General features: G+C 33.2%; 19 protein-coding genes and 1 long non-coding RNA gene across 27 annotated transcripts; 9 read left to right on the plus strand and 11 right to left on the minus strand.

The window, feature by feature from the left end:
• Positions 1-2282: 2282 nt before the first annotated feature.
• Positions 2283-8358, plus strand: LOC105646322 (Phospholipid/glycerol acyltransferase family protein). 3 transcript variants are annotated; one of them, XM_012232157.4, is made up of 5 exons: positions 2283-2616; positions 2711-2838; positions 4030-4115; positions 5425-5562; positions 6682-8358. In XM_012232157.4, the coding sequence occupies exons 1-5, from the start codon at positions 2408-2410 to the stop codon at positions 6964-6966; spliced, it is 846 nt and encodes a 281-aa protein (XP_012087547.1). In that variant the 5' UTR covers positions 2283-2407; the 3' UTR covers positions 6967-8358. The 3 variants fall into 3 exon arrangements, with proteins under 3 accessions (XP_012087547.1, XP_089576375.1, XP_089576376.1); XM_089720249.1 differs by having other exon boundaries at positions 2290-2623; XM_089720250.1 differs by having other exon boundaries at positions 2291-2581.
• A 1164-nt stretch (positions 8359-9522) lies between these two features.
• On the plus strand, positions 9523-21703 carry ZWI (kinesin-like calmodulin-binding protein (ZWICHEL)). The gene is made up of 24 exons (XM_089720248.1): positions 9523-9831; positions 10296-10440; positions 10705-10777; positions 10918-11049; positions 11117-11355; positions 11643-11970; positions 13844-13943; positions 14017-14198; positions 14316-14431; positions 14594-14696; positions 15375-15527; positions 15643-15789; positions 15900-16100; positions 16696-16860; positions 17388-17492; positions 17622-17762; positions 17854-18048; positions 18174-18300; positions 18944-19146; positions 19316-19498; positions 19797-19892; positions 20018-20215; positions 20503-20774; positions 21094-21703. Exons 2-24 carry the CDS (start codon positions 10307-10309, stop codon positions 21284-21286), a joined length of 3786 nt encoding a protein of 1261 aa, XP_089576374.1. The 5' UTR covers positions 9523-9831; positions 10296-10306; the 3' UTR covers positions 21287-21703.
• A 1132-nt stretch (positions 21704-22835) lies between these two features.
• Positions 22836-24311, plus strand: LOC105646326 (2-oxoglutarate-dependent dioxygenase DAO). Its single transcript, XM_089720412.1, has 3 exons — positions 22836-23280; positions 23357-23678; positions 23776-24311. The coding sequence occupies exons 1-3, from the start codon at positions 22949-22951 to the stop codon at positions 24022-24024; spliced, it is 903 nt and encodes a 300-aa protein (XP_089576538.1). The 5' UTR covers positions 22836-22948; the 3' UTR covers positions 24025-24311.
• Positions 24312-24471: 160 nt separating this feature from the next.
• LOC105646324 (putative L-type lectin-domain containing receptor kinase S.5) lies at positions 24472-29702 on the minus strand. The gene is given in 3 exon segments (XM_089720411.1): positions 24472-24792; positions 24794-25506; positions 28112-29702. Coding segments are annotated over 3 exon segments (2076 nt in total). The 5' UTR covers positions 29355-29702; the 3' UTR covers positions 24472-24672.
• A 1270-nt stretch (positions 29703-30972) lies between these two features.
• LOC149496592 (kinesin-like protein KIN-14E) lies at positions 30973-33279 on the plus strand. 2 transcript variants are annotated; one of them, XM_089720253.1, is made up of 4 exons: positions 30973-31245; positions 31601-31798; positions 32086-32357; positions 32675-33279. In XM_089720253.1, exons 2-4 carry the CDS (start codon positions 31604-31606, stop codon positions 32865-32867), a joined length of 660 nt encoding a protein of 219 aa, XP_089576379.1. In that variant the 5' UTR covers positions 30973-31245; positions 31601-31603; the 3' UTR covers positions 32868-33279. The 2 variants fall into 2 exon arrangements, with proteins under 2 accessions (XP_089576379.1, XP_089576378.1); XM_089720252.1 differs by lacking the exon at positions 30973-31245 and adding an exon at positions 31252-31475.
• A 3376-nt stretch (positions 33280-36655) lies between these two features.
• On the plus strand, positions 36656-38143 carry LOC105646328 (2-oxoglutarate-dependent dioxygenase DAO). Its single transcript, XM_037637410.2, has 3 exons — positions 36656-37114; positions 37191-37512; positions 37610-38143. Exons 1-3 carry the CDS (start codon positions 36783-36785, stop codon positions 37856-37858), a joined length of 903 nt encoding a protein of 300 aa, XP_037493338.2. The 5' UTR covers positions 36656-36782; the 3' UTR covers positions 37859-38143.
• A 161-nt stretch (positions 38144-38304) lies between these two features.
• LOC105646329 (putative L-type lectin-domain containing receptor kinase S.5) lies at positions 38305-41290 on the minus strand. The gene is made up of 2 exons (XM_089720251.1): positions 39897-41290; positions 38305-39335 (listed from the first exon to the last, which is right to left on the minus strand). The coding sequence occupies exons 1-2, from the start codon at positions 41137-41139 to the stop codon at positions 38506-38508; spliced, it is 2073 nt and encodes a 690-aa protein (XP_089576377.1). The 5' UTR covers positions 41140-41290; the 3' UTR covers positions 38305-38505.
• Positions 41291-43251: 1961 nt separating this feature from the next.
• Positions 43252-44758, plus strand: LOC105646330 (uncharacterized). Its single transcript, XM_012232174.3, has 2 exons — positions 43252-43572; positions 44112-44758. Exon 2 carries the CDS (start codon positions 44129-44131, stop codon positions 44576-44578), a length of 450 nt encoding a protein of 149 aa, XP_012087564.1. The 5' UTR covers positions 43252-43572; positions 44112-44128; the 3' UTR covers positions 44579-44758.
• A 257-nt stretch (positions 44759-45015) lies between these two features.
• LOC105646331 (subtilisin-like serine-protease S) lies at positions 45016-49128 on the minus strand. Its single transcript, XM_012232175.4, has 11 exons — positions 48800-49128; positions 48593-48690; positions 48385-48482; positions 48145-48303; positions 47796-47907; positions 47126-47654; positions 46954-47048; positions 46620-46862; positions 46416-46530; positions 46099-46285; positions 45016-45742 (listed from the first exon to the last, which is right to left on the minus strand). The coding sequence occupies exons 1-11, from the start codon at positions 48917-48919 to the stop codon at positions 45180-45182; spliced, it is 2319 nt and encodes a 772-aa protein (XP_012087565.1). The 5' UTR covers positions 48920-49128; the 3' UTR covers positions 45016-45179.
• A 4531-nt stretch (positions 49129-53659) lies between these two features.
• On the minus strand, positions 53660-57240 carry LOC110008639 (uncharacterized). Its single transcript, XR_002285784.3, has 3 exons — positions 57101-57240; positions 55107-56758; positions 53660-53941 (listed from the first exon to the last, which is right to left on the minus strand). It is a non-coding gene; the product is annotated as an uncharacterized LOC110008639 (long non-coding RNA).
• Positions 57241-57577: 337 nt separating this feature from the next.
• LOC105646333 (uncharacterized) lies at positions 57578-58510 on the plus strand. Its single transcript, XM_012232176.4, has 3 exons — positions 57578-57925; positions 58015-58131; positions 58199-58510. Exons 1-3 carry the CDS (start codon positions 57578-57580, stop codon positions 58274-58276), a joined length of 543 nt encoding a protein of 180 aa, XP_012087566.1. The 3' UTR covers positions 58277-58510.
• A 3887-nt stretch (positions 58511-62397) lies between these two features.
• On the plus strand, positions 62398-66354 carry DGAT2 (diacylglycerol acyltransferase family). Its single transcript, NM_001306044.1, is given in 9 exon segments — positions 62398-62781; positions 62873-62947; positions 63037-63122; positions 63661-63767; positions 63866-64021; positions 64752-64838; positions 65083-65180; positions 65554-65641; positions 66098-66354. Coding segments are annotated over 9 exon segments (1059 nt in total). The 5' UTR covers positions 62398-62521; the 3' UTR covers positions 66200-66354.
• Positions 66355-68825: 2471 nt separating this feature from the next.
• Positions 68826-74611, minus strand: LOC105646336 (protein FAR1-RELATED SEQUENCE 5). Its single transcript, XM_012232178.4, has 2 exons — positions 71822-74611; positions 68826-69289 (listed from the first exon to the last, which is right to left on the minus strand). The coding sequence occupies exons 1-2, from the start codon at positions 74078-74080 to the stop codon at positions 69122-69124; spliced, it is 2427 nt and encodes an 808-aa protein (XP_012087568.1). The 5' UTR covers positions 74081-74611; the 3' UTR covers positions 68826-69121.
• A 596-nt stretch (positions 74612-75207) lies between these two features.
• LOC105646337 (protein PIN-LIKES 3) lies at positions 75208-79268 on the minus strand. Of its 2 annotated transcripts, XM_020684192.3 has the most exons (11): positions 78865-79268; positions 78554-78725; positions 78070-78149; positions 77845-77969; positions 77478-77599; positions 77161-77394; positions 76351-76440; positions 76060-76160; positions 75899-75951; positions 75629-75814; positions 75208-75542 (listed from the first exon to the last, which is right to left on the minus strand). In XM_020684192.3, exons 2-11 carry the CDS (start codon positions 78686-78688, stop codon positions 75418-75420), a joined length of 1251 nt encoding a protein of 416 aa, XP_020539851.1. In that variant the 5' UTR covers positions 78689-78725; positions 78865-79268; the 3' UTR covers positions 75208-75417. The 2 variants fall into 2 exon arrangements, with proteins under 2 accessions (XP_020539851.1, XP_020539852.1); XM_020684193.3 differs by lacking the exon at positions 76351-76440.
• A 705-nt stretch (positions 79269-79973) lies between these two features.
• On the minus strand, positions 79974-83071 carry LOC105646338 (hypothetical protein). The gene is made up of 11 exons (XM_037637420.2): positions 83037-83071; positions 82712-82860; positions 82534-82613; positions 82281-82405; positions 81748-81869; positions 81408-81644; positions 81101-81205; positions 80766-80866; positions 80640-80692; positions 80317-80502; positions 79974-80221 (listed from the first exon to the last, which is right to left on the minus strand). Exons 2-11 carry the CDS (start codon positions 82844-82846, stop codon positions 80097-80099), a joined length of 1269 nt encoding a protein of 422 aa, XP_037493348.2. The 5' UTR covers positions 82847-82860; positions 83037-83071; the 3' UTR covers positions 79974-80096.
• Positions 83072-87071: 4000 nt separating this feature from the next.
• Positions 87072-90216, minus strand: LOC105646339 (protein PIN-LIKES 3). The gene is made up of 10 exons (XM_012232185.4): positions 89807-90216; positions 89482-89677; positions 89240-89319; positions 88894-89140; positions 88608-88790; positions 88142-88234; positions 87903-88003; positions 87737-87789; positions 87469-87654; positions 87072-87384 (listed from the first exon to the last, which is right to left on the minus strand). Exons 2-10 carry the CDS (start codon positions 89614-89616, stop codon positions 87260-87262), a joined length of 1203 nt encoding a protein of 400 aa, XP_012087575.1. The 5' UTR covers positions 89617-89677; positions 89807-90216; the 3' UTR covers positions 87072-87259.
• Positions 90217-97006: 6790 nt separating this feature from the next.
• LOC105646340 (AT-rich interactive domain-containing protein 3) lies at positions 97007-104725 on the minus strand. 2 transcript variants are annotated; one of them, XM_012232187.4, is made up of 13 exons: positions 104327-104725; positions 102819-103983; positions 102684-102723; positions 101952-102004; positions 101299-101344; positions 99877-99969; positions 99206-99313; positions 99048-99099; positions 98886-98961; positions 98684-98750; positions 98548-98598; positions 97415-97507; positions 97007-97330 (listed from the first exon to the last, which is right to left on the minus strand). In XM_012232187.4, the coding sequence occupies exons 2-13, from the start codon at positions 103979-103981 to the stop codon at positions 97229-97231; spliced, it is 1944 nt and encodes a 647-aa protein (XP_012087577.1). In that variant the 5' UTR covers positions 103982-103983; positions 104327-104725; the 3' UTR covers positions 97007-97228. The 2 variants fall into 2 exon arrangements, with proteins under 2 accessions (XP_012087577.1, XP_012087576.1); XM_012232186.4 differs by having other exon boundaries at positions 102819-103987; positions 104327-104723.
• Positions 104726-105809: 1084 nt separating this feature from the next.
• PP7 (serine/threonine phosphatase 7) lies at positions 105810-112210 on the minus strand. The gene is made up of 5 exons (XM_012232188.4): positions 111532-112210; positions 110153-110647; positions 109502-109648; positions 106354-106461; positions 105810-106197 (listed from the first exon to the last, which is right to left on the minus strand). The coding sequence occupies exons 1-5, from the start codon at positions 112030-112032 to the stop codon at positions 106117-106119; spliced, it is 1332 nt and encodes a 443-aa protein (XP_012087578.1). The 5' UTR covers positions 112033-112210; the 3' UTR covers positions 105810-106116.
• A 9157-nt stretch (positions 112211-121367) lies between these two features.
• On the plus strand, positions 121368-125599 carry LOC105646343 (thioredoxin reductase NTRB). Of its 3 annotated transcripts, none has more exons than XM_020684194.3 (3): positions 121368-122526; positions 124528-124584; positions 125355-125599. In XM_020684194.3, exons 1-3 carry the CDS (start codon positions 121479-121481, stop codon positions 125390-125392), a joined length of 1143 nt encoding a protein of 380 aa, XP_020539853.1. In that variant the 5' UTR covers positions 121368-121478; the 3' UTR covers positions 125393-125599. The 3 variants fall into 3 exon arrangements, with proteins under 3 accessions (XP_020539853.1, XP_012087579.2, XP_089576307.1); XM_012232189.4 differs by having other exon boundaries at positions 121371-122526; positions 125350-125599; XM_089720181.1 differs by lacking the exon at positions 125355-125599 and having other exon boundaries at positions 121375-122526; positions 124528-124812.
• A 550-nt stretch (positions 125600-126149) lies between these two features.
• Positions 126150-129662, minus strand: LOC105646344 (3-hydroxy-3-methylglutaryl-coenzyme A reductase 3). Its single transcript, XM_012232190.4, has 4 exons — positions 128556-129662; positions 128081-128262; positions 127450-127796; positions 126150-126898 (listed from the first exon to the last, which is right to left on the minus strand). Exons 1-4 carry the CDS (start codon positions 129500-129502, stop codon positions 126656-126658), a joined length of 1719 nt encoding a protein of 572 aa, XP_012087580.1. The 5' UTR covers positions 129503-129662; the 3' UTR covers positions 126150-126655.
• Positions 129663-138406: the final 8744 nt, after the last annotated feature.

Here is a 138406-nt window from a genome sequence, read left to right on the forward strand (position 1 = left end):
CTGATTTAATCGGAAACTAAATTATGGTCCAATCGAAGTTGAATAGTTAAAACAGCAGGCTAAAAACTATTGAAAATCAATAGAAATTATATAAGGCTTACTGATTTAATCGGAAATTAAATTATGGTCCAATCCGAGTTGGATAGTTAAAACGGTAGGCTAGAAACAGTTGAAAATCAATAGAAATTATATAAGGACCATTGAATCTGTTCGAGTAATTGCTGCAATTCAAATAAGGCCAATAAAAAAAAAATGAAAAATCAGAGGAAAAAAAGATCGGAGAGTGCGAGTTAATCCATAATCAGATTGTGGCTGAACCAATTTAGCCTAAAGCAACTCACCTAGAGTCGGCGGCAAGACTCACCACCCCGTGGTCTGGCTCTAATCGGCAGTTGAAAATTTGAGAAAAATTAGACTTGTTTTTGAGTTTTTCTTTTTTCCTCTCTTCGATGTTTGTTTCCCTCTTTCTAGTTACTGTTAATGGAGGTGAGTTATCACGCGCTTAAGGGGCTAACGGTTTCAGTCCCGGTTTGTGATTTTTTTTTTTTTTTTTTGAAAATTTAAAATTTAAATATTTATGAAATAATTTTTAGAAAAAACTTAAAGAAAAAGTTAAAAACATGCTTAACTTAATTTATTTATTAAATTGAATTTTTTTTTTAAAAAAAGGATTTGAATTTAATTTATTTTTTATAAATGAAATTAGGTATTTATAGTAAATTTAAAAAATTAATTTTTCATAAATACCTTTAAATAGCCGTTATATAGTTGTTGGGAGGGTTAATTTTGAGATTTTACAGAAATATTTGAAAAAATAAAAAAAAATTATTGAAATCGGATGAAACTGTCGATTTGAACCGTCGAAACCACCGATTCTAATCGGTTGGAACCGTTGGTTCACAGTTCTTCAGAAATTGAAACCAAAATCAAACTGCAGACCTCTGGTTCCTCATGGTTCTAGTTATGGTTCCCATCAGTTTCGAACCGGTGATTCCGATTCGAAAAATCGAAAAATGGCCACCCCTACACTCGCTCATTCCTCTCCTCAATTCACATTACTTCCACCATAATCAATATATATATATATATATATATATATATATATATATATATATATATATTATAACTATTGCAATATATCTTTATTATATTTTGCAAAATAAATATTGTCTTTGATTAATTATTTCCAAAATAAATAAAAACTTTGCTTTGTTTATTATTATAATTGGTTAAAATATTTTATTAAATTGGATTTTATATTTATATATATTAGGCTCATGAGTTAAGGATATACTATGTACAATTTTTATCTTATAAAAAAATATTATATTTACAAATTTTTTTTAATTATATTATAAAAAATCAGTTGAATAGCATTAATTTCAATTGAATCCTCAGTTTAAGAATCTTTATTTTCACCGGTTCAAAGTTTAAGAATCTTTATTTTCACCGGTTCAATGATTGATTTGATTATTTAATTACTGGTGAAAAAGAACATTAATAAAATGATTCTCAATTACTAAAACAACGAAGCATAGATTAACTAGAAAAGCTACTTTATGGAATATGGCGTTTAAGTGTTAATTTAGAGGTAATTATCCAATTATATTTTACACAAAATACTATATCTGTTTCATAATATTTATGACATTTGAGAAAATAGTTTGTTCTAAAATACCTGTCACATTTATGGTTTTAAGAAGTAATAAATATTTTTTCCAATGTTTACCTTTTGTATATACTCCCCCTGTCCCAAAAAGATACTTCATCTTTTCTTTTTGGTCTGTCCCAATATATAGTCCACTTTATTTTTGTACATTATAGTTAATCCTTAAATTATTTATTATATCTTTATTAATTTTATTTTATTTTCAATAACTCTCATCAATTCTTACGTATTATTCCAGTATAATAATTACTTATGTGTTAAATAAGATGGACATAATAGAAAAGTTATATAAATAAATTGTCTTTTAGTCATAATAATTTTATTTTCTTAATTTATGTGAAAATAGAAAGTAACTTTTTTTTTTGGGACCGAAGGAGTAACAAAGAATTATTACTTTAATTTAATAAATTTCTTAAAAATTAATATTAAATTAAAAGTAATATAATCTATTTATTCAATAATTTATTATAATTTAAATAAATTTAAAAATCTTATTAAGACACTTAGAAATTTTCGAATGTGATAAACTATCATGTGACAGAGTAACTATATATATATATATATATATATATATATATATATATATATATATATATATAGACACCACAGCCGGTAAAATTGCCCCTAGAATTTTTAAAACAATCTGCTCACCCTATTCGGCAGAGGAGGAAAAGCAAAGCCGCTCCAAAATGACTGATTGAGGGCGCGCCATTTTTATGTTTGTTCTTGAGGGTGTGAATGGTGCGGAAAATGGAATGGGCAGGAAAAGAAAAGCACATGGGAGGGATTCCCAGGAAGATGGCATTCATGGCAGTAGGGGCATTTGCTAAGGCAGTTGCCAATCTTCTCAACACAACTTGTGTTCACAATGCGGATACGCTTGTTCGTCTTGTCCGATCTCGACCCCCTGGGGTACCCCTCATCACTGTTAGCAATCACATGTCCACGTAACATGTCATAACATAACATATCTCCTTCCGTTTGATATATTATTCTTCTGCTTTCAATGCTATTATTCTTACTTTGTTTTTTTCCTATTAGGTTGGATGATCCAGTCATGTGGGGTTTCGCTGGTTTTCCAACCTTCGATTCAAATTTAGCTCGATGGGTTCTGGCCGCCGAAGACATTTGTTTCAAAAATCCGCTGCTGTCTTATTTTTTCCGGCTTGGTAGTATTTTCTTCACAATATTCAGTCAGTTTTATTTTTTCTTGTTTTGGATTTTGTATTGCCTCGTTTATTTGGTTTTTCAGTATTTTGGTTGTCTTTCTTTGTTTCACCTTATATAGATCTGATCTGAGCATGAAAAATTAGCTGAAGCTCACCTTAGAAGTTAGAACTCTTATGCTATCAATTGAATTGGAGCTGTAGCTTATATTTGTTGAAAATCACTAAATAAATTACGACATGCACTTAGGAAGAAGATGTAATCATTTTCATTTTGGTTATAGTACTCTTGACTTGAATTGTTTCAAGGTTAGTCCTGAGGGGTTCATGAGAGGGTTTTACCTAGTCAGTAACTGTAACCGTGCGAGTTTCATTTATATAGTTTGCTCATTAAAATCCACAAGACTATTTTGTTTGTAAGCATGCAAAGGTTTCTTCACCTTTACTCTCACGTGCTATTGAAATATAATAATGGTCTCAGAGGCTGGAAGAAGATGATGCTCAGTTGAACTGGATTTTTTACAAGGATTAAGTAATAGGTATAAAAATTCATGTAGTGTGTGAGATTTGGATGACTATTTTTGGATTGTCTATGGTGGGGGTGGTGTTCCACAAAGATGTCCTTTTCTTAATTAAAGAGGATGTTGTTGGGAAGCTGCATAGCTGTATTAATTTTTGAGGAATTAGGAAAGCGAACATAGTAAAAATTAGTAGAATTTAATCAATTGTATTAGCTAAATAAGGTGTCTAGCCATTGTGCATAGCTTCAGAACTCTTTCCTCACTGCTTGTTTATTATAATAGTTTGCTTCTGTAAGTAATAATGTTCTGGATGATATATGTTTTTGGTTTTAGTTTCATTTCTTTTTCCTTTTGTCTGTTCTATACTGAATGTGTTACTGATGCTTCACTGAAGTCTTTTGTGCCTTTATAAATGGAAAAGAAAAAGATATGCTCATTAATATTCTTTTGCTAAAGAAGAATTTTGGTAGAATTTGTCGTTGATCAACTAAAGGTAATAATCTGTTGCATTTTTTCTTATTGCTACTGTAACCTTCATTTTTGAAGTTTATTGTGGTAGGGTGCTTTCTCTTTCTCTCTTTATGAGAATGTTTGATCCTTGAAAATAAATCATATTTGATTTATCTGGTGTTTGTTTCAAACATAATTGTTTCTGAACTTGCAAATTGTGCAGGTAAATGTATACCGATTACTAGGGGTGCTGGAATTTATCAAGACCCCATGAATGAAGCTCTTGAACACTTGAGCAATGGCGCATGGGTATTTAGTCTTGAAATATTGTACCATTAATTATCCACGTTATTAAGATACACCCTTTTCATATGGAGTCTCTTCTAACAAGGTTCATGATTTCATTATGTTTTGTTTATGCATTTTGTCTGTTATTCTAATGAACTCCTTAAACCTAACTTTAGTGATTACTAGCCAGAGATGCATGGGGACTTGGGGAGAATGTAATCTGTTACGTATTGGCTAGTAAGGAGGGCATCTCAACTTTGGTTAAACTTCTCATTGAATTTGTTCTTCTTCTAATGTTCTTATTTTGAGAACATAGACTTAGATTACAGTATCTTTTGTCATATCTCTCATGTTGATATTCCACTTCAAGTTATTTGCTCTTGTTTCCACTCTATCATCTCTAATCAAGCTCTTCATTTCCTTGACTGCAAAAGAATAACCAAAGTCTTCTTTTGAATATTTATCGAGGGGAAAAAGAAAAGCTCAAAAGGGTTCAAATTTGGGGAATTAGGAGGTATGCAACTTCAATTAGCCAAATAAATACAAGTTAGATTCTTTGATTGGGATTAAAGTCTGTTCAATTCATTCCATAGTTTTGTCTTTATTGCCGTTCCCCTTGATTTCATTTTGTTTTGTGCGTATGTGCTCTTTATGGCTTCAGATTGTTATTTTTTTTAAAGAATATTTAGTTCCAATGTTCTATAGATGAGCATTTGTTAGTACTGTATGGGACTTGACCCTGACTTTTCCTTTCCACAACTTCCTTTCTCCCTTTCCAATACAGGTTACTAATGGTCACTTTTGTGAAATCTATAGGAGCCTATTCAAAGTAGTTGTCTGACCACCTGCTTCATTTTCCTGATGAATAGAAACAGAATGATTGTGGACTTTGTATCAATGACATGCTCAGAGGGATTATAGAATTGATAGTATTTTTTCTTACTATACTATAGCTGTGCAAGAGATGTAACCAATTTATATTTTCTTAGTTGATGTCCTGATTTTGTAAATGGACCTCTAAATAATTTGTATGATGAGATGATTACCTTATTTTCTGAGATGAGATCACAATTTTGTTAGTACTTGCTGTTGCACTTGCTGTGGTATAACTTGGCAGATCTCATAGGCTTGCAATTCTCATAGATTTGTGCATGAGGTTTTTTATTATGTGCATAGCACAGTTGTTGCTGTGAGTGGTTTGACTTTTTTTCGGTTATACGAGTGAATTCCATTTTATCTTTTTCCCCCTTCTATTTTACCTCCAGATTTGCATGCTGTTCTTGATGTTTTTTTTTTTTTTTTTTTTTTTTTTTTGGTCCCTAATGAACAGCTGCATACATTTCCTGAAGGAAAAGTTTCGCAGGATGATGCTCCGATAAGACGATTAAAATGGGGAACTGCTAGTCTCATTGTTCGTGCCCCTATAACTCCAATAGTTTTGCCCATTATTCATCATGGTTTTGAGGAGGTAACTTCTGCATCTTTTTGTTATCTGAATGTATAAAATCTATAAAAAGGTTGCCTCCCTCTTTTTGTTTTTGGCAATCAATGTAGGCTTTTGTTTGCCAGAAACTACAAACATATATATGTTCTGCAAAAAATGCACCAATTTAGGCCACTATATTTTCTTCAGAGCTTATTATTTCTGAGGTGGGGCATATATTTGGAATCCAAACAAATAGCAGTTCAGCCCTATCCAGGTTTCTTGATATTATTTGTATCCAGGCAGTATTGCTAAGTACTTGCTTGAAGCTTGACGCTATAAGATGATAGGTAAAGTTTGGCTTTGACTATAAAGACCGGGTAGGGTACCACTGGGTTCAATTACAGCTTAAGTGCTGTCTGACCTATCTAAGCGAAAACGGCACATATTATTTTCTATAAGGGCTTTATGTCATCATTCTTCCTTGAGACTTTTTTATCCTTGCCTCTCATTGATGTGGCAGCACTCTCATTCCTACACATACTTGCAGCTTATTGTCACTGAGCTCAAATTTAGTCAACCTAGAATGGGATCTATAACATGTTGATGCTAAAGAGTAAAGGGGAAAATATTTGAATGTTGTTGGTGTTCCTTCTCCTTTTTCTTTCTTGATCAGTTTCTTGTTCAGACACGATTCTTGATGACGAGATCTATGAGTGATTCTTGTAAATATTTGAATGTATTTACAAGACATGGTAGTACTTCCATTTCAACACTGTTTGCAGTTTGATTTCAGATGCAATGATGATTAATTAGTTTAGTCCCTATCAGATTTGGGTTTTTTCAAGTATGTTTGAAGTTATGTGGCATGGAATTAGGTTGTTGAGAAGTTTTATGTGAAATTGGACAACATTTATATCATGTTATATTGTGTGGGGTAAGGAGGCTTGTAAATGAAAACTTTGAATGCTTTATTATGTGTGTCCAGGTATCCTAGCAGTTCCACCCGTAATCACTTATGTTTAAATTAAAGTTCCAGAGGATGCTATCACTTCAAATTGCTCAATATGTTGACTCATGTGTGTGCTTTTAATTCTCATCCTGACTGTACCATTTTGTTCTTTTCTATATTGTCTCATTTCACACCATGGAGTATAATTGCAGGTGATGCCTGAGAATTATTGGTTGGGAAGAAGGCCTCTTTTTCCATTATGTAACAAGAGAATTAACATAGTTGTTGGTGAGCCAATAAAATTTGACCTTCCTAAAATGAGGCAAATGGCAATTTCTATGTCTCGTGATTCACCTATTCGTACAAAAGGATGGCCCTACATTTCCCAGTATGGATTGGACGAAGCAGCACAGAGGTGTCTCTACATGGCTATTTCTGACCAAATTCAGCTAGTTATGGAAAGATTAAGATGTTTGGGGAAACGTTCTGTGAAGTAAAGGATACAATGCATGCATCTTGAGACTTGGAGAATTTGGCTTGCGCTGTCCTATCACGCATGTGCAGCAGCGGAAAATAAATGTTGGGCAATTTAAATAACTTTCAACATGGATAGATATTTTTTTCCTGATGTTGAAGAGGTTTGGTTGGTTGTGAGGTTTTATTCTCCTATTGATATTTGATTTATTCAGATAAACCTCTTTTACTGAACAAATCTTGAAGAGACTGAGTTGATTAATTTGCACCAAAATATTTAATCAGCAGGAGAACTAGATTTGGTAATATTGCATGAGAACTGGATTTGGTAATTTCAGTGGCACTTGCCTTCTCATTAGGAATATGAAAATTATCTTTTTAATGCATGAGCGCTCAAGTACTGTCCACTGAAGCTAAGTTTCAGGTATTTATTCATATTCCCATTCTATTTTTTTTTTTGGCTCAATCCTCCTTGTTATAGGTTAGTTAAAGATATGACCATGGGTTGATTACAACTGGTTCTGGTTCACTGTTCTTGTCGGTTTTCGCTGGTTTCTGGTCAGATCCTCTCCAGTTTTGGTCTTGCCGTGAGAGCTTTATTCTTAAAAAGAAAGGGTTTCTAAACATTTTTCTTTTTGTAGTTTCTTCTAGGGAGAAAATGGAAATGGAATTAGAATCATGGGGCCCATGGTAGCCAGAACTGGCCCTTTGACTACCTCTAGTTGCTTAGGTTTAGATCTAAGGAATGAGTAAAAAATATTGTCCTGTTAGTTTCTACTAGATATTTTCATGTCAGTAATTTAGCAAGTCACCAGCCGCCAGGGAAAAGGTTTGTTTCACAAAGAAAACCACTTCTAAGTCCTTATCATGATTCAGCCTGTTGTCTTGGATCAATACGATTGTTTTCATGTTATTAGCTCCTTCAAACGATTGTTGTGCTCTGACATTGGTAAAACCTTATTGCTTTCTTCATTTTCATGTGTTGTATCTTGAGCAGACTTCTGTCTCACTCTTTTGAAAATGACTGAATAGCTTCTCTGGAAATCAATGATTAGCATTTAGATGATCATGATATCATAATTGAACTGTGCCATTTCTCTTTACAAATAAAGGGAAAAAAATAATAAAATAAATGAAGTGCTGGATGGCGAAGATGAAGTATTGCTTTATAATTCCTTTTTTGATACGTTGAGTTCTTAGCTTGCAGGAATTGATGGCCGTCCGTGATAGCCTCTTCTTCCTACTTCAGTCTTCCATTGTTGACTCCCATGTGATTTGGATGAGTAATGAGGTTCTGATTTGTACGTCCATTATCATGCAAAACATTTAGTGGCTCTGATGTAATTTAACTTGTGTGCTCACGAGTCATGAGGAATGTAAAACATGTAGCTTTGCAATACAAGTTGTATTCTCTATCTTGTAGCAGTTGCAATGCAGGTGTGACAAAAAGTGAAGAGGTTAAATCAGGAGGGGGGCCCCCCAATCCCAACGAGTAATAAGTGCATTGCTAGCGTTTGGGATCTCTTCCAAACTCTCATGCTTTATCTTAAATTCTACGACTCCATTGAGTAACCAACTTCCAAAGCTTCTGGTCTGGTGGTTTTAGTTTTGGTCATTTTGTTTTGCTTTTTTAGCAAGTGTTAGGGTGATGCAAGCGGCAAAATAGAAAAATCGATATCCATTACTCCTGAACGTAGTAGAGTGACTTTCAATGTATTCACAAGTTTGGTATAGGGCATTCTGGCAGGAACAATCCGAAGGTACGTGGATACCTTGCTGTTAATTATTCAATGAGCCACCCGGTGTCTTTTTCTTGGCAAAGTGCCTGGGCCGGCGGGGCCGGCAATCCAGCAACTCTGTTTGCATGGTCCCGTTCCTCAACTCAAACAAATAATAATTGCATGTCAACATGGCATCTTCCCCTTTCCAAAGCATCGTCGTGTAGGCCAATTGCTACGGACAAAGATTGTGGATGTGGGTCCCCGGAAATTTCGTCACATCATATATTGACTGATTCTGTGAAGCGATTCGAAGTTAAAAAAAAAAAAAAAAAAACAATGAACCTAATAGAGTGAATCATAATTCATAATTCATAGTAGTAGATTAGCAGTTGCACCATCCTGAAATGCAGTAGCTGGAAAATCTGTTCTCATCCTGATTACAATGCAATAGTTGGCATCTAACAATAATTTGATCTTATTAAGCGACTAGCGTACTAATAACCAAAAACAAAAATCAAAATACTTGTAAGTAACTCGGGTTTAGGGCCCATATCATATAAGATGCACGGTCCGAGACCCGTGTACCGAACTGTGTTTTCATACTTTATGCTATATGAAATGAAATGAAAGTCTTCCATCTTTATTTTGTTACGTTACGCTCACGAATCAGCTATTGTCAGGTGACTATATCTGCGTGCGGTAAATTTCGAAATGGAAATTATTACATCAAATTCATTACATTACATAAAGTTTACTCTTCCAGCAAAAGTCTTATAACTAAATTATGCAGTATGGTAAAAAGAAAAAGTGAAAAAACAATGATAAATACATAATGGTCGGATTTTCTTTTTGTCTTGATGCGAGGAGAAAGGTAAGCGTGTTGCTGTATTATAATCTATTCACAGAATATAGAAAAGGGAAATTCAGTAAATGCAGATTAATATTGGAGTGGAGAGCGAAATGAAAAATTAGTATACTGAAAAGGTGGAAGAGGCAGAGGGTCATTTGAAATTTGAAGTGGTTCGGATGAGAAAGCAACCATTTATAACACTCTCGTGATTCATACCATCGTTTTCTCTCTCTTCGCATTTTCTCTTTGTAATGAATAAGAGCTTCTGCTTCTTCTTATTCAGCGCAGATCTCTGAATCTCTCTGGTCAGCATAAAGGTGGGCGCTTCTGTTCCTCTTTTTGATGCATTTTGTTTCTCATCTTTTCATTTTCCATTCCGATTCCATCTATCTTCACCTGAATAGTGAATGTCGATCCATGTTTGTTTTCAAGTCCATTGTCTGTCTTCTTTGCGTTTAGATCTTCACTCTCTTCTTACATTTGCTCATAATTTCTGCTCCCACTTTTTTTTTCCTCTTATTTTCAAAATTGGTGTTTGATTACTCGGAAACTGTGTCATCTCTTCCTTTTATTTATTATTACTTTTCCTTTTTTCTCATCCGTACGAAATTTGAAAACCACCTTATCCTTTCCATTTTATTAACTGTCTGCTTATTCATCTACATTATTTTCCACAATATCAAATAGTCTTCTTGATGCCAATGGTTCTGTATGCTTCTGTGTTTTCTTCTTCAAGTTTAGATAGTTAGTTGCGTTTAATGAAATAAAATTTGATGTGCAGCAAACCAATCCATGGCCCATAGTGTAAGATCGAGTATGTCTTCCTTTAGTTCGACCTATGGCAATGAAGACACTCCTTTACACACTTCCGCCTCTGTTTCAAATGGGGATGGATATGACAGTGACGGCTCCAATTTCGCAACGCCGTAAGTCTAATATGCCATTGTTTAGTCTTCTTCTTTATCCCTTGTTCTGTTCTCATTGCAATGAGGTTACCATTGTTTAGGCTTCTTCTCTGTTATTTGCACCTTTTTTACTCAAAACACTACTCAAAATGGAGGTTAAGCTCGACTCATGTGGATTAAACCTTATAATAGTTTGCTAAATAAGTTTACCAGGTTCGAGATAGATTTTCTGTCCAGCCTGTCCACCGTCTGACAACTTGTGTTTCTTTTATTTGTAACTTCTAGTACACAAGCAGCACTGTCAGCCGCTATTCCTGCAGAACTTGCTGGTGCTATACCTTTGATTGATAAATTCCAGGTGACATAATAAGTTGTCTTGCTTTATATGTAACATTTGAAAGAATACTAGGTTGGGATTTTGCTATTGAACTTATAAACCATCATTTGTTGCTGACAATCATCTATATTTCATAAGCTCTATATAATTGTTCTTTGTAGGTTGAGGGATTCCTACGGATGATGCAGAAACAGATTCAATCCACTGGAAGGCGAGGTTTTTTTTCCAAAAAATCTGTTGGCCCTCAAGTTCGTGAAAAGTTCACTTTTGAGGATATGCTTTGTTTTCAAAAGGTTAATGGCAATCTTGTATTCTTGTATGTGCCAAACCCATAAAGAGCTAACTTGGAGCTTTTTGCAGGATCCAATACCAACTTCACTACTTAAAATAAATGGAGACCTGATAAGTCGAGCAACGAAATTGTTTCAAATAATTTTGAAGTACATGGGAGTTGATTCATCTGATCGAGTACCTCCAGTAAGCTTGGATGAACGGATTGAACTTGTTGGAAAATTATATAAGCATACACTAAAACGAGCAGAGCTTAGAGATGAACTTTTTGCTCAGATTTCAAAGCAAACCAGGAATAATCCAGACAGGCATGCATATTTTTATTTTGTATATCAATGTGGATATATATATATAAAATTTGTTTTCATGGGCTTGATAAATTCTAAACTTTGGATTTACGGCAACATGCATCAATCCCTGTGCTAATGTCCAAAAGCTTGTGTTTTCAATTTTCAAATTAACCTGACAAATGATGAGGTTTGGCTTGTAGGAAAGTCCAAATTAATTGTAACAAATGTGATTGATTTTACTTGTATTAAAGCCCAAATTAATTCTTTCCCTTTACTGATTCTAGCTATCTTTGTTGATTTTTTAGGCAATACTTGATTAAAGCATGGGAACTAATGTACTTAAGTGCATCCTCCATGCCACCAAGCAAGGACATTGGTGGATATTTATCTGAGTATGTTCACAGTGTAGCATATGGTGCAAATACTGATTCCGAGGTCCAAGTCCTAGCAGTAAATACATTAAATGCTTTGAAGCGTTCTGTTAAAGCTGGTCCAAGGCATACAATACCAGGACGGGAGGAAATTGAAGCTCTTCTAACAGGCCGAAAACTTACAACCATAGTATTCTTTTTGGATGAAACTTTTGAAGAAATCACATATGACATGGCAACAACCGTAGCTGACGCTGTTGAGGTACTTTACTTGTATTTTCCTAATGCGGATATATTTTGTAGTAAAGCAAAAATCACAACTTAGAAAGAGAAAAATAAAAGCAAAGCAGTTTTTGAAGCTAATTTTTTTTTTTTAATAGAAATGAGCATGTATAAAAGGAATCATTCTATAATTGAAGGAAAAATGGCACTTTAATGGGCATGTAGAAATCAATCTTAATTCTCCGTGAAGCAAAACTTTGCCGTCCCAAAAAAAAAAAAAAAAAAAAAAATTGGAGATGTATCAAGTGTGTTAAATTTTCCGTTGTGTTGGGCATTTGTTTGATTGAATCCTAGCAAAACTTGTTTGGTTGTTGGCTAAATGGGAATCCCCATTTCTTTATCTTTTGGAAACTAAGTAGATAACAAACCCTTATATATTCTAGTTCTTTTGAAATGCTTCTTGTAAACAACTTTGGGTGACTCAAGGCATCTTGTGAGCTCATTATGTGTGACACCACAGTCCCACATTGAAAAGGGATTTTTGAGATTGTTTGAGTAGATAGATATTTGTGAACTACTACTAATATCTAAGGCTGAATTTTTGGCCAAGTGGATAGGTCTAACCCTGCTCCAATCATTGGACTCATAGTCTATATGGGCCAGGATCATGACAATGGTACCAAAGCTACCTTTGTGACTTGAAAATGGTTAAATGAACGGAAAAAAAAAAAAAAAATATGAATTCATTTTTTTTTTCAATAGAATTAATGCATGTATTAATTTTTTTTTAATGGAAAATGTTAAAAGTAAATAATTGGCTAGATAGATCTTTTGTTGGGGAAAAATTCCTATTATTGCATGGAAGTTCACTTTGTCAAATGTTGCTAGGCTACACCAATGGCAAAGATTATGCATATGTTCTATTAAAGTCTTTCTTTTTCTTCCAGCTACCAAGATGATTTTATATACCTGACCTCAACTAGTTTGGGATTAAGGCTTAGTTTCTTGTAGGCATGGCCGGTTCATTGAACCGCCGATTTTGGTTCACAGAACCGACGGTTCAAAATTTTTAAAATGTTGAACCTGAACTGGCCTTTGAACCGCCGGTTCCGGTCTAGTTCCGGTTCCTGCCGGTTCTGGTGCGGTTCCGATGAACCGATGGTTCCAATCACGGTTTCCGGTGATATATGTTTTTTTTTTAGAAAAAATCGGTTCTAACGTTATATCTTTCTTTTGAAAATATTAATATGAGTTTAAAAAATATTGGTAAATTTTATTTTAAATAAATTTTAGAATGCTCATACTCATATAAGAATAGAATTAATTAATTTTACAAAATAATCAAATAACTTATCACTTTATTTTGTTTAAATGTTATTAATTAAATAAATTATAAGAAAATTTTGAAAAATGCTTCAAAAGAACGCAATTTTAAACTTAGTAAATAATTTAAAAGGGTAAAAAAAAAAAAGTTAAAAACAATATAAGTTTGGACTAAATATTTCTCTCTTTTTTTACCATTTTACTTTTTAGATTTTTAACTTTTCAAGTAAAGTGTCTTTTAAAAAAAAAAACTTAAGTAAAATATATCATGTAGTAAAATATTATTGAGACTTTTAGAGATGTATAAAATAGGCTAAGTGATTATTATTTTGAAAATAAAAATAGAAAATTTTCGGTTCGAACCGAACCGGAATTGCCGGTTAACCGACAGTTCAGGGCCGGTTCAGGTTCAAATTTTAACATTCATATAAACCTTAACCGGCCCTTGAATTGCCGATTCCGTTTCAAAATTTTGAACTGACGGTTCCGGTCCAGTTCCAGTTCATCTACAGTATGGTTCGATTCCTCCATGCCTAGTTTCTTCTTGTTGTAAATATAATTTTACATTAATGTGATTCATATTGTTTCAGGAACTCTCTGGGATAATTAAGCTGTCAGCATACTCTAGCTTTAGTTTGTTTGAGTGCCGGAAAGTTGTTACTGGTACCAAGTCGCCTGATCCTGGGAATGGTAATTATGTTTTGATTGTCTTCCTAGACAAACTTAATAGCATAGTTATCTAATGCACTCTATTCTTGTGTAGAGGAGTATATTGGGTTAGATGATAACAAATATATAGGGGATTTGTTGGCGGAATTCAAAGCAGCCAAGGATCGAAGTAAGGGAGAAATTTTGCACTGCAAATTGACATTTAAAAAGAAGCTATTTCGAGAGTCAGATGAAGCTGTAACAGACCCAATGTTTGTGCAATTATCATATGTTCAAGTGTGTAAACCAATCCTCAAGTATTTCAAAATTACCTTATAGTTTGCAATGATATTCATGCTTCCTTCCAAAATTTCTCACTTCTAGAGTTTGTGATGCTTGCCTTTCTTGGTACAGTTGCAACATGATTATATATTAGGTAATTATCCCGTTGGAAGAGATGATGCTGCACAGTTGTCTGCATTGCAAATATTGGTTGAGATTGGATTTATTGGTAGCCCTGAATCATGCACGTTAGTAGTTCTATTCCTTTGTCTAATTCTAGTTTAGTTTATTGATTTCTTTTTCTAATTTTGCATTGATTTGTTTTGTTTTCTAATTGCTAAGTATTGATTGGATTTCACATCTCTAGTATTTTTTTGTTGAAATTTGTATGCTGAATTAACATTTTGCAGCGATTGGACTTCTCTCCTTGAACGATTTCTACCTAGGCAAATTGCAATCACCCGAGGAAAGCGGGAATGGGAGTTGGATATTCTTTCTCGTTATCGCTCGATGGTTAGAACCCTATCTAGAAATTTCTTATTCATAATTTTATTATTTTAGCATGAATTTTATGTTGATATGCATTTCTAGTGTTTCTAAATTGTGATTATATTCTATGACTGAACAATTTGCTATTGTTTTTCTGGGAGTAGTAATTGCTATCATGTTTAATATTGAACATGCTACTGAAGAATCTTGCATAAATTTTTCTCATGTTCTTTTTGGAAGAATAACATTTTCACTTTCCATCTTGTTAGACAGTTTTAATTTTGTCATTTACTTGGTTTTGTTTTCTTTAGACTTCAATGACTGCGTCTTGTTTGGTTGTTTTAACAATGCCTTCCATTTTCTTTCTTTTGTTTTTACAAAATCATTGTGTTAATAATGTGCTGGAAAGAGGTCATTATCTATGCATTTCTATCAAAACATTAGTAATAACTCTTTTCTAGGATTAAGTTCATAATTTATCTGAAGTGGTCTGAAATAAATACATTTGAGCTTTCTATTCATTGTTGGTGAAGAAAACAAGGGTTGATTCAATTAGTTCATGCTATGTGCTTCTATGTTTAATTGTCATCGTAAAGCCTGCTTACCTAAGATCTTTTCTATTTGCTTCTCTTTTTTGCTTTTTACTTTTTTTTTTTTTTTTTGACTTGACTTTTCATAGCTAAAAGTTCCGTGGATATGTAGGAACATCTATCAAAAGATGATGCAAGACAGCAATTTTTGCGAATATTAAGGACACTTCCTTATGGGAATTCAGTTTTCTTTAGTGTCCGCAAGATTGATGATCCTATCGGACTTTTACCTGGAAGGATTATTCTGGGCATCAATAAGCGAGGGGTACGAGTTCAACTTACACATTTTTCTTTCATGAGCCCCTGCTATAATTAAAAATATTCTTTTTTTTAGATTTTGTTCATATTATAGATCATTTTGTTTATTCATCTTCCGGCAGGTACATTTTTTCCGTCCAGTGCCAAAAGAATATTTACACTCAGCAGAGCTGAGAGACATAATGCAATTCGGAAGCAGCAATACTGCTGTGTTCTTTAAGATGCGAGTTGCAGGTGTTCTTCACATATTCCAATTTGAGACTAAGCAGGTTTAACAGCTCTAATATACCCATGCTTGTTGATTCTCCATCAATTGAATTCAAATACTTCACATTATGTTCTATTCCTTTGTTATATAGTTGAAATTCTGTCTTTGCAGGGGGAGGAAATTTGTGTTGCTCTTCAAACACATATAAATGATGTCATGTTGCGGCGCTATTCTAAAGCTCGGTCTGCTGCAAATGGCGTTGTGAATGGAGATCTTTCTAGTAGTTTTAAGCCTCCTAATGCAGAAGTGTATGAGAAACGTGTCCAGGAATTATCTAAAAGTATTGAGGAATCTCAAAAGAACAATGATCAGGTAAGTGATAAATGAACTATTTTAATTATGCTGGTTATGATGAATAGGCATGTTGTGAATGTGTTTGCGCCATTGTTCTTGGATGATATGGTTTATTCTGTTTCTCCTTATCTGTTTTGGGAATGACTAGAGTGGAGCTCCAAAGGCTATTAGTGATTTAGGATGAAGGAAGTCAAGTTTATTTTTGTGTTTGCTTTTTTTTTTCTTTCTTGCAAATATTTTAATTTAGGAGTTATTGTTTTAATTAGAAAACATAGAGAGTTTTGTGTTCTAATTAGTGAACATATGATTTTATTGTTCAAAAAATTTAATTTCCTCTTATTAAATATTTAGGTTATGATACTTTGTAATGTAGGTTTTTCCATTTTTAATTCTTTAAATAAAGATTTACCACTTATGGACATTTTTATTGTTGGGCTTTCCAGCTTGGGTATCATATGTAATTGTTTTACTTTTAAGTCAAGTGCTAATTATTAATAATTTCTGTGTGTTGCAGATGTGAAAACCTTTTGTAAAAACTAAAAATAGTTGTCTTATATTGTTGTTTTTTTTTTAATAATGAAATGATATTAATGAGCTAAACATGTTGATCTAGTTATTGGAAGAATTGCGAGAGAAGCAAAGGCAAGAAGCAAAGTTGCAAGAAGAATTGGAGGGCCTGAAAGATTCATTGAGATTTGAGAAGCAAAACTTGATAGAAGTTGCTTCTGATCGGGATAGACTTAGATCAATGTGTGCCGAAAAGGATGCAGCTCTTCAAGTTAGTGCAGTCAACTTTTGTAGCATTAGCCTTTTTTTGTAACAGTCCAGCCTATATAAACCACTTCATTTTTCTTATTCCTCTAATGTGGGATGTTACACTTTCTCCCCCTTTACCTTGCAACGTCCTTGTTGCCTATTTCATTTTTCTTTATTCCTCCAATGTGGGATGTTACACGCTCTCCCCTTTTATCTTGTCCCACATCTTTGTCAAAACTTGACAGCTCCATCTCGTGATTTCTAGACCCATATATCGCCTTTTCCTCATGTCCACCAGCTTTGTAACCTTATGTGCAGGGTGGCTCTGATCCCATTTCTAGTGGCCCAAACCAATATTGGCTTCAAATACCCTGCTATCTTACGGCACAACTGCCAAAATGGTTAACCCAAGTTATTTGAACACTTACTAGCTGGCCTATATAAACCATTTCATTTTTCCTTATTCCTCATATGTGGGATGTTACACTTTTGTTAATCATTTTGTTTTTATCAGTTTTGAGTAGCTCTGATTTATGTATACATATATAGGATGCATTATTAGAAAAGAGAAACATGGAAATGAGGTTGGCCGCTCTTGGTAACCTAGCTGCAGAGAATAATGCCAAGAAAGATTTGCTTGGAACTAATAGTCAGGTAGAATTCTGCAAATATATGTATCCTATGAAATTTAGATTTAATTTATTAATATATGGCTTTAAGAATCAGCTTTGAACTTCAATTGGTTTTTTGATTAAAAATCATTTTGGACTGTGAATGACACAGCTATTGCACAAGCTTCAAGGTGACTTGAAACTGCAAAATGAAGAGTTACGTGTGGCCAAAGAAAGTATGAAAAAATTGACAGAGGAAAAGATGTTGCTAGAACAGAAGATATCTAGGATTGAAAGAAAGAAAGTTGAAGAGGTAAAAAATTTTTAAACTTTCTTCAACAATTTATTTCTGAATTCTAATTTCACGCGATGACGTATTGACTCCCATGGGGATTATACCACAGATGGAATTTCTAGAGAAAAACTTGGAGCTAGAACGCAAAAACCTCAAAATTCAAGTGGTTGAACTTGAAAAGAAGCTTGAAGGGGTAACACAAGAATTAGCTGTTACCAAATCGAATCTTGCAATTCGTGATGCAGATTTGGCCACCTTGCAAAATAATGTGAAGGAACTAGAGGAACTGAGAGAAATGAGAGAGGTATGTTTTTCAGCATATATTTTTGTTGAATGAAAATGTTTGGTTGGTTAATTTTTTTATATGGATTGGTTTCTCAAAACTGATCAATTGTATAAAACTCTAACAAAGTTCTTATGTGGTTTCAGGACATTGATAGAAAGAATGAACAAACTGCTGCCATCTTGAAGATGCAAGCAGCTCAACTTGCTGAGCTTGAAGTACTTTATAAGGAAGAACAAGTTCTGAGGAAGCGCTATTTTAATATCATAGAAGGTTATAAAATAATCACATCCTGTCCCATTTGAATCAAGTCTAATAGTACTCTTTAAGTGAACTGCTTCAACTGAGCCGCAAGAGTATAAAATAATAACATCCTGTCTCATTGGAATTATGTCTAATAATACTGAAATGATTTTGGATTTTAAAGTCCATACATAAAAAACCATATCATTATTTTGACCATTAATAATTTAATTTTTGGTAGGAGTCTTGTGATGTGTATGGAACTTTCATATTGGAGCAAGAACTAATGTGAAAGTTGATGCACATCTTTTCTTTCTTAATAAATATGAATATCTAATTATTATTATTATTATTATTATTATTGTTATTATTATTATTTGAACCATGACAGTGCCTCAAATATATTCTATCTTTTGGGTTAAAGATGCCATAACCAGCTTAGGGAGAGAACTATTTGAAAGAAAGATCTAGCAGTAAGCATAAGCAGGGAAGAAAAAGGAAAGAGCAGATAATATAGTTAAAAGGAAAAAAGTTGGGGGTTTCATAAATGGCTACATGTGCCTGTGCTCCTTGCCATAATAGTGTTGTCATTATGTTATCAATTTTCCTTCTGAACTTGATATTTCCTTTTGCAGTTTAACTAACATATATTCCACCCTTCAATGTATTTTAGATATGAAAGGCAAGATAAGGGTTTTCTGTCGTCTAAGGCCATTGAGTGAGAAAGAGACTGCTGAAAAGGAAAGAGACATAATTGCAAGTACAGATGAATTTACAGTTGAACATCCATGGAAAGATGATAGAGCAAAACAACATGTATATGATCGTGTATTTGATGGCAATGCTACACAAGAAGATGTATTTGAGGACACAAAAGTAAGTTTTATTTTTGTGACTTACCAACATATGAAATTGTGGAATGCTTCGTGCACTATGTTGCCCTTTATTGGCATATGAAATTGTCTCTATAGCTTGGAACAAGGTATCCGTATTGCCAGCTTGCTATTCTTCAATTAACTCCTCCTTCTCTGTAATTATGATGCAGTATTTGGTTCAATCTGCTGTTGATGGGTATAATGTGTGCATATTTGCTTATGGCCAAACTGGTTCTGGGAAAACATTTACGATATATGGCTCTGAGAATAATCCAGGTCTCACACCGCGAGCTACTGGAGAACTTTTTAAAATTTTAAGGCGCGATAGCAAGAAATTCTCATTTTCGCTAAAGGTAATGCCAGATTCATTATGTAATTTCTATGCAGAATCATTGTGGTCAACTTAAGTTTCTTCACTGGCATGATGAGATTTCATTTTTATTAACCTTTTTGATATGGACTGTATTGTCTATTTCTTCAAGGGCATATGGTATCTGTTTGTATCTATCACCTTGTTAAACCCTATAGCATCAATTTGAAAACCCAAGCAAAGAAATGTGTCTTTTCCTTTGATAAGTTTTTAAGTACTATTGGAAATGTAAATGAGTTCACTTTCATGGTCAAACACTTATGAGATACACAATGACGCAGGCATATATGTTGGAGCTGTACCAGGATATACTTGTGGACCTTTTATTACCAAAAAATGTAAAGCCCTTGAAATTGGATATTAAAAAAGATTCAAAGGTAATTGTTTTTTCACAAGGTGTTACTAATATTGGCTTTTAAAGGTTTGTTTTATGTTAGGTTTAATTTGTTTGAGTTCGGTTAAAACTGATTTTAGGTTATGGGTCTCAATTTTTGATGTTCAGGGTATGGTATCTGTAGAAAATGTAACAGTCATATCAATCTCAACATTCGAGGAGTTGCAGAATATTATTCAAAGTGGTTCTGAGAGGAGACATACTTCTGGAACTCAAATGAATGAAGAAAGTTCAAGGTCTCATTTGATTCTTTCAATCATTATTGAAAGTACTAATCTTCAGACCCAATCTGTTGCAAGGGGAAAGGTATCCAGGATGTGCTATTGTTTATAAATGATAAGATGATTCTACACACTGATATAGGGAACATAATGTAAAAGCACCCTTGTTCTTTTAATTGTTTGTGGAGGTGCATATTTATAGTTACGTATACAAATGTGGAGAGGAATGTAAATACGTAGTGTATTTTATTCTAAGGTTATAGCTTCATTTACATTATTTCTTTAACTTTTGCACATAGCTTCATATATTTACGAATAAGTACATAACTTCATCTATTTTTGAATATAACTCAATTTTGATACCATATGCAGTTAAGTTTTGTGGATCTGGCTGGTTCAGAAAGGGTGAAGAAATCAGGCTCTTCAGGTCATCAACTTAAGGAAGCTCAAAGTATCAACAAATCTCTTTCTGCACTTGGAGATGTCATCGGTGCTTTATCTTCTGGCAATCAACACATACCTTATAGGAACCATAAATTAACAATGCTAATGAGTGATTCCCTTGGTGGTAATGCCAAGACGCTTATGTTCGTGAACGTATCACCAGCTGAATCAAATTTGGATGAGACGTACAATTCCCTAATGTATGTTCTTAGTTTAAAAAGTTTCTGCTGTGTTCATTTTTATTACATATCATGTCTTACTTAAGGTTAAAATTGATTAAGTTAAGATACTAAATTGGCACCAGTTGCTTGAAATTGATCCATGGTTCCTTTGCAATTTTTATATACGTGGCTCTATTCATTAGCAGTTTTCTTTTTCCTTGCTGGATTTTAGGGGCAGTGGCATTTAGTTTTAGTAAGGATGAAATCTGAATTAAAAATATCGTGTAAACAAGGTGTTTAAGTGTCTATGTTCTTCTCATCGTTTTGGCAATAACATCTCACTTCTATGTCGTTTCAGGTATGCATCAAGAGTTAGATCAATTATCAATGATGCGAGCAAAAACATTTCATCAAAAGAGATAGCTCGACTGAAAAAGTTGATTGCATATTGGAAAGAGCAAGCAGGTAGGAGAGGGGAAGACGAAGATTATGAAGAGATCCAAGAGGAGCGTCAGATGAAAGATAGGACAGATGGTCGTCATTCAATGTAGAGGTTAACATATGCTTTTGGATGAAATTTTGCCAGGGAACTTGTGCACTTCTTTTACATTATGGTCTTTACTAAAATCGACCAAGGAGATGAACACAGTAGATGGGTTAGGTGATTTGATATGGGATTGGTTCCAGTGATCTCGTTCTCTTTGTAAGGTTATAGTAAAGCTCCAGAAGCCGTGAGCCACGTGAAAGGATTTAGGTTGTATAGTTAGAATGGTGTGTATATATATATATTAGTCGGCATTTTTACGTTCAATACATTTTTGAATGAAAATGAAAATTTAGGTATTGAATCAAGAAGCAGCTTTTGTATCCGTTTTGATGTGATATGCGGCAATCTGTAACCAATGACGAAGCCACTCCTTTTTGTGAAAATTTACAATATACTACCATTTTAATTTTTTCTTATTTAATTTGTTCCCTTCAAAAAATGAAATTTGACTCTCATCTTCTATTAAGAGCTAAAGCAATGGCTGTGGTAGTGTTAAATTTTATAGGTCTAGTTGAAATTGAATTTTCATTCAAGTTATTGAATAAAAGAATATTTATTGTTTTTAAAATTAATTATGAAAAAAATATTGAAGTTTGAGTTAATTAGTGCCTCATTATTTTGTTTTTTTGTTTTTTTATAAAAAATTAACGCATAGTTTTAATTGCTTATATTAAAAATTTTAGTTTGAGATATAATATGTATGTAATGAATTGTTATTATTATTATGTTAAAAATTTCTCTCTACGAATCTTAAAATGAGGATTGAATTGTATTATGTTAAAAGTTTCTCTCTACAAATCTTAGAGTGGTGATTCAATTACTTTAGAATTTCTCTCTATATATATTAAACTAAATTAAATATTCAATTTATTCTGTTTCAATAATTTTTGATACACTCTTTTTAAAATGGATTTTTTAAAAATGAATTTTTATATACTTAGAAAATTATAAAAATTGAGGAAAAAATTTTTAAAAGTCCAAATTTTTATGTTTTAAAGTTTAAATATTATTTTTAAATGACTTTAAATGTCTAAAAAACTTTTACTAGTTTTTATATAATTAAATCAATGTTCACATATACTTGTCTATATGTGTATTTTTTGCCCCCTTAATTCAAATTTCTAGTTCCGTCCCTATCTGTAAGCATATTTAAGATTTCATCTGGTGATACTGTACAGAGAGTAGAATGAAATAGAATATAATCTCTGTTATGAAACAAGGTTACAAGCTTTTCTAACACATGCAACTGCTTAGATCTTCGGCAAGGAGAGAGCTTCAACGAGACCACCAGCGCTCATTTATTCAGAAATTCAAAAAAAAAAAAAAAACGAAGGAGAAGAAGAAGGTATTTTAGTTGAGGAATCTAGGTTTGCAGTTTGTGGAGGCGACATGAATGTTAGACTGTTCTGTTTTCTTTTTCGAATTTCATCGGCAATGTCAACCTCTCGCTCTACTTTGTCGGGTAAGGGGGACAAAGTGCCAAAGGAAAGTTGTCGCTTTGTGCGGTTTGTTAAACATCTTATAAGCGTGAATAATAAGCAAATTAAATTACGTAACATCTGTTTTTGGAAAAATAGAGTAATCACGCAACTTTGTCAAAATTTATTATCACAGTGATCATCATACGCGACTCAGAGTTCAAATTTCGCAGAAGCAAACAATAAGAATGGAGAAAGTAGGCGTCCCAACCATAGATCTGCAAGATTTTCCGGGACAGTATGAACTATTGAGAAAGACGTGCGAGGAATGGGGCTGTTTCCGACTAGTAAACCACAAAATCTCCTTGCCTCTCATGTCGGAGATGAAGAAGGTAGTTAGATCTCTGCTAGACCTTCCTATGGAAATCAAGAAGCGCAACGTAGATGTAATAGCAGGTAGCGGCTACATGGCCCCAAGCGCGATCAATCCTCTTTACGAGGCGTTGGGACTCTACGACATGGGCTCCTCCCATGCCGTGGATACCTTCTGTTCTCAGTTGGAAGCCTCTCCTCATCAAAGGTGGTATTTTCCATTGCAATTCGTACTGTTTCTTTGTCCCTTTTGTATCTGTATCTGACTGAATTGTTATTTCCAGAGAGGTAATAGAGATGTATGCCAAATCAATTTATGAGCTGGCGATCAACTTAGCACGAATTTTGGCTGAAAGTATGGGTTCCAGGTCCAGCAATAATTTGTTCGAGGGATGGGCTTGCCAATTTAGAATCAACAAGTATAACTTCGCTCCTGAGACTGTAGGCTCCCCTGGAGTCCAGATACACACAGATTCTGGGTTCCTCACTATACTTCAAGATGATGAAAACGTTGGCGGTCTCGAAGTTATGGACAAGTCTGGCGCATTTGTGGCCGTTGATCCGGAGCCAGGCACCCTCGTCGTCAATCTTGGGGATGTTGCTACGGTATTCATTTTCTTTCTCCCAATTGGATTTTGATTTGAATCTGTGATAGTTTGGTTAAATTAACTAAATGCTTGTTTCTGCATAACATGGCCAAAAGGCATGGAGCAATGGGAGGCTCCGGAATGTGAAGCATAGAGTGCAAAGCAAGGAAGCAACACTACGGATATCAATTGCTACATTCCTCTTGGGACCAAAGAAGGCAGAAGTGGATACTCCATCGGAATTTGTTGACGCTCAAAACCCACGTCTTTATGCCCCTTTTACCATTGAAGATTATAGAAAGCTCCGAGCATCCACAAAATCGCATGCTGGGAAAGCTCTTGAACTTGTACGTATCCAGTCCTGACTTTTAATACGAAGCATTGCGGACTGGAGAGATTAATAACTTGTTGTAGACTAATAACTAGAAAAAACATTCAATGGAAGATATGACTTCTGCATGATGGACCTGCAAGTTCAAATTAGGCTGTACTTGGTTCATCCAAATGGACACGTACATGTATAACCAGGGGGTTTTGGTTTATCGTTTTTTACTAGATTGTTCTGACTCATGTCATGGCTGGAATATTAGCAGCAAGAAAGTGCTTCAAGTCTTGATTTTCAGACGAGTGAAAAGCTATAATTTTAACGCTATATCTTGCAATTACTATGCTTCGCAACAACTTCACAAATGCCTCTCTTTTCTTTAATCAGTTCAGGAGATCCAATATCCATTTCTTTGTATTTTTCTCTTTCCACATAAAATGAACATTTTTCAGCAGGAGCTTTTGTTTCTTCAATACAGTAAAATAAATTACGAAACGCAAAAAATGTATACAATTCTCTTGATCCAAATGTACACTTGCACAAACCACCTCCAACAATCCATAAAATCTTAAAAAGGAACCGAATAGCAAGCTAGGACGGAAATGTCAGACGATGTCCTCATCTTACCAAAGAATTAGATAAAGATAAAACAAATTAGGAATAAATGGAAAGGAAGGAATTGATTTGGCTAGACAAAAGAACTGTCTGTGAGTCCCTCGGCATGGCTTCGAGGGCTAACACATTGAGGGGTCCAACCAGATGTAATGTTCGTAGTATCTGCTGTAACATCCAAGTTGGTGCTAGCTACTGCTGGAATCTGATCCAGCTGCAGAAGGCCAAATAAAAGCCGGCTTGAAAAGCGGGACACGAGGAACTGCCACTGATCCTGATACTATCTGAAAGATGGCTTGTGTTTTCGGTCTCTCGCTTGCAATAGGATGGGAACATGCCAACCCAAGCAGCAGGAGCCTTTTGGCTTCCTCAACATTGTAGTCATTGCCCAACCTCTCGTCAACCGCCTCCAGTATGCGCCCTTCCCGATGCAGCCACCATACCCAGTCCACCAAGTACTGGAAGCCGGCAATTTTGGTGCAAGGACGCTGCCCGCATACCACCTCAAGAACCACAGCACCAAAACCATAGACATCAGACTCACGGGTGGCCTCGCCAGTATGAAAGCATTCAGGGGCAATATAGCCCATAGTTCCAGTTACTCCCTCTAGCTCTGCATACGAAGTCTTCTTAGTTTCCAAGACACGAGCCAGCCCAAAATCGCCAAGGCGAGCATTAAAGTTAGAATCGAGCATGATGTTGCTGGCGTTGAGGTCTCGATGCACCACTTTCTGGTCATACTCGTTATGGAGATAGTGCAGTGCAGATGCCAGACCAGCTATGATATTGTACCTGATTCTCCACTCTAGAGTGGTTTTTTCTTCGGGTCCACTGAATAGGTGTTTATCCAAGCTGCCATTTGGCATGTAATCATAGACCAGAAGCAGCACTCCATTCTTGTGGCACCATCCTATCATTAATTTTAAAACAACAATAAATAAAAAATTATAATCAAATTTAGATATTCATAATAGCCAGGTTTAAATGCACAACACATCATTTGCAATTATTATTATAATGTAATGTAATTCTACCATGAAAAGAGATTGAGACATTAAATCATATTAATGATTCTAGCTAGCTTCATTTTTTCGCTCATTTTCGAACTTTCCTGCCGCATGGAAAATAGACTCTAGACTCAGGCTTGTGGTAAGGTTCTCTGCTTCCTAATGTTATGTATGATAAAGACTCTATTTTTAGATTAAGGGAAATTTATTATTTAGTCCCTCCGTTTTTACATAATTATCCAACTAATCCTAAGTTTTGTGCAAATATCTAACTAGTCCCTCAGGTTTAACTCCGTCTAATTAAAAGGTCCTTCCGTCCGAAAAGTTGGTTTTTTTCTGTTAATTATAGACTAAAAGACTAAAACACCCTTCCCTAGCTGACGTGGACCATAAGGGAAAATTATTATCTAGTCCCTCAGGTTTTACATAATTATCTAACTAATCCCAAGTTTTGCACAAATATCTAATTAGTCCCTCAGGTTTAACTCCGTCTAATTGAAAGGTCCTTCCGTCCGAAAAGTTAGTTTTTTTTCGTTAATTGAAGATTAAAATACTAAAACACCTCTCTCTAGCTGACGTGGACCAGTATGAAGCGATAAAGGAGGGAATTGGATAAACTAAAAGACTTAATAATAATTTTCCCTATAATTTTATGCACATGTAGAATTGTATAGATTAAGCTTAATTATACAAGTAGGAAAATTAGCCTTCGCTAAATTTAAAAATAAAAATTGAAGAGTTTCATATAAAGTCGATGGAGACATAATCATTTTTCTCTCTTAAATGTACGGTTTAGTTTTAGATTATGAATATTTGCAAATCGAAAACCATTAAATATAATTATGTCTCTAAAATATTACTATCTTCATTCTATAATATTCGTCACATTTAGAATTTCATGTCTTTTAAAAAAATTATTAAATTTGTATAAATTATAATAAATTATTGAATAAATTTTGACAATATTACCCTTAATTTAATATTAATCTCTAAGAAAATCATTAAATTGAAGTAATAATTATTAATCATACACAAAGGGTAAATATGAAAAAAATATTTATTACTCCTTAAAACTGCAAATATAACAAGTATTTTAGACCAAATTAGACAAATATTTTAGAACAAACTATTTTCTCAAATTTGACAAGTATTATGGAACAAAGACAGTATTAAAAAAAGGATAAAAAAATTAATTTGATGTTCTAATTAAATACTATTAAATTTAAGTGAATCATGAAAGTAAATACCTCTTCAAAAAAGTAAATACCTCATTTTTCTTTTTACCCATAATTGTCATCATAGTTTCTTTTTTAGAAAAAAAGTAATAAACATAATTTTCTATTTTATTCATATTTAATATGCAAATTTTATCAAGAAACATTACAATTATCATTGATAAAATCTAAAAAAAAAAAAAAACAAAGTATTCCATCTATTCATAAATACTTTTAATGTTTTTATGGTAATTAAGTAAGTAAATTTATTCTTCTAAATTGTAACGAAATATTAATTAATTTTATTACGTAACCTTAAGTAAGAGAGGAGATGTTATATGATTTTGGAAAATTATAAAAATAATTATTAAATTTAATATAAATAAGGATAAAATTGAAAAAAAAATTAATTATTCATTAATATTCTAAAAAAAAAGATATTTGCGGAGAAAACACCGACTCTAAAATAATAGTTATTTATAGATAAAAAAAGTAATTATTATTGCCACTTATATTATTATAATTTCATAACTTTGAATATGAATATTAATATTTAATGCAAAGTTATCTGTGCAAAAGATAAACTAGGTATATTATTATGGCATGGAAGGAACAAAAGGGAAACAAACTAAGTATATCATTATCGCTTCATACTGGTCCATGTCAGTTAGGGAGGAGTGTTTTAGTCTTTTAGTCTTCAATTAACGGAAAAAAACTAACTTTTCTGACGGAAGGACCTTTCAATTAGACGGAGTTAAATCTGAGGGACTAGTTAGATATTTGCGCAAAACTTGAGATTAATTAGATAATTATGTAAAACCTGAGGGACTAGATAATAATTTTCCCTTATAGTCTACGTCAGTTAGGGAGGGGTGTTTTAGTCTTTTAGTCTATAATTAACGGAAAAAAACCAATTTTTCGGACGGAATGACCTTTTAATTAGACAGAGTTAAACATGAGGAACTAATTAGATATTTGCGCAAAACTTGAGATTAATTGGATAATTATGTAAAAACGGAGGGACTAAATAATAATTTTCCCTTAGATTAATTCATTGTTTTACTTGATTTGAGAAGAAAATTAGACTAAAGCTAAATTAAGAGATCATTTTCCAAATTTTTGGGTTTGTACAAGACTTACAGGCCAACGAGAAAGGAAGCAAATATTCCTTTTGGTGACTTAGGATGGGGATAAAAATGGGTCAATATCCAAAACTACTGTAGGATTTGAGTGTGAATGCTGCCATAGAAATGACAACTGAAAAAAAAAAAAAAAAAAGCAAAAGAAATCTTACCTAGTAATCGGACCAAATGTTTATGGCGCAGACGATTAATGATGGTAAGCTCAGCCAAGAAATAATCTTGACTCTGAAGATTGCCTCTGGAGAACTTTTTGACAGCCACTGGAACATTCTCATTAGGCAGAACTCCTTTGTACACCATTCCAAATCCACCTTGACTAAGTTTATTCTTCTCATCGAAATTGTTGGTCGCCTTCTTTAGATCCCTAAACCGGAATTCCCTCGGCATTCCTGGCAGACTCTTCAGTGCTCCTAATATGATGGGATCCAAAGCCGCCTTCTTCTCTCTCAGATAATAAATCAACCCACCCGCCCCTATCATTAATAGTACCAATACACCCACCCCAACTCCTACAGAGATTCCAATTACCTTTTTATTACTGCCATTACTTTTGCCATTATTATCATTAGCAGAGGGCAGCAGCTCAACTGTCAAATTCCAGCCAAGCACGCAGTTGAGCTCGTAGGAGCTTCCTGTGGATGCAGCAAAGCCAAAGTAAGATTTCTGATTGACGTGGTCTTTGAGGTCGAGATTCGCATTCAGCACCGCCCTAGCGGGTTTCGGCGTTCCTTGCTCTGCCATGTAAACGTTTATTTCCTTCTTGGCACCATCGTAATTAATCCAGACCATGTAAATTTTTGCGCCCACCGGAGCGATCTGAATGCCAAAGTCAGAAAGCGGTACCGCTTTGATGGAGCGAACACTATGGATGTCGAGACCCATGTGGTTGTCATCCGGGTCGAACTCCTGCTTGAAGGTGTCAAGCTCGATGGCGACGATGCCATTGGAGGAATCGCCATCGGTGGTGGAGTTGGTCAAACCTAGATACTGTCCATTGCTGTTGGGAGGGAGGTCAATCTTGGGGGCTATCAGGAAAGCTAAGCCCTCTCCAGGGACAGAGGAGGTGTTAACACGAAAGATATTCATGAGGAAGGAAGTGTTAAAGGAAGCGACCCTTGCAGCTTCGCCTTGTCCTTCCCAAAGCGTGAAAGACTGATTGAAGAAGACTCGGCCAGACCTGTTGGCAAGGGTGGAGTTACCGGCAGAATCAGGAGTGACCTGAAGTGCATTATTGCTGATTGTAGCAGGCGTTAAGACTGCAAAGGTGGTGTAGTATGAGCTGTTGAATGGACCGAACTCGTGGTCTGATGTCTCCAACTTCTGGGCGAGGCAGGCGGCGTCTGGTAAAACAAGTAAAAGAAAGATGGTGGCAAAACTCACCGCCGGCAGATCCATTAAACTTCTAATGGCGGCTCTGCTTACACAGACGAAGGAAATTAGTAGCTAAAAACCAAACAAATGATGGAAAGCAGAGAAAGTTCCCGACTTTGAATGATTTTTCAAAAACAATATTTAACTGTAGCATAGCATGTTGCCATTTTTTTTTTCTTCCTTTGTGGGAGATACTATTTGAAATTGATAAGCTTTGTTTGGATAGAGAGAAAATGTAAAACGTGGGAGTAAAATGGTACTATCCAATTTACTTCCTTATTTTGCATTTTTTCTTTGGTACAGCGGGAGTAAATTTATTTTATTTAATTACACCTTTATTGTTTTATTTTTCTCTCATTACGGAAAGTAAATTGGAGAAAGTAAAATAAAGATACTTTATGTCCACTCATAGTAATATTTCATTTTCAAACAAGTTAATTTACAGATATTGAAAAATTTTTACGCAGTTATTTTACATCCAACCAAAGCGCTTAGGTGATTTTTTAATAAAATATTAGGCGTATAGACTTTGTCACCTTATGCTTTTCTTATTCCTTTCCTTTGTGGTTTCTTTATTAATTTTGTGCTATTGGAGTGCGACTTCAAATTAATAAAAAAAGACTTTAACAATATGTTTTTTTATTTTTTTATTTAAAAAAAAAAAAAGAAAGAAAGAAAGGAGACTTCGGATTCCAACTAGGTTCCTTTTGCCTGTAAAAAAATTAAGAAAATTTTTTTTTTTGAAAAAGAAAAAGGTACGTATAGTTTAAATATTGATGTAGATCACGTGGACGTGAATTCCAAAATGTTGGCCCTACAGGAGACCTATAATTAAAATGTAAGCAATTAATGATAAAAGCAAGAACCCGAAAGGATTTTGGTGAAGCCTATTTGGATTTTTTTTTGAAGACGATTAAATAAGTGTCTCGTAGAAACCAACTTCAAAAACTCTCCATAACATGAGAAATTTCCTCTTTAAAAACATTTTTGTTAATATATATATTTTTTATTTTTTAATCCCTAATGTCAATTTTCATTTTTATTGGTCAAACTTTTTTGAACTTCAGCAACGTTAAAATCTCAATAAGGTATAAGTTTATATTCAAAACATAATCAAATTAATATGGATTTTGAGAATTTTTTATATATTAGGTATGTGCAATATGTAGTTTATATATACTTTTTACATTCAAAGATCCTTTTTAAGTTAGAAAAGACTTATCACATAACTAAAATTGATATTTTATAATTGATATTAAAAGAATTAATATTTGAATTCAATTATTACGTTGATGTCTTATTTGTATCTAATATTAAAAATAAAAATCATATTTCAATACCAAGATTTAATAAAAAAAAAGACAAATATTACTAAAGATTAATTAATATTTTTAAATTTAATTAGGAAACTCGTATTTAAATTTAAATTTATTATTAAAAAATATTAAATTACGAGTATAAATAATAAGTATAGATAAAGCGAAAATTAAGATTGTTTAAAATTAGTTGAATTAAAATTCAACTGTAATTCATAAAACAAAAATTGTAATTGTGTATTTTGATTTAATCGAGCTGAGGTTAGGACTGAGCCCAGCTCGAGCTTTAGCTCATCTACATCCTGCTGAATCCAGCTTAAGTCTGGATATTTTGAAACAAGGCAAGTCCAAGTCTGAGTTCGGGTATTACCCTTCTCTTTGAAGTTTGGCTCGGCTGGGCTGATTTGGAGCACTACTGAGTGTGGGGGAGGCCCTGCCCTGTGTTCAACGTTACCGCCTCAGAAACAAAATAACGCCAAGGATTGCATAATTTTAGGAGCATAAAAGGAGGGATGGAAGCGCGTTAAGCTTTTTCAAAGTCATCTCTCGCCATAGCCCTGTACCTGTTTATCAAGAATTGTATCTCCCATAGCTGTTCGGTAATGTTTTTCTACACTCTGTTTCTTTGCCCCAAATTTTATCCCTTTCTGAAATTGATTTGCCCCAATTTTTATCCCTTCCTGCAATTGTTTTGTTTCGATTAATTCAAAGGGAAAAAAAAAAAAAAAAGAAAGAAAAAATGTTGGAGCTGTACCAGGATACACTTGTGGACCTTTTATTACCAAAAAATGTAAAGCCCTTGAAATTGGATATTAAAAAAGATTCAAAGGTAATTGTTTTTTCACAAGGTGTTACTAATATTGGCTTTTAAAGGTTTGTTTTATGTTAGGTTTAATTTGTTTGAGTTCGGTTAAAACTGATTTTAGGTTTTGGGTCTCAATTTTTGATGTTCAGGGTATGGTATCTGTAGAAAATGTAACAGTCATATCAATCTCAACATTCGAGGAGTTGCAGAATATTATTCAAAGTGGTTCTGAGAGGAGACATACTTCTGGAACTCAAATGAATGAAGAAAGTTCAAGGTCTCATTTGATTCTTTCAATCATTATTGAAAGTACTAATCTTCAGACCCAATCTGTTGCAAGGGGAAAGGTATCCAGGATGTGCTATTGTTTATAAATGATAAGATGATTCTACACACTGATATAGGGAACATAATGTAAAAGCACCCTTGTTCTTTTAATTGTTTGTGGAGGTGCATATTTATAGTTACGTATACAAATGTGGAGAGGAATGTAACTACCTAGTGTATTTTATTCTAAGGTTATAGCTTCATTTACATTATTTCTTTAACTTTTGCACATAGCTTCATATATTTACGAATAAGTACATAACTTCATCTATTTTTGAATATAACTCAATTTTGATACCATATGCAGTTAAGTTTTGTGGATCTGGCTGGTTCAGAAAGGGTGAAGAAATCAGGCTCTTCAGGTCATCAACTTAAGGAAGCTCAAAGTATCAACAAATCTCTTTCTGCACTTGGAGATGTCATGGGTGCTTTATCTTCTGGCAATCAACACATACCTTATAGGAACCATAAATTAACAATGCTAATGAGTGATTCCCTTGGTGGTAATGCCAAGACGCTTATGTTCGTGAACGTATCACCAGCTGAATCAAATTTGGATGAGACGTACAATTCTTTAATGTATGTTCTTAGTTTAAAAAGTTTCTGCTGTGTTCAGTTTTATTACATATCATGTCTTAAGGTTAAAATTGATTTAAGTTAAGATATTAAATTGGCACCAGTTGCTTGAAATTAATCCATGGTTCCTTTGCAATTTTTATATACGTGGCTCTATTCATTAGCAGTTTTCTTTTTCCTTGCTGGATTTTAGGGGCAGTGGCATTTAGTTTTGGTAAGGATGAAATCTGAATTAAAAATATCCGTGTAACCAAGGTGTTTAAGGGTTTATGTTCTTCTCATCGTTTTGGCAATAACATCTCACTTCTATGTCGTTTCAGGTATGCATCAAGAGTTAGATCAATTATCAATGATGCGAGCAAAAACATTTCATCAAAAGAGATAGCTCGACTGAAAAAGTTGATTGCACATTGGAAAGAGCAAGCAGGTAGGAGAGGGGAGGACGAAGATTATGAAGAGATCCAAGAGGAGCGTCAGATGAAAGATAGGACAGATGGTCGTCATTCAATGTAGAGGTTAACATATGCTTTTGGATGAAATTTTGCCAGGGAAGTTGTGCACTTCTTTTACATTATGGTCTTTACTAACATCGACCAAGGAGATGAACACAGTAGATGGGTTAGGTGATTTGATATGTGATTGGTTCTAGTGATCTCTTTCTCTTCGTAAGGTTATAGTAAAGCTCCAGAAGCCGTGAGCCACGTGAAAGGATTTAGGTTGTATAGTTAGAATGGTGTGTATATATATATATTAGTCGGCATTTTTACGTTCAATACATTTTTGAATGAAAATGAAAATTTAGGTATTGAATCAAGAAGCAGCTTTTGTATCCGTTTTGATGTGATATGCGGCAATCTGTAAGCAATGACGAAGCCACTCCTTTTTGTGAAAATTTACAATATACTACCATTTTAATTTTTTCTTATTTAATTTGTTCCCTTCAAAAAATGAAATTTGACTCTCATCTTCTATTAAGAGCTAAAGCAATGGCTGTGGTAGTGTTAAATTTTATAGGTCTAGTTGAAATTGAATTTTCATTCAAGTTATTGAATAAAAGAATATTTATTGTGTAACATCCTAGTGCGTTGAGTTGAGTCATATCATAGAGGAAGGGTGAGTTGGGTTGAACCAAACCCGGTTCGGGTAGCATGAGATGATAAGTGGACTTATTTGCATGGAAAGTTTAGGACTTGTTTGCCTCCAAACATATAGCTTGGGTGGTAAGTTGTGTCTTTGTACACTTGAGGTACCAAGTAGATATGTTACACAGCCAAGTCATTGCTTCTAGAGACTACCCGTTCTTATCAACTCACTTTCCCATTTTCATATTCTCTTCTTACTTTCCCTCCCGTTTCCTTGCAAGTTTCATGCACGTTAAGCACTAAGTCACCTCCAAGTAAGTAGAATTCCTTGAAGTTATATGTTATCCACTCTTTAATTGAGTTATATTGGAGATGAGTTATGAGAATTCTTGTGTATAGGAGAAGAAAGTTCAAAGGTAGCAGAAAAGAGAAGTTAAAACAGAGCCCCAGCTTTGTGGCAAGACAGGTTTGATATCTCTTGTTATTTCCTATGTTCTTTGCATGAAAAATTGTGTGGAGTGTTGCTCATGAGATGATATGTTGCTTGTTGTTGGGTGGAAGTACTGGAAATGATGTGAAAACAGGGGATGAATATATGAAACGGAAACAGAGTTTGCTGGAAATGTTACCAGCAACTTCATCTTGATTTTGAACCCATATAATGATGGAATTAGGAATTGTCATAGAAGAATTATTTGTTCCTTTCTGTGTTAGCTTTACATGGGCTTTTGAATCATTCACTTTGAAGTTGTATATTGAGAGTTATGGCCAAAAGAACACAGACTGCACAATCTGGAATCACGTCGCGCGCTCGCGCATACTGGAAAACAAGTCGCGCTCGCGATTTCCCATTGCGCGCTCGCGACTTGAGTCAGGTAGCTCTCTGACTCTCAAATGGCACAACTCGCGCTCGCGACTTTCACATGCGCGGTCGCGAGTTTGGCCAGAAGCTCTCTGACTCTCAGTGTGCGCATCTCGCGCTCGCGAATCACACAAGCGCGCTCGCGACTTCATCTCGCGCTCGCGACTTGTGCTGCGCGGTCGCGACTTGAGCCAGAAACCTCTCTGACTCTCGATTGCACTTCTCGCGCTCGCGAGGTTTGAATACGCGCTCGCGACTTGTGTTGCGCGGTCGCGACGTCAGCCAGAAACACACTGACTCTTAGGGTGCACAAGTCGCGCTCGCGACTTTCACATACGCGGTCGCGACTTGTGCTGTGACCCTCTTTTGCCTTTCAATTGCTATGTAATCACATTTCTTTGCTCAACATGCATGCATCCAATCATTTTACAACAAAAATACAACATAAGAACATGGATTCAAACAACATGTAAGCATTTAGATGGTGTGAAATCAAATCAATAGGATGAACTATGAAGTTGCAAAACCATTTATGTGCTATTGTGTTACATTGTTGATATGCTAATATGAAGCTCCATTGAGGTTGGGTAGAAACCATGTAGATAAGGCTATGTCGCGACATAGAATAGCAGATCTGCGCCCCATACAGTTTGGAACTCCGGCTACAGGCCGTTGAGTGGATATGATTAAACCGTGCGGTGCGAATCCGGTTAGGGGCACCAAAACGGACAATATTGGCATAGGCGAATCCGGTTAGGGGCCTATAGCATACAGTTTTACCCAGTTTCATACAGTTTATCTTATCACTTCGGTTTCACTATTACCTTATGGAGCCATTCAGATATCTTGACATAACATTTCATGAATTATACAGGATTATAAACAGTACAAAAGATAATCAAGATATCATGAAAGTATCATAATGTGTGAGCCTATATGTGCCATATATGTTTCCATGGTTCTTTCTATATATGTATGTGTTTAATTGTTTCTTTATTTGTTGAGATATCCACTGAGCATTATTTGCTCAGCGAGTTACCTGTTTAACTCGTAGGTTTTGAGACTGGTCCATAGAGAGTCCGCGTACAACTGCTGCAGTTCATCTGTAGAAGACTCGGTCTTCAGGGTAGAAACTCATTTTGTTTTTCTTTTTATGGCATGTACAGGGCACACAGTTGGGCCCATTTCATTTTGTAAACTTGTATCATGTTTTGTAAATATAAATTACATTATTTTTGGAAACAGTACCAGCATGTTATTATATTCAACATACAGTATGTTTTCAGCATGTCAGACCATACAGTCAACCAGCTTGTAGCATCTCGACTCGGTTCATTCGGGTTTACGGGTGAACCGGGAAGGGGTGTTACATATTGTTTTTAAAATTAATTATGAAAAAAATATTGAAGTTTGAGTTAATTAGTGCCTCATTATTTTGTTTTTTTGTTTTTTTATAAAAAATTAACGCATAGTTTTAATTGCTTATATTAAAAATTTTAGTTTGAGATATAATATGTATGTAATGAATTGTTATTATTATTATGTTAAAAATTTCTCTCTACGAATCTTAAAATGAGGATTGAATTGTATTATGTTAAAAGTTTCTCTCTACAAATCTTAGAGTGGTGATTCAATTACTTTAGAATTTCTCTCTATATATATTAAACTAAATTAAATATTCAATTTATTCTGTTTCAATAATTTTTGATACACTCTTTTTAAAATGGATTTTTTAAAAATGAATTTTTATATACTTAGAAAATTATAAAAATTGAGGAAAAAATTTTTAAAAGTCCAAATTTTTATGTTTTAAAGTTTAAATATTATTTTTAAATGACTTTAAATGTCTAAAAAACTTTTACTAGTTTTTATATAATTAAATCAATGTTCACATATACTTGTCTATATGTGTATTTTTTGCCCCCTTAATTCAAATTTCTAGTTCCGTCCCTATCTGTAAGCATATTTAAGATTTCATCTGGTGATACTGTACAGAGAGTAGAATGAAATAGAATATAATCTCTGTTGTGAAACAAGGTTACAAGCTTGTTCTAACACATGCACCTACTTAGATCTTCAGCAAGGAGAGAGCTTCAACGAAACCACCAGCGCTCATTTATTCAGAAATTCAAAAGAAAAAAAAAAACGAAGGAGAAGAAGAAGGTATTTTAGTTGAGGAATCTAGGTTTGCGGTTTGTGGAGGCGACATGAATGTCAGACTGTTCTGTTTTCTTTTTCGAATTTCATCGGCAATGTCAACCTCTTGCTCTACTTTGTCGGGTGAGGGGGACAAAGTGCCAAAGGAAAGTTGTCGCTTTGTGCGGTTTATTAAACATCTTATAAGCGTGAACAATAAGCAAATTAAATTACGTAACATCTGTTTTTGGAAAAATAGAGTAATCACGCAACTTTGTCAAAATTTATTATCACAGTGATCATCATACGCGACTCAGAGTTCAAATTTCGCAGAAGCAAACAATAAGAATGGAGAAAGTAGGCGTCCCAACCATAGATCTGCAAGATTTTCCGGGACAATGTGAACTATTGAGAAAGACGTGCGAGGAATGGGGCTGTTTCCGACTAGTAAACCACAACATCTCCTTATCTCTCATGTCGGAGATGAAGAAGGTAGTTAGATCTCTGCTAGACCTTCCTATGGAAATCAAGAAGCGTAACGTAGATGTAATAGCAGGTAGCGGCTACATGGCCCCAAGCGCAATCAATCCTCTTTACGAGGCGTTGGGACTCTACGACATGGGCTCCTCCCATGCCGTGGATACCTTCTGTTCTCAGTTGGAAGCCTCTCCTCATCAAAGGTGGTATTTTCCATTGCAATTCGTACTGTTTGTTTGTCCCTTTTGTATCTGTATCTGATTGAATTGTTATTTCCAGAGAGGTAATAGAGATGTATGCCAAATCAATTTATGAGCTGGCGATCAACTTAGCACGAATTTTGGCTGAAAGTATGGGTTCCAGGTCCGGCAATAATTTGTTCGAGGGATGGGCTTGCCAATTTAGAATCAACAAGTATAACTTCGCTCCTGAGACCGTAGGCTCCCCTGGAGTCCAGATACACACAGATTCTGGGTTCCTTACTATACTTCAAGACGATGAAAACGTTGGCGGTCTCGAAGTTATGGACAAGTCTGGCGCATTTGTGGCCGTTGATCCGGAGCCAGGCACCCTCGTCGTCAATCTTGGGGATGTTGCTACGGTATTCATTTTCTTTCTCCCAATTGGATTTTGATTTGAATCTGTGATAGTTTGGTTAAATTAACTAAATGCTTGTTTCTGCATAACATGGCCAAAAGGCATGGAGCAATGGGAGGCTCCGGAATGTGAAGCATCGAGTGCAATGCAAGGAAGCAACACTGCGGATATCAATTGCTACATTCCTCTTGGGACCAAAGAAGGCAGAAGTGGATACTCCACCGGAATTTGTTGACGCCCAAAACCCACGTCTTTATGCCCCTTTTACCATTGAAGATTATAGAAAGCTCCGAGCATCCACAAAATCGCATGCTGGGGAAGCTCTTGAACTTGTACGTATCCAGTCCTGACTTTTAACGCGAAGCATTGCGGACTGGAGAGATTAATAACTTGGTGTAGACTAATAACTAGAAAAAACATTCAATGGAAGATGACTTCTGCATGTTCGACCTGCAAGTTCAAATTAGGATGTACTTGGTTCATCCAAATGGACACGTACATGTATAACCAGGGGGTTCTGGTTTATTGTTTTTTACTAGATTGTTCTGACTCATGTCATGGCTGGAATATTAGCAGCAAGAAAGTGCTTCAAGTCTTGATTTTCAGACGAGTGAAAAGCTATAATTTTAACGCTATATCTGGCAATTACTATGTTTCGCAACAACTTCACAAATGCCTCTCTTTTTCTTTAATCAGTTCAGGAGATCCAATATCCATTTCTTTGTATTTTTTTCTTTCCACATAAAATGAACATTGTTCAGCAGGAGCTTTTGTTTGTTCCATACAGTAAAATAAATTACGAAACCCAAAAAATGTATACAATTCTCTTGATCCAAATGTACACTTGCACAAACCACCTCCAACAATCCATAAAATCTTAAAAAGGAACCGTATAGCAAGCTAGGACGGAAATGTCAGACCATGTCCTCTTCTTACCAAAGAATTAGATAAAGATAAAACAAATTAGGAATAAATGGAAAGGAAGGAATTGATTTGGCTAGACAAAAGAACTGTCTGTGAGTCCCTCGGCATAGCTTTGAGGGCTGACACATTGAGGGGTCCAACCAGATGTAATGTTCGTAGTATCAGCTGTAACATCCAAGTTGGTGCTACTGCTGGAATCTGGTCCAGCTGCAGAAGGCCAAACAAAAGCCGGCTTGAAAGGCGGGACATGAGGAACTGCCACTGATCCTGATACTATCTGAAAGATGGCTTGTGTTTTCGGTCTCTCGCTTGCAATAGGATGGGAACATGCCAACCCAAGCAGCAGGAGCCTTTCGGCTTCCTCAACATTGTAGTCATTGCCCAAACTCTCGTCAACCGCCTCCAGTATGCGCCCTTCCCGATTCAGCCACCATACCCAGTCCACCAAGAACTGGAAGCCGGCAATTTTGGTCCAAGGACGCTGCCCGCATACCACCTCAAGAACCACAGCACCAAAACCATAGACATCAGACTCACGGGTGGCCTTGCCAGTATGAAAGCATTCAGGGGCAATATAGCCCATAGTTCCAGGTACTCCCTCTAGCTCTGCATACGAAGTCTTCTCATTTTCCAAGGCACGAGCCAGCCCAAAATCGCCAAGGCGAGCATTAAAGTTAGAATCGAGCATGATGTTGCTGGCTTTGAGGTCTCGATGCACCACTTTCTGGTCATACTCGTTATGGAGATAGTGCAGTGCAGATGCCAGCCCAGCTATGATATTGTACCTGATTTTCCACTCTAGAGTAGTTTTTTCTTCGGGTCCATTGAATAGGTGTTTATCCAAGCTCCCATTTGGCATGTAATCATAGACCAGAAGCAGCACTCCATTCTTGTGGCACCATCCTATCATTCATTTTAAAACAACAGTAAATAAAAAATTATAATCAAATTTAGATATTCATAATAGCCAGGTTTAAATGCACAACACATCATTTGCAATTATAATTATAATGTAATGTAATTCTACCATGAAAAGAGATTGAAACATTAAATCATATTAATGATTTTAGCTAGCTTCATTTTTTTGCCCATTTTCGAACTTTCCTGCCGCATGGAAAATAGACTCTAGACTCAGGCTTGTGGTAAGGTTCTCTGCTTGCTAATGTTATGTATCATAAAGACTCTAATTTTAGATTAATTCATTGTTTTACTTTCATTTGAGAAGAAAATTAGACTAAAGCTAAATTAAGAGATCATTTTCCAAATTTTTGGGTTTGTACAAGACTTACAGGCCAATGAGAAAGGAAGCAAATAAGTAAAAAGCAAATATTCCTTTTGGTGACTTAGGATAGGGATAAAGATGGGTCAATATCCAAAACTACTGTAGGATTTGAGTGTGAATGCTGCCATAGAAATGACAACTGAAAAAAAAAAAAAAAAAAAAAAAAGCAAAAGAAATCTTACCTAGTAATCGGACCAAATGTTTATGGCGCAGACGATTAATGATGGTAAGCTCAGCCAAGAAATCATCTTGACTCTTAAGATTGCCTCTGGAGAACTTTTTGACAGCCACTGGAACATTCTCATTAGGCAGAACTCCTTTGTACACCATTCCAAATCCACCTTGACCAAGTTTATTCTTCTCATCGAAATTGTTGGTCGCCTTCTTTAGATCCCTAAACCGGAATTCCCTCGGCATTCCTGGTAGACTCTTCAGTGCTCCTAATATGTTGGGATCCGAAGCCGCCTTCTTCTTTCTCAGATAATAGATCAACCCACCCGCCCCTATCATTAATAGTACCAATACACCCACCCCAACTCCTACAGAGATTCCAATCACCTTTTTATTACTGCCATTACTTTTGCCATTATTATCATTAGCAGAGGGCAGCAGCTCAACTGTCAAATTCCAGCCAAGCACGCAGTTGAGCTCGTAGGAGGTTCCTGTGGATGCAGCAAAGCCAAAGTAAGATGTCTGATTGACGTGGTCTTTGAGGTCGAGATTCGCATTCAGCACCGCCCTAGCGGGTTTCGGCGTTCCTTGCTCTGCCATGTAAACGTTTATTTCCTTCTTGGCACCATCGTAATTAATCCAGACCATGTAAATTTTTGTGCCCACCGGAGCGATCTGAATGCCAAAGTCAGAAAGCGGCACCGCTTTGATGGAGCGAACACTATGGATGTCGAGACCCATGTGGTTGTCATCCGGGTCGAACTCCTGCCTGAAGGTGTCAAGCTCGATGGCGACGATGCCATTGGAGGAATCGCCATCGGTGGTGGAGTTGGTCAAACCTAGATACTGTCCATTGCTGTTGGGAGGGAGCTCAATCTCGGGGGCTATCAGGAAAGCTAAGCCCTCTCCAGGGACAGAGGAGGTGTTAACACGAAAGATATTCATGAGGAAGGAAGTGTTAAAGGAAGCGACCCTTGCAGCTTCGCCTTGTCCTTCCCAAAGCGTGAAAGACTGATTGAAGAAGACTCGGCCAGACCTGTTAGCAAGGGTGAAGTTACCGGCAGAATCAGGAGTGACCTGAAGTGCATTATTGCTGATTGTAGCAGGCGTTAAGACTGCAAAGGTGGTGTAGTATGAGCTGTTGAATGGACCGAACTCGTGGTCTGATGTCTCCAACTTCTGGGCGAGGCAGGCGGCGTCTGGTAAAACAAGTAAAAGAAAGATGGTGGCAAAACTCACCGCCGGCAGATCCATTAAACTTCTAATGGCGGCTCTGCTTACACAGACGAAGGAAATTAGTAGCTAAAAACCAAACAAATGATGGAAAGCAGAGAAAGTTCCCGACTTTGAATGATTTTTCAAAAACAATATTTAACTGTAGCATAGCATGTTGCCATGTTTTCTTTTCTTCCTTTGTGGGAGATACTATTTGAAATTGATAAGCTTTGTTTGGATGGAGAGAAAATGTAAAACGTGGGAAGTAAAATGGTAAATTTATTTTATTTAATTACACCTTTATTGTTTTATTTTTCTCTCATTACGGAAAGTAAATTGGAGAAAGTAAAATAAAGATACTTTATGTCCACTCATAGTAATATTTCATTTTCAAACAAGTTAATTTACAGATATTGAAAAATTTTTACTCAGTTATTTTACATCCAAACAAACAAGGCGCTTAGCTTTTAGGTGACATCGACGATTAGGTAATTTTTTAATAAAATATTAGGCGTATAGACTTTGTCACCTTATGCTTTTCTTATTCCTTTGCTTTGTGGTTTCTTTATTAATTTTGTGCTATTGGAATGCGACTTCAAACTAATCCTCTCTTATCAGCTCAGCTGAGCTCATGCAAAATTTGCTGATGAGAAATATTTTCCTTTTAATTTTTTTTTTAAATAATCGGAAGTAATAAAGTGATTTTTCTAAAAATTGAATTTATTTTTTTATTCTTTCGAAAATTTCTTTCCTTCGATTTTAATAGACATAGAAATAAAAATATTTGCTGCAATATATAAACATGGCGAATAAGGGTTGACTTAAATCCAATTAAGTGTCGCATTCTGAAATTCTTATATTAATTAACTATGATCATTCTTGTTAACAATTATCTTATGCACGAAATTTGATTAAACCAAGTTGATAGCTTCATAATCCATAAATTAAACTACCATTTAGCCATTCACGTCAGACGTCAGCCTCCTAACTAACTTCAACTCTTGGTTACTAAAAAAAAAAAAAAAAAAAAGACTTGGACACTAGTGGAGGATCTAAATTGGCAAATTAATAAAAAAAGACTTTAACAATATGCTCTTTTATTTTTTTATTTTTTATTTTAAAAAAAAAAGGAAGGAGACTTCGGATTCCGACTACGTTCCTTTTGTCGCTCTCCATTTCCTCTTCGTTGATGCCGCTGCTATTAATTAATTTTAATTCAACCGTGACAGCAATTAAGGAGCTAGATTGTGATTATGCAAATGTTGTTTTATCTTAACAGATAATGAAACTATTCATAACAGCACATGAAATAATCAAAGTGTATGTGAATGTGCCATTCAATTATACGTATAAATACTTTTTTTAAAAAAAAGAAAAAGAAAAAGGTACGTATAATTTAAATATTGATGTAGATCATGTGGACGTGAATTCCAAAATGTTGGCCCTACAAGAGACCTATGATTAAAATGTAAGCAATCAAAGATAAAAGCAAGAACCCGAAAGGATTTTGGTGAAGCCTATTTGGATTTTTTGAAGACGATTAAATAAGAACTCTCCATAACATGAGAAATACACTCTTTAAAAACTTTATTGGTAAAACTTTTTTGAATGTAGAGTTTACACTCAACTAACGTCAAAGTCTCACCGCAAATAAGGTATAAGTTTGTAGTCAAGACATAATCAAACTAATATGAATTTTGAGAATTTTTTATATATTAGGTATGTGCAATATGTAGTTTATATATACTTTTTGCATTCAAAGATCCTTTTTAAATTAGAAAAGACTTATCACATAACTAAAATTCATATTTTATAATTGACATTAAAAGAATTAATATTTGAATTCAATTATTACGTTGATGGCTTATTTATATCTAATATTAAAAAGAAAAATTATATTTCAATACCAAGATTTAATAAAAAAAAAAGACAAATATTATTAAGGATTAATTAATTTTTTTAAATTTAATTAGAAAACCTCGTATTTAAATTTAAATTTATTATTAAAAAATATTAAATTATGAGTATAAATAAGGTGAAAATTAAGATTGTTTAAAATTAGTTGAATTAAAATTTAATTGTAATTCATAAAACAAAAATTGTAATTGTGTATTTTGATTTAATCGAGCTGAGGTTAGATCTGAGCCCAGCTCGAGCGTTAGCTCATCTGCAACCTATTGAATCCAGCTTAAGTCTGGATATTTTGAAACAAGGCAAGTCCAAGTCTGAGTTCGGGTATTACCCTTCTCTCTGAAGTTTGGCTCGGCTGGGCTGATTTGGAGCTCTACTGAGTGTCGGGGGAGGCCCTGCCCTGCGTTCAACGTTACCGCCTCAGAGACAAAATAACGCCAAGGATTGCATAATTTTAGGAGCATAAAAGGAGGGATGGAAGCGCGTTAAGCTTTTTCAAAGTCATCTCTCGCCATTGCCCTGTAGCTGTTTATCAAGAATTGTATCTCCCATAGCTGTTCGGTAATGTTTTTCTACACTCTGTTTCTTTGCCCCAAATTTTATCCTTTTCTGAAATTGATTTGCCCCGATTTTTATCCCTTCCTGCAATTGTTTTGTTTCGATTAATTCAAAGGGGAAAAAAAAAAAAAGAAAGAAAAAACAGGCCTAACTTAGATTTTTTAGGTTAATTGAATGCTACGAAAAGTAATATTGATTGCGATAGGGTTTTCTATTCATCACACTACCTTGGCGAATAGAGAAATTTAAGTAGAAAATTTCAGTGTTTTTTGTTAGTTGATATATAGATATCTGTCTCCTCAGAAACTCGTTTCCCATAACATTGTTGTCGTTGTATATTTCCCCTCCATTGATCTTGTAAGGAAATAGAGCAATAAGGTATGGGTTTGCTGATGAATCTTTTAGTTGCATGCTCTATGCAATTGATATAATAGGTTGGCGTCTTGTAGTCATTACAATACATCTCATACTTCACTTCTGCTGAAACTATTCTAATTAGCTTAGATTCTAGATTGCTGAAATTCTGTTTCTTCTGCTGGCAGTATTGCTGGTGAATAACATGCAAGATCCAAGGATGCCACCATCTGGGGATATCACAAAATCCAAGCCACACAAGAAGAAAGTCCCGGCCTCCAGAGCTTCCTTGATTTCATTACAAGGCAATGATCTCAGAGAGGTTAAACAGGTGCAGGGCCCTCTAAGAACAAGCCAGAAAGCCTCCAGAAGGAACTTGAAGAATGAGGGCTCACCACTGATCCAGCAACAAGAGAGGTCAAACTCAGATTCATTGCCTGACTCCTCGACATCAGGGAATGAATACCGTGCACTTAGGAGGAAGTATTTGTTGTTGGAGGAAGAAAGCTTTGGTTTAGGGAAAGAGTTGAAGGTAGTTGAAGATGAGGTTAAGACTCTTGAAGATGAGAAGCTTGCATTGTTAGACCAGCTTGTTGTGTTGGAAGGCCTAATTGATCCTTCGGTGGTGTATCCCCATGAGTTGCCATCCTTATAATTCCAAGCAATTTTTCTAGGTGGGTGCACTTGTAGATGAGCTCCTAGATGTATTTATTGGTTCATCCTTTTTGTTTGTTATAAATAACTGAAGCAAAGTCAGTTTCAAGATTTGATTTGTACTATGCAATCTTAAAATCTGAAGGTATAAATCTTTAACATATGAGCTTTTGTGTAGAAATCTTGGCAAGTTTTGCATTTGGTTTACAGCAGGTGCTTGTGGTTACTGTTATTCAAAGTTTTCTATGGGGTGTCCTTGCATTGCATCAATAGTCTATTGTTTTGATTTAGTTGCCATCAGATAAATCCAGTGGATTGAATGCAGTAGCTTTGACTTATCCGTATGCCAATCCTCGATAATATGCAAAAAAATTGAAAAAATTTCGTAAATTTTATCGACCCAGAAATGAAAATAGACAACCCAGGGAAAAAACAGAATTAGAAGAATGAAAAAATATTTCTTGAATTTATATATATTGCCGAGGACTTAAAAATTTAACAAATCTTACAATAATTCTTTTGCTTGTATGATCTAAGTATATGAACTGTGGGGTTGCAAGGGTCTCAAAGCTCCTAAACCAATATATACAGATTAAGCCATCTTATCTCAGCAAGCCCGAACTTGAAGACGCAACCTGGACAACTAGAGGGCTAGTGACTCGTGCATTTCTGTTCCTCCATGTCAGAAACCCAAATGTATAGCCTATTGATGGACTAGCCACCTTGAAATTCACAGTGAATTTTATCTTCTGGCCATAGCTGTTGAATATTAGTCTCTTTGGCACAACAGTGACATTAATCCCAACAGGATTAGACACTACAGCTTTGTATATGCTTCTTGGTTTGCCAACATTGGTCACTGTTCGAGTTACAGAGAAGCTGTCCTTAAGACCTGGGACAGTGATAGAGGGATAATTCAGGCTGGAAGCTGTTGTGAATGTTTCATTGCATGTGCTATTGTCTCTGGTGACCAGATGTAGTGATTTCTCATCATAACCAATCGAGCAGAGAAAAGCTTTATAATCTGTTGGCTGTGTATCATAGATCAGACCGGGATCAAGGACTCTTGTTGGATCAACAAAACCTGATCCATAATCAAATGCACTACCCCTGCTTCCGCTAGGATCCACTGTAATGGGTTTGCGGTTCTTATCAAGGATGGTAGCTGCATGTATATTGGTGATCAGTTAATGGTTTAGAGTTTTGAATAAAATACAGTATATGCTTAAGCAAATTTATGGTGAGAAAAGCTCAGCAGATCAAGATAAGTTCATTCTGATTTCTTCACATTATAATGAAGAGAATGAATGTTTGCATTAAGGGTGATTGGAGGCTCAAGTTTGAGCACTACATGAGGCTACAAAGAAGAGAAAGCCAAGTTGTTTGCCTGACCAAATTTTGAGCAGTTCTAAAATCAGGAGGTACTTCTGCAGTATAAAGATCCACAAAGATCCATTCATTTATAACCCCTATGGACATCTCTAAATATTTATAAGAGTGACATGCACAGTGAGAACTTACCAGTAGTCATGATTGCAGATTTGATGGCAGATGGAGACCAAGAAGGATTGACAGCTTTGATCAATGCTGCAATTCCTGTTACATGTGGACAGGCCATGGAAGTTCCAGAAAGAACATTGAACTGCATTTTGCCAGCTGCTGGAGACCATGCCGCAAGGATGTTCAGTCCAGGAGCTGAGACATCAGGCTACAAAGCAGGAGTACCAGAAAGGGGAAGAAAGGTAATGAAAAATGAAAAATAAAAAAAGGTCTAACCAATAATTATAAAATCCAGTAAGCATTTTCAAGAATTTAAAGAATCTATAGTTAAAATATACCTTCAAAATTTCAGGGGTTACAGCATTAGGTCCTTTGGAAGAAAATGCTGCAATTCGAGGTGCAGGTTGAGATCCCAAAACTGCCTTTGCCCGCGATATTTTTGCTATTGGATTTCTATTATGGTAGAACGGTCTGGATCAAAAAACTGGAGAATTTGGAACTAAAAGTATTGGGAGTCCATTATGAGAAGTGAAAAAACAAACCGTGTGTCCTTAATATAAGATAGAATCTTGTTCCCTATTTCCTTTCCAACAATTGCTGATGGTATTGCAAAAGGAATGGCAACATCTTGATCTGCCTCATCAATAAGAACCATCCCAACTCCACCAGCTTGTTTGACTACCTTGCTCTTGGCCAGCTTTGACTCGGTTGAACTGTCAGCTTGTAGACAGACAAGGACTTTCCCACTGGCTTTAGTACTATTCAAGGAACTTTCTAGACAGTAACTACAAGAACAAATAAAAAAGTAAATAACTTAAGTTTTCCTTGCATATTGAAATTTAAATTGCACTGGCTTTCAAGTACCTGTTGCTTCACCTGGATTGATAAGGAGTGAAGTATCCAGCATAGGCTTCGGAGGCAGAGATGATCCTTGCAGAGGCATCCATTTCAGAGAGACTGAGACTTTCGCCCTATTTCATGAGTGAGAACTAGTAAGGATTTGTCCTTTAAAGTGAAAATTTTGAATAGGAAAAGGGAATGGCATTACTGTAAAATTAGCAGAATTTCCTAGAACGATATCTGATGCAAAGTCCCTGTCTGTTGAACTAGCAGCAACTGTGATCATCCATGGAGCGAGATTCGTCACAGAACCTTGATTCCCTTCATTTCCAGCTGAAGCAATTACTAACACTCCACGGGCAGCAGCATGAAATGACCCAATAGAGATGGCATCACTAAAATAATCTCCCTGGGGAGAATCTGGACCTAGAGACACTGACAAGATATGAACACCGTCTCTGATTGCATCATCAAATGCAGCAAGTAAATCAACATCATAGCAACCCGAGTCCCAACAGGTTTTGTACACTGCAATTCTTGTCATAGGTGCACCCCCTCTAGCTCCCCCAGCTGCCAACCCCTTGTAATTCATATGTGACACATAACGACCAGCAGCAATAGAGGCTGTGTGGCTGCCATGGCCAGAGCTGTCCCTTGGAGATATAAAAGAAAATACCTCGGTTGCAGCTTCTTCAGCTTCATAGCCACTCCTATAGTATCTTGCTCCGATCACTTTCCTGTGTCATAAAAATTTTAACTGACATTGAAGATCTCCAATATTAAGTGTCCATACAATTGAATCATTTAATTTTCCTTTTCAATATATATATATATATATATATATATATATATATATGTATATATAACATGAAATGAACCTGTTGCAAGATGACGCATTGAAAGCTTCTCCTGATTGGCAGTGTCCCTTCCATCTAGCTGGTACTGGAGGCATGTCCTCATCACTAAAACTTGGAGATTCAGGCCAAATTCCTGATTCAAATGGTGATTAGATCAAACATACGTTCCCTTATTCATTTGTTCTCTTAGAACTTTTTCACCGTCTAAAGCACACATGTCCCACATCAGCTAAGGATGGAGAGAGGCAGTTAACAAGGCAAGGATGGAATTTTAAATTCTATCATTATCAAGGTTAAACCATAAGAAATTATTGCTAATTCAATTTCAACTAAGAAAGGGTTGAAAGAGGAAGCAGTTTGAGATCCTGACCAGTATCAATAAAACCAATAATAATGTTGACTTGATTCTTGGTAGAATGTCCTGGAATCTCCATGGTTTCTTCGCCCACAAGACCCATGAAATCCCAAGAGTGAGTGGTATGGAGTCTCCGTCTCAAATTGGGAAATACAGAGACCACCCCAGGCATCTCTGTAAAAAAAAGTAATTTAAATTTAATAAATAAACCAAAAATAAAATTGATACTAATAATAAAGAGTTTGAGTGAGTTACTAGCAATCTGGGAAGCTTGGTGGTCCGTCAACTTGGCGGCAAATCCCCTAAAACCATGCCTGTAGCTAAAAAGGTGAGAGGCCCGCGCTTGCTCAATGCTATTTTGTGGAGAGACACAATACAAGAGTCACTACTAGTGATAAAAATACATTATAATTTAAAATTGCATATAGAGATATAGAGAAGGAGAAACTGTTAAAGGTGCGACCTTCCTCCATGAACAGCGGCGAGCATTTGGTGGTTTTTGGCGAGAATGTGGCGTGGATGGTCTTGACTGGTTTTACTTCCCATATAAACCACATAAACCTGCAAAGAAACAATACATGAGGCCAAAAGTAAGCAAATGAAAAACCCTGTCACAATATATTTGAAGTTAGCAATTACGCAAACACTTGGTAAACAATACATAAAGCACCTTAGGCTTTGAAGAAGAAGAAGAAGAGCACAATCCTAATTCAGCGACAAAAACAGCAAGCAACAGCCACCATCCACTGCAACGACGGCGACGGCGACTAAGAACTGAAACTGAAGCCATGCCTGAATGTGTATACCGTTGGTGTTTCAGTAATGTGAAAGAATTTTCCGTTTAGAAAAATAATTAATGGCTGAAAAGAGAAAACAGAAAGTGAATAGGAAAAGAAAGTGGGGTGATTCACATTCACATTCAGAGGTATACCGTTATGTATAAAGGCAAGAAAAGAAAAGAAAAGAAAAGAAAGGAAAAGAAGAGATAAAAAGAGTATAAGATTGTTGGTTGAAGGGATGGTTTTATATATTTGGATAGATATTATGCAAATATTATAATACTAAAATATACTTAAAAAATATGACCAATTGGAAGGAGAATGCTTTGCTTTTAGAGCAAAATACCAAAAAAGGCCAGCAGCCAACAGCCGCCCTGTCTCCCTCCGCTACTCAACTCTCCTTAAATTCCAAACTTACCCTTTATTTCCGGAGCCCCTTCAAAAAATGATCAATTATGTTGTGTCACGCTACCACCTTGAATTAAAATGTTACACTGCATAATTACTTCCGACTAATGCATTAGAGTTTGGGATGGAAGCCGCGGGCGGCTGGCTTGCTCCGGTCTGTTTCGGAGGATACGGAAAAATGGATTTTGGACAAATATGACCCGTGAAATAGATTTGGGACCATTATGATTAGTAAAATTACTTCGCAGTAAATATAAGTAAAGTATAAGACTTTAGATGCTCTTCATCTATCACTCGTTATATTAAATAGGTTTGGTCGTGGATACTCTTATCATATCCATTTATTAGTAAAAAGACATATTGTAAATAAGTTGAGGTTTAAATAGTTTAAAATTTGCATGTATCTGTGATACTATTTTAAATGAGTTTAGGATGAACACATGTAGTAAGATTTTAAACCGATTCGAATACAAATATTTAAATAGATATCTAAATGAATTTGGGAGGAATACCTGTAGTAAAATTTTGAGTGTATTCTTTGCAAATTGGTGCTATTTCAACTATTTTACATTTTGTCAATTTATTTCAATTTTGACATTCTTTTGTAATAACCTCTAATTTATTATTGAAATTTTAATTTGTAATAAAAAAATTTTATTAAAAAGAGACACACTCTAATCTTGGATTATCTTCACTCAAACTAACTAAAAAAAAAAATAATTAAAATTCACTATCGATCAGATGTATTCTGAATGGTCTTTTCACTTGTGTAGAGAATGTGATGTCTCACTTTTAGAGTGAAAGGTTTAGATTATGCACTATATTTATATATGTGAAGATTATAATTTGATCACATTTTATTTAATTACTCTATTATCTTTAGAGAAAAATTTTCATTTAGGGTGTTTGTTTAATATAAAGAATTTTACTTTAAATGGAAATTTTGGACAGAATGCCAAAGGAGAAAGTCTAAAATACTTTTAAATAACCTCTGTTATGACCTTTTTTTTTGGCTCAATTAAGGATTATAGTGGTAGACAAAATGTGGATTGGGCAATTAATAATCTTATATTTCCAAAATATGAGTAACAAATACATTTATGAGCAGTTTAGTAGAAATGTGCTTGAATTTATAGACTTGAGCACGAATAAGAATATGTACATTGGTCAAGTTTCATAATATGACCATACATGTTAATTGTTGTATACTAATTTAAAAAAAAAAAAAAAAAGTCTTTATATCCATTTTACACTCTTAATTTTAGCACAAATTTAAATTTTTTTTCGATAAATTTAATTGTAATACTTTGTTAACTAAGTTTATATTCAGTTTCTAAGAAGCGTACACTAATTTAAGTACAAGTCATGAATATGACTAAGCATGAGTATTTTTCTTGGGTGATCAGCATAAAATAGTTACAGATTTATATTGTTACACCCTACTTTTATGAGGATATGAACTCTTACTGATATATGCACAAATTTTGATTTTATGTTCTCATATCTATTGATTCATTCAGCGGCACAATAACCTTTAAGAAAATGATAATGCTTTGTGTCCGATAATTGTGCTCTATGTCGACAAAATGAAATGTAGAATTAGGATTTAATTCTTTTGTGGATTATGTTTTTATACATTTCGTAAAAGTGTACTCAACTTTATAAATGTACGTATGTGAACACAAATAATGAGTATAATAAGACCGGGAGAGTATAATAACATGTAGATGAGTAGGACCATTACGTTTCAAAATTTATATTAAATCATGTATTGGAAAATCTACCGGTTATGCAATGCATGTGCAAAATTAACTAATTAAAGAAAGGAATTAATGTTGGACCATCGAGTATGAATATAATATATCCAACTAAAGCTAAACAGCTAATGCATTTTTTTTTTTTAATAAATTGGAAATCTTCTCTAAAATTAGTGGGCTGGCCCACTAATATTCTTTTTGTTTCCTTGTTTTCATAATTTCATATCATAAAGCTGTCATAACAAATTAAGTAGACAGGCTCACTGATGATATGCATCTCTCTGTAATAATTAACTAATACTCAATTATTAAGATATAACACTGGCTTTCTTTCATTATTAGCTTAGCTTAGTATATATTCTTCAGTCCAATTGCAAGCAATGGATTCCGTATCAGCAAAAAGTATCCAATGATTGAATATGAGAATTTTTAATTTGGAGGCTATGGAAATAATTAAACAAGTTACCAATGTCCATTGGCCACATGTGATGAGTATTAATTAGCCCGTTAAGGTACAGAGATTTGTAATGTTATGACATGACCTTAGTATCCCACAACGCATCTTGGCAAATCTCTCGTACTATTAGAGATCGTCCGCTCAGCGTAATGAAATTTAATATAATATAATTAAAAATATTTTTAATATAAATAGAGTCTTAATATATTAATTTGTAGCCTAAAATTTTATTTAGCAACAATTTTTAATTTATTGTTCCAATGTTTTGATTAAAATCAAAACATTACATTTATCATTTATAATATTCGGATGCGTAGTGCTCATATTAATATTTAAAATTTAAGTGAGTTATAAAATATTACTTTCTTTAATATTTGATAATATAATAGTAATTGCCCAATGCGAGCTTAATACGTGTAATGATTTATCTCAAATTACAATAGTGAATTACTCAATTTAAAACTCAAATTGTTTTGAAAAATCACAGGCAAATAACGTTAAGTAGAATAATATATGTGAATACAATATTGAAGGTCATAATCAAAAGTGACGCATTGCCAGCGAGCAAGACATGTTTCCTTTGGAAGTTTTATTCAGATGTGGTGGACTGAGAAGGTAAGTATCTGTTTCTTCTTTGTAACGTTACAAATTGCTATTGATTTGTAACGTGTCCTCTAATAGGATGAGATATAAATATTTATAGTACTTTTTTTTTCTATTTTAACTGATAGAATACATGCCAAACAAGAATCTCGGTTATAAATATTGAGCGAGAATCTTGGACATTAATTACATGATTGAATGAGTCTTTGACCGATCGTTACTTCTATTCAAATCAATTTGAGTAACACTCGTCAATTCTTAATAATTATTCATATTAGTACTAAATTTTTTAAACAAATCACAATTAAATATTAATTTTCAAAGCATTATTGATAATATAACTCAAATAAGATTAGAAGTAAGATTTTTAAAATTCCCATGAGTTGAGGCTTGTACAAAAGAATATGTCCGTATGGTTTATGTTTTAATAATTATAATTTTTATAAAATTGGTTCCTGATAGAAGTAAAAATGATTATTAGAGTGTACAGGTTTGATGGAACTTCAGCGTCTTTACAAGAGATAGCTGGTGTCCAAGCCCAAGCCAGGCACATGGCTATCTCAATTTTTAATATTTTCTTTGACAGAGCATTACACATTCTTTATATGTAGAACGCAACGCTGGGTATAATTATCTGTATTAAATACTTTTAATGCTAACCACATGTAAAATATCATTCAGTCATAAGTGGAGTGGGCTGTAGCCAACGGCTACTAACTAACCTACCTTTAATGTATGTTTTTTGAACTATGAGATAATGCTTGATAAAGGAAAGTAGAAATGAATGATCCATCTAAAATTGTAGAAATAATGATGAAGAAGATTGCAATTTTCTTTTATAGTGTTGTGTGCTTATTATTACCATAATGTCTAACAAGGGCATCGAGTGTGGTGGTTGACTGGCTAGCGAGCATCCATGGCAAACGGGCGGTGGCATTTCGGTGCAAAAGCAGAGACGTTAAAAGCTTTCTTTCAAGTTTTTCTCTGTCCCGTGAATCATGATGATATGATATGATTTGATTTGATGGTAAAATAAAAAGTTAGAATAGGATGGTTTTATGTTTTATGTGATGCTCAAATCATATGATATGACTCCATTTTACTCAAACCAAAACCAATTCACAATCATTACTTGCCTTATTTCCCAAGTGAAGTTAATCATTTTTATAAGCCGACCAATTAATATTTAATTACCCTTGGCTTGCATTTAAGGTATCCCTGCTTTAAGGTATATGCAGCCAGCGAGGGTTTACTCTGAGCCCGGAAAATTTGTCATTATTTTGAGTCAGGATGATAAGTGTTATCTACACTTAATCTATGAAATTATCAAGCAAGTCCTTTTCACGAGTCAAGAGGAAAAAATACGATGTTAGTGCTTTTAACCTTTCATATTAAGAAATTCCATTTTCTCGACAAGCAATGCATCTTTTTAGTATTTTGTAAACTGCTGTAAAATCTCCATCTATTTAACTTTACGATAGCTTAAAGCGAAATGTTATTGAAGTCAGTAGACAGCATATGGGAAGTTCAACAACCCAAAATGTTTTTCTGTTTCCATTGTCAGACCTTCAATCTCCATCAATTTATAGAACCAGTTGATTTCTTTGCATGCAATACAAGATTTCAAATGTAATGGAATAAGTTCATTTAATTACTGAAACCAGCCTAATATTAGTGAAAATTCTAATTTAGAATTCTGAATGTAAATATGTAGTGTAGATTGAAACCAAGCACGTGGTTGTTGACTTTCTAGAAGAGTTAATGCACTTGTAATCTGAATGTTATATCCAAGCCTCGGAGACAGCTCTCTGCAAAAGCAAGAGGAAAACTAAATGCATTAATTCTTTTCAGACCTCACAAATGTTGGATGCTTCGGGCACTGTATCACATTTTTTTAACCAATTGAATGAAACAAATAGAGATTTTTCCCTTCATCTTTCTTGCTCTCTCCCCAACCTAACAGCTAACCAAGCTCACAAAACTCCAAACACTGCTACACAATTCACAACGTTAATCAATGCAATTAGAATTATAAACACAATGAAGGGACCTGAACCATGTTGCTACTGCTGTTTCAACTTTCAGATACCAGCAACTACACATTTAATCATGCAGATACATATCATGCTAGCCAATAGAAACAAAAAACTGAAAAATGAAATGACACATTTACTAGAAATATTTACCTCTAGAAAATGGAAGAAAATGAGCTATTCATGTCTAGTTAACCAGAGTATTATTCAAGCAGTTTTACAACACGAATGACATCATTTAATACATTGTCTTGCTTCAATCTGTGCCATCAAACATATAAATTAGGATAGAGTAAGAAACGGGCTTGGAGGATGAAAGGTTAATCTTACCCAGATGGGTCACTTTAGACCAATATGCCAAAATCTGATTGAAAACCATTCAATGATATTCAAAGCAAACAGGACTTTTGCAAACAGTAGTAAATGATGAGAATGATGCACTATCTACTGATCATCATAAGTTTCAGGCCAATGATTGTTGAAATGGAATCTGCTGAGAGTTTGCAGATGCAGCCACATAAGGTCATCTGAATATTGACCTTTTCAGCAGGCGAAAGAAGGCTTTTAACGGGAATTTGGAGATCACAATTATGGATATGCACAGATACAACAAGAAAGCAGCAACAAGGCAAATGGCTGCCTAGTAGCCCTATACAATTCTGCACTGAATTTCCACTTAGGTTATCATAAGTTGGATTTTCCCCATGGAATTAAAAGGTGTTAAGGAAAGATCTCTTAGGACGCCATGATCACAGATCATGACCCTTAGTTGTACCAAATAGAAAAAAGAAAAATTGACATGATGAAATGAGAGAAAATTGAATACATTTGCAATATTCCTGATCATGTATTAAATGTTAAACACAAAATAGGAAGTCTGTACACGCAGATAAATATCAAAAAAGTCATTTAATGGATAAACTTATAGATATGAATTTACCTGTGAGTTCAGAATCTACCATTAAATGATTTCTTTAATGACTCCAAGTAAACCCCCACCATGCTTTTCAGTCAATGCAGCTTCCTGCCATACCTCCTAAACTTAACCACCAACCTGTAACAAATAAACCATTAAGTTCATGATATTAGAAGTACATTTGTATCATCACCACCATAAAGTAACATGGTGACTATCAGTTCCCATATCAGATGAGAAAAGGAACAACCAGTTAACAGAATTTTTAAATAAATTGTAATAAAAATGTGAGAAAATGGAACTTGGTACCTTTAACAGTCGCTTTTAATGAAATGGCATTCTCCAGAATTAGAATCATTAATGTATACCTCCAGCAACAACACTTAAAAATGGATCATTTGAACACAAATCCAAATGCACAGAAAATTGCATTGTAAAAAAACACGAATAATTGTCATGGTAAAAGATATATACAACAACTAAGCCTTAGTCCCAAATCAGTCGGGGTTGGCTATATGAATCATTTGCTATCAGTTCCGCTCTGTTCAATTAATAGCCAGAAATAAGCAAAGCATAAAATGGGAAATAGGGAATTTTGAAAAAAGAAAACAATTTTGGTGAAAATTTTTAAAATCATTTGCTTTATTAAGTAATAAACAAGCACAAGATGGACAATAACATGGAAAAATGATGAAAACTATAAGGCCAATAATGAGTGATCAAACATACTAGATGGTGTATTAGATCAAGTACTTCCAGTCCAAAAAGTAACTCCATTCAATTTCAAATGCACAACAACCAAAAAAAAAGCAAGAAAGAGTGATTGTAAATTTTCATCAGACAGTAACTCCATTAATAGAACATATAGCACATCGAGTGGGGGATGGAATTCCATGAAAGGAACAAAAAATACAGCAGCCTTTTCTTTTTCTTTTTCTTTTTCTTATTTTTTAATGCTAGCAGAATATAAACTTGCTACATGTTTCTCACTGAAATTTTTTCATTCTGTGTGCTTGGAAATATAAAACAAAACAGACTTGGCTATAATGTGAAGTTATAAATAAAAGCACACAAAACATGATACAATTTCCTACAACATACCAAAACTTGCATGAAAAAATCATAAATAATAATCAAAGAAAAGAATAAATCATTTTAGGAAAATGATGGATGCTATTGGGTTAGTATTTCATGATGCAATAAAGTCAAAGAGTAATCTTAGGTGACCCCCTCTGTAAACAATTTCTGATGTGGTGAAACAAGTAAGTTTCCGAGCACATACAATGCAGGAGAACTTCAAAAAAATGAAAGACAATAATGAGAGAATTCTATTCAGTGGGATGAAATTCCATACAAGGAACAAAAATTCACATGGCAGCTTTATGTTCTGTTGGTGATAGAAGAATTTAAACTTGCTGTATTATATTTCTCTTTTAATTTTTCTTTCATTCTACGTGCTCGGAAGCACTGAAACAAGAATAGATTGTCAACTTTGTATCCATTTCCTCTTGCAATCAACAGGAAAATAATAAGACGAAAAAGAATAAAAGAAAATGACATCTCCTTACTGGAGAATCAAACAATGTTTTATAAACACAGAGACTTATGAAAATACCATGGGAATTCCCACCATGTCTACCAGGAATACTATCAAGACATTTTCATTCCCGAACAACCTACAAATTTTCACAAGAAATAAAATAAAATTTAGCATATCTTTCATCATCTACTCATATGTAGATTTGTTGTTGTGATTGTTGTGGGGAATTCATTCCACATGTAACTGCTTGTAAGCATCAGTAGAAGAAAGCAATTTGACTCTTTTTGAAAAATTATCTAAACTTACAATTCAAGCAATTTAATATTAAGGTTCTTAAATAACCTTTATTCAAATAGACCAAATTTCTTTCCCAAAAATAAAATAAGTCTCTATTGATTCAAATGTACCAAATTAAATACTCAACCTGTATTGAAAATAATAATACATGTACTCTATGTTTCTCTCTCAATATGGGTACCTTCGCAGAACTCGTATCTTCTTGAATTTGGCCTGAATCTCCACAAAGCAGCAGTTTCATCCTCTCTGTCAACCACTTCTTCTCCGTGTCATCCAGCTCATTAGCCTCACTCAAACAGAGAATATCAGAGCAAGAAAGATGCAAAATAAGTAGTGAGAATGACAGACATCAGATGTAAATGATAGTAATTTGGAGAGGCAAATAAATTTCAATTTGGCCGTTCGGTGTTTGTTCACAATTGCGAAACAAGTCTTCTGCGTCGATGAAACGATATCACTGACCGTTGATGCCAAACGTTGCCGTTTACCAATGATTTTCCAACTTTTTTAACTAACTTTAGTAATAGTAATAAATATTATTTTTTATTATTATTAGAATTTTGTGCTGAGAATCAGGCCATAAGCGTACGTGTGGCTGAGCAGGACCTTACCTTCAGAGCCTTGCTCCATTTTTGGTTGGTTAGAGAAGAAGGAAACCATGGCTGCAACCTTGTTGTTTTCGTGCACTTCGAGCTTAATCCATGCTTCACACTCCACATTATTTCTAGGTGTTAGGCGAAGGACACTGTATCTGAATCAATCAATCGGAATAACTCATGGAAGCCGGAAAATACACCATAGATTTGTATTGGTTGCGGCAACCGAAGGTTCTGCAAAATCCAGCAAGTCCGAAGAAAGTATCCCATCTTGGGCCAGACCAGATTCTGATGAGCCCCCTCCTTGGGCTCGAGATGAAGCCAATGGAAATGACAATTCAGTAAAGCAAAGCGTCGAGCTTCCCTTTTTCGTTTATTTACTTGCCTCAGCAATTACAGCAATTGCTGCCGTAAGTTCTTCTTCTTCTTCTTTTTTCCGCTCTATCTATCCTGAAAGGTGATGACTTGTTTCACTGATTAGAGTTGAAATTTAATGCAGATAGGTTCTGTGTTCGAGTATGTGAATAAAAATCCAGTTTTTGGAATTCTTAACTCCGACAGCATCTTCTACGCTCCAGTGCTCGGATTCTTTGCGTTTACTGGCATCCCCACTTCTGTAAGCATTTATTTGTTGAGAATTTGAAAATTTCTCAGCTGTTCTTACAATTTCATTATCTCCGCAGGCATTTTTGTGGTTCAAATCCGTTCAAACTGCTAACAAAGAAGCTGAGGAACAAGATAAGAGGGATGGATATCTTTAAACTTTTATCTTTGTTGGTACATGAGTACCTCTCCTGAATTTTCAATTCACTTTTGCTTCTCCTATTACATTTGTGCAGTTTACCTGTGAATGTCTTAGGTTATACTTATTGTGAATACTACAATTACCTTAGAGAACCATTTGTATTCTGACCTCATACTCAAGAATATTTTATATTTCTCAACAATGAGATATGTCCAGGTTAATTTGCTGGGTAACCGGACCTGTTTCTCTATCGTGTGTACAAGAATGATAGTTATTCTATAAGAACAGGAAACTGTTCTTGGATCATGCTTTCATTTAGTGCAATGACATCCAAAAGGATGTGGATTTTCACTCTAGCTTTTGAAAAAAGGGATAGCATTAGCACCTATATCGTTATATTGAGAGTTTTGCAACTTTAATACCATTTTTTTAGTGAAAACATCAAATTCATTGCAAAACTATTTAGCAACTGTTATATTGCATGAAGCATAGCCTTGTCTAGGTGAACTCTTGGCCAACAAATACCTGATACTTTTTTGGTGATTTGTATAGATAATTTCTGACTTTGCTTTGCTTTTATCTTGTTGACAAATATATACACTGTGAGATGGTCCTGATATGTTGGCAAAAGCATCAGCTAATAAGCACTCCCATGTTGAAGAAAATGAGAAATTTAACAGACTTGGGAAATTAAGACAAGGTCTAGATTAGACATGAACTTGGTACCTTGTAGAGTTTTTCTAGTAACAGAATTTTTTTTTCACATTTATTTAAACCGATGCCATTTAGTCTTCATATTTTAGAAGGTCATGGTGCCACACAGTTGTTGATGAATTGAAAATAGAAAGCAACATATGTTTAGGTCCATTTGTTGGTCGTGTTGGGGCAGTAGGAACAAAATATTAAGATAGTATCTTTCTAAATATGTAATGCTTTCAGTTGATTATTCATTTGTTCTACAAGAATTTTCTTAAAGTTTTCAGGTGTGAATGAGAGCCTGATTTTCATCCTTTTTTGATCGCTCAAGGTGCAACTAGCTACCTGGTCCTATTTATCTTTCCCTTTTTCCTTTCTTCACATTTAGGTCTATGAACACTGTTGCATCTATTAATCCCTTTTTGCGCTAGTCAACTTCTTAACCACAATTCATATTAACCCTAAAGCAAACCCTAAACACAATCTTAATTTGTCATCCCAATTAGACCTGCCACCGTTATCCTTTGTTACAAAGATGAACAGAAGATAGCTTTTCAAAGAGATATATTCATGGGATTTTCCAGCCACCAATTTGTGATGCGAAATGGAGTTCAAGACCTTATTGATATGATTTTGTAATTGGGTAGCAGTATATCTTGAGGCGCCCTAAAGCGCTCATGATATCATTATGAATGATAATGCATTAATGTTTAGTTTAGCGAGTTAGCATTGATTGAATTGCCTTGGTCAAGAAAGTCTTCCAGTGGTCTGGCACATATGTTAATTTTCAATTTGAGCCCATATCCAATGGAGTTTATGATTTAGAGAATGAATTGAGTCAGGCTAACTTTATTATAATCTATATGGAATACTAAACAGAGCAATCGTTTGACGTACTCACTTGGTGTACAGCCGATTCTTTATGAGACCAAATTTTGTTTTATCTCACTTTTTCTATTAAGAGAAAGGGTGGAATCTAAAGTGAGTGAATAATGTTTCAAATTACACAATGGAAATTTGGAACCATTACAAGATTGGGAGGCAGCTGTCTGTGGTGGTTTGTTCATATCTGCTTAGCAGAATGCTTTTGAGTAAAACTTTTCAATGTTACTTGGTTGATGCCTCTCATCCAAGCCCCCTCCTTATCCGAGGAATCTTTGGCGTATAAAATGAATGCGAATCGTCTCCGCAGAGTTATACACTTGTGAATTGCAGATCATTTAATGATACATGATGCATACTCTTGAAGGAGGACTTGTAGAGCACGGTTGTTGGTGGCAACGTTCCTTGCTTCAGTGATCACTGTCAGGTAACTTGGAAACACAATCAGAAATGATTTGAATATATCCAAAAAGAAGGATTTTTCTAGTTATTTTCTCTCTGATAGAGAAGCATTTGATACGAGCAGCTAGTAAGTTGGCTGCAATGCAGGGGTATAAATTATTCTATCTTAGGAAGAATCAAAAAATGTGAAAAGCTTGAAAGCAAGTGTTTTAGGAGTTTTCTTAGATAGAAACAAGGAAATGTGAGGAATCAAAAGCAGACTCATACGCATGCAAATTTTCTTGCAAAGGGACAACAGCATCTTAGACCTCAACGCTAATTTGCCACTAGTCAAATTTCACGGTATCACCTATATATTTATTCGCCATTTCCGAAGAAACCCAATCCTGTTGGAATGGAATCTTTTTCAGTTTCCCAACACTCCTTTTATGATATAGTCATAGTATATATAGATTCATTCCACGTGCTCTGAGTGTGTCTCAACCTCAGCACCACACTTCCCTACAGTTCCTTTTCTGTTTCTTTACTTAGCTCTCTATTTATCCGTTCCGTCCCATGTTTTCAATTCAAACATCAGAAAATTGTGTAGAACATAAGATAAAAAAGGTTGATGATAACTATCAGAAGGCCAAGAGACTGCAAAGAGCACAGTGGCTTCGGGCAGCCATTCTAGGAGCTAATGATGGTTTGCTTTCCACTACATCACTAATGCTTGGTGTAGGTGCAGCAAAAGAAGATGGACGATCCATGATCCTAACTGGACTAGCTGGAGCGGTTGCGGGTGCCTGTAGTATGGCTGTTGGGGAGTTTGTTTCCGTCTCTACCCAAAGAGATATCGAAAAGGTAATTGTTTCTCACAGCAGCTCAAAAAATGGCAGGGAGGATGCTCCTGCGATCATGATCAACATCCCTGCTGGTCTGGCTAACATTGAGCAAGAAACGAAGGTTGGCGAGAGTAATAGACGTGTCTCTACATCTCAACCAATGGAGAAAGCATCGCCAAGTATCATAGTTGAGGCTGTTCTGACTCCTGGGAGATTTCCTGTGAAAGAAGATGATACGGAGGAAGTGGTGATGACAAACCCCTATAAGGCTGCAGCTGCGTCGGCTTTGTCATTTTTGTGCGGATCATCTGTGCCGATGGTGCCTGCCATTGCGGTAACACAAAATGGTATTAGGATGATAGCCATTGCAGTGATTACTACAATGGCATTGGCTTTGTTTGGTGGCGTAGGAGCTTATCTTGGTGGTTCACCAATTAGGATGTCTGCGGTAAGAGTGATGGCTGGTGGTTGGATTGCAATGGGAATTACTTATGGGTTGCTTAAGCCTTTTGACAACGACGATAAAGAGAGTAAACTATAGAGATTGATTGTGTATTCATTTAAAACGACAGTGGAGACAATGGAGGATATATAAATGATTATATATCAAGAATTGTATTTTCATTAGATATATGCATAGCTGCTAAATGTCGCTGAATATTTGTCTGCTTGGTAAATCTAAAATATCTGTTTGTATTAAGAATTGAAAAAAAGAATCGATTTATAAGAATGGAACAGTAATTAATCTAATTTTATAAATTAAAATGTTATGAACCGAATTATTTGATGGATAAAAATAAATATTAAAAATATAACAAAATTAAAATAATAAAATTACAGAGTTAATTCACGTGGACGAAAAACTGAAGGGGATATCTTAATTTTGAAGATCAATACTTTGCCCATTTTTGAATGACGCGGATTTGACTCGTTTGATTCAGAGCGAGTTGGGATGGATATCCAACACAAGGGGTGATTTTGCCATCCCAAAATGCTGGGTCATCCTTTGACTTCCAAGACACCGATCCATTAATCGACACCTGTAAGAATGAGGGATGACGTGCAAACTTCAAAAACCACAGCACACCACTCAACAGGAAAACGTGTGCCCAATTGTTCCGTCTGCTAAGCATTTTGTCTTGTTTTTCAGGGAATTTTATCCTTTAACGATTCACAGTCATACGGTCATTGTCAATTACTGCGCGTAGAAAATAAAATAGCACTAACTAACAGGAACTAGAAACCACCAGAGACTGAGAGACCTCTGGCGGTAGGCCCAACAAAACCTACAGTGTCAATGGCGATTAAAAGGTTTCAAGTTGAAGTGGGATTCAATTTCTAACACCACATTAGGGTGGAAAAACGAGACGTATTGCGTTTTGCCGGTTTTTCTTTTTCCTGCACAGCAACAACAACGACAGACAGAGACAGGTATCAAAATTAATGAATGATGTCACATGGTAGGCGGAGATGGCAATGGCAGAAGAAAGAAAAGAAAACATAAAAAAATGGGGATGGAGATGGCAATGGCAGAAGAAGAAAAGAAGAAACAGAAGAATACTAATGGAGAGTTGACCATATTCAAATCCAGAGAGATATACCCAACGAATCTTATTCACGCAGTTGTAGCTTTGGGGTTATGGCTTGGCTCTATCCATTTCAACTTCCTCTTGCTCTTTCTTTCCTTTCTCTTCCTACCTTTCTCCAAATTCCTTCTGTTAGTATTTTTCTCTTCCTCTTTTTTCTCTCTTGAAGATATAAAGATTTTGAATTAAAAAACAATATAAAATGTACTTCTTTCCTTGCAGAGTTGTTGGATTGCTTTTGGTGTTTATGATTATTCCGATCAACGATGGCAGTAGGCTAGGTCGGCGTCTGTGCAGGTGCTTACTTTCTTTCTCCTTTCTTGATTTAAACTTGTTCTTTTCCTTTTATTTTGTTTCAATAATTATTGAAAGAAAAATATACACAGGTATATATGTAGGCACGCTTGCAGTCATTTTCCCATTACTCTCCATGTTGAAGATATAAATGCCTTTCGTTCTGATCGGGCTTATGGTTTGTTTCCGTTCGCTCTCCTTATTTTATTTTATTTTCATTATTTTCCTGCAATGCCTGTCATTTTTCCTTTGAGCAAGAAAGCTCAAGTCAATAAAATTTCATGACTTTTCCTTCTATTTCGGCAAATGCTGAACACCCCTATCTCAATACCATTTTACTGGAATGATTTAACTCGATCTAAATGCCTTGAGCATGATCTAAATGCCTTGAGCATCATTTTGATTCTGTAATCCAAATTATACTCTTTGCTTTATGCCTTTTGACAGGACTGTAGAAATTGCCCTTTGTGAATTTTGTGAATTGCTTTCATTTTTAGCTGCTTTTACATTAGACCTTGGATCTTTATGCTGGTTGTGAAATTTTGACCGGTTGGGTATTGATTTTACCTCCTAAACTAGTACAGCAGGTTGTTGATGTCATGGTTTCCCATGGAGTTCCGATTATCCTGTTACACTTACCACTTTAAAAAAGAAAAAAAAAAAAAATTTGTGACTTATTTTGTGCCAGTGACATTCTTATTTTGTGCCTCCTCCAGTCTTCGGTTATGAGCCACATTCAGTTTTCCCCCTTGGTGTGGTCGTACTTGCAGACCATGTGGGTTTCTTGCCTCTTCCTAAAATAAAGGTCCTTGCAAGTAGTGCTGTAAGAAACACCACCCTCTCTTCTGTTGCCTTGTATATTTTTAATAAAACCTTACTCTAGAGTTTGTCTTTCTCAACATATGTGGGATCAATGATTAGGTATTCTACACGCCTTTCTTAAGGCATATATGGTCGTGGTGTGGTCTTACACCAGCAACAAAGAAAAATTTTACTTCCCTCCTGGATGCTGGTTATAGTTGCATAGTGGTGCCTGGTGGAGTTCAAGAGACATTTTATATGAAACATGGAACTGAGGTTTTACTCTTCAAACTCGTATACAATATTTCATTTCCTTCTTAATGTGCATAGTTTTGAAATCTAAATTTTATTATTGCTTTTGCTCTTGGCAAGTTTGGATTTAGGATTTCTCATCTGGCATATGAGTAGGATTTATTTTGAGAATGCACAATCTCATGATTTTATTGTCTCATTTTTTGTGCTTAGCCATGCAATTGCATGGCCAATATTAAGTTGCTAATAATTCCAACTTTGGATGTGCAAGTACCTTTAGGATATCTTTCTTTGTTTTCCAATTGGAGGCAGAGACTGAAAAATTTAGTAATGAAAAACATTTTCTTTCCTGATTTCCTATCCCTATTCCCTTTAACTGAAGTGTCTTTGATTTCATTTTCTGATATCTAGTTCCATTAGTCCAAGGGAAGCCTGATATTTTTTCTTCTGGTTTCTCTTTCTTACTTGTGGGCATGGGGGTTATTAATAGCAGTGATTCATGACATGTTTGCTTGGAATTTCTATAAATTTCGTTTTAATAATAAGCTTCATCTAATTGCTCTTGTACTTTTTTTTTTCTTTTCTAAGTGTTCCATCATTGATTCCCTGCATCCCCCTTTTCCACCTTGTCTCTTCTTTATCTTACCTGGGAGAAATAATGCTCACACTTTTACTTCCCTGGTATGTGAGGTCCTTGAGGTGTTACTTAATTAGACAGTTGGGTTGCTTATCTTGCATGTTTCTTGTTCTGCAGATTGCTTTTCTTAACAAGAGAAGAGGATTTATTCGAATAGCTATGGAGATGGGCAAACCCTTGGTTCCAGTTTTCTGCTATGGTCAAGTATTGGTTCTTTTCCCTTTTCTTTTCATATTTAGGTGACGTACAGAGATGTTCTTTTATCTCCTAATTGTAATACCTGCTCTTTTCTTTCTCTTCTCTTGGACTTCGTCATTGAAGTGATTTTTTTTTTTTTTTGGGTCTTTGTTGCATTAATGGATACTATTTTTGTCTATTATACATTTTGGATCACCCAAAAAACTTGTTAGTTGTCTAACTTTTTTGTTTTCCTTTATTCTTGCAACAGTCACATGCCTACAAATGGTGGAAACCTGATGGCAAGTTATTTATGCAATTTGCTAGAGCTATTAAGTTCACCCCGATTGTCTTTTGGGGAATTCTCGGGTAAATATAGATGTGAAGAAACTTAGAAAACATTTGTGATTTTGAACTTTACACTTTATGTTTACTCTACGTTCTTTCTGTTGATCTGTCATGGATTTCATGTGTAGAAGCACTTAAATATTTTACCAGTAAATTTAGAACAGTGTAAATCGATGAAGTAGAGAAGAGACAACTAATTTACCTACTACATTTCCTTTGTTCGTGCCACATAGACTTAGGTCTGTATATATCTATGGTTTTCATTTTAATATACACATAAAAGTTTATACAGATCTGTCTCACAGTTTATGTCTACATGCAGTTGGATTTTTTGTTACTGTTTACTGAAAGAAATTGTTCTTTTCTGGTATTTATGCACTTCGTCTCTTTTCAGATCTCCTTTACCCTTCCAACATCCAATGCATGTTGTGGTGGGTAAACCAATTGAGCTGAAGAAAAATCCACAGCCTACCATGGAAGAGGTATGAATGATGCTACGATCTACTTGGTATAGTGTATTACATATGGTCTTCCGAAATTAACTATATGCCACAAGTGTATTTAATTTTTTTTTCTGGTTATGACTAAAGGAATGGAATTCCTTGTTTCTAACATAGTTAATGAGTTCATACTCCATACACATCTTTTATACCCTCTTGCTTTGTTTAAAGTGTTCAATTTTGGAGTGCAGAAACAATGTAATATGTTTTTGAGCAATTGCTTGCAAATAAATATATAGTTGATATTCCTGACATTTAGTGGCACATGTACTGCCTTGAGCAACTGACACTAAACCGAATTACAAGACAGCTACTTAAGCGGAAGGAGCCTGTATATGTATATGTATGTCTATGTGTGTGTATATATAAGTATTTACCGAGTTGCCTCTCATTGTCCCACTGTGGTATGTTTTTCTTTGCATTTGAATGGTTTTGCAGGTTGCTGAAGTACACAGACAGTTTGTTGCGTCACTTAAAGATCTTTTTGAAAGGCACAAAGCACGGGTGGGTTATTCAGACCTTAAACTTGAAATCCTTTGACCCCAAAGCCAGGAGCTTCATCTAGTTTTGCAGGATTTCATTGTCCTTTATTTATACCCTTTTTGTTCATATGTTGTATTCATTTGATGATGAGGGGAATGAAATGTAGCACAGCTAATAAGCCCTTATTGTGGCAATAAAAAGTTGTAGTTCCCATATGCACAAGCACTTGGTTAAAAATGGCTGAATTGGCCTGATGAGTAGGAGCAAAGTTTTGCATGTGCAGCACCCTATGACCATTTAGAAAAAGTGGGCTTGGTAAAAATTAAAAATTTGTCTTAAATGTTTATTTCTTAAGATCAAATCTGATAAAAATTTTAAGCTGAAGAGAGATCGAGAATTGCCTGTGTAGAAGAATCCATTCCTTTACTTCTAGGTTTTGTTGATGTTGATAGAGCTGAGGCTGTGGCCCCATCAAGTCATTTGTCAACCTGGCTTTGTAACTCTCCTTTCAATTAATTAAAAAAAAAAGTGTTTAATTTAATTTTTAATTAATAAATTGGAGCTGAGTATGAGGTTAATTGAGTATTTCGAATCTAGAAGCAAGATTCAATTTTTGAATCGATTTACAATTGATTTGAATTTAGCTATTTTAGACCTAAAAATAAATTTTATTAGTTACATTTTCTAATTGAATTGAAATTAAAAGCCAAATGATTTTTTATATCCGAAGTCATCCATGGGTAAAGTTACCATTAAGATTTTAATAAGGTATTAGAATCATTTGTAATTTTTGTATAAAAATAATTATCTAAAATTATTGTTTGTTATGCTTAAAAGTATTTTTTAGAATTCTATATTTAATTATGAAGGCTTGTTTCGGAGCCGATATCGTCTATACACCTAATGGGCAGCTCGTATAGGATTTTCTAGGCGATAATTTGGGGTCTCGTGGTCAGCCCAACATGTCTATCTCGCTTGCTTGATGCTTTATTAAGAATTTTATACGCGATATAAATTCATATGCAAAATCGGAGTCACTGTGAAAGCATTCGGCAATTTAGCCCAATATCTCTCGGTCTATTGCTTGGCATGCCATTTCGAGGGTATAATACTTCATCTAAGACTTGTAAGAGGCATTGGAATCATTTTCGGACCATTCCGTGCTGAAATTTCCGGACCAAAAATCAAAAGTATATCCCTTTGGTCTAAAAGCCCCGCGTGAAGGCTTGTTGCATAGCTGATATCGTCTATACTCCTGACAAACTGCTTGTATAGGATCTTCTAGCCGATAATTTAGGGTCTCGTGGTCAGCCCAACATGCCTATCTCGCCTGCTGTCCAGGATCATCTAAAAGAAATAAACTTGGTTACTCTTGAAAGCCCAAGAGCTACGCCCATTGGCAGAATGTTAAAGAAGAAATTAAAGCATAAAATTACTGACTTACCACGTGAGTTCAGAAACTATTTCACCTGAGTTTACCATGAAACACCAAGCTTGAAAAGAAGTTTGGTGGACTACAGATCACCATTAAGCTCGATTTTATCAACAGGCCTTAGTTGAAGAAGTATTCCAGTTTGAGTGAAATACAGTTGCATTAAGCATTGATCATTAAAAGTCGATCCCATGACAAAAAAAAAAAAAAAAAAAAATCACCTTTGTTAAAAATTAGATTGTGATTAAGGAAGTAACTAATCTTTTAAAATTATAACAAAATATTTATTATTTTGAAAAAATTACTCTTTATCTTACGTTATTAATTCTTATCAAGAAAATAATGATACTAAAAAATTATAGCAATAGATTAATGTGTTTAATATATAAAAGTAAAATTGAAAAAAAAATTTATTAATTGCTTCTTAATATTTTAAGCACAAATATTTTTATGGATAAATATATTCGAAAATAATTTATAATTATAATTGATAAACATATTCTGAAACGATTTATAATTATAGATAGAAGATGTAGCATATTTGATGAGATTACTGTTATATTTTGAAAGAGTAAATTTGTTTCATAAGCAAACATTTTATATTTAATGAGATTAGAGCATCTCCGATGTTAATATGGATTGTGACTGATGTGTCATGTGAAATAGGAGGTATGAATAATGACGTGGTTGAATGTCTATTTGTAGATAATGAATTTTTAAAAACTCTCTCCAATGTATTATTTTTGAATCTTTTTCCATTCTCTTTCTTTCTCTCTTTTCATATCCTACAATTTAATATGCAATTAATCATCAAAGAGCAATAAAAGTTAGCATTGTCTAAGAGATTCTCTAGAAAATAGAAAGTGCAGCAGACAATGTCAGTTGAATTTTTTTTACACATCAGCTTCACATCCTAAATTCATCAGCATTGGAGAACATTTTTCAAAGTCTTTTCATTTTTCTAATGTGACAATTGAATAAGAGCAATTCACATTTGCACCGGAGATGTTCTTACTGGTATTTTTTGAAAGAGTAAAATTTTCCACCATAAACAAACATCTTTGATGTTTCATTTCCACACAATTTTATTGAAGTTGTGGCCTACCTTTATTATTTAGTCATGCAAAGAAGATATCATCAATGGGAGCAAAGAGAAAGACATTAGTTAATAAAAAAACAATAACAAAAAATTTATCATTTTTATCATTTTAAAGTAAAAAAAATGATAAATTAAAAAAAAAAAAGAGGAAATAATAGAATATTTATAATATAATGAATCTAAGGAAATACAAGTTCCATTCTCATGGTGTTTAACAGCAGAATTAAAGAGAACGTGAATTTCTACTATCTGCTTCTATCACTAACTACAAAGGACGATGCTACTTAAGCCCCACGCACCCGTCCACACACACAACAACAAAGGAGTAATCAATATCTCTATTTACAATCAACAAATTACACTTCCCACCATTTGTCTGCCTAGCACCTGCAATGAGCCCAGCATTAGTTTGCAAGAGAGGGACGATACATACAAAGCCATTCGCATCTTAATCCTTCATGCCTAACTTAATATTTTGAACTTTAACAGACAACTCTAATTTCTGTTCCTCGATATCTTTCAAAACTGAAAGCAAGTTTGCCCGATACACTTCACACTTCCGCGTTGCACGTTCAAGTTGACGCTGTAGTTTTTGAATTTTCCTGTCCTGATCATCCTACAAGTTGGATATATACTTTTCAGAAACAGTTTTTAAGTAAAAAGATGGGAAAATTTTGAAAATCAATGTGGAAGCCATGAGTATGTTGATTCTACCATTCTACAAAGTAGATTGCATTTATGGGGGAAATCAAGAAATATAATTCTGCACATCAGCAATTAAATTGAGGGAAATAGCAATTCTATTTTCTATCAGAGCAAATGGCACTCAAGCTTTTTCTGGAAACAAGATCATGAAGTTTGCTGTGTGTATTGGCAATAAAATGATGCTTACCCTCGTCAACAAAATTACTAAGCAAAGAATGCATTGGTTCAAAATGATCAACGGAACAAAGTTGAACATTATAAGATACAGTAACAACTAATTGTTGAAAATAGCAATTTGCAATATATACATATACATAGAGAGAGAGAGAGAGAGAGAGAGAGAGAGAGAGAGAGAGAGAGAGAGAGAGAGAGAGAGAGAGAGCCAGTTACACCTCAAATAGCTATGTTGCCATAGCTATAGGTTTCAAGCTGGAATAATATGGTGTCCATGATAATCATGCCATGAACAGAGGCATAGGAGTACTGAAATTAAAATAAAAATCTTACGCATGTAATATTAGGATCACATTGATAATTATATCATAAAGATGGTCATGACCACAGAAGATAGGCAGAACAAATACTCTTGGCAATTATCAGAATAAGGGCAACACTCATGCCAAGTGCAGTTAAAATTTCATCTATTCTTGGCACTAAGCATCACCATGATTCTAGAACCGCTGGTTTCTGTTTTAAAATTGTCAATTCTAGTTATAAAAAGGTTGGAACCGGAACTAAACCACTTTTAATTAATGTTTAAGCCAGTTTTGGTTCCACTCCAGTTTGGAATCGAAATTGGATAATCTTTTTTACGAACTTTTTAAAATTTTCTTTTTAAAAGTTTTGTAGCTTGAATAAATGAAATGATAAATAGACTATTGAAAAAGACTAAACCAATTTAATAAAAACTCTTAAAATTTATTTTTAGAAAAACATATTGGGAGTTTCTTTGAAAATGTTCTTTTTCAAGGTTTCACACCAGACCTGCTGGATTTAAAACCAAAGCCGTCCAATTCCAGTTTCAAAAAATGAAGAATAAGAACCGAACCATAAACACAAGTTTTCAGCTATAGTTTGGAAACGGGAACTATTGACTACAATTTGGTACTGGTTTTAACCATTTCAGTTCTGGTTCGAAACTGAATCATGGTCATACCTACTTGGCACATATATGAAGCATTAAGAATTTCATGTTGTCATCAGAAATTTGCTATTTTGGGAATTTGTGATGTTTAATAGGAAATTCTTTTCATTTAGGCATCTGCACTTGTTTGATTCCTACTCAGTATGTGTTAGACATTTGTAAAAATTGCAGTCCTTGTGAAATGAGGATACGTTAAAGATCTCTTAAAACTTGCAAAAACTTAAAGTTTCCGTGAGAAAACTGACTGGCACTGCCACATGCTTAATTTATTTTCTTTGTTTCCCTGCTCTTTCATTCAAAAGCAGCAACCCAGCTGAAAAGGCAAAGGTTCCTGGTCATCACCACCCAACATTCCTCGATCTCAATCTTTTCTCGGTTCTCAATATACCATTTAAAACCTGAAACTCAACATAATTTCCAAGCCTTTTGCCCTCCAATTAGGCATTCAATAAATCCTAGATTTTTGTATCTCTAAAAGGAAAAATACTTCAACCTGGTCCTGTGATTCCATCTATTCATTCTTTGCTCCCAAATTGCACTTAATTCAAAGATCCTAGACTCCTCCCTCTTTGATTCAAACATTAACTATACCTTTTTGTTTACAAGCCTTACCCACCATAATAATCATAAGCTGCTTTCCCAATTCCCCTATATCAGTAGGAAACTTGAAACCTAAGTGTCTTGTGCAGTAGGCAGTAGCCAAGGTACTGTCAATATTTCCCTCGAAGAAGTTGAAGAATTACTGTGCACACAAGAGATTGAAACAGAGGAGAAAATCCAATAATAAGGGCACGTATTTCCTTTTTGACAAAGAGAGCACTACAACCTTTAACAGGAAAATTTATTTCTAAGATACTAATAATTTTAAGAAACACTACACTAGAATCAACTAACACCCTTTTTTGCAGGAAATTACAGAAAAGGATTTTGCTTCCACTAACAAACTTGCCCATAAGTAAATTAGACTGAAATTGTCCAAAGATACTGTATAGCAAAAGGTTTAAGTTTCCCAATATTAAAAATAGTTGTAGAAAGCCACTGAATATCTTTTAGATGAGTACTAACGTTAATATTCTATATTTCTATCATCTGTTCATTGGAAGCATAACACTGCAGTCGAAACTTAACAAATGCAAATTTAACATACGTCCTCCACTTACAATTAGCAACATATATTTTCCTAAGCTAAAAATATAAGACAGAAAAATGGGCAAAGCAGTTGATAGAAAATCAAGATAAGCAAGAAGAAATAAGCATTTGATATGTGTACGTGTGCTGTGAATGACACAAATGACTGACCATAGATGCAGGTGGTTTTAAACTCCATTTCTGAGTTCCAGAGGTGTTATTTGCCCATCTTCGTTGATGGGGATGATCTTCTGTGCCAGCTCCATTTGTAATTACAACTGCCCCACTATTCTTTTTTGCAAGAACCACCTTATTTGCAGCCTCTTGTAAAGCTTCCATAGCAACATTGTAAATTTCTACACTTTTGACTCCCTCATCAACGTACTTGAGGGCTTCATGGCGAAGATTACCATATCTAACAGTATGAGATTCTCGTGATCTAATGTGCAAAGTGCTGGTATGTTCCTCCAATATTACACCACTCTTGGCATTCCTTGTCCACCGTTTCAAAACATAGTGAGAAGGTAGTGTGAGAACATTTTTCACCCTAAAAACTGTCAATATATGTCTGCAAAGAAGGCCAGAGAATTCAAACATCTGGCAGCTACAGGTAGCTTTCATCTCATGAACATTAAAACTGACAAAGTAAGCATTATGATTTTCCTCAAACTTTGCAACTCGATATACGGTTATTGCCTCCTCATCCTCAACTTTGGTTGCCAGGAAAGTTAATGTTTCAACCAATTCCTCTTGAAATTTCACAAACAACTTTTTTGTGTACATCTCAGATGCTTGTTTCTCCATGGGCGAAGGGGTTTTGAGAACTGGAGCAGTGTTTATTGTATCATAATCTGCCTTGACTTCTTTCTCATAGCGACTTTCCAGAGCCTTTTCATACTGCTTAACAAACAACTGTAGGGTTGTTGACGCATTGATGTATCCATCAAAGTAAGAATTGATGCTATCACTGCGCTGGGTTATAGACATTTCTGCAAAGAAAGTGTCCCTCAAGTATGCTGGCACCCACTGTCGTCGATCAGAATAAATTGATTGTAGCCATTCATGCTCCTTGAGATGATACGTATCAATCATAGACAACCAACAGGATTCAAACTCTTCAATTGACTCTGTGAGGTTGACACATTTGTGGAGCTCTGGTTCGAAACTGGGATGTTCAGACAGTACATGGGACAATTTCTCTTGGCATTCGTTAAAGATATGCCACTTGCAGAAGCGGTGACGAGTTTCAGGAAAGACTTGGGTAACAGCTAGACGGATTACCCTGTCATGATCAGTAGTGATTGAAACAGGAGGCCTTCCAGACATCGCCACAAGCCATGTTTTAAAAAGCCAAATAAAAGATTCCTCGGATTCATTTATTAGGAGTGCACACCCAAACAATACAGGCTGTCCATGGTGGTTTACTCCAGTAAAAGGTGCAAAGGGCAACCGATAACGGTTTGACCTATAAGTAGTGTCAAAGGTAACAGTGTCCCCAAAGTAAGTGTAGTTAGTCCTTGCCTTAGGATCAGCCCAGAAGATATTGCTCATGCATTGATCTTCATCACCCTGTACAGCATAGAAAAATGCAGGATTCTCAGAATGCTTGTTGCGCAAGTAGTCCAAAAGTAGCTGAGTGTCACCTCCGAGGGTTCTTTGGCGACTACTCCTCATGTAATTCCTACAATCGCGCTCAGTGAAGCCAACATTGCTGATTCCCCCATATTCTTTGATAAGTGCAGACATGATTCCACTGGGACCAATGCCAGCACCCTGCAAGGTATCAATCAAGGACTTGGCAGAGCCAGAGACATGGCGGTGAGAGCGGAGGCAATGCACCTTGTCAGGAGGGACAAGCTCATGGTTGTGTTCTTTGACAAATGCAGAAACAGCCCATCTGCCAGAATCCCGAATTTTGACAACCAACATTGCCTTACAACCAACTCGAGTTTCAGCACGGGGCCGTTTGACACGGGTATCAGGACAAGCAGGCTTGTCCTTGTCAACGCGAAATCCCTCTTTGGCACAAACAAAAGAACGCTGAATAATGGCACCATCACGCCTAGAACGGCGAGACATACTGACACGGGTGCTGAAGCCAACGCGGCGAGCATAAGAATTATAGAAGGCCTTGGCAGCCTCCTCAGATTCAAATTCCATTCCCTCATAAGGTTCAAGATTAGTGTCTCCTTGAGGGATGTAGAGCTGAGCAGCAGTGGAACTATGAGAATTTTGGGAATGGTAGAAATTGCGGAGAGGATGGATGTGTTGTTTTTCTTCTTCTCCTTGTTCATCTTCTACTTCTTCATGCTCATCAACATCAACATTGACATGAATAGGGTGTTGGTGGATGTCCATGGTATCATCTCCCAAACCCATCATGTCAAATTCAATAACTTCATTTGCCATGCTCACTGGTTCCAACTCCATATCTCATTCATATCAAATCACATCACATCATATACTATTTAGTAGTTAATGCAATACATAGACCATCAAATAGTTTTGAATATTATAGCTGGATTAACATTGTTGGTAAGACAAATAATACGGTAAAGCAAGCAAATCAAAGACAGAATTTTTGAATCAATTCATCACATACTGAAAATTAGAAAGACTGCAAAATTGATAGAAAACTGACCCCAGCTTGTCAGCTGCTTTCTTGCTTTTAGGGATTTTAAAATAAACTCAGCTCAGGTAAGTGAGCGAACAAGATACTCTCTCTTAAATCCAGCATTTGAAAACCAAAGACCAAATGATTTCATCTCGCTAACATTTGTTCTAAAGCTGTTGGATCCTTATCGTACTCCGCTTTCATTACATTCTTCTTCTTCTTCGTCGCCGCCATCGTCTTCCCCTTGGTCTTCCTCGGTTCTTCCCGGACTTTAAGTTCATACCATCGCTGCAATATTAATTTGCAGTCCACAAGCTTTATTGGCAGCTGTTATTTATTTTATCTGTTTATATATAAATGAGTTTTTGTTCTTTATATATTATTATTATAATAATAATAATAATAATAATAATAATAATATAGAAAGAAACTCCTCAATTTTTATTTCCCGCTAAAATAAAGAAAAAGAATAATAAAACAGAACTATACAATTTTAGTTTTTTCTTTTATGTTCTTTTTTTTTCATTCAATCCTCCTGTAATTATTATATATATTCTGAAAATTTTTCATACAACCGGGTTCAAGGCTTGCAGGTGTATCCTTCCATTGCTTTCCCTTCAAATAAATCTTCAAATAAGAAATTGCGCCTTTGATTTCAGAACTAAAGCAATCTTAAGGGAGAGAAAAATAACGATTTCGACACTAATTCAAAATTATTCTCTCCAAGAGGACAACGACAACAAATATGTTGTTCATTAATGAGGCCATTTAATTTTTCTATGAGGAAGAGAAATAACGAGTTCAAGGGAAAACGATCAGTAGATAATTACAACATATGAATAAATTTATGGCATTTTAATTCACTTTTTATATCCTAATTTGCTTTTAGAACATAATTGTAAATAGATTGATAAATTTAGAACGCCTAAGATACAAAAATCTATTTAAGTTGAAGATGCTTAGTGCTTTTACATTTATAAAAATCCTATCTCGGTCCCTACTTGGAATTTATATAATACATTTTATATTAATCATAATTACTAGAAGATTGAAGTTAAAAAAAAAAAAAAAAGAAAGAAAAAAACAAAACAAAACAAAAAGTTAGTTTGGAATTAAAAATTTTAGCTACTACTTACATATGGAGCACTTAAATCTATCCTACAAGCCACAAGAAAAACGTTGACCAAAGCGTTAGCGAAACTGAGGCCAACGCATAAGTCCATAGCAGAATTACAGAGCATTCACTCTCTCCAGTTCCAAACAACTGTGTCATTGTACCTGCAGGATTAGGATTCATCTACAGTTCAGTTGAGAGCTTAACGGTTCTCCAATGATAATAACAATGACTAGTTACTGGACAATACCTATGTTCATTGCTGGGGGAAGTGCAAATTGAAGCAGAAGAACAAATTGATACAATGGATCTGACTTCACCAATCCCAAGTAGACTGCAGATTTAACAGTTATTACCCCAGAAATTGGTAACAGAACATACCGAACTACTATGATCCCGAGGACCACTGGAAGCTGGACCTCTGAGCCTTTTAAACCTGAAAAGCATCCAGTATGTGTTTATCATTATTATGATTACTTGACAATCAGGGAAGCTTAATGGATTTTCAGTGCTTGTTTACCTTTAAGAAGATTTGCCCCAACGACCAAGGTAACTGTTGGAATGGCAGCCTCCCTGCACGCATAAAATAAAAAGGATTGCTAGGGAATCAAGAAATGTTAAGTCATCAGAAATTGAAAGCATTTGTTTTAGGTTGATTGGGAATCAAGACAGGATTCTTACCCAAGCAAAGACACAGAATCCTGAACCACACGGAGAGGAGCATTATCATCAATTAGAGCCTTTCGGAACTGAGGGATGGCACCAATTATAAATCCAACAATCTATAAAATATAGCACTAAGTATTTTCAGTTTACCATTTCTATTGGATCTTTGAAATTTATGCTAAAGGAACTAACAAGATCAGATGTTCTCAGACATGCAAGCTTATGAGGTATGTAGTTTTATTGCGTTCCTGCTTTGAAAAATGTGCTTTCCAGCTAGAATTAGTCCTAGATGATAGATTAGCATACCGCTCCAGCTGTTGAAGGTGCAAACAATCTCCTGAAATGGAATTTTTTAACCATTTGTAGACCATGCTTAATCTTCTCTACAACTGACCTCTGTCATGAGATTTTCACTAGGTAAGATAATAATCTCATGAAATTTACATTCTATTTTGTGGAATCAGAAGAAAAAAGCTATCAGTAACATTGTGAGAGAACTCAAAATGAGCATAACAAGTTCTCTGTGAGAAATACTTATGGCAGGGAAGCAATAATTTTGTACACTCTTGAATATTTGCAACATAATTAATATGTTATGGATCCCCATTGACTGCGAACATGGCATGGGGGGAGGATAGTTGCAACAGAATTAATATCTTAAGCTCCTTGAACCGCATTGAAACTGTCCCTAACTATCCTACTCATGTGCTAGGCGCAATTTGGGTGTATACTCTTCTGATGCATTCCCCCATGCCATGCCTCCAGAACAAGCATTAAAAGCTTAAAGTTGGTATGCAATTTATTTGTGCATGTAATTTCTCTCCAAAGATATGCTCAAGATTTATCTATGGCACTAAATTACTGGGGAGAGCCTAATGGAAACTCAAGAATGTAGTAACAGTACCAGAGTAAAATAGATAATTTAGAAATCATTGATGTTCAGAAATTATAACAGTACTATACCAAAACAGAAACTTGGTCTCAGAGCTCAAGACAAGCAAAATATCTATCATAACAATTTCATATAAATGAAAAATGGAATATAACAGCCTGAAAAGGATAGTAGAGAGTGCAGACAGATATAAGCTGCAATGTTGAAATATCAACTACCTTTACCTTTTCCTCAGACACTGTGCAATCAAGTTCAAAATGATTTGTATGGTCCTCATTGGGTGAGTGATTTTTCAAAGGAAGCAGTGGCCCTGCAGAACATTTTGAAAGGTTTTCCGTTGTTTCTCCTGGAGAATTTGCAACCTTGGTCAAGTCATCCAGTTTGGCCCCTTCACAGTTATTGCTCGAGTATATACGCATAATGTTGTAGACATAAGACCACATGTAGACAGCTCCAATCTGAAATTTCAATGCCAAGATAATGAGATAATTCAAGATCACACGTAAACTGTAACATTCAAGTTAAAATAAAAAGGTCTTACTGCCATAGAGAGTGAAGCATATGCCAGTCCGTGTTTATAACAGACATCAACATCTCCAAATGGACTGCCTCTTTCTTTACATACAGCAGGAATGATTATCAGAGGCATGTTCCCCAGATTTCCTGTTAACATCAACATCACCATTATGAACTCACTCTTATTTGATTGGCAGACTGACAACACAATAAGGGCACATTTCGATCTGCTATCAATGACTTTATCTCATTCATACCCATGGCAAATGGATTAACTCATTCGCCTAAAGATACTGCTTGCCATATAGTGAGACAACAGTTATATTATTACAGATTATGAACCAAAAAATCATTAAATTTTGCAATTAAACCTGTAGATTAAAAACACTCACCTGCAGAACAACATCCTAACACGAGGCCCCTTAGATCATGAGGAGCTCGAGTACTTCTAATAAGCAACCATCCAAGTATTGAGCCAACAATAAATGTGATAAGAATATTGAATGGCATGAACCACCTAAATGATTTGACCAGAGCTTTTCTTAATCAAGTAGCAGGAAAAAGATCTGAAACTGAAAATAAAAAGTCCTGATTTGTTTGGAAAAGGATAAGCTCACAATGTTTCCATGCTTTTAAGCGTAATATATGTTGCCAGGTTGCTACCAACAAGTGCTGGATTGAATATGAAAAACACAACCTGAAGAACAAGATTAGAATGTAAATTTCCTCAGTTTAGCCTTTTCAAGTAATTAAACAAAGAATTCAAGTTAGCTTCAATTTCAAACACACTGGTAACTATTACATCTTTATGCTAAGCCAACAAGGAAAAAGAAAACCAAACCAGCGAAACTTTTACCAACTGGATTTCAGATTTAATATTCTTCTCCTTCTCTACAAATTCAATATTATACATTTCTAGTTTTCTTCATCTATTTACATTCTTTTTCCTAAAATTTGAAGAACATTGCCTGCCACTGACTAAGACATTTGACCAAAAACATAAAAAAAAAATCATCAAACTGATGTTCATTTAGATAAATATTGTTCCATATTAGCTATATATGCACTATTACAAATAAACTGAAAATTAGAAACACTCACATTATTCAAATGCTTTCGCGCATCCACTCCCAGTACACCTAAACGATCAGTTGCCAGAAATGAGCCCAAAGCAGTAATCAACAATACTTTCAAAACCGGCATTAAAGCAGCAGTAAAGAGATCCAAAAGCCCCATAGAAACGTTCAATTCCTAGCTCTGGATTCTCACTTTACTAAGAACAAATTAAACAAACAGATGGTAGGAGCTCCAAATTTGAAACAGAAAATTCATTGCTATAAAATATAAAATTTCATTTTCAGGCTTCATTCTATCAATAAAAGTAAGAAAGATTACAACGCAACGTTACTTACAGGAAGGCTAACAATGGCAAAAGCGGATAGGTACTATAGTACTGAATCAATGAAAAGGAATCCAAGTTAAGTGTCCAACTATCTGTTTAGCCATTTGCAGTGAAGAAGCTGATTATAATGCAAAACTTCAATTAATGGAAATTTCAGATTTTAGAATTTGAGATAGAAAGACAAGGACAATCCACCATGAAATGTTAATTAATGCTTGAAAAATCCAAGAAAAATAATAATTGCAGATTTTTGTGTGGACAAATGGCATTTTCAGAGAGAAAACTACAGAACAGAGTGATTTTTTTTTTTTTTTCTTCTTCTTTTTTGGCTTTTGTGTATGGTTACGATCTCATTTCAGGCACACTACCAGAGCGAGTTCTCAGAAAAGAAATGTCTCCAGCGACAATTCCTGTTTCCCCGCTCCGGCACTTGGATTGCCAAGCTGCAGCCACGTATTCATTCAATCTAACTGAAATGCCACGTCACTTTCCCTTTTCTTTTTGTTCTTTAATTATTGTAAAATTTGGGCTCTGCTTGGGCCCTCTGCCTCTGAACCATAACCTAGGCTCCATCTTGGATATGGATTTCAGTAAATGTTTCGCATTTTTTAAAAGTAAATAATATTTTTAGAACCAGTTATCATTAGACAATATTTGAAAAGAAAATTTCAATTTTTTATTTTCTTAAATTATATTTATTTTCCATCAAAATTAAAATCCATAAAAATTATTATAAAAATAAATTGTTTTTAAAGCTTCAACATGCTTCATCACGTGATGTGAATTTATAATATATTTAGTTTTTCATGTAGCATTTAGTGTTTCTATTAAGGTAAATATTACCTCCATTATTTATAGTGTTTAGTGATATTTATAATGTTTTTACTTATGTTTCGAGCAGATTACGAGTTAAATTTGTGTTCTCATTTTCACGAAAATTGATATCGTTTATTACCTCAACTGACATTTTAATTGATAATACTAGTAAAATATGTGACGGTTATTAGGACAACTAACCGGTCTAAAACAGTTAATTTTACTGTATAAGGCGTTGGTTAGCAACAATTGGTTAATTGCAGGTTAATAAAAAATGTACGCATTAAAATCGAACACGTGTACTTGTCAAAGATTTGTTTGTCATCCTTACGCTATAAGATTGAATTTGTAAGCATTAATTTTGTTTGTCAAAAAAATTACTTGAACATATAGCTATAAAAGTCAAAATGCAAGGTGTCAACGTCTTCAAGCCAGCATCCACAAGAAAAATGTTGACCAGAGTGTAAGTGAAACTGATGCAAAAGCATATGTCCATAGCATTATCACAGAACATTCACTTTGTCCCCTTCCAAACAACTGGGTCATTGTACCTACAAAATTACAAATTCAAACCAAATATTTTCATAATTATTGATTGAACCAGCAAACCAAAACATTCTTTCAATTAGGCCAAACTCAAGCTTACCTATGTTCATTGCTGGTGGAACTGCAAATTGCAACAGAAGAATAAACTGATACAATTTATCTGAATGCACCAGACCAAAATGTACTGCAGTTTTGACAGTCACAACTCCCATTACAGGCAGTAAAACATACCGAACTATTAATATTCCAACAATGAGTGACCATCGAATTCCTGAGCCTTTTAAACCTGAATTCCAACACACAGCTTCTGTTAAAACCAATCTTTTTTATGAATTAGTTTCCAACATGATTTGAACACACAATTTCGAGACAACTCAAGCACAAGTAAGCCAAAGGTCATTGATCGATTATTTGAAAATTTACCTTTAAGAAGGTTTCCTCCAACTATCAGAGTCACAATTGGAATAGCTGCATCTCTGTAATGTAGGTTAACCAAAAATATATCAATTTACTTTAGAACTACAGTTAGGTGAAAGCTAGGATGTGTACCCAAGTAAATAAGCAGAGTCTTCAATCACACGAAGAGGAGCACTAGCACCGATCAACAACTTCCGAATTTGAGGGACAACTCCAATCGCAAATCCCACAATCTATGCAAGAAATATATGATTAAGTCAGTTAAATTGCAATCGTGTTCATTTTTCACACCATTAAATCACATTTTGATACTACTTCTCCTGTTCAATGCTCATACGTGCTTCGCCTCGAGTATCTCAAACTAATATGTCACCATATTGAGGAGTTAGAATGCTAGATGTGTTCCAGACATATTTGAGATTTTCTTTATAGCAAAATGAAAATAGCCATAAGGGATTAGGAAATACCGCTCCAATAGTTGAAGGTGCAAATAGTGCCTTGAGATTAAGTTTTTCTGAAATCTTCCTTGATCTTTCCTTAATCTTGTCTATGAATTGTGTCCATGACAAATTCTACAAGTAATCAAAATAAGGAACTCTTAAAAACTCGGTTGAGAACCGTTGAGCCAAGGCTCAGAGTACTAAGAGGACATTAATTAGTTCAAAAAGACTTGATTTTTTTATTGTTTGGGATATTATGCAAACTTGGTAAATGAAAATAGTAGTCATAGTCATGACCATGAAATGAAAGTTGAAAGGCAAGAAATTCAATAACCTTAACAATTTCCTGATTCTCTGGTAGTAAAGGAGATGCAAGCTCAGCAGAAATTAAGCTCTCTTTTGAAGAAAGATCTACAGAGTAATAATTCCCTTGGATGCATTTTGGTGCTCCTACAGTTGTCTTAATGTTAGTTTCAGTGTCTGAGTCAGCATTGTCAACTTGCTGGTTCATCTCACTAGAAGAAATCCTCATGATGTTATAAACATAAGACCACAAGAAAACAGCTCCTATCTGAAGTTACAAAACAGAATTTCTTGATCATATTCATAGTCAAAACATGAAAACAGAAAAAACCCATCAATTAATTAAAGACAAAGTTAGTCAAAAATCATACTGCCATGGAAAGTGAAGCATAAGCAATTCCATAAGTATAACAAACATCAGGTGCTCCAAATGGACTGCCTTTCTCTTTGCAGATTGCTGCGATAATAATCAAAGGTAAATTTCCCAGGTTTCCTGCCAGAAATATGAGGTCCTTCATTTTATTTCAAAAATGCAAATTAACAAAGCAAATTTAAAAAATGAGGTACTTCCAGAATTAATTGATGAAATCCTCCACTGCATAATTTTTATTATTCAGAATTTAAAATGCAGTTTGATTATTTTATATACTATATGGTTTATTACTCATACAACAATAGTGAAGCCTTAGTCCCAAACTAGTTGGGGTCGGCTATACGGTTTATTACTCATATCATTTATTAATGGTTGAAGAATGTTCAAGTAAACAGTTTTATATGCCTCATTTATTATATCAACACTTCTCAGAGAGCACACAGATAGATGCTTCTTGCATTGGTCTCCCTTTTTTATTAGTAGCATAACCCTCTGCATGTGGGATGTGCAGGAGATGGATGAATTTCGTACCTGCTGCACAGCAACCCAATATTAGGCCTCTTAGATGCTGTGGAGTGGCTGTGACTTTTATGAGTAGCCATCCCAATATAGAGCCAATAATAAATGTAACAAGGATGTTCACTGGCATAAACCATCTGCAATGATACATGACAAATAGTTGAACCAGAAATTCAATAGAAAGTAATTAATTGAGCTAACAGAAATTAAATTTAATTAAGAATGTAGGTTAAATAAACTAATGATTGCTCAAAAAGAAACTCACAGTAATGAAATACTCTCAAAAGTGATTGTTTTAGCTAAGTTGCTACCTATAAGTGCTGGATTAAACACATAGAAAACAACCTGGAAAATTGTGAACATCTATGTCAGAATATGTGTGTGTGTGATTCTTATCTTAATGAAAAAAAAAAAAAAAAATTTATCTCGTCTTAATTACTTACTGAGTTAATTTGCTTTCTTGCTTCCTCCCCCAAGACATTTACATATTCCAGTGCTAAAAATGAGCCGAGTGCTGTGATTAAGAGTACCTTCAAAACTGGCATAGATGCAATCACAAATAGATTGAGGAGCTGCATGATGAAAGTTGCTGCTGTAGATACATACACAAAGTGTACAAAAAAGTAAAAAGTGAGTTAAATCAAGGCCTCAAGCATCACCTAGATGAACTTATGAAATTCTTGGACAGAAACATGAAAAAAACCAAGTAGAAACAGCCAAGAAAAAGAAAAAGAAGATAAAAATGGAAGTCAGAAATGTGTTTATCACCTTCCTTTTGTTGTCTTTTGTGTGTGCGTGTGTGTCTGTGTCTTATCAAGAAAAATAAAGAAAAGGAATTTATTAGTTCTTGTAAGGAAAGAGTATTTACTATTTATAGCATGGGAAGAAAAACCAGAGGAGTCGAAGAAGTGGGCTAAAGATGCAAGCATGTAACTGACCGCTTTAAAGAGGAGAGCAGGACGCTCTTCATTTCATTGGCCTATTTGCCATTCAGCCGGTGCCTCCACCACTAATGCTGCGTAGCACAAACGCTCAAATCTTAACAATTCTTCCGCTGCTCTTATTAGACTGCGCACCACAACAATTTTTTTAAGTAGTTTAAACATTTTTACTTAACATTATTTTTTATAATATGTTTTAAATTAATTTTTAGAGATTAAGGTAACGTTTTATAAAACGTTAAGTATGTAATATTTAGGTTTTAGTGTTTGAAGAAATGATACTAAACAGTTAATAGCTATCAAAATAGCTAATCTTTTACCAATATTCTTCAATAAAATATTTTCTCTACTAAAAACAAAAGACGAATAGGATTAATTTACTTATTATTCATAAGTAATTAGATTACCATTGAAGTTTAAATTTATGCATTTTCATAAATGATTTAAATCAATTTGTTAATTGGTTTAAGTTTTATGTTATGTTTATTGTCAAATATATTGGTTAATAGGAAAATATAATATTCTTTATTGTTATTTTTTATATTTATTTCTCTAATGCATTAAATGCATGCATATTTTTATTATTTATATAAATGGTTGATTGTTGGACTAACAAAAATATAGAAACTCATCGATATTGTTGTGAGGTCCCTTCAACATGTGGGATCCACGTACATTTGAAAAGAAAAAAAAAAAGAGCACGTATTTGTTGTTCAAAAGAAACACCAAAATTAAAAATGAGTACGCATTTCTTTTTCAACAAAAGTTGGCGGATGATTAAAACGCATCCCCTTCTCCTATAAATAGGAGAAGGGTTTCCTCAATGAAAATGTACAAAAACAAATAGAATAGAAATATACAAAAAGTGTATAAAATTTTAGGAAATGGTTCCTAAAATTGGGAAAGAGAGAAAATAGTGAGGAAACTAATTTTTGGGGTGTTTTTAGGACACACTTAGAATTCCACTATTTTTGTAGTCTCTTTTGTACCTACTATATTTTTAGTAGAAGAATTATTCGGAGTTTTTGTCTCATGGACGTAGCCCATAACAGTTGAAGGGTAAACCAAGTAAATGTCGGTGTTCTTATTTTTTATCTAGCATTTACGGTAATTATTTAATTTTTTTACCGTGGTGATTATTTCTGGTGGATTCGATCGACAATATCCAATACGAAATTATTGGAGATATATGTGGTAATAGTAATTTTATTTTACTTTTACCACCGGTATTTATTCGCGGGCCCCACTCAGGATTAGTTATTATCCCAACAGATATATATTCCATATATATATATATGCATATTATTTCCTTTTTAATAAATTTTCAATTTTAGTTTTTAAATATTAAAAGAGGAGATTTAGACCTAAATCTATTATCAAGTCATACGTATACTTACCACTAACTTATGTCCTAATGCGTCAGTTTTGTGCAAGTACATTAGGTGGTCATTGATTATTATTATTATTATTATTATTATTTTGAGGATGGGGATGGGACTTAGCAAGAGTCCGAATTTTTCTGGCTCCCTTTGAATGTTCGCTAACTGATAAGAACAGTGGGTAGATATTCCAAATTTAATATTGGAAAACAAATTAGCAGATGTTGAAAATTTATTAATACAGCCTAAGCACTTGGACTTGTCAGTTATTTACTTATTTGCACAGCTAGCATTTATCATATTGCTATATATTTTCAACACAAATATATCTAAAATATTGATTTGACGTATTTTGAAATAATAATTTCTTTACAAATATAAGTATTTAAACGATCTAATTTCATAAATTATAATATTTGATAAGATATAATTATATTAATATTAATATTAATGTGGTTTATTAAACATAATTTTAATTCAATAATTCAAATTAGAAAGTATAAAAGGAAACAATCATGTGAACTTTAAAAATTAAATATAATTAATTTAATTTGTTATAATGACAAATTAGTACTGCAATATTACTGACATGGGAGGTAGTCCCACAGCCCCTTCCTGTGACCTTCCTATTTCTCTACTTCCTTCTTTTCTTGTCTACTGGTACAATAAAGGAGGCTGCCATTTCCTCCTCTGATTTTTTTTTTTTTTAAATAAATTCCTGTTTTTCTGGGTTTCTGCTGTTTAAAAACCGTACCTATGTATACATTATTACAAAAATAAATAAATGAAAAAAAATTAGATATTTTGTAGCATATTTTAAAAATTGTTCAACAACCGTTTTTAATATTTTGTAAGGTAGAGTATTGGTATTTAGTTTTCGATATTTAGACTTTAAGCACGCAAATTATGAAATATTGCTTTTTATAATGTTTTTTTAAACACTAACAAAATAGTGTCAGAGTTATTCAAACGGCAATTTTTATATAGTTTTTTTAATATTTTAATTAAGTACAGTAATTTTTATTATTTATATTGTTTAAAATGTTGCATTTATACTGTATTTAGAGTTTAAGGAAATGAATTTCAAAATATTACGTCTCTTAACATTTAATAAAACGTTAATTAAATAATTAACATGTATTAAGACCATTAATTTGCCCGACAGGCTTTGAAACAACTAATTTGACCCAGATACATATTAAATAATATATTTCATGTTATAAAATTTATTTAAAATTCTGAAATTAAGAATTGGAAATCAAACTCATTAGTTAAAAAAATAATAATGGTTAAAGAATCTAGAAGCATGCATGTTTTAATTTATTTCCCACCTGCACATTAGTTAATACAAAAGTCGAAAAAAAAACACAAAAGCCATCATTCCACTGTGAAAGCTTTTTTGATTTTTCACTTTGAAAAAGAGAGAGAGAGAAGAAATGCAATTCACGTTGTCGAGAGTCCAACACATTGCATCAGAAAAGAATCTTTATAACCTAATTAAGCATTTGTACCTATGTATACATTATTACAAAAATAAATAAATGAAAAAAATTTTAGATATTTTGTAGCATATTTTAAAAATTGTTCAACAACAGTTTTTCATATTTTGTAAGGTAGTATTTATATTAGTATTTAGTTTTTATTATTTAGAGTTTAAGAAAGCAAATTATGGAATAGTGACAGAGTTCAATTTTTATATAGTTTTTAATATTTTAATTAAATATAGTAATTTTTATTATTTATTTGTGTTTAGTATATTGCATTTATACTGTGTTTAGAGTTTGAGGAAATGAATTTTGAAATGTTACCTCATTTAACATTTAATGAAACGCTAATTAAACAACTAACATGTATTAAGATAATTAATTTACCCGACAGGCTTTGAAACAACTAATTTGATAGTCTTAATACATATTAAATAATATATTTCACGTTATAAAATTTATTTAAAATTCTGAAATTAAGAATTGGAAATCAAACTCATTAGTTAAAAAAAATTAATGGTTAAAGAATCTAGAAGCATGCATATTTTTAATTTATTTCCCACTTGCAAATTTTTTTTTTCGAAAGAGAAAAAAAAATCATATATTATTTCAAGGAAAAATAATCCATTAAACAGTCAGGTATTGAATTCCAAACATAAACACAATTAAAATGATAGGACGCTCTAACTAGACATAAACACCTATATTATCGTGTTTTCTAATTCAACGAACTTCGACTCACACATGCACATTAGTTAATACAAAAGTCGAAAAAAAACGCAAAAGCATTCATTCTACTGCGAAAGCTTTTTTGATTTTTCACTTAAAAAAAAAAAAAAAGAGAGAGAGAGAATGAATGCTTTTCACGTTGTTGAGTGTCCAACACATTGCATCAGAATGATTGCATGCAAAATGACTCTACTTTATGACCTATAAAGTTATCCGCTCAAAGAATCTTTCTAACCTAACCAAGCATTTGTATATTGCTGGACTCATCAATTTTGAGCCGAAAGAAACTTTTTATACTTTTGGGGATAAAAATATAATTTTTTTATATTTCAAGGGAATAACTGTAATTTTCTATCCTTTTCTTTAGTTTTGGGAGGCAGTTGCCCCAAGCTTCGGCCCAGCCCATGTAAATAGCTCAATGTATTTATTCATACACGACTCAATCAAATGCAAAAAAATTAACCAAGAAGCCACATGTAGAAGGTAGACCAAAGGGTAAGAGCAAATGCAGCCACAACATAAGTCCACAGCATTATCACTGAACATTCACTCTCTCCGGCCTCGAACAGTTGCGCGATAATGCCTGCCAATTCTTGAAACATTAAGTATAACTTTCTTTGAGATTGATTTGGATTTCCATACCAAATGAACTTCTAGTTAAACTTACCTACAGTCATTGCGGGCGGAAGTGCATATTGAAGAAGAAGAACAAACTGATATAAAGAATCTGATCCGACCATACCAAAATGGTGTGCTAATTTAACAACACCGATACCCGACAGAGGCATCAAAATATACCTGACTGCTATAATTCCAATAATCACCCCTACACTAACTCCTGATCTTCTTAAACCTACATGCAATGCAATACCCAAATCTAATTATATCAACTAATTATTATCATGAAACTCCATTAACCATTTCGAGGTAATTACCTTTAAGAAGGTTTGCTCCTACTATCAATGTCATTGCTGGAATTAATGCTTCCCTGTCAATTATCACCGATTATCACTATGTGTAGAGAAAAGTATAATTACATAGAATACATTATTAGTTGATGACCCAAATGTGTAATCTATGATCAAGAAATAAGAATCTTACCCCAGCAAAGATGCAGAACTATCAATCACTCGAAGAGGAGCATCACTCCCAATCATCAACTTTCGGATTGGCGAGACTATCCCAATAGTAAACCCGACAATCTAAAGGAAGAAAACATACAGAGAGTTATTGAAATTAATTTGTCAAGCTCGGGTTTGTGCTTTTTCTTGTTTTCCAGTTGGGTAATAAGCATGGAAAAACATGTATATACAAAAGTCTTGCAAAAATATGTAGCATACCGCTCCTATTGTAGACGGTGCAAAAACCATTTTCAAGTTGTTCTTTCCTGCAAAATCCTTAATTTGCTGAAATGCTCTCTCCATAAATGATATCTGCAACTCTCTTAATTAGCAGGGTTAATTAATTATCTCATTAATTACATGCATAAGCATTAATATTAATTTGCAGTATTACTAGCTAGTAGCATGACCAGGGTTCTAGAACGTCAAAACCATTGGTTCCAGTTACAAAAAATGTGAAACCAAAATGGAATCACGGTTTCTACGATAGTTTTGGAACCGCCGGGTTTCGTCTTTTTTTCGAGTTTTCTAAATAAAAAAATGAACAACCGGAACTAAATATTAAGGTTTCGATTACGGGATGTAAGTAATAACCGTTGATCACGGTTTAGTGCGGTTTTGAACAGTTCGGTTTCGGTTTGAAACTGAACCGTGATCATGCCTATACTAGCTGGGAAAACCTCACTTTTCCTGCAGATGTAGTTATTGGAACTTCATCTTCATCTGAATGGTCCTTAGAATGAAGCAGTGATTCTGTGCAACTCTCAGGAAATGTTTGTGCTTCAGTTTCATCATTTGTCTCTGTATTCTTTTCAGCATATATTCGCATAATAAAATACACATAGGTCCATATGTATACAGCTCCCACCTGAGTGCAAAACATTATGAATGCCCATTAAATTGAACCCCAAAAACATATAAAAAAAAGTGCTAGAAAATCAGAATAGTAAACTTATACAGCAAAATCGCACCGCCATAGAAAGGGAAGCATAAGCTTTTCCATAAGTAGAACAGACAGATGAATCTCCAAATGGACTATTTGACTCTTCACAGACTGCTGGAACAATAATTAGAAGTAAGTTTCCCAAGTTTCCGGCAGAGCAACAACCGATTACAAGGCCTTGAAGGTGTGGCGGAGTTCGAGTGATCTTAATAAGAATCCAAGCAAGCAAAGATCCAATAACAAATGTGAGCAGAATATTGACCGGCATAAACCACCTAGTACAAATAGTTCCAACCCACTAATTAGATGTGCAAGAAATATAAGATCGAAACTTTTGACAATCGAGAAAGTAAAATAATTATAAAATCACTCACAAGGAAGCTAAACTTGATAAAGTAACAGTTTCACCAAGTTGACTAATCACCAGCGCAGGACTGAACACATAGAATACAAGCTGCAGTGAACGTAATCACATGACATAAGTAAAACAACAAAAAAAGAAAGATTTTTTTTTTTTTTTTTTTTTGAAATTTTAGAATAAAACCCAAGTTGAAAGAAAAAACAAACAAAGAAAGAAAAAGAACAAGTCAACAACATTAATTAATTATGTACATACATTATTCAAACTATGTCTTGAGTTGGAACCAAGGAGATTTACACGGTCCATTGCAAGCAATAATCCAATTCCAGTAATCACTAGAACTTCTAGAACTGGGACTAACGCCACTACCAAAAGTTGCAGAAATCCCATATTGCAGTTTCAGTTGCAATTATGTATATATGTGTAATTCTCTTCTCAAATTCCCAAACAACTGCAAAATAAAACATAGCTAGACACAACTACTTGTATAATTTCAAGAAAATAACTATAAAGAAATGTAAAGCAATATATTTATATATATATATATAGGTAGGGAGAGAGAGAGAAAGAGAGAGAGTACAAAGAAAATGAAATGCCAACTAAAGCTTCCAGCAGATTGAAATGTCCATAATAGCAAGCCAACGGAGATGAGTACAGTAGTCATGAACCATACTTAAAAGTTTTTAAAAGAGGGTTTGCTTAAAGAGTACTATGCTAGGTGATGGAGACTTGCAAGTAAGATCATCAGCTAGAAATTAAAAATAGAATATGAACCACACATTTGTAAAATAAAAGAAAGAATAAAATGAAATGAGCAAAATCATTTCTGTGTTTTTCTTCCCATCTGCCGTTCTTTCTCCAACTACACTCGGTATCTGTCTTAATGCCAATAATTTTTTTTTTTTTTCAATTTATGACCGACTGTGATAAGTATCTAACTAGTCATTCCCTCGCTCTCGGGGATAAAGGAGCCGGCTCAGGTAGAGTTTGCATTGCAAAGAAAACCAGTTCAAGAAGAGTTTGCATTATAGAAGATTAAATACATAACTTAAATCATAGCAATCAATTTTGCAAGTGCTTTTTACTACTGAACTTTCCTCGTTCGTGTAATATATATATATATATATATTAATTGACAAAAATTATAACAAATGATCGACAAAAAATTCAAGTTCTTCCTCAATAAATAAACATAGTTTTCAAGTGATAGACACACTCAGTAAATACTCACATTTTAATATACGCTGAAAATGGTTAAATTTAGTAAATATTTACATTTTAATTTTCAAAATGATTGTCAATAAATAATGGCATTGAAAAATGGAGAGCAATTGATACAAACGAAAATATTATTTTTAACAATTAAAATTAAATATAAATATAATAGAGTTTTTTTTTTTTTTTTTTTTTTTTTTGAGAAGGAGATATAATAGATTAACATATTAATTAATTTATTAAAATGATAAATAGACTATAATTTGAGATAAATATATATATATATATATATATATATATATATATCTATGAGGAGAAAAGGGAGTAAAAAACAAAAAAAAAATCTGTGCCTCCCATGTGATGGCAGGTAGGGATTAGACAGCTTTGACCTACCGGTGCAATTATTTTTGCTATATCAGCGGAACTATCACATATGCATAGTTAAAGGCTCAACAATGTTGTTTATCCAATAAACATATATTAACAAAATACGAGATTAACATGTCAAAAGCTTTCCCTTTTTATTTATTTATTGGAACGCCTAATGTACTGTGTAATAGAATAACTCTCTTCTAACTGGTTAAATTGACGAAACTTTCAACTTACTAAAAATAATATTATTACTGATCATCAAATATAATTCAAAAAATATTTCTAAGACACCTTAGGTTGAGGAGCATCAATTATATTTAAAGTCTTTTCGGTCAAATTTATAAATTCACCAATGACACTATCAACTTTTACTTTAATCTATTAAAATCTTTAACTTATAAAGTTATACTTATTAAACACTTCAATTTGTAAAATAATTTTATTGAACACTTAAAATTGTAAAATTAAATCAATTAAACACTCATTAAAAAATTAAAATTTATTAATATTATTATTTCAAAAATTATCCTAATTATATATCAAATCGATATTTTGCAGATAAGAGTTAAAATTCCTAAATATTACTCATTATTATTATTATTATTATTAAAAGGTCTGCAATATTACTAAAATTTTTAAATTTAAATATATGATAGACCATCCACAAAGTTTAAAATACCATAAAATTATAATTGCAAAGTTCAGAGGTGAATTTATATATTCGACTAAGTTATTTTGAGTTGCTAAAAGTTTTTTTTTTTAATTGTATACCTTACTCTTCTCTCTCTCTCTCTCTTTTTTTCCCCCTTTAATCTTACATAATACACTCGCATTGCCATTATTGGTGATGTGATTTGATGAAAACTATCTCATACAAAATTTCGAAAACTTTAATTATTGACCAGCAGCATGGCTGTGCATAATATAAAATTTAGTTAAGAAAAAATTTATAATTTAAATTATTTTTAATTTCATATTTATTAATTTTTGTTGAAAATTATTTAAATTAAAGAACATCTATTTCAAATTTAAAATATTAGACTAATTATATAAAAATCAATGTGTATAACAAAATTGAAAGAAAACGAAATATATATTAAAAATCATTGATTTTAATTTATCTTTGAATTAAGAAATTTTCTTAGATGATATTAAAAATAATAAAATAAAATAAAAAATAGAAATTCAATTATAGACGTGTATATATATCATTTTTAACAATAATTTCATATAAACCGCTTTTTTTTATGATTTATCAAACTTTCCCTAATTTGAAAGAGAAATAGAAATAGAAGAGAAAAAATATATATCGATGTTGAAAATTGAAATTACAAAAAAAAAAAATTAATCTATTAATAAATATTGAAACATTTGGATATTCGTTGTTAATAAAGCTATTAATAAATATTTTCACCGTTAACCTTCTCTATCATTTTTTTCACTATAAAATTTTCATTCATAATAATAAATGATAAGTATGATTGATTATAATGAAATTCAATATCAATATTATAATAATATTAGTTTAAAAAATAAATTATAATACATATTAATATGATAATAACATCAAAATTATGATAATTTTTAATTAAAAAATAGGTTATAATATTATAATAATTTTAATTATTTAATTCATATTTATATAATAAATTGAATGACAATTAAAATCAATATTATGTAATTTTAATTAGAAATATAAGTTACAATATTATAATAATTATAATTATTTACTAATATGTATTAATTATGATAATTGGATGATAATTTATGTCAATATTTATATAACACTATAATTAATAATTAAATTCTATGTGGCACTATCAAAATTTAAGAGTCATATATGTCATTATAATCATATGTGTCACTATAATCCTATGAGGCATCACCAAAAATCTTATGTGGCAAGAGTAAGAAAAACATTCATTTATGAAATGCCACATGTCAACTTCTTGGGGAAAATACTTGCTTTATACGTATACTAGCAATATATCCGTATTATGCACGATTAAAAAAAAAAGAAAGTAAAAGATTGAAAGAATATATATATAGTTTATAGATTCTTAAGTGAAATTTCTTTTATCATGCTATTAAAAAATATTATTGACATATATCAATAGTAAAAAAAAATATAGCCGTGATTTTTAATTATTAGAGTAAAAATTAGTAGATAAACATATGTTCAGGAGTATTGATTAATAAAAAAAAAAGTAAAATGAAAGATAGTAAAATTCATTAATTTAATATACTTTAGAATTAATGTAAAAAATAATTAACTCGCTATAAAATCCATGAATAAATAATTTATTTTACAGCTAAAAGTTGTATAAATCATCAATTCATTATGTTATTAATTCTCTAAAACTATAATTAATCAATTATATTTAATATAATTTAATTAATAAAAAATAATTTTTAATATAAAACAATTGTCCATATCATTAAATTCATAAATTATGTCATTAAAATTTATATAAATTGTTACTTAATATGTTATTAATTTTCTAACGTTATATTAATCAAATATATTTAAAACGGTTTAATTCAATCAATAAACAATCATAAATTAATTTATTTTCAAATAAATATAAAAATAAATAATTAAATTCTATGTGGCACTATCAAAATTTAAGAGTCATATATGTCATTATAATCATATGTGTCACTATAATCCTATGAGGCATCACCAAAAATCTTATGTGGCAAGAGTAAGAAAAACATTCATTTATGAAATGCCACATGTCAACTTCTTGGGGAAAATACTTGCTTTATACGTATACTAGCAATATATCCGTATTATGCACGATTAAAAAAAAAAGAAAGTAAAAGATTGAAAGAATATATATATAGTTTATAGATTCTTAAGTGAAATTTCTTTTATCATGCTATTAAAAAATATTATTGACATATATCAATAGTAAAAAAAAATATAGCCGTGATTTTTAATTATTAGAGTAAAAATTAGTAGATAAACATATGTTCAGGAGTATTGATTAATAAAAAAAAAAGTAAAATGAAAGATAGTAAAATTCATTAATTTAATATACTTTAGAATTAATGTAAAAAATAATTAACTCGCTATAAAATCCATGAATAAATAATTTATTTTACAGCTAAAAGTTGTATAAATCATCAATTCATTATGTTATTAATTCTCTAAAACTATAATTAATCAATTATATTTAATATAATTTAATTAATAAAAAATAATTTTTAATATAAAACAATTGTCCATATCATTAAATTCATAAATTATGTCATTAAAATTTATATAAATTGTTACTTAATATGTTATTAATTTTCTAACGTTATATTAATCAAATATATTTAAAACGGTTTAATTCAATCAATAAACAATCATAAATTAATTTATTTTCAAATAAATATAAAAATAAATAATTAAATTCTATGTGGCACTATCAAAATTTAAGAGTCATATATGTCATTATAATCATATGTGTCACTATAATCCTATGAGGCATCACCAAAAATCTTATGTGGCAAGAGTAAGAAAAACATTCATTTATGAAATGCCACGTGTCAACTTCTTGGGGAAAATACTTGCTTTATACGTATACTAGCAATATATCCGTATTATGCACGATTAAAAAAAAAAGAAAGTAAAAGATTGAAAGAATATATATATAGTTTATAGATTCTTAAGTGAAATTTCTTTTATCATGCTATTAAAAAATATTATTGACATATATCAATAGTAAAAAAAAATATAGCCGTGATTTTTAATTATTAGAGTAAAAATTAGTAGATAAACATATGTTCAGGAGTATTGATTAATAAAAAAAAAAGTAAAATGAAAGATAGTAAAATTCATTAATTTAATATATTTTAGAATTAATGTAAAAAATAATTAATTCGCTATAAAATCCATGAATAAATAATTTATTTTACAGCTAAAAGTTGTATAAATCATCAATTCATTATGTTATTAATTCTCTAAAACTATAATTAATCAATTATATTTAATATAATTTAATTAATAAAAAATAATTTTTAATATAAAACAATTGTCCATATCATTAAATTCATAAATTATGTCATTAAAATTTATATAAATTGTTACTTAATATGTTATTAATTTTCTAACGTTATATTAATTAAATATATTTAAAACGGTTTAATTCAATCAATAAATAATCATAAATTAATTTATTTTCAAATAAATATAAAAATAAATAATTAAGGCATTACACATGTCATTAAATTGAAATCTTACCTGCCTACTACTTGATATATATATATATTAGGAAAGCATCTAAAAAGTAATAAGTGAAAAACAATGTAAAAGGCATATTTTCTCTCTTTTCATAATAAAAATAGAGCATAGCTAATGTTCCTTTTCTTACATTACATTAACGATGAGGCAAAATGTCAAATTCTTAAATAGAAAATTTTCTTGTTTAAAAGAAAACGTGTTTTAAGTGTTTTTGAAAGCAATAAAGCTTTCTCAATAATGGAGGAAGAAAATTCAAAAGTGGGTAAAACAAGAGGACCATTTGATGATAATATACGACAACTGACCTTTAATGCTCTGTTGACAATTAATATAAAGGACCACCAGTAAAATTTATGTCTAGCTTTTATTTTTTTATTTATTTATTTTGTCTAAAATCACAGGTCTCCAGTTTTAATTATCAAAAACCACCTGATCTGACTCGAAACTTATATGTTTAGCCTTATTTTATACAACATAATAAATTAATTTTATTCTTTAAGTATTTAGAAGGTCAAATATGTAAAGTGTACTTATTCAGGTATATAATTCAGATATCTAATTTACCAAACAATATAAATTGTTCAGCGGTAAGCTATTAATACTACTACTTAATCATTCAACTGTGATTCGAAATTCAGACTAAACGAAGGACCTTTGAGAGACCATTCCGCTGCAAAACTATTACTAATGTAAAATCAATTAAAAATTTGTTGACGGACACTCATGTAGGAAATATTCATAATCTGTTTTTTTCAGGAGAAAGAATTTTTTTTTTCTTCATTTTTTGCAATATATATATATATATATATATATATATATATATATATAATTTAGAGTCGTTTTACAATTGGTGGTATCTATTAGAAAATTGAATATTATTTATGATTATTTAAGAATAAATTTTAAGTGATATATTATTAATTTCTTTATTTGAATTGAACAAGGACACACAAGATGTTTAAGAATTCTAAATGAGACTTTAAAAAGATGAGATACGACATGTCGTGTAGACCAAGATGGACGTTTTTAGTGTGTAGAAATAGCCACTCATCTTACATTAAGAAGAAATTGACACAAAAACATGTGTTATTACAAATTTGTTTATGCCAAAGGGCATTCCTCTAGGATTTTGTGCTCATAAGCATTGAAATAAAATGATGTGATCTCAATGTTATTACATTTTAAGGTCAGTTGATTCATTTATTGGCAATGTTTTTAAAAAACTGAATTGAATATCAAATCGGGTTCATTACTAGGTCGTGGTTGAATTGGATTGACTCGATTCAATCGGATTTTTGACTTTTGAACATGATTTGTGACTTTTAATTTGTAATTATTTATAAAAAAATTAAATAGAATTCTTCAAATATCAAAATACTATATTGACTCTTTATACCACATTTCATGCCACTTTAGAATATTATTATAATAATAAAAAATTTTAATTTAATTTAATTTAATCTCAAATTCAGATTTAATTTAATTCGATCCCCACAAATTTAAGGGACGAAATTATATAGCATATATAATTCTAAATGACACTTCAAAAAGGTCAAAAAAGCATGTCATGTTGCAAAGACGTCCAAGATTTGCATGCAATAGTCACTATCCAAGCTGCCCAAAGGATTATCCCTTGGGAAGTTTGCGCCCGCAAGCTCCAACATGGAACCTCATGAACTCGAAAACATTGCAGTTTAAAGGTTAATCGATCACATGTTAGAGTACCAATCAGGAAAAGATATCGAGTCGAAAGCTTCTGAATTATTCTGTATTGGCACAAATTTTGGATAAAATTTTGTAGCGTTTGCGTATGATAGATATTGACTCAGAAATCCTCGAGGAAAAAGAATACAAAAACGGAAGATTTGACCCTCCATCACATTAGAGGAATGATTCTGTCTGTCAGAAGAAAGGATAGGAAATTGCAATAATAATGTTTAAAATGCTAAAAAGTGAAAAATGTGAACCTGTAATGCCAATTTGAGGGTTTCAATTATTACTTCGAGTCTAGCTAAAAAATTTTAAACTACAACAGTCTATTACAAGTCACATGCATCAGAGTTCAAAACTGAAAATGCCGCATACCAGCTCAGCAGACTAGTTCTGCCAGCTTTATGCCCAAACCTCCCAATCACTTGTACAATATCAAGGGGATAGACAAAGATGAGACATTTGTGAAACTCCCTAGTCCGGCTGTTCAAATGGGACTCGAACAAACAGTTGTCCATGAAGGGTGACTACAGCTGAAGTCTGATGCGGGTCGATCCTTGAGGGTAAGCTCACAACCTGTCAAAAAGAAAGACACGACTAAGGAACTGACATAAGTTGGTCGTGTTAGACTTGTTCCATTCTTATATTAAAGGTGCATACCTTTCTGAAGGGTGTGACACCCCAAGGATTATCGGGATACTCAGGTTCACCACTAATAACTAATCGTCCTGCTGGATCTGATTGAACACGTACCTGAGTTCGAAAATTCATTTCCATATTAATCTTTAGCTGAAACACACATGCAAGCTTTGCTAGGCAGCAAAAAAATCTAGGTCAGCTACCCCAAATAAACAGGTTAGGGTTCAAGTTAAACGGGTTCGTGTCATAAACAAGCCAACACGAACATAAATGTGTCGTGTCGCAGATTGACACGCGGATTAAGTAAGTAACCCGTTTATTTAAGGGTAAATAGATAATTTTAGCATGAGATATAAATACTCTAACTAAAATCCTATTTGAACTTTATTGTTGTATTAATTTTCTTTTATTTTAGTTATGAATCTTAAAGAATCTATGTAAAGTCAATCATATACAGATCAACACAACCTACTTAACTTATTTATTATATTAAGCAGATTCCACAAACCGTATATGGTTTAATATGACCCACTTAATCCGCTTAAGATATTACGCGGATTACACGTGCCGTGTTTGTATCACCTGTCTAATTTTCGTGTTGACAAATTTGATACAATTATTAAATAGATCGTATTCGTGTTGATTCAAATCGTATCGCATGTTAGGCGAATCCCTTGTCAAACCCGACACACCAACCCGTTTTGACACCCACTAGAAACAACAAGGCAAACACAACCTTTGCTCATGCCCAAACACTCATGAAATATAATAATAAGATACTATACTTGAAAAAGAATGGAAGTACTTTTTTATTTGCAATTACATCATTGATCGCATTTGAGGGTATTATTGTTACAAAAGATCAAAATTATGGTAAAATTGATAGAAATGTTAAAATAGCGTAAAATTGCAAAAGTTTACAAAGTTTGGTGTATTCTAATATATTAGGCCTCTTGTAAAATCACCTACGGAGAATTGAAATGGTGGCACAAAATATAGCATTAAATAGTTGACTTAGCACCTAGAAATGCCCTATGTAAGCCACATAATAATAAGCAACTCTAATCAGGTCAACCAAAATACCTCCAAAAGAAATAATTGAATTAATACCAGTAAATTAGAAAAACTAAAGAAAGAAGATTTGAGGTACTTACCTCCTCGCGAAGAAGTCCCGGTACTAGAGCATATACCTCAAAGCAATCTTTCTGTAAACATAATTTTTAAATTCAGGTTAGAAATCATAGATATTTTCCTATTCCTTCCATTCAAACAGTGATGCAGGGCACTTACTGTTTTCTGTACATTGATCTTTACCCACTCAGCTGGAGGTCCAAGGTCAACCACCTCTACATCCAATCTAGTAAAAGCATCAATTTAAGACATTGAATCAACACAACTTTGCATAATAAAAATCAAGGAAGCATTTTCGGCTTAAATAAATATTTAATACCAGACCAACAAACTAGGCAAAAGGAAAAAAAAAAATCTTAACTGTGGTTTGGATGTTTTGGTGCGTGCAACTTTTACAGCATGTTCCATGAAGGATGGTTTCTTACGTTTAAGCAAACCTGAGTTATCACAAAAACTGGTGAAGCTGTTGCGCACAAAAATGATAATCAATCATCAATTAGAAAGTAATAGCCCCATTACTTACCAAGGCTTTTAAGCTGTTTTTCACGCTTTTGCAAAGATATAGAATTCTTATCCTACAAATACAAAAAATATGATTATGTAAACAAATATGTCATAGTTACAAGAACATGCATGAGAAAACAAATTAGAGAACAGCGCAAAACAGTAATTTCATCAGACCTTAATGATAGGGTCACTAACTTCTCCATTACCAAGAAGACGCTGCGAGTGCCAACCCTGCATAGCACGTGCTGCAGCATCTCTCCTTGCTCTACCCGATCCCGGTGTCTAATTATTTCCACAAACATATAGAACATTAGCAAAGGCAAGGATTAAGGGAAGGGATGAAGGTGGCAAAATCTATTGTTGAGAGATGTAAAGGAATCAACTTGTTAAAGTTAATAAATTTAAAACATCAAGGGAGCTACTTATGTATCTAAAATAGAAATCAAGGGAGAACCCACGACATTGTCATGTAACAAATCTAATTATTTCATCAAGATTTGGACAATGATCTAATTGTGCATCTAAAAAGATTCTAGAAACCATCAAGCTTTTGACATGTTTAGTTTCCATAACATTTCTTCAATACTATTTCAGTTTTCAACACAAATCAAATTGGAAGATTGGCTGCCAATTAAATGGAACCAAACAAGGATACACTGCCAAGAGAACTTTACAACATATGTCCATGAGCCTGTACAATTATGACTTCCTCTCTCCTGATAAAGTTATTACCAGTCTAACTCGGTTACTCAGTAAAGTAAAACATGTTGCCTGATAGCAAAGGCAGGAACGACAAAAGGTTCTGATCATAACATCTAGTCAAATATGTTAAGTTAGAAATTGACCTGATTCTCGACATTCATAGGCTCTGAGTTGGAAGCAAGGGGTACATTAAGCTCACCGCCACATGTTTTATGTCTTTCATAATCAAGAAGCGCCTGACAAATACAAATATAGTACATTTAATTTGTCAGACCCAATTTTAAGGCATGTTAGAAAAGGAAGCTAGCATGCATAAAATATTTGCAGAGCGTTGCAGCTAAAAGAGAATATCCAAAGGATAAATTTTCATGCTTTCGGGAAGAGTACTCAGAGTACAGGAAAGAAATAGGAAAGCAATCCAGTCTTGAACTTACAAATCTTATTTCTGATAATTCCAATCAACAAAACTATATCTTCTGCAGTTAGAAAGCAAAATAAAATTGACTTCCCCACTGCATCTGCATGGTCAACATGCAATCATGATGTCCATATAGAGAATTATAACTGATGGCAGATTTACCATGGTGGCAATGGGCGCAGCGGCCTGCAATGCCCCAAGGAAATCCTTGGGTATATTGACAAGGATCATAATATTACCCCCACTAAATTATCAATTTTGCTCCATTAAATAGTGTTAGTTGTCCCTTACACATTTAATTTTTAAATTATTTATTTTTTTATATTCAATTTGAAAATTAATATAAATTTATTTTTTAACTTCTACAGAATATTAGTGAAAAGTCAGAAAAAAAGATATAATTAACCACTAAATCTAGCCCATTTATTTATTTTAAATATAACTTTTTAAGCATACTATATAATTTTGTCAAAGTTATAAATATTCTTAATGTTTTAATATCATGTTTATATATATACACACATGTCCAGTGTGCCTTTATTTAGTTACGTGTGTGTATAAATGTATATCTATAGATTAATCGTACTGACCACATTTTCTGGATCTACCATGAACTCAAGCCCATAAACATGCACCCATACACAGTGACTCTTCTTCTTTCTTCACTTTTCCAGTTCTCTAAAATTATTTTCTCCCATTTTTCTAATGTGCTAAACACTTTACAATTACCTATTTTTCCTGCCTCTACTCAATTTTTTGTTTTGCCATTTTTCCACTTTTAATGGAGACCTCTTCAAGTGCCCCCATCTCTTTTGCCAAAGATTAAATTTCTAACTATCTTTACTCATTTTCTGCATAAGAAATTCCAAACAAATTATTTTCTAGCAACTCTTTTGTTTGATTCTTCAACTTAAATCTTTCTTTACTCACCTTACATTCTTATAAGAAATATGACTACAAATTTACAACTTAGTCTGAAGACAAGACACTGACCCAGTGTTTGAATCTAATATTAACATATATGTTGCATGTATGTACTTATGGCAAGTTCAAACTTACACAAAATGCAACATACATAAAGTGATAAACTGTGCAGGAACAACAAATAAAAAGCAAAACGATATGCAATTTGTTCACCCAGAATCACCTTCTCATAAAACCCTCGAAACGTCCATGAAACAGTAGTGCATGTTCTGCAGGGGTAAAAAAAAGATGGGCAAAAAAATGTCAAAAACATAGGCCAAAATTGTCAAAGCATCTAATATGTTAAACATGTAAAATTAATAGCTCCATTTTATTAGCAGTTACAACATGTCTCAAAGAATAACAATAATCACATAATGCAATTCTATGGAAACGAAGCTCAGTTGCTCCATTGTCTAAGTTTCCACAGCATATCTATAACTAATACTTCTTTGTTTTAAGCCTTTTAGGACAAAAAGATATCTGAATCTGTATAAATATAAACATATGAGTGTGCAGATATTGGGGAAGGGGATTGGTCATGGACTTATGAATTAATTAGAAAAAGATAAAATAAGCAATCGCTATAGTTGCCTTAAACTTTTGAGGATGTAGCATGCATCTTTATAACACATGTATATAAGCATATTATCGCCTTGTCCTAACTACTCTTTCGTTTTAGTCTCAGGGAACTACTACTACTTTGGTACTTCCAATGATTTCCTTTTTGTACATGTGTATGTGTGAATTGAATATAACAGCAAGTATATCAATAATATGACAACATTTATGGGTTTAACAGATTTTAAAGTAACCAGAACACATACTGTGCCTTACTTTGGAGGTTTGAAGGATTCTCCCACTTGCCGCCAAAGTTTGCATGAAGTCACCTAAACATCAACAGGGACCAGTTGTGAGAACATTATTGATTATACAAAGTCCAAATAAAGTAAAAGATTTCACATCACAAAAAAATTTCAAATATTTTTTAAGCAAACAATGCCAACTCGTTTTAACCTTTTCTTATATACCGAATTAGGAAATAGAAGTTAATCATTGTATTCCAAGTACTATGTGATATTTGAAGAAGTAAAAGAATTTCCAATTATAAATTTACATTTCAATTTTGATGAATATTTCTAACTTGCAAAGGCTGAAAATTGCTCTACTTGGTTCCTCTTAAGTGAGTATGGTCCACCCAATGCTTAGATGTCTTTAGAAAGTATTACTAAAATCTTCTAACCTATATGATTATAAAGAATGCCTAGCTTCCATGAAACTCGTATTCAGCCTCTGTGCATGTGTCTTTGCTGCCTAGATAATCATTAGAAAAGGTTTAACTTCTTCAACCTTTTACACATGATCGATGTGCACATGCGCACACATTTATATATGCATGCGTGTATTTGTTGTTCATTAAACACTTGGGATCAGCAAAATGCTCTGCTCTGGCTCCAACATAATCAAACTTGAAAAACCAAAACCAAGCACAAATAACAGCCTGGAAATTAATTAGATATGTGGGTGACATGGAAATATCAATTTGTGTCAGGGACAAGCAATGCATACCTTATCGTAGCCACCCAATCTCATAACAGCTCGCCACAACCTCATAACCAAAGCACGTATTATTAGTCCAAACTAGATTCAAATAAGATAACATTCAGAAGAAATAAACAAGTTCAAAAATGGTTAGGAACTTACTTCAGGCAATTTAATCCCTCTCCATAGAACTTAGGAGGCTTGAACTCCATGCTCCTCTCCCTAAAGAAATTTTCAAGCTCCATCATAAATGCACATTGCTCCTCCTCAGTTCCAGTCTCATCACCATCATGATCATCATCCAAAAGAAATGTGTTCTTTGAGCTTGAGGTGCCATTACTTTTGAGCGTAGCCTCCTCTGCTTTATTCTTTGCATTCTTCAATTCTCTCTTATTCTCAAGTTCAGTTTTGATAATTGAAGATACTGCATGAGGTGTAGTAGGTTCATCCTCTTTAGGATGGGTGCCATCATGATGGCCAGATTTATTTTCTGGTACTTCAGAAGGTTCAGTTTTGGCATCTGCAGCAGGTTTAGCAGTTTCAAGATGACAGATTGAATTGGCAGTGCCATCAATACCGCATGTTTTAGATTTACAATCAGAAAATTCATTGGCTGTAGTTCTTTTCTCTATAGTAGGTTCAGTTTCAGGCTTGAGTAAACTTTTTTTGTCATCTACAGGAGCTGGGGAAGAAGAACCTTGTGGGGATTCATGCAGACTTGATTCCAACTCTACACTCACATCATTGGTCGATGCTTCAGTCCCCTGTTGTTTTGGAATGGACTTCAAGTTCACATCTTGACTGTTAGGGGCCGCCAATGGTTTTTCAGAAATGGTCTTCAACCCCATATCGTCTTCATTGGGGACTGCTTCAGTCTGAGGTTTTTGAGTATGGTTCCTCAACTCTCCCATGCCATCATTTGCCATTGCCTCAGTTTGGGCAACATTGTTATCACTTGTAACTAACTCAGTCTGAGGTTGCTGAGGATTAGTCTCAAAGTTATTAGTGGGGACAACCGCAGTCTGAGATTTTTGTTGCGGACTAGACTGCAACTCTGAGCGGTTATCAATGGAGGGGGTCTCACGGTGAGATTTTTGGAGGCTGGACTTCAACTCCACATCATCAACATGGGCAGCTGCAGATGGAAGAGTAACATTTTCAGAGGGTTTTTTTTCATCCTGGTCCATGGGGACAAGGTGGGGTGGAGACCCTTCGTCAAGATGTTCAATAGCTGGGACTAACTGTGCTTCAATTGGCATGTCAGGGCCTGGAGGATGGGGCAGTGATAGTTCTGATTCATCCTCATTTTCTTTGGCATTGTCCATCTCTAACTATAACAAACAGCAATAAAATGGATTGGAAAAAAACAGTAAAATTGCAGACTTAAAAGATGGATAAATAATGGAGCTAAAAGAGCACAATTTCTTATAAGGTTTAGGATTGTTCAATCAAACAACACATTACCCCGGGATCATGCTGTGTGGTTTTTATTGCTTCAGTCAAAAACCCTAAAAATGTTCTGTATTTTTGAATAACAAAGAGCTAAAAAAATAAAATGCAGAAATGTTGCAATGGTGGGAATTGCGAATTTATATCAGATAGCTTTAATTGGGAAAGAAACGTATCTTAAACAAAATTGAAAAGAAAGGAAAGAGAAAGAGAAACCTTACCTGCAACAAAAAGGAAAGAGACGCAAGCGAGAGAGAAAGTTGCCTTGAATGAATATATTATGAAAATTTTAATATGAACCCTAATAACATAACATAAGGCACCTCCTCCTCTCTGATTCTCCCTCCCAATCCCAAATTATCTGCTGCTCTTCCCCTGCTCTGTTCAATCGCTGATTTCCTTTTCTTTTTTTGTACATAAACGATATTATAAATTAATAATCGCTGATTTCCTCTGCTCTGAAACGGAGCACCGTTGTTGTCTGCCGAATTGCCATTTGCCTTCATAAGAGAAAAACGACGACACACGTTAATTTCTCATGGACTCACTAAAACGACGTCGGAAGAATCCCCGGTAATGGAATTTGCAAGGCCCGGCCTCATCCTTTGAGTAATATCCCAGCCAGCGGGCTTATGTTTCGGCATTTCATTTTATCTTCATTCTTTGTAAGATACAACTAAGTGGAATTTGAAAAAGCCCAGTGCTTTATGGGTGGCTACTTTTTTTTAACTTATAAATCAATCTAAAAATAAATAGTTAAATATTTAGCAAAACAACTTAAAAAATATATTTAAATGGTTTAAGGCTATGTTCGATAACAGCTGTTTAAGTAATTTTTATAATATTTTTTATAGTGTTCGATAATATAGCGAGATTAGCAAATATAACATTTAACCCTTAGCGTTTTATCTAATAAAAAAGCTACACACTAAATAGTTACATGCTACTAAAATAACTAATTTTGATACGATAGAAACTTTTGGTTAAATTAAATCAAATGAGTGGATACCAACTTCATCTGATACTTCCCTAGACCCATGCTTAATTTGCACACCCAGTTTCTGAATATAGAAAGAAGTTGGATTGCCTGTGCACAGCAATCCAGTCTTTATGTGATTTTTGTAAGATTTCAACCGAGTAGCAACTCTTTCTCTAAGTGGTGTGGCCTTTTAAGTCCACTTCGTCTTCTCTCGAGGCTTGTTGGCTTTAAAACAGTGTATGATCATTTTCCTAAATCAGAAGTCCACACACATGCTAGCCAGTATAAGATGCTGGAAATATTAACCTCCCTCACCTCACCTATTGGAGCTTCATTCCCTAGCTCGTTCAGGCAACTCAAGTCAAAACCCATCAGTCTTAAACTCTTCAACCTGAGTTTAGGATGCAGTAAAATCTTAGTTTCTGCATCTCGCATACAGTGCCTTAGCCATCTTTTATGCTAACATCTTCAATGGGATTAAGATCGGTAGCCTGCGTTGCGGCTTCCATTTGTTAACCTGGAACATTAGTCTCCCTCTTTTCAAGGTATTACAAAATTCATGAATCATTATCTTTACACTGTTAAAATGCAATAAACATCTGAACTCTTCCTGTGCATGTCCAAGTCCAACAGAACAAAAAGATATTGCCCATAACTACCTTGTAAAATGTAATAATGGAAAACCAAAAAAAAAAAAGACAGACAACGGGGACTGCAAGGGGAACTGCATCCTAAGAAATATGCCTTCTTTATATCTAATCATAAACTTTGCCAAAGTTGTCTTTCTCCTTGGAAATGCATCCAAGAAAAAACAAACAAGCGACCTTTTGATTTGAAATTGCATATCAAAAGCGAACATTTTATCACAATCGATCTGTATGAGAACAGAGAGAAAATATTTTACATTTACGGCCAGCTAGAAAAGGAATTACTTGAAGCAACAAATAATTAACACACAACAAAATCATAAAGAGAATAATTCTACAACTCAAAGATATGCTGATTTTCCTATATTATAAACAGCTAATGTCCTTATGTTGCAGCTACCATCGATGCCAGGTCCAACTCTTCATCAGAATCGATCACGTCTTCATAGTCATAATAAGCATTCACCTGTAACGATTAAAAGAAAGAAAGCATGCTTAAGCGGAAATTTAAAAGTAAAAAATAAAAAGCCTCTAGTACCATGGTAATCAAAGGAAGTGTCATGGAAATTACTAAAATACAAATTCATTGCTTATTTTTGTTAGTTGAAAATAAAGTCCATACCTCTGGTCTAGGAGTAATTGCTTCAAAACTATGGAACTGTGGATCGTCAAAACCAGGGGGTTTTAAAACTATGTAAGCCCCCTTATTTTTGTATCTCTCCTCTGTTGCCTGTGTATCAAACAAAATAATTTGTTGGAACAATTAATTAAGTCATCAAAGTGGAAAATAAAGTAATGCATACAATTTTACGAATCAATTAGTTTCATTTGTCAACACCTTTCTTGTTACTCAACCGACCAATGTAGATACACTAGGAACTTATTTCATGTTTGTCATTACTTAAATCTCAGAAAATAAAAAATACATGTAGCTTATTCTTAAGAAAAAAAAACAAATTATAGTGATAAGCTAACAGTTAGACTTGAGTTAAAAACATTTCAATAGCAACTATCACTCAAGGAAGAAGTATCACATGTCCAACCAAAACCAATATTCTACATCACAAAGTATCCTCGTGTTTCTATCATCAACACTTCAGAAAAATATTTAAAAAGATGGCTCTTGTAGAGCTTGAACAAATGGCTGCCATCTCGAATAATGGCTTTAGCCTAACCATTTGCCTACAATCTCATCCATGCTGAGCCAAATTGAGCATATCCTTTCTGAGGAAGTAATAGTTTCTTTCATAAGAGTTATTACCAATAAAACTTAACCAAAGTCCAACCTTTCATGGAACTCCCGATCCCCGTACCACTCATTGTTTTCTCTTGTTTTCTATGCAACCAATATAATAGTTGAAGTATAATGGAATAAGTTGATACAGGACAAATTTGATAAACTTGTCTCTGTGTATGTGTGAAGTAGCCTAGGACTTAACAACGAATAACAGATTTAAAATGCTAATTGTTCAGAAAAAGTTGGTTTTGTGGATTGATTGCGGTCTGGTTTGGTTGACATTTGATGGTCGTTTAGTGGCAAGTAACACATGTAGATTGCTGGTTTTGAATTGAAAATTTTGCATAAAAAACATAGTTCAAGGTTTTAAATTTTTTCTGAAAGCTAGTCAATGGGAAAACTTCAGGATCCAATTCCCAACATGGCATGAAAAGTTATAATGGAGTGTGATTAGATGTCAATAAAGGAAGAATGGGAAGCATGTTTGGGATGCTCTGAACACTCAAGGGAAGAAAAAGGAGGAAGAAGAATAAATAGACAATCAAAAGAAGATGATAGAAGAAGAGAGAAATCTAACTGGCTCACGAGCCCCTTAAACTAGGACTAAATACTCAATATTTCATCAGCAAAGTGTAAAAAATTCTTAGATCATAACAGAAGTAAACCTAAAGCTCTTCAGAACTTGCATGCAATTCCAAGATCAACCTATTAAATGATAAAAGGAACTCGAAATTTCTTTTCCCTTAGCTGCATCATAGATATTAAAGCATCTAAGAAAGGACTTTGCAAAAGAAGGTTAAAGGCTAAAAACGAACTTGCAGGTAATTTTCCTAAGAAAACATAGTAGAGTTCTCCCAATTTAAATCGGGTTTTGTAAGTCATTCCTAAGCCCACCCCAAAACACCCAAGAAATGTCAGCCAGAATAGAAATTTCAATTAGACATAAAATATCCTCCATAAAGAGTGATTGAAACAAAGTGGAGAGTCACTGAAACCAAAATTACTCTTAATTCTTCCCATACCATAGTTACTTTGGCTCTTCATTTTACCCAAAAAGCTCATTCAGACAAGGGTTCTGTTACTGTACGATGAGCAGTGGCAGTCTACAATTCACATCAATAAGGTATCAATGAAATTTTGGAAAATAGCCAATTCTAACCCTAGATACAGTCATAAAGAAAACGGAAACTTATTTAAATGTATTATAATGGAAACATAATCATCAAACAGTTTTAAGTTGTGTGTGTTACATTAGCTAGTGATAAACTATATGTACACGACATACGCCTTACTTCGGGCACGAAGGCTGGCCTTAAACACTGAAAGGCAGGTACATTCATGGGGGGAGAGCTTTTGGGCTTAGGCGCAAGGCGCAGAAAAGGCACCCCTTTTTTAATTTTCTTCCCTGCACAGTCAGCTAGGGTTTTCCATTTATGATTATATGATCTAGCCGCCTCCGCTCTTTGTATTATGTGTTTACATCAAAAAAATAATACTCGCTCTGTCCCAAAGAGATAGTCCATCTTTCCTTTTTGGTTTGTCCCAAAATATAATCCACTTTCCTTTTTTGCATTATAGATAACCCTTAAATAGTCCATTATACTCTTATTAAATTTTATCTTATTTTCAACAACCCTCACTAATTCTTACTTATTATTGCAATATAATAATTGCTCATGTGCTATTTAAGATGGACATAATAGAAAAGTTATATGAATAAAGTCATTTAACTATAATAATTGCTACTTTCTTAATCCATGTGGAAATAGAAAGTTAGAAAGTGGATTATCTTTTTAGGACGGAGGGAGTAATAATAACAGAAGAAAAAGAAGAAAAATTAACGGATTCTCTCTTTCAGCCATCCAAACTCAGGTATGTACCTCTCTCTTTCAATCTCTCTTATTAAGGGGTTATGCTGCCAATTTTTTTTCTGATTTTGTTAGGATTTCGGTCATAAAAACCCTAACAAGTGTGTTTGGATACTTAGAAAAGGGTAGAAAATTAGAGAAAAGAAAGAGCAAAGAACAAAGAGAGAATTACGGAATATAGGGAAAGTAAAGAAGAAAGAGCTACACAACTTTTTACTTTCTTCTCAATAATATCTGTACATCCCATTCTCCAGCTAATGTAGTTACAATCATATTCAAAACAGATTCAAGAATCACAATTAAATCCTAAACTCATAATATTTTTACAATCAATCAAAATTAAAATTTATTATCTTTCCAATTATATCATTATATGTCTTATGTAAGGAGAAGTTTTTCAATTTTTTGAAGTTATAATTATTTTTTTATTTTTGTGCCTCACCACACTCGGGCGAGCACCTAGGCCCAGTGTCAAACCTTTTACACACAATTGAAATACAACCCAACGCATAAAGTCCTCGTAAAGCACCAAGTCAAAGGATATAAAAGTTTTATCTTTCCCATATAAAAGGTTAAAAAGGATGCAAAAGTTGTATAAAAGGTAAAGAACATTCAGATGAAATGATAAAAGAGTGCAGAATAAAGAAGAAGGATTGCAAAGAAACCTGAAATTGTGGATAGTCTGGAGCACTAAATACAGTTATTAGCTTTCCTGACTCGACAACATGATCAATGGTGTAACCTTCATCCATTCCTGAAAGACCAGAACGCTTTTCTCTGGCATCAGGACCTTCATGTGATCTGATTATTAGCTAAGGCAACAACAACAAACCATGATTCTGCTATCAGTGTTGAAACCGTAAACACAGCTTATGCACAACATTAGTCACTGAAACATAAATATCTACCTATATATATATATATATATATATATATATATACCCAAATTACAGAAACAGATCCATTTTTCTCAAATCTGCTTCGTTAAAGACCGACAAGTGCTTCCAAAGTAACTACTCAACATAGGCAATAAAATGTTAACCTAACAGGCATAGTGAATGATAAATGCAGGATAAAATAAAGCCATGTATCCTTCTAAACTACCAGATCAGCATCATGCAATAACTGCTGTTTTATCACAATACAAATTAGGAATTAACAGGTCATGGATATTCACAAAACGTTTTTGTTAGAGAATCTAGTTAATTATTTAGAGAAACCAGTAAATAACCAAAATTGTCCAAGAGCATGAGAAAATTGAGAGAAATTAGAATACAAATACATCATTCCAAAAGAAAATTCAAATCTGGCACAACCTTTAGCTGGAACTTTTTCAAAAATTCTTCAGTGCAATCTGGTCCCCACAATAGACCAATGCCTCTCTCTTTATTCGGTGAAAGTCCAGGTTTCATTGTTGGATCAGACCATAAAACATCACCGGGAATCAGGTTCGAACCTTCCCATGGAGGGTCAAGAACTGATCTTCGAGCTTTAGACAATTCCTCAAAAGAACCAAGAGATAAAGGGATCGTCTCAGGATTAATAATTATTCTTCGATTCTTCTTTCCTTTTGATCTCTTTGATGGGGTAATGGAGACACTGCGGAAAAGCCCTCCATGAGCTGTATATACATGGCCAGCAATAATAGAGGCCAAGGGAAGCCCTTCAAAGCATCCCAAACACTTCCTATACACATGCTTACCTTTATCATCATATTTTGCCAAAACTTCCTTCTCGAAGCCATAAACAGATGTGCAATACTTGGATTCGTGATTGCCACGGAGGAGATACACCCTTTGTGGCAAAAAGACCTGACCGAAACATCATCTCATATAATTCATTTGATTACCAAGAAAAGAAAACGTCAAATTTTTAAGCTCAAATAAGCATTTAGTATCTTGAAGGCCAAAATTGTCAGATAAGAAAGCATACATTAATAAAGAACAAGAGTTCACAAAGAATCAAGTTAATTAACAGATTCAATTAAATTTGACATCAAATGGTTGATTGAACAAAGTCGGAGCATTACCACAGAGCCCTGGTATGATCCATAAAATATACATGAATTCAATGTTTTCATCCAAAAAGGTGATTCCAGTTTCTTAATATTGTCTAAGTGTTAGTATAGGTTTCTATTATTTGTACTCTCAATGTAACTCCTATAACTACCAACTTATTCCTTGTAAAATCTTGTAATAAATAGTGAAATGCAATAAAAGTATCTATCGAGAGGAAACTTTATTTCTAAAAACTAGTAAGATTTTCGTTGTAAGTGCAAAGAATGGCTTAAGATAATTTGTCATTCAATATCTAATTGGATAAAAAAATTGAAGTGGCACTTTAATATGCAGAATAAAGAAAGATTAAAAAAAAATAACAAAGCTGCATGACATATAGTTGACAAAAAAAAAAATGCTTCAATGCATTTCATAGCATTTCTTAAAAATGTCTTCTTTTTATATCTTTTGATGAATTAAAATAACAAACAGATCGTTTCTTTTCTACACATTAATTTTGAATGTCATTACAGTATTTACTAGTTTAACTATCAAGCTCCTCGCCTAGCATCCCATATTATTCTTGCTTGCATTAAATATGATGCAGTTACTGGATTCGTATACTTGTATAAAAAAAAAGAGTTCAGAAACTTCTTTTCTATGTGTAGAGAAGCAGAGTTGAACGTGATAAGAGTTACCTTCCAAGCTAACAAGAGCGAGAAGGTTTCGAGACCCCAAGCACCACGGTCAACATAATCGCCATTGAAGACAAAGAAGCGATTATCACAAGGAAATCCGGCATTCTGGAAGAGAAAAAGAAGGTCGTGGAGTTGGCCATGAACGTCTCCTACAACAACAACGGTGGAATCAGGAACAGAGCAGCAATCCTCGATTCTTACACAATTGGGTTCCTTGTGAAGGATCTTTGAAGCAGTAAGTACGAGAGAATCAAAGACTGAAACGGGCAAAACGGAGGGGAAATCCGAAGGAGACAGATTTCTAGAAGACCAGTCTAAGGCAGAGGTGAAATTTTGAATCCAATCGAGAGTGAGATTGCCATCGGGAGGCCATGAAAGAGGAATCTCAATCGGCGGCGCTGATGAAGATTTGGTGGCGACGGGTATAGCGGCTTCATTGGCTGCGATTGATTTTGGATCTGATGAGGAACCAGATTGAGATGGTGAAGAATCTGATGACATGTAAGAATATAATCTCTTTTCTTTTTTCTTATTCAGAAATTCAAAGAATTTTCTTTATAAATAAAAGAAATAACAAACTATGCAGTAGGGAAGAGTGAGTCAGCCTCCTATTTGTATTGAGCAAGCTTAACTCTGCCAGTGCCTGGCTAAGCTTACAGTCGCATAAATTCACAATTAACACTTACCTGCATTAATTAGGTTGAAACAAATTTGAGTGTCTGAAAAAGAAAGTTTTGTTTTTTATATATTATTCATATAATTAATATTTTTTAAACAAATGAAAATAATTAAATTTGAGATCTAAACCATCCACACCCTGCAAATGCTAATGGGATAGGAATTCTTCATCAAATATTTGAGATAGAATAAAAATTTCCATTGAAACGAACCAAATTGTTTAAGGTTTTTGCATTTAGAAAGCAATTAATGCTATTAAATTATAATACAAAGTTTATTAATTTAATTGAATTACCAATTATCTTATCTCACGTTATGGATTTATATTTATAGACAAAAAAATTATTCTAAAATGATTTATATTTTCGCGCACAAATGAGTATCATATATAAATACTTCCATTGTTTTATGCATTGGAATGCGGTGGTTCTTTATGCAGATATGAGCTGTTCGTTCTCTGCTCATGCTATTCTTGTTTTGTCTGGCTCAGTGGATTTAGCTAATAAAGACCTGCTTTGTCACTGGGGTTTATAATCGTGATGTTGACAGCCGGATTAAACCTCTGCATGTATGGGTCAAGGTTAATGTCAATGGTGCTGTTACTTTTGTTTCTAAACGCAGTGCAGTTGGTGAACTTATTAGAGACGACATGAGTTTTTGGAGAGGGGGATTTTCTGTTGCAGTTGAATTATGGGCCATTTGGTATGGTCTTCATCTTGCCTAGACTAATGGCTTTCAGTCTTTGGAACATTTGGTATGGGCCATTTGGAATGGTAATTTTCAGTCTTTGGTCTGGAACATCAAACAATTCTAAACCAGGATTGGGACATCATTATCTCTCACTGTATCCGGAAAACGAATAACTGTGCTGATTTTTTAGCCAAAGTTGGTCTGGAAAGGCACTCTCTCTATTCCTTTTCTAGGTTACCAGATTTTCTTGTTCGTTTTGGTAGCTGCTCAGCAATGATATGTAGTTAAGCTTTGCTTCCTTTTTTTATAAGAAAAAAGAAAAAAACAATCAAAAGATTTAGAGTAAAATGATACGTTATAATTTGACTTTCTTAATTTTTTATATTAAGTTAGGTTGATTAAGAAAAAATTTAAAAAATTTTGATGGCAAAACCTTATAGCGTAACATGTACGTAATCCGCAATTTAAATAGCGTAATTTTAAAAGTTAACGTATTTACTAATATATTTAATTGAATCCTAGGGACTACATAGTAATTACCCTTTTAATTATTGTTGAAATTAGTAATTAGTTCATGTCATAATAACTAATTTTATCAGTAAACTAAATTTATTTTTATTAAATATTCAGAGAAAAACTTTACATAATCTAGCACTAACCTGTTATTTAGAAAGGAGAGAAGAAAAAAAAATTGAAAGAAAGAAAATCACAAGGAATTGTCAACTTTCTTTCTATAGTTATTTTTTATATTTATATTTTTAACTTAAAATCCAATTTTCTTCTTTTAATACTATGAATTTTAATAAATAAAATATTCTAGTTCGACTCTTCAAATATATACTTGAACTTAAGCTTAATTTGAACTTGAACTCGGTTTGTTTACACTTTATGGTTAAAAAAATTTATTTGGGTTTTCAAGTTATTAAGCTTATGAAACTAAGTCCAACAAGTTTTATTTTTTAAAACTGAACCTCGAAAGCTCAGAAATGATCTGATTCATTTACGGACTTAGAATTATCTGAGCGGTAAGCACATGTGAAGGTCTATGATAAAGACAGCAGGCACAATATAATAAAGCCGACAGACACATTAATTAACCTTGATTAAGAGTTAATTTTAAAATAAAAAAGGTGGGTTATTGATAATCCTCCTCAGCCACAAATTTAAAACTTAAAACAGTGTCAATTAACCAAACCAAGGACTTGATGAGAAGCAGCTAATTTGTCTTTCTCTTCAATCTTTTCGTGTCACCCAAATCAATGGCATTTCTACCAAATCCAAAGACACTGCTACCCAAACATACTGCACCCAGTTACCTTCTTTTACTACATTAACCATCAATAATAATAATAATTGATATTAGGAATTTTTCTATTAACCATAAATCTAAAATAAGATGAGTCAACACGAAAGTGACAATATTATTATAAAATTTTTGTCATTGATGCTCTAATACCGACAATGTTATCATCTAATGGATTGATTAAAAATAAAAACTGTAGAGCGTAATAGACTCAAATTGAAATAAAAGAACTCAATTGATTAAAGCGGCAAAGTTTAGAAGGCAAAATGTGATTTTCACTCGCTAAAGGGAAAACGAATCATAATTTATTTTTATTCCAAAAGAAAAGGTCACAAAAATAAACAATCAAGTAGTGAATTTGGTAAGATTTGTCTCAACATAAACTTTTCAACTTAAAATATAACTAATACTAGCTAGCAAGTCAAGGCATCGAAAAATCAATGTTGAAACTTCAATTTGCATTTGCATCGCCTGATTTTATGGCAAGAATCCAACTCTGCATCTCAAAATTTAATTATTCATCCAATATAGCTTGATCTAGTAGTTAAGCGAACTAAGTTTCACGCTGATAATCATTAGATTAAGGATATGTTCGGTAAAATTAACTGTCTGTTTCGGTAGTTCTTAGCTGTTTTAGTAACGTTTAATTGTTAACTGTTTGAATAACTTTTCATAAAATGTTAAAAGTTAAACATTTAGCTGTTTGAGTATCTTTACATAAAATGCTAAAAATTAAATGTTATATAGGTTAACTTTTTATAAAATGTTAAAACTAGTTCAAACACTATGTTACCGAATACTATAAAAAATAACGTTTAAAAAACTGTTGCCGAAAATAGGCTAAGTATTGAAATCAGTATTTTTAAAAAGATTTTAAATATAATCGCTCCCGATGGAAAAGGAATTAGTCTTCCATTCAACCATTAAATGAAAGTGTTTAGATTTTCTTAGGAAAAATTATTCAAAGAGCGAAGAAAATTAACAATTTAGAAAAAAAGAAAAAAAGAAAAATCCAAGCATATGCAAAACAGAAAGGATAACTATTACTAATATATGTCCAATGTATGGATAAAAATGTATTTCGTCTTCCGTTTTCAAACTTGTCTAAAACATTAAAAAAAAAAAAAAAAAAGAAAGAAAAAGAAAAATACAAACGTTGAAATCAAAAGTCAAGCTATGGGTAAATCAAGTCTGAATGCTCCATTTTTTATTCCACTGAAAATTCAATGGTTACAGCTTAGGAGCTGTTGTAATATCAGCCATATTTGACGATATTAAGAAAAATTAATTATTTTAATTAAAAATGTAGAATTTCATGTATATTTTCCAATTATACATTTACTTTAATATGAGATATATTTATCAATTTATTATTCACGTTATGCATCAATCAAGATTAATTAATTATTTAAGGTTGGTTAATATGCACTGAAAATGACTAAACTTAATAAAAACTCGCATTTTCAATTTTCAAAATGATTCCATAAATAACGCTCTCTCTGTTTCACTTTAATAGCAATGAATAAACATTTTATCTTGTTCACTTATTTAAGATTTTGAGACTATATTTTTTTTTTCCAATTTTACCCATATTTATTAGATGTCATTTATTTATATACTTACATTTAAGAAGGGCAATTTTGATATTCTACTATATATTTTTAGAAAATCAATAAATTTCAATCATTTTCTTAATCCTGGTGAAAAGATCTAATGATACTATTAAAATGTAACGGAGGGAGTAACATTAGAAAATTAAGAGTAATTGAAAAAATAAGAAAGTTATTTTTAACAAGTAACATTAAATATAGGTACAATAAAGATTTACGTAGTAACTAGCTTTTTAAAAATAATATGTCTCCAAACAAGAAAGGAGAGTGTGCTTATCATTGAGGACTGAGAGAGTATTAATAATGCAAGGTACCCTACTAGTAAAAGTAAAATAATAAATATCTCAATAACATTGATATAAATTTTATCTGTAACGATGAGAACACAAATTTATTTCTCGAGAAACTTATTTATTGGAAAGACTAAAATTTTATACATTTTACGGCTATATATATATATATATATATATATATGGATCTACAATAGGAATGAAAGTAAAGCATATACTTACAAATTTTGAATTACTCGCATCGGCATTTATTTAAAATTTTACTATTTATAATCGTTCCAAAATCATTTAAAGTACCCTTTGAAATGGATAAGTGCCTACAAGTATCTAAACTTAAACTTATTTAAAACATTTTTTTTTTTTTACTAGTAATCGGTAGAGTACATGCAAATACTCATGACCAAACCCATTAAACGTAGCACGTACGATATATCCATATATTATTCATGCTCATCACTGAGTAAATAAATTTTATTACTCGTATCCACTTTAAATTCTTTCGTAACTACTCGTACACTTGTTAAACGGGTCAAGTGAATACATAATCTCCTCTAATTCCATCCCTAATACAGTGCACCAACTCTTTTAATAAGAGTAGCTGACCAACAAATATGTCATACCCTATTCAGTTATTTCTACTTCCTTGTTTTGGTACTCCTATATTCTTCATTCTCCACTATAAAAAGCTCAAACACATTGTTTAATTCAGCAAGTACAACAACATAATACAACTAACTAACAGGAAAACATTAAAAAAAGAACATAAACTAATAGTAATCAAGGCAAAAATACGAACATATCGATGACTAATAAGAAAACATTAAAAAAAGAACATAAACTAATAGTAATCTAAGCAAAAATACGAACATATCGATCTCTAAATTTCAATGACTCGACTAATTCAGATTCGCGCCCGATGTATCTGGAACCTTTCCAAATGTTGAAAGGGAATCGTAATCAGGGTGTATACATATGTGTAATGGAATACAGAAAATGCCCACCACACGGTTCCCCATGAAAAAGGAAACCCACTCTACCAGAAAAAGACATTTCACAAGTCAAGCTTTGTTCGACTAACGAATTTTTGCCCCTTAATTTTTAAACAATACCAATATATTTATCTACTCTAATTATTTATTTATTTATTATTTAATTAACAATATGATAAATATTTATTGTGAGTTGTTCTTCCTGGAATCACTCTTTTGATTAACATTTTGTCCTTTATTACAACCTACTTTAATTCAGTCACCTAATTTGAAAACACATACTTAGCATTTCTTTTCTTTGTCTCCTGTGGCCCTACCATTTTTAGTTAATTAATACTAATCACTAATCAATCCCAAATAATTATATATCTAATAGAACTAATTTAAATTAATAAAAATATGATTGATCGAAATGATTTGAAATTGAAACCTCTCACTCCTTATATTAACGAGAAGAATACCCAAATTGATTAGCTTATAAAGATTTTTTAAACACACACGTAATTTACGTGGAAAAATAATCTTATAATATGTTGAAATAAAAAAATAATTAGCAATAATCTAATCATGTCGCCTTAAGCATATCTATGATCTAACGTCCCCAATGAGACCGTCCAAAGTCTAAAATAGCACAAAATTAAATTCCAAATTTCTTTCTCAATTTCCACCTTCCTCTTTAAAATCATTAGCTCACCTTCCAAAAAGTCATTGTTCAACCCTGTTTATTTATTTATTATATATATAAGCAAAGAAGAGACACAGAAGGCCAGTTTTTAAAATTTTGCAGAAGAATGATTCATGCTATGGGGTATTACACCAAGATTGGAAGGAGAAGCCATGGAAGTTGCAGCAGCAGCAGCAGAGGGTTTAGACTAAACTCAAAAAGATTTTCGGTTCAAAGGCTACGTGCAAGATTCTTCTGCTTGTTCAAGCTTTTGAGTAGATGGAAATCTTCATATGGACAAGCTGTACAATCTTTAAAGAGAAATATGAGCAGAAGTAGTCATGGTATTAAGAGAAATAGCAGCACCAACAGCCGGAGAAGTTTAGTTGTGGAAGTTTCCGGCGACTGTAGAATGAGAACGTTTCGGCGGTCCAATTCTTTCTATTCTGAAGCCATTGCTGATTGCTTGGAGTTTATCAAGAGGTCTTCTCTTTCTATGGAACAGAAACAAGTCTGCCCAAGATAGGCTATCTCTCTCTCTCTCTCTCTCTCTCTCTCTCTCTCTCTCTCTCTATATATATATATATATATATATATATAAAGAGTTTGTCTCTGTTTCTTTTTGTGTTTTAATTAATTAATTTGTTGTTTTAGTATTTAGTTCTTTACCCAATATCCTTGAAGAGTGCTTGCAGACATCTTCTTTTCTGCTATTTCTCTGTATATATATGTCAACGGTCATGCATGATTTTCTTTAAAAAGAAACTGAGACTATAAGTTTTATGAGAAGTTAACTCTTTTTGTGCATATATTCGTGAAATTTTCAGTTATTGCTAGTGCGTTTTTGGTTAATTTTTAGAATTCAATCAAAATAGTTTGTAATACTATTAATTAAAGAAAAACTTCTAGCTCTGGACGTTTCTTCATTTTGTCCATTTATGGATATAAAATATTCGTTTTTTCGTGTAAAATTATATTTTAAATGTCGTTTTTTCCGTATCATTTTCGTGTTTTTACTTTTTTCATCATTTTTGCAATGAGTTTGAGGTGATGGTGTTATTGGGTTTTGTGAATTAATATCTTGGGGAAGGTTTACAGTAGGTATGAAAGGAAGATCCTAAGGCTTTGATTACCACCTAACCCATTGCCATTATTTGACTAATACAAAAGTTCTACAAAAAGAAAAAGGAAAGAGATGGTCAAGACTAAAAAGCAAAGCTTTTGTTGAAATTTAGAATGGGATTGCAATTATACAAGTATAAGTCTTGGAGCTTTATTAAAAGCTGATAAGTTAAATATGTGTATATATATGCCTTAATGATGATTGCCCATCTTTTAATTATTCTACTGCCAGAAAAGAAAGAGGAATCTCCAACTCTTATCACCACTAATCGTGTTGATGCATGCACTAATCGTAGCCTTTTGCTAATCCATTTCAAAGTGACTGTTGGGCTAGTTAATCATCTGAAACTTGGGCTTTTCTTGTTGGTGGGTGTTCCAGACTCCAAAAGATGCAAGTTTGGATACTTGCATGCAAAGCCCAAAATTACTTGATCTTTCCATCGCGGCTCTTTTCGACAAAAACAGCTGTTAGTTGTTTTAATAGCATTTAACTGTTAATTATTTAATATTTAAATATTAAGCTCCAACTATCGTCAATCTAAATTAAAATAAAATTGGCAAGGACAACCAATCAATCAATCAAATTGCACAGATTTTGAAAATAGTTAGATTATTTTTTGAAAGTACATTAATAGAGAATCTTTCTCTGATTAGAGGAAAAGATTTTGCTTCTTATAGATGCAAATTAGTTAAACTAATCAAAACTTATGAAAAATTATATACAAAGTCATTTTTAAGACTGAGATTGCAAGTTGGAATATCATTTGGAGTCTAATCAATAAAGAAATAGTGTTCCCACTTTGCCTACAATGAAAGTCATTTTTCAAATTTATTATTTTAATTTTTTTTTATAAAAAAAAAAAGAAAAAGCAACTTGTTGATGTTATAAGAAAGCCTCCATGACTTAATGCAGCTGTTCAACTAAAAAACTAATTGGACCAGCATTTTGGAATTTGTGCAAAAATGTTTGAATTATGTTAAAATTTATTTGATTGGTACATCTTAAGCAAAATTGACATTCAAACAATTATTTTGAAAACAACTGATTGAAAAACTAGGAAGTGATTTGAATTTGAAAATTCCATTTATCTTCTTATTATCTTTTGTGATTTATGAGGCTATCAAAATTTTTATTTCTAATATTATGTACAACAAACCAATTTATTTTGAAAATAATATATTAAGATTTTATTAATATTTCAAATCAATACAAATAATATAAGGAGGACATGACTCTTATCATAAAGGCTATATATAAAATAAAAAATATTATAACTAAAATAATTATTGTTCGTTAATCTAATAAGAAATCATAATAAAAATTGAAAGAAAGCAATTAATATAATTTTAAGCAAACTTTAAATATAATAATTAAAAATTAACTAAATATTATTATGAGGGCTTTATTATGTATATTCTCAAAGGAGCTTCACACGTCGAATGCAGTTAAAAAATAAATAAATTATGTCATGACATGGGATAAAAGGATGACATTCTAGAAAATTGCTATTATTTCTTATTCACAAGAGACGATTTATTCACTTATAAAGGATTTTATAGTATGCAAAACTAGTGAGATTAAACAGCCCTGCGTCACCGTTAAACACCCACCGTTCAAAATTTATCTCTCTTTTCTCTTTAGGTTTTTAATCCTAGTTTTAGTTCGGAACTGCCGCTGTTTATCAACGGTAACTCCCTACCTCCTATTTTTTTACTATCTCTTTCCCTGCACTTTTTTTTTTTTTGTTTTAATCTTCTTTTACTTTAATAAATTCAGATTTGTTTTTCCTATAACAGATTTGTCTTTTTGTTCTGTTACGGTTGATTGTCTCCATATTTGAAGTTTTTTTGTCCATTCTTTGTAAGTGTTTATTATTAAATAAAACTATGATATTTAATTTTATTTGGTTGGAGACATTAGATCTTGATTTGCAGATGTGAATATTCGATCGGTTTAGCATGGTAGTGCGACATATTTCTCTGTTGACGCTATTGATGCATAGCGGCGAAAACTTTTCTGTATTACCATATATTACAAATTATTGGAAAAACAATCCAGTTATAGAAGATTCAGATGAGTTGTTATTTTGACGTCCAAATCAATAAACGAACTAGTTGTTGCTATAAAGATTTGTATCTTTTGTCAAGATCAACTCTATTAATAAGGCATTGTCCGAATCTTCTGATCTACAATTTGTAGATATTACAAGAACCTTCTTCAAGAGCTACGTTATTTTTAGATCTTGAATTTGTTGGGCCATTTGCATAGGATTACTTATTTCCTAAGGATCACTCCATCCTTTATATTCCAAAAAAAAAAAAAAAGGGATGACCTTCTCGAAGTAAGAAGGGAAGAAGCAAAGCAAAGAACAATTGCTATTCCTGAATGGCGTGATTATATTAATACACAAACAATTCTTCCTTCAACACATTAAATTGAACTAAGAAAATTCTTTGCTACGAAATAAATATTGGCCAAATAAAGTCAATACCTTTTTCGGCGGCTATTTTGCAGGGAACGAAACGCGTTTTCGCGCCAAAGCACGTGAGTGTAAAGTAAAAATTAATCCAAGGCCAAAATAACAGCGAGGCCAATAGGCCATGAATCGAACCTCCAGTAGCCTTAGAAGTCTCTTCAAAAGGGCGCGCAGCTTCATTGGAATCGCCACCACTTCAGCGGCTGCCGCTTCTTTCTTGAACACCTCCGCCCCTTCCATTTCCACCTCCACTCCTAAGTTAACCACCGCCATGGAAGACCTCAAAACCCGTGTCTGCATCATCGGCAGTGGCCCTGCCGCTCACACTGCTGCCATCTACGCTGCTAGGGCTGAACTCAAGCCCATACTTTTCGAAGGCTGGATGGCCAACGATATCGCACCCGGTGGCCAGCTCACCACTACCTCCGAGGTTGAGAACTTTCCAGGTTTTCCTGAGGGGATTCAAGGCGGCGAGCTCATGGACAAATGCCGCGATCAATCTCTCCGCTTCGGTACTCAGATCTACACAGAAACTGTTAACAAGGTCGATTTCTCCTCTAGTCCGTTCAAGGTTTTCACTGATTCCAAGGCCGTCATCGCTGATTCTGTTATCGTGGCCACCGGGGCCGTTGCTAAGCGTCTTCACTTTCTGGGCTCTGATACCTTCTGGAATCGAGGTATTTCGGCCTGTGCAGTATGCGATGGTGCCGCCCCCATTTTTAGGGACAAACCTCTGGCTGTTATTGGCGGAGGGGATTCTGCTATGGAAGAAGCTAATTTTCTCACTAAGTATGGATCCAAGGTTTATATCATACACAGGAGGGATAGTTTTAGAGCTTCGAAGATTATGCAGAATAGGGCCTTGACCAATCCTAAGATCGAGGTAATTTGGAATTCGGTGGTTGTGGAGGCAAAGGGAGAAAGACTCTTGGGTGGTCTCAAGGTGAAGAACTTGGTGACTGGAGAAGTTTCTGATTTGAAGGTTTCTGGATTGTTCTTTGCAATTGGGCATGAGCCTGCGACGAAGTTCTTGGATGGGCAGCTACAGCTGGACTCTGACGGTTATGTTGTGACCAAGCCAGGTACCACCCAGACTAGTGTACGTGGTGTTTTTGCTGCTGGAGATGTTCAGGACAAGAAGTATAGGCAGGCTGTTACTGCTGCTGGCACTGGTTTGTACCTCTATTCCTCTCCAATTTATTTTTATGGTCACTGTTCCATTGACAAGTCGTACCTATTCATAATACAATCCTCTGTGCGATATAGGACCAATTGAATTTCTTTTTTCTCTTGTTGACACTTTACCCTGTTCTATTTTCAATTAGTTTGATAAGATGTCATTGCTTGGTTCAATGGAAAAAGTCTACCTTGTAGTGGCAAAGTTGAGTTCTTATATTATCCTCTAAAAGCTGAGATGTTGGATAATTTCAAGATTCTTTCTTAGGTCTCATGTTAATGGAATTGCATTTGGATAATGTTTGATAGATATTTGATATATTTCCTTCTTTGTACCCTGAATCTTTTATTATTCCTTTGCATAAGTAGGGAAAAAACATACCAGGATTTTGTTGGTGTCAAGGCTTCCTGCTTTAAATCTCGTTGAAGTTATGTTGATAAACTTTTTCTTTCAGTGGTTTATATTGATCAAAATTTGATTAGATTTGTAGTTTTCTGGACTTCGCTTTATGGTTCAACTTATGCTCTTTGGAAAGGGGGGGGGGGGGGAGAGAGAGGGGGAGGGAGGGTATCAAGATAAAAGAAATTCCTTGAAACAAATTATGTTTCTTCAATTTTTTTGACCAAATTTTCTAAGAGCTAGCTTATAGATGGCTGTTGAATGTTTCCCCTACTTGCAATTTATGGTGGCTCGACTAGTTTCTCTTGTTTTGGAGTAATCTTTTTCTTCTTTTGTGTTTCTCTTTCTCTTTGTTTCTCTTCTATATTAGATTCTATTGCATTAAACTGACTTTGTATAGCAGACAGAGATGCGGTGAGTTGACATTGAAGCCTCATTTGAGGAATATGATCCTGATGGCCTGTACCCAAACTTTTTTAGACGTATGTGAGACTGAATTTGGTCATTTGACTATTTTCAGTAGCTGTAATTTGAAAACAATAATTTTATTCTTCTCCCTTATTTCTTTGACCCCTTTAGATCATGATCAGCCCAAAGACCAAATTTGCCTCCCCAATCTATTGGCGATGTTCAACGTAGTTGAAAAACGTTAAGCCAATTAGGATGCAACTTTTGTTTTTCTGTCAAATTAACCCGATCTTTTACAAGGATCATAAGAAAATTATTATTTCACAGTTTTTAATATTAAAAAACTTTAGCATTTCAAAAATAAAAAAGAATAATATTATTCTTTTTTAATTTGCAAGATTACCTTTCATATCCTTTGGGATATGGATCACATAAGTTCATAGTGATAGGAGATCATTTTCTTTGTTGTGTATAATCATACAAAGGACATGAGGATGCCTGCATTGAATACTGCTAATGTAGAGAGGTCAGTGGGGAGAAGAATAAACTTGGGTTCTCATAGAAAATTAGTAGGATGGGGAAGGATAGAACAATTATCAAACATGATCATTTAGAACTTCTGTTTAATTTTCAATCCTTGGTTTGCTCTAACAACATTGTAAACTTGCCTTTTTTTTCTTCTCATTTTGTTTTGTGCTTGTAGCTATATTCTAAACTACCACGTGGACAATTGGAGTGGGTGAACCCCTGTTTACCTGTGATGGATTTGGGATCAACTGCAAAATTTCCAAAGAATTGACTTTATAATGTAAAATGGCTGTAGTATATTAAGGACCGAATAGGTTATAACTACACAACTTGTTAAAAGCTTTCCTATTTTATCTTGCCTCCCTTCATTATCTACCATAGCACATGTCCCAACCATCAATTTAAAAGAAGGTTCCAATTGTTCTTTCTTCCCATGGACAATGTTGATTGTAAATGTACATCTATTTCTCATTTCCTCAGCAACTATTCTGACCTTTTCTGTTGATACTATGGAAAGCAATCTCCAATCTTGAATAATGATTTTCTAACCAATACCATGTTCTGATTCTATCCATTTGATTTAGCATGCCATGGATCTCTACTGTTTCAGTTTTATGATCTTTGTGGTTTAACTTGAATCTTTTGCTTCATGATGGTGCAGGTTGCATGGCAGCTTTGGAAGCAGAACATTATTTGCAGGAGATTGGTTCCCAGGAAGGTAAGACTGATTGACTATCTAGGATATAACAGTTATTTAGGAGCTACTCAATCAAAAGAAATTCTTTGTCCACACAAGGATAGAAGGACCTTTCTAGATCTTCCATAATCTTTTGGTTCTACTGTAGCCAATATTCAACATGCAGTTGCAAATTGAACTTTCAGCAATATGTTTTCTCATCTTATCAATTCAATTCAATTCAATTCGAAATGGAATTTGTTGATGCAATTTGGTTTTAAGCCCTTTTGATTGCTTTAAATGAAAAATGTTGGTGGTGTCTTATATTGGGAATACCTTGCAATTCATTGCCATTGATTGAATATCATAAAAATTTTGATGCGGCGAGTGGCAAATGAATATTGAATGGTGCTTTTTCGAGCACTAAACCTACTAGCAATCCACTGTGATTCTGCGAACCAATAAATCATTGCTATTGTGACTGCTGATCATCAGTCAAAACAGTAACAGGAACAGTCACATACTTTTAGGTAATTGACAGATTTTGTTTTTTTAATCATGACCATTATTTTATTAATGTCTTTGATGCGGAATGACTGAATTGATTGCTGATTGGGTCTTCCGGAACTGAATCTAAGGTGTCTGCAATGTCTTACCAAAACAAGTAACCCTGGGCAGTGATAACCTTATCTATTCCAGTTTGGGTCAATTTGCAATCTTGCACACTTGCACGGAAACAAAAATTCCATTATTGTACATTCTGTTCCTATTAATCTACCGACACTTTGATGATTTGACGTTTTGCAGTATAGACGGGTACCAAAAGCCCATCCTACTCCTACATAATTGAATTGCACCCTTGTTCGCTTCGCGTCTCTCTGGAACGTTCACTTTCAAATCTTTCTCCATTGTTATAATAATCAATCCATCCTACAAGCAAGTTGGTATAATTGTGTGTAACCTTGACTTTCAAGTTGGTATAATTGTGTGTAACCTTGACTTTCAAATCTTTCTCCATTGTTATAATATAATTCTCCCTGCAAGCAAGTTGGTATAATTGGATCCGTAAGATCCTAATCAATATTGTGTTAATCTCTTTATGAGATGTTGGTGATTCGAAACGACATTTCCAATTTCCAATCTAATATTAGTTTATTAGATAGATATAAAATTTGAATTAATATCTAGTAAAATTTGAAATGTTATAGCAAAATTATGTAGTTCTACAAGCATATATATAGTTATGACAGTTCAATTCAATAAGATGATTTTAAAGACAACACCAAATTCTCCGTTTTGAAAACTATTTCAAACCGAGTCAAACTACCATTTAAAAGAAACCAAAATTAATAGTTTGGTTTGAGTTGATTCAAATCGACTCGGACAGTTTGTCAACAGGAGAGTCATGTATTCTATGCATTTTGAGATGACCAGTTCTTTCCCTTCTTGTTAGGGAAGCTAACAACCCCTTCCCCTTAATTATCTCCGTTAACGGAGGGAAGAGGGTAACAAGGGTAACCCAGTATGACCTCGAGCGTTAAGTATTCTATAATTCATCTGAACGGGAAAGTTAAATGAGATAATTAAACTTTTCAATGCATAAGGAGTTAGATGACCAAAGGAAATTATTAGTTACCCAATTGTTACACGTTTAACATATCCACACAAATAAAGTACACAACAAACGAGACATACAGATCTAAACCCTAATACAACATGTCGTTTCCTCAATTAACACATACCAGACGACAATTAACAACAAACTAAATATGAAGAGCAATACAAGAAAGATCACAAGATTTTGTTTTGTGTTGGCAGGAGGAAGATACCAAATGTTGGGAGCAAACAAGTGGCACGCACACAGAAATAAGACTCTAATATATACAACTCATGGCACCACTAACCCCTTAATCTCCCATTTCTCTATTTTTTAATTTATTGTTTTAACTTGTTCTTTCACATGGACCTCTCTCTGTTTGTCCCCCCGCCAACGCTTGCCATCCTCCACTATTATATGCTCCTTTTTATCCTTGTGCTGATCATTTATTTCTAGTTTTCTTTTTTAAAACTTAATTCTAATCTTCTCAACTAAAGAAGGTAGCTGTATTATCCTTCAAGAAGCTATTTTGGGCACATCTTTGCTAGATCTGTTGTATCTCATGTGGCTCTTAACCAGTTGTCCAGCTGCAAGAGCAGACATGAGAGACAGTTCCCCTGCAAGAACAGAACCAGCCACAATACTAGCCAGAAGCCTTGAATTTGACCCTGGTAACTCTTTGCTTGCACCTTTCACCCCAAGTAGGTTCAGGCAAGCTGATTGCGATGCCAGTTGAGTGCCACCTCCTACTGTACCCACCTGAAACAAGTGGCACGTGCATTTTAAAATACGTTCATACTAACTTTGAAGGCATCTATCTTGATTTGAGAGCTCGAATTTAATGCAAGACATAACCTAATTTTCTAATCTTTACCCCTTAGAAATCATCGAAAGCTGGATTCAGGGACAGTAGTATACCAGTTTCTTAAGGTAACTTTGGCATCTTTTGTCCTCTCTTGTCATTAATCTCATCCGTACTAAATTACTATTTATTTTTTGCTTTTCAAATCAGCTAACAATTGGATAAGACAAACAAGAAAAACTAATCCTTGAGGTATTGTCTCTGTCTTATTTATGAATTATTAAAGTGCATTAAAGTATATATATATAAACCCATTGATTCTTTAGTCTCCTAGGTGTTCGTTTGGCATGGTAATTGAATGACTTTTGACATATTGCTTATGCAATAAATTAAGCTTCTCTAACTGCAGTTTGGTATTTTAGCTTTTCCCAAACAAATGGTTGACTAAGAGCAGTCAAAAAAATCAAATAATAAATGGAGCCAAAATAGTATAGAAATATTTTATTACCTCAATGGAAGGCATGGTGACTGAGATGTGAAGGTCTTTGCCATCATTAACAGCTTCCATCATGGTAATACAGTGAGAACTCTCCACATTTTGGGCGGGATCCTGTCCTGTGGCTATATACACTGCAGTTACAATATTGCTGGCATGGGCATTAAACCCGCCAAGAGCACCAGCCACGGCTGAGCCGGTAAGGTTTTTAAGCATGTTAAGCTCCACCAAAGCAGCCACGTTGGTTTTCAACACCTTTCTTACCACTTCTTCCTTTATGATTGCCTCACATACTACAGACTTTCCACGCCCCTCTATCCAGTTAACTGCTGCTGGCTTCTTATCCGAACAAAAATTACCTGAGAATCAGAAAATTGTTCGAGTTACTCAAACTTCTTTCAAAAGAAATGAACTCAAGCCATTAAACTAGTGGAAGAGTTCCTGCTACAAGGTATCCATACCATGATAAACTCCATTCACTTTAAAACTTCTAATGTTGAAAGAAAATAAGAAATGAACTTAAAGACCTTGACTGGCAATTATCAACAGGTGCAGCAATTGAGCCAAGCAAATCGGTTGTTACTAAAGAAGTTTAGTTCCAGATTAAAAATTTTAAGTGTGGAATATAGAGCAGAGGATTTACCAGAGATGCCAATGACATCCATGTCAGGGAAATCGTCTCGAAGGTAATCGAGGACGTTCTGGACTCCTTTAGACACCATGTTCATTCCCATAGCATCACCTGTGTTGCAGTTAAACCTCATGTACAGATTTTTTCCTGCTATTGCACATTTGACGCCTTGTAGCTTTGCAAATCTGCTTGATCTGCATAACAATATTTGCAAAATTAAACCCTCTTATTTCCCTTGTCGTACTAATTCTAATGGCAATCCACAGTGGGGCAAAGACTGACTCTCGTACAATTAGTGTATTTGGGTACATATGTTAGGAGTTATTGGATTCCTGTTTCTGCTTTTTGCAAAGAGGAAACAGAGGAAATAATAATAATAATAATAATAATAATAATAACAATAAAAAAGGAAAGATATTAATACGGATCAATAAGAAGAATTAAGGAAAATAACCAAAAAAGCAGAAAGGAAAGAAAAGAAACCTACTTGTTAAAAACAACGGCGATTGTGTCGAAACTGGTAGGATCTTCAATGAAAAACTTCAAGTCAGAGGCTCTCTTGGCTGTAGGAAACCTAACAACAGGAGCTCTGGTCATTCCATCTCTAAACAAAGTAGAGGTGGCGCCACCTGATACATAAATAGCCTTACATCCTCTATTCGTACTAGCAACCAAACAGCCCTCCGTCGTCGCCATTGGTACCGTATATTCAATTCCATCCAACAACAATGGCCCAGCAATGCCCACCGGAATCTGCACATATCCAATTGGCATCTCACAACACTGCCCTAGTATGGACTCATAATCGAAACCATCTAAAGGCAATCCTTCCAAAGACCTTCCAGTCATCCTCTGCAGCGACTCACGGCGGATAGCCGCGGCTCTTCTACAATCTCCAAGTTTGGATTCGAGAGAATAAGAAGGAATAGAACCAGAAACTACTGAATTGATAATCTGTTCGTCATCATCAGATAAAGGAATTGGAGCAATTTTGGTCGTAGGATGGACAGAGCAGTCAAGAGAGGCGGCGCAAGGTCCCGGAGAGCGAGTATCTTTTTTGACGACGTCATATTCCTCAATTTCCCAGGCATCAGTGGAAACTTTAGAAGTGAAAGAATGAACAAAGCCAATGCCAAAGAAACCGAGAAGATAGATTACAGAAGCGACTAAACAAACCAAAGCGGCTATCTCAGGGAAATTAACAATGTGAAGAGGAGTAGAGTTACGGATCTTTTCCCGCCATCTATGGAGGAGGAAATAAGCTACGGAGAAGAAAAGAAAGAAGAAAACAGCATTTGCTAGGTAGAGAGGGAGAGGAAAAGGATCAGTGACTTTAAGAGGAGGAAGATGATTGTGGCGAAATGGATTGAGTGGTTCGCCGGCACAGTCCTTACGGACAGGCTTGGAACTACGCTGGCGAACCTGCTGGTCCATTGTGTGTGTGAAAGTTACAGGTCCGGTCCGGTCCGGCGAGAGCGAGAAAAATTAATCCGATAGATATGTTAATGTTTTGTTGAGAAAGGAAAAGAGAAAGAGTGTCTTCTGAAACGAGAAATGGTAGTAGTAGTAGTAGTTTTTTTATGGCTTCGCATTTCATTGGTGGTTTATAAGCAAAAAAAAAAAGAGGGACAAGACGTTGGCGCCTGTTCCTCGCCCACACGTACGGCGTGCTTCCCCTTATTTATATTATATATACTCCATTTATATATTCTTTTAAATGGAATTCTCAATTTATATATACTGGTATTTAAAAATGTAAATTAAATGTTTTTATTTATATAATAGTTATTCCTTATTGCAAGAATGATGCTAATTGTTTTTTCAGTTCTCTATAAATATTTACTAAAATTTGATTTTTTTTCATATTCATTTTTCTATAAATTTTAATAAAAATATTCATAAATCATAAAATAAAAAAATTTATAGAATTTATAAAATTTAATTTTATTCCAAAATAAAATATTCATTCAAATAATAATAATAATTTTCTATGAAAATAAATAATAGTAATTGATAATGAAAATAAATTTGGACCAACTTATACGAGGAGACACGAGTTAAGAATTGAAAGTATATATGAAACAATGATTGGAATTAAGGTTATAAAATTTTACGAAAGCACAAAGTAAGATTTATAGAATTTAAAATTTTAATTACAATTAATAATAAATAACATTGATAACACGTAAAATAATATTGATATCAAATTAAAATTAGTAAAAATCAAAATTAATACATTAATACAATAGTAACCGAAATTTAGTCACAGACTAGTTAAAGTCCATTATATGAATTCTTTGTTTCATTCTGATCAGGTTGTTATCCATGCAAAACGCAAAATAAATAAGTGGAAAAAAATTTGAAATACTTTTCATAAAAAAAATTTTAAAAAAAGAATTTTAAATTATTCGATATATTAATAACTAGAACACAACATAAAAAAGGGCAGCAGCAACAAACTAGGGTGTTCTATTTGTAGTTGTATTCTCACTAATATCCAAGGATAGTAGATCCTTAGCGCAACTTTCCGCCAAGCAGTTCCAGATCGAGCTCTTCTTGTTTTAGCACCCTTCACTACTAAATGAGATTAGGACAAGTGAGATCTACGTAATAAATGACCATACTATACCATCCTCGACATCTTATCTTATTTTATCTTAAACTTCGACTACTTGCGTAACGTGATCATTTATAATGTTGTCGAACCTCGTATATAACCACACATCTATTTTGATATTAGCATCTCCATAATTTTCATCCTCTGAACATGCTGTGCATTAGGTGTCTAGTATTCACTACCGTATAGCATCACTGGTCACCATCAGATGGATCGTACCTTTCATCTTGTTAGATATATTCTTATCACATAGTACATCTTCATCCATCCTACTTGAATTCTATGAGAGGTATTTTCATCTATGATACTTTCTTTTGGAACAAAAACCTAAATATTTGAATTGATTCACTAAAAACCAGTGTATCATCTAATCTAATCTTACTTTCCTGCTTTTTCCTCGAACCAAACTTGTAATATTTTGTCTTACCGCTACTTAGCCTAAAATCATTATCCTTGAGAATTCTCCTCTATTGTTGGAGTATGTGGGTAATCTCATATCGGATAAATACAACTAACTAAAAAGGTATATAATATGAAGGGTAAACCAATCAAAATAGTTTAGGTCATTTTGTATTAAATGTAAGTCCAACTTATTATAAGCCTAATATTAAATATATAATTGAATTTGATTTAATTAATTACTCCTAGGATCCAAATTCTCAACATCTATAGTTTTCAACTTTTGAAATAGTAAGTCGAGTATTCAATACATGGTTGATAGTGAAATTCTTGATAATCAAACTAAAAAACCCATTGATAGGAAAAGAAAATAAAACTTTTATAGACAAAGTATATGTGTGTGTAATGATGATATACTATGTTATGATTCCTTATTGGGATATTACAAAACTCCTCCAATAGAGTTATAATTCCTAATTAAGATAGAACAAACTTCTAAAACAATTTCCTAATTTCTTTTTGAAAGGAAATGTACTCATATATTATTAGAAGCCAAAAAAACATAATACATCTCTAAAATGAGAGGAGGAGGGGTGACAAAATTAATTAATTCCTAATTAAGATATGACAAAATTTCCACATTAGGGTATATAATTTTTAAATATGATTTCTACTTAAATTAAAAATTTTAATTAGTATAACATTCAAAGCATAACTATTAATATTCAAATACTGAGATATAAATAGGAATTAGAAGGTGTTAATTCTTTTCGAAAATTTAATTTATATTTTAACCTTTACGGAGGTTAAAGTTGCTTACCATACACCATAACCAACATGTTTTTGCAAAATAATTAAATTTATATAGAGAGAGTCATAATTTACAAGCAAAATGCACAAATATGAATCAAAATTTGAAATTAAAAACAAAATTATTAATTTTATAGGATATAATTAAGTTTCCGTTGGTAGAATGCAAATTAAGATATGTGATGAACAACAACAAGTATACAAATTAATTATTAAATTGCTCTTTGTAAAAGTTATTTTAAAGAATACAGAAGCTGTAACGTATAATTAAAAAAATATATATCATGATGACCTATAATATAAGATAAACGTGAAGATGGTAATTAAGTTTCTTTACAAAGTCATCTTTTTGCATATAATAACTTCCACTGTTCATGCATTCCTTAGACCTTCTTCTCAATTCTCACGACGAAGACGAAGACAAATGCAAAAAGTGTTAGAGTTTGAGTTTCAGAAAAAAAAAAAAAAAAAGCCTAAATTGGATTTATGGTCCTACTTATAGATTAAACAAATGAAACTAAATATTTTTTAAAAAAGTGTTCCTGGATCTATGGCCTCACTTGTTGATAGAGCCAGAAATTAAAGTTAGTAATTCAAATAAAAAAATTTTATTATTTTATAGGTATTTTTTTTTTTTTAAAAAATATATTTTTAGAGGGCGCAAGCCACCCCTAGATCTCCTAAGTCTGTTAACGGCGACACCTATAGACTAAACAAATAAAACTAAATATTTTATAAAAAAATGTTAGATTTTATCATTTTTCTTATAGAGTTAGAAAGTTTTTCCAAATACAGTCATAAACAATACAAGAGTGGGTTGCTTGCAAACCAAATATGATTTGGTTATTCTTTTCACTTACGTGATGAATGAGCACATGGGGTTGCTTGTCAATTACATATAGTTTGGTTATTTTTTTCATTTACATGAAAAACGAGAGATCTCAAATTCAAATTCTCTCGACAACAAGAATTTTAAACAATTTAGTAAGTCAATGAAGAGAGTCCGTAGTTGTTTTGGTCCATTCAATTTCCAAATGAATTAAGAAAAAAAAAATTTCGTAGCTTAATCTAGAAGTTATGACTTAGTTGACAATGTAGATTGGTATGTAGAAAGAGTTATCGAGTTGAATTCCTACTAGACACACCTACAGACTGTAAGTGAGTATCGAGCTAGATTAGACGGTCCTTAATAATAAAGTCCGGATACCGATATTTTAGAAAAAACAAAAGGAGTGCGCAGCTTAGATTAGCTTCAGATATGCGTGTTTTCATTCTTTGCTTGGAAGAATATTAACACGTGTATATATATATATATATATATATATATATATATATATATATATATATATATACTTATAAATAATAGAACCCCACAAAATTAAAATTCTGGTAAGGGAAAAGTCATACTCGGCTAACTACTGCTGCTTTGAACTGTTATTACAAAGTATATTTCTTTCCATTTAAAAAATATTATCTTCGATTCATGCAAATTTTATCTCAAAAACACTTTTAATATTATAAGGTTAAATCTGGACCGTTATTTTGTTTTCTTTTCCATTTTATATTATTCTGAATTGAAAATTGGAGTGATCGGATTAGAAAAATTATTCATTTTATTGCTTTTTGAATTTTTATAAATCAAATTTTATTCAATTTGATGGGAAAAAATTGGAATAAATCATATTTAAAAGATAAAAATTAATGATATATTAAAGCTGAAAGTTTTGACTGCTTAAGTTAATATCGCTTTGTTGAGGTCATTTTTGCAATTTTTAATTTATTAAATTTTGAATCAATTTTCAATGCTTTTAACTTTTATACGTTCAAATTCTTATACTGCTAATAAATTAAAATAGATTTAATCATTAATAATAAAACTAAGCTGAATTTTTTTGACTATTCATGTTATTTATATTGTGATATGAAATTCGATTAAACTTTGTTTTTTCAAATTTGATTTATATTTTAAATTTGACTATTCAATATTTAGATTTTATACTGTGATATACGCCATCGCAAAAGCGATCTTCCTTCTATCCTGTATAGATTTAGTTTGAATTTCATATAGATTAATAAAAACTAGTTAATATATGGGATGGAGGAAGTATTATAATTTGGGATTTTAAATGTTATTATAAGCCAAAACACTTTTTTTTTTTTTTTTGAAAACAAACCCATTCCCAAAAGTTGTCCCAAATTTTTCGTAACGGGAAAAATCCAATATTAATTTAATAGTCCTGTCTCGAATCCCATACCAACCCAAGTTCTGTCCCATCTCGTTCTGTCCCGCCCGAAAATCGAAAATTTCCGTCTCATTTTTTCTTTAAAATTCTAATTGTCTTTTTTTTTTAAATTTCAAAATATGTCCTTAAAAATCATTTCATCCTTTTTATTTTAGTTCTTATATGATACCAATTACTGCTAAAATAATAATAATAATAATAATAATAATAATAATAATAATAATATGTATTTTTTAAATATAAAAATAAATCAAGTAATTAAATATATTTTTCAACATAGGTTTTTCCTCTATTATTCCACAACATATGTTAAGTAAATCTTTTTGAATAAACTGTTTCTATTAAACAAAAAATGGAAAGATTAATCAATATAAGAGAAAAATATTAATTTTAATTAATCTGATTACTAAATAGTTTATGCTTAATGCTATCACTATTTATTTTTCAGATGATATTTAAGATTAAATTAGGTATCAAATTTAAATAAGCTTATATATAGTTTTTGTATTATTTTATTTTATTATATTTAATGCCTTTATTAACTAGAAAATAACTACTTTAATATCTTCTATTATAACTTTAGTAGTTGATAATCAATTATCGAATTAATTATTGATTTATTCTTTTTTTTTTTAATTCAAAACTTATATAAATGAATCTTGTTTGATCGTAATTGATGAACATAATAATTTTTTTATCATTTTACGATGAAAAATAATTAGTAAGACTATGAAAAATCCCGATTGATTCTCGACTTAACCCATTCCGTCCTGTTCCATAGACTCGAATTTTCGTCCCGTCTCGTCCCAAAAAAAGGAGATGGGATGAGACTACATAATCTCTATTGAGATGGGATTGACACTCCATTTTTTACGTCTCGATATTTTGTGATGGGACTGAGAATTATATAATCTTCGTCCCGACCCAACCCATGCACACCTCTAATGGAGACAACCAACAATAATAAAACAAAAAAGACAGATCTATTATAGGAAAAACATATCTGAGTTTATTAAAATAAAAAAATATTAAAAGCAAAAGAAGATGAAGCGAAAGAAATAATATAAAGTAAAAGGTAGGAGCTACCACTAATAAATAGCGACAGCACCAAACTAAAATTAGAATTAGAAAACTAGTGAGAAAAAAGAGCACGAGAGAAAAACAGGCTTTGGTATTAAGTAAATTAACATGTGATGGTAATTTAATTAGTACTCCTGCCAAATTTTTTTTAATGCACCATCAAGACAATATGGGTAGATTGGTGAGACTTAATGTTCATTTATTACTACTTGGACCATACATAACAACTCTACACTTATTAATTATCTAAAAGGAGTAAAGACAAAGTTTAGTTACTTGCAATCAAACTATAATATTTTAGATAATATAGAAAACATTTTTCATTTAGGGGTAACTGCAGAAAGCTGGAGCAATTATGGAGGTGGGTAAAGAGTTATGTTTATGAGGTCAATGCAATTGCTATCATATTATTACCTATTTTAAGTCAAAGCAAGTTTTCACATTACAATGAAACATATCATACGGTGTATATCGCATCTATCTGTCACATATAAATATACTTTGTCTCTCTGTTCACAAATAAGTATCGAACAAGTATCACATTTCTCTATCACAAATAAATATACTGTCTCTCCGTTCACATGCGACCATCGCATCTCTCCATACACAAATAAGTATCGCATCTACGAACGTACCATATCCACAAGTATCGCATTTATAAATTTTAAAAATAATAAGTTTTTTCTATTTTTACTCATTACAAACGACGAACATTAATTATTATAATTTTCAAAAATCTCTCTTTATTATAACTAAAAATAATATAGTCAATTTACTCAATAATTTATTATAAATTAGACAAATTAAATAATTTTTTTTAAGAGAGAAGAAAAGTACAAGTGCAACACTTATTTGTGGATAGAGAGAGTAATATTTTTCCGATGTTAACCTTTATACTTATAATGTGAGTATTACTAGATGTGATCGCGTAAAAGGTTTAGCTACTCAGAATGGGAAATCGATGTTTACAAGATATATTAAAAGAACACGTATCCGAAATTGTACAATTCATATATGTTTTCAGATTATCTAAAATTGACAGCGGAGCTATAATTCTTAAACGAAAGGGGAAAATTAATATAAAAATTAATTAAAAATAAAGTAAAAAAAAAAAAATCTAACTAAGTCATAAAAATTGAAACAATCATATAAAAATTCAATATAAAAAATAAATTATAACAACCCACATCAAACTCTTAAATTTAAAGAAAATTCAATTTAAAAATTTGGACAAAACTACAGTATAGAATCCTAATCATTCTGTATACATACAGAATAATTAATAGCCATCGGATTTTATTATTTAAATTTTGACCATTAGATGATAAAATAAAATGGAAACCACTTACTTATTTTATAAGTAAACAACTCCTATTTAATTATTAATTTAAAATAAAATAATTTAAATACTTTAATTATTAATTTAATGATCACAACATATAAATTTATAATTAAATTTTCATAATTCTATTTAAGTAAGATTAGAACTTTCAGATTGTATGTAATTTTTACTGTAGTTTATTTATAAATTTTTAATATATCTAAATATTCTATTGATACATTCCAATTACTCAAAATATAGCCATATTTTATAATTTATAGTTTATTTATAAATTTTTAATATATCTAGATATTCTATTGATACATTTCACATACCCAAACTATACCTCTATTTTATAATTTATATTCTTAATATTATGAAAAAAAAAATTATATATATTTTAATATACCTAAATATCTAACCATTTAAAACATAATTTTTCTGATTTTCAATATATTGTTTCCAGTTAATTAGATTCTATTTGCACTAATAAAAAATTATTTATAAAACTAATTGTTTTTAACAAATTATTATGAATTTCGATTATTTCTAGACATAAAAAATAATGTGAAAAATACTTTTAATATTAATTTAAGAGGAAAACTTTTTTTTCCCTTAAAAAAGCATTTTGTAATTTAGGCTAGGAAAAATTAAAAAAAAATGTAATATTAACATCTTAATTACCTATGTTTTTTAATATATGTGAAGCATGACATTTTATACCAAAAAAAGTTAATAATATTGAAAAGCAAGATTTTATATTAATTAAATTTAAATTTAAAATGTGTATTCTTGTGGAATCTTATAATTGTTACTAGAATTTAGGGATGAGAAAAGAATTTTTCATTTTTAATCTTTATATTGAAGAGTTATATATTTTATATAATATATTATTATATAAATAGAAATAAGGGCTATAAAAAAAAGAAATAAGAAAAAAAAGGTAAAATTAAGAAATATTGTGAATAATCTAACTGTTTCAACAAACTTAGGGCATGTTTGGCAATACTAATTATTTTAATAGTTGTTAGCTGTTTTAGTAGCTGTTAGCTATTTAAACAGTAGTTGAAAGCAAAAGTGTTCGTTAAAAACAGTTGTTTGGTTGGCAATAAATTTAAAATGATAAAAAATGACATTGAAATATTCACCTAGAATTTTCAATTAAATTTATAATAAAAACATATTCTACTATAACTAAATTTTTAAAATTTAAGGGAGAAAAAAATGAAAAATTCACTATTTTATAATTAAAATGGAAAATTTTTAATATTTTAGGAGATCAACATTTTTAATTTTTATTTGAGTTTAAATATAAATATATAAATAATGTTTTTTTTTTCTTTTACTATCAAATATAAATAAGCCAAACATAAAGATAATAAAACACGTAATGTTATAATATGAGGATTTTATATTAATTAAGGATAAGGATAAAGTTATAAAAAAAATTTAATAAAAAGAGTAACATACTAAACGTTAAATAAAATAATATTTTAGAAAATACTTCATAGCCTCCGAAAACTACGGCATATATTAAATTACCGAATATAATAATTTAGAGAACTAATATTTTGATTAATTCGAAATATTAAACGCTAGCTGACATTATGGACAGGTGTCAAAAAAAAAGTTGCAATTCAGTATCGATACAGATTTTTCGAATTGTGTACACTGGGAAAAACCCTTAAATTAATAGTTAGAATTTAGAATCTTCTATATAGGACATAGTGTGGGGTAGGTGACCCCTTTGAATATCATGAACAAGCAATCAGCACAAGCTTTGGGCCCGCCACATGTATGTTTTGAACATATGGGTTAGCTTTGAATTTATATTTTCACTTCCTCAACCTTCAACTGTCTGATAGAAT

Source organism: Jatropha curcas, chromosome 4 (assembly GCF_041381405.1).
Source record: "Jatropha curcas cultivar XTBG-Jc1 chromosome 4, XTBG_Jcur_1.0, whole genome shotgun sequence".
Taxonomy (NCBI): Eukaryota; Viridiplantae; Streptophyta; class Magnoliopsida; order Malpighiales; family Euphorbiaceae; genus Jatropha; species Jatropha curcas.

Excerpts from the sequence above, each read along its gene's own strand:
- LOC105646344 (XM_012232190.4), bottom strand. The coding sequence starts at position 129,502 with ATGGACCAGCAGGTTCGCCAGCGTAGTTCCAAGCCTGTCCGTAAGGAC. Across the intron at positions 128,263-128,555 it reads ATCGCCGTTGTTTTTAACAA|ATCAAGCAGATTTGCAAAGC; the intron begins GTAGGTTTCTTT and ends ATTGTTATGCAG. Across the intron at positions 126,899-127,449 it reads TCACCATGCCTTCCATTGAG|GTGGGTACAGTAGGAGGTGG; the intron begins GTAATAAAATAT and ends CACTTGTTTCAG.
- LOC105646343 (XM_020684194.3), top strand. The coding sequence starts at position 121,479 with ATGAATCGAACCTCCAGTAGCCTTAGAAGTCTCTTCAAAAGGGCGCGC. Across the intron at positions 122,527-124,527 it reads TGTTACTGCTGCTGGCACTG|GTTGCATGGCAGCTTTGGAA; the intron begins GTTTGTACCTCT and ends ATGATGGTGCAG. Across the intron at positions 124,585-125,354 it reads GGAGATTGGTTCCCAGGAAG|ACGGGTACCAAAAGCCCATC; the intron begins GTAAGACTGATT and ends TTTGCAGTATAG.
- LOC105646338 (XM_037637420.2), bottom strand. The coding sequence starts at position 82,846 with ATGCAGCTCCTCAATCTATTTGTGATTGCATCTATGCCAGTTTTGAAG. Across the intron at positions 81,206-81,407 it reads AGAATCAGGAAATTGTTAAG|AATTTGTCATGGACACAATT; the intron begins GTTATTGAATTT and ends GATTACTTGTAG. Across the intron at positions 80,693-80,765 it reads GACTCTGCTTATTTACTTGG|AGATGCAGCTATTCCAATTG; the intron begins GTACACATCCTA and ends CCTACATTACAG.
- LOC105646326 (XM_089720412.1), top strand. The coding sequence starts at position 22,949 with ATGGAGAAAGTAGGCGTCCCAACCATAGATCTGCAAGATTTTCCGGGA. Across the intron at positions 23,281-23,356 it reads GAAGCCTCTCCTCATCAAAG|AGAGGTAATAGAGATGTATG; the intron begins GTGGTATTTTCC and ends TGTTATTTCCAG. Across the intron at positions 23,679-23,775 it reads ATCTTGGGGATGTTGCTACG|GCATGGAGCAATGGGAGGCT; the intron begins GTATTCATTTTC and ends CATGGCCAAAAG.
- LOC149496592 (XM_089720252.1), top strand. The coding sequence starts at position 31,386 with ATGTTGGAGCTGTACCAGGATACACTTGTGGACCTTTTATTACCAAAA. Across the intron at positions 31,799-32,085 it reads AATCTGTTGCAAGGGGAAAG|TTAAGTTTTGTGGATCTGGC; the intron begins GTATCCAGGATG and ends TACCATATGCAG. Across the intron at positions 32,358-32,674 it reads GAGACGTACAATTCTTTAAT|GTATGCATCAAGAGTTAGAT; the intron begins GTATGTTCTTAG and ends ATGTCGTTTCAG.
- PP7 (XM_012232188.4), bottom strand. The coding sequence starts at position 112,032 with ATGTCATCAGATTCTTCACCATCTCAATCTGGTTCCTCATCAGATCCA. Across the intron at positions 106,462-109,501 it reads CAGACTATCCACAATTTCAG|GCAACAGAGGAGAGATACAA; the intron begins GTTTCTTTGCAA and ends TTTGATACACAG. Across the intron at positions 106,198-106,353 it reads CAATTACTCCTAGACCAGAG|GTGAATGCTTATTATGACTA; the intron begins GTATGGACTTTA and ends TAATCGTTACAG.
- LOC105646339 (XM_012232185.4), bottom strand. The coding sequence starts at position 89,616 with ATGGGATTTCTGCAACTTTTGGTAGTGGCGTTAGTCCCAGTTCTAGAA. Across the intron at positions 89,320-89,481 it reads CAAGACATAGTTTGAATAAT|CTTGTATTCTATGTGTTCAG; the intron begins GTATGTACATAA and ends CGTTCACTGCAG. Across the intron at positions 87,385-87,468 it reads TCCGCCCGCAATGACTGTAG|GCATTATCGCGCAACTGTTC; the intron begins GTAAGTTTAACT and ends AAGAATTGGCAG.
- LOC105646330 (XM_012232174.3), top strand. The coding sequence starts at position 44,129 with ATGCAAGATCCAAGGATGCCACCATCTGGGGATATCACAAAATCCAAG.
- LOC105646336 (XM_012232178.4), bottom strand. The coding sequence starts at position 74,080 with ATGGAGTTGGAACCAGTGAGCATGGCAAATGAAGTTATTGAATTTGAC. Across the intron at positions 69,290-71,821 it reads TAAAACCACCTGCATCTATG|GATGATCAGGACAGGAAAAT; the intron begins GTCAGTCATTTG and ends TCCAACTTGTAG.
- LOC105646331 (XM_012232175.4), bottom strand. The coding sequence starts at position 48,919 with ATGGCTTCAGTTTCAGTTCTTAGTCGCCGTCGCCGTCGTTGCAGTGGA. Across the intron at positions 48,691-48,799 it reads CTTCTTCTTCAAAGCCTAAG|GTTTATGTGGTTTATATGGG; the intron begins GTGCTTTATGTA and ends GTTTCTTTGCAG. Across the intron at positions 47,908-48,144 it reads TATTGGTTTTATTGATACTG|GAATTTGGCCTGAATCTCCA; the intron begins GTCAGGATCTCA and ends CATTTGAATCAG.
- LOC105646322 (XM_012232157.4), top strand. The coding sequence starts at position 2,408 with ATGGTGCGGAAAATGGAATGGGCAGGAAAAGAAAAGCACATGGGAGGG. Across the intron at positions 2,617-2,710 it reads GTTAGCAATCACATGTCCAC|GTTGGATGATCCAGTCATGT; the intron begins GTAACATGTCAT and ends TTTTCCTATTAG. Across the intron at positions 2,839-4,029 it reads GTCTTATTTTTTCCGGCTTG|GTAAATGTATACCGATTACT; the intron begins GTAGTATTTTCT and ends CAAATTGTGCAG.
- LOC105646340 (XM_012232187.4), bottom strand. The coding sequence starts at position 103,981 with ATGGACAATGCCAAAGAAAATGAGGATGAATCAGAACTATCACTGCCC. Across the intron at positions 102,005-102,683 it reads GATTGGGTGGCTACGATAAG|GTGACTTCATGCAAACTTTG; the intron begins GTATGCATTGCT and ends GTTGATGTTTAG. Across the intron at positions 98,599-98,683 it reads AGATCAATGTACAGAAAACA|AAAGATTGCTTTGAGGTATA; the intron begins GTAAGTGCCCTG and ends TTATGTTTACAG.
- LOC105646329 (XM_089720251.1), bottom strand. The coding sequence starts at position 41,139 with ATGGATCTGCCGGCGGTGAGTTTTGCCACCATCTTTCTTTTACTTGTT. Across the intron at positions 39,336-39,896 it reads ACATTTGGTCCGATTACTAG|GATGGTGCCACAAGAATGGA; the intron begins GTAAGATTTCTT and ends AATGAATGATAG.
- LOC105646328 (XM_037637410.2), top strand. The coding sequence starts at position 36,783 with ATGGAGAAAGTAGGCGTCCCAACCATAGATCTGCAAGATTTTCCGGGA. Across the intron at positions 37,115-37,190 it reads GAAGCCTCTCCTCATCAAAG|AGAGGTAATAGAGATGTATG; the intron begins GTGGTATTTTCC and ends TGTTATTTCCAG. Across the intron at positions 37,513-37,609 it reads ATCTTGGGGATGTTGCTACG|GCATGGAGCAATGGGAGGCT; the intron begins GTATTCATTTTC and ends CATGGCCAAAAG.
- ZWI (XM_089720248.1), top strand. The coding sequence starts at position 10,307 with ATGGCCCATAGTGTAAGATCGAGTATGTCTTCCTTTAGTTCGACCTAT. Across the intron at positions 18,301-18,943 it reads CTATTTTAATATCATAGAAG|ATATGAAAGGCAAGATAAGG; the intron begins GTTATAAAATAA and ends AATGTATTTTAG. Across the intron at positions 19,147-19,315 it reads ATGTATTTGAGGACACAAAA|TATTTGGTTCAATCTGCTGT; the intron begins GTAAGTTTTATT and ends ATTATGATGCAG.
- LOC105646333 (XM_012232176.4), top strand. The coding sequence starts at position 57,578 with ATGGCTGCAACCTTGTTGTTTTCGTGCACTTCGAGCTTAATCCATGCT. Across the intron at positions 57,926-58,014 it reads CAATTACAGCAATTGCTGCC|ATAGGTTCTGTGTTCGAGTA; the intron begins GTAAGTTCTTCT and ends AATTTAATGCAG. Across the intron at positions 58,132-58,198 it reads TTACTGGCATCCCCACTTCT|GCATTTTTGTGGTTCAAATC; the intron begins GTAAGCATTTAT and ends TTATCTCCGCAG.
- LOC105646337 (XM_020684192.3), bottom strand. The coding sequence starts at position 78,688 with ATGGGGCTTTTGGATCTCTTTACTGCTGCTTTAATGCCGGTTTTGAAA. Across the intron at positions 78,150-78,553 it reads CGCGAAAGCATTTGAATAAT|GTTGTGTTTTTCATATTCAA; the intron begins GTGAGTGTTTCT and ends CTTGTTCTTCAG. Across the intron at positions 77,970-78,069 it reads CTTAAAAGCATGGAAACATT|GTGGTTCATGCCATTCAATA; the intron begins GTGAGCTTATCC and ends CAAATCATTTAG.